At 37.2% G+C, this 144,179-nt stretch overlaps 1 protein-coding gene across 2 annotated transcripts; it reads left to right on the top strand.

The window, feature by feature from the left end:
• The first annotated feature begins 33,866 nt into the window (after window positions 1-33,866).
• On the top strand, window positions 33,867-103,012 carry LOC131066592 (phosphatidate phosphatase PAH2). Of its 2 annotated transcripts, XM_058001400.2 has the most exons (11): window positions 33,874-34,323; window positions 34,609-38,627; window positions 38,880-39,463; window positions 39,571-39,644; window positions 66,339-66,423; window positions 87,671-87,757; window positions 87,860-87,932; window positions 92,202-92,245; window positions 101,824-101,952; window positions 102,052-102,150; window positions 102,254-103,012. In XM_058001400.2, exons 2-11 carry the CDS (start codon window positions 34,952-34,954, stop codon window positions 102,308-102,310), a joined length of 4,908 nt encoding a protein of 1,635 aa, XP_057857383.2. In that variant the 5' UTR covers window positions 33,874-34,323; window positions 34,609-34,951; the 3' UTR covers window positions 102,311-103,012. The 2 variants fall into 2 exon arrangements, 1 of the variants encoding a protein (XP_057857383.2); XR_009359056.1 differs by lacking the exons at window positions 92,202-92,245; window positions 102,254-103,012 and having other exon boundaries at window positions 33,867-34,323.
• The last annotated feature ends 41,167 nt before the right edge of the window (window positions 103,013-144,179 follow it).

A 144,179-nucleotide genomic window follows, 5' to 3' on the forward strand; every position in this document is an offset into this window, starting at 1 on the left:
GGAAACAACTGGACTATAAATGAGTTGACAGATTTCAAGGTAGAAAATCATGGACGAGATTGCTATCTTTAGCAAATATGCATTGGATGTTGGAAAATGTATACAGATGCATTCCTCAAGTACAGGTGATTGATCCAAGGCAGTTTGGATCAGATCTTATATAGATTTGGTTGGGGGAAGGAAACCATAACCGCCCTAAGTTTGAATTGTTTCTTGGCGGGAAAGCTCAAGTTTAAATACAATGACTTGAGACTGTGATTGTTGTTGCTGCAAAGTGAAGGCAAGTGTGAAATCGTCGTCTGAGAGCCAAAGAAATAAACACTTGAAGTGTTTATGAGTAAAGACTAGACTGGTAAAGAGAAGCAGGATAAACCGGTGGAGTGAGCATAGAACACAGAGGCGACAAGCCAGCAAAAGTGGTACCTAATAAAGAGTGATCAAGTTTGATTTGAGGAATGAAGACATTGTGAGAGGGGACTTAGAAAAGTTATCAGCAAAGCAAAGTTGCATAGTGGGTGGAGAGAATATAGACCAGTAAGGTTGAAACCAGCAGAGCAGAATATTGTAAGGTTGCAAAACTTCATTTACAATAGTGATTTCATTTCTATTACTGAGTTTTATATTATCTTCACTAAGTTGGAGCTTAGTGCAGGGGTTGTAGCTCCTTTAGGTTGTAGCCTATAAATTGTGCAAGGTTTGGTGCTCCTTTGAGTTGGTACTCATAAATTAGGGGTTGGTGCTCCTTGGGTTGGTGCCCTAAATATTTTAATCAGAGATTCATTGTGAGGCTGGATTGGAGCAGAAGATCTCCAACAGCTATTCTCACCGAGGTTTTTCTCACATTAGGTTTTCCTCGTATATATTTGGTTTTGTGTGATGCTTTCTTGTGCATATGTTATGTTAATGTTTTAGAAAGTTCTTTCACACACCTTGTTTGCACCATTTGAGCTATTGGTTAGCACTCAGTTTGTTTTATATATTACCGGTATCTTCCTATTAAAGAAAAAGTGTTTAAATCACTAATTCACCCCCCTCTCAGTGATCCATTGTGTCCAACAATTGGTATCAGATCCTAGGTACCTTTTTTTGTCAAAAACGCTCTCTAGCTTGGGTAGATCCTGTCAAGTGTTCACAATGGCAAGAAATGAATTTGGCTCCTCAAAAGCTCCTATGTTTGATGGTGTCAACTATGCCTTTTGGAGTAGAAGAATGGAAACCTATTTGTCCTCTCTAGGTTGTGATATATGGATGTCGGTTGTGAATGGATATACAGTCCCTAATAATCCCCCTACTGATCCAGATGCTAATAGGGAATATGAGAACAATGCTAAAGCTAAGAATTTCATTCTTAGTGGGTTGTCCGATAATGACTTTGTTAAAGTTATGCACCGCTCCTCTGCCAAAGAAACTTGGGATAAGTTGCAGAAGATATTTGAAGGCGATGCTAAAGTCAAGGAAGCCAAGTTGCAGACATTGAGAGCACAACTTGAGGGTTTGAAGATTAGAGACGAAGAGAAGATTGTTGACTATCTCCAAAGGGTTGATGAAACAACAAACACCATTAGAGGGCTTGGAGAATAAATTAAAGATGAGGTGGTAGTGAAGAAAGTACTTAGATCTCTTACATCTAAGTATGATACAAAGGTCTCAGCAATAGAAGAAGCAAAAGATCTGAAAGTCTTTACAATGGATGAGTTGTATGGCTCCCTAACTGCTTATGAGATGAGGACTGTCGATACTGATGTTGTAAAGAAAGAAGTTGCATTCAAGACATCAAGAAAAGCAAAAGAAGAATCTACTCATGATGCAACCGGTGAAGACTCTGATGACATCATGGCAAACTTTGTCAGAAGAATCAAGACAGGTTCAGGCAAATACAAAGGCAAGCTGCCTTTGGAATGTTTCAACTGTGGAAATATTAGACATTTTGTTGCTAAATGTCCTTATGGTGATAAGAATGAAGATGATCAATCAAGTGGTAGTAGATCATATAGTAAGGATAGGAAGAAGAATGTCCATCGACATGGTAGAAGAGGCTACCGAAAGTAGAGAAGTCTTTACAGACATGAAAATGATACCACAGATGAGGAAAGTGCCTCAGATGACTGTTGCAGTGGAGATGAAGTCAGAGAAAACCTTTTCATAGCTCAAGAGGTTCTGGTACCTAAAGAAGTAGAAGATGAAGAGAAAGAAGGAGAAGTAGACCTTGAAGCAGAACTCACTAATGCCTTAGATGAGCTAAAGAAAACAAGAAGAGATTTGAAGAAGGTAAAAAGGGTTGTTGCTGAACAACAAGATTTGTTGGAGCAATCTCTTGAAGAATCCAAGAAAACTATTGTAGATCTAAAACTTCAATTGGAAGAGGCCAAGAGGATGTGTGAAGTTACTAGTACCAGTCTAAGTGAAAAGGAAAAGGAGAATCAAAATCTGGAAGCAGAAATAGCGAAACTCTGGAAGGAACTAGATAAAAGTCAGGAAGAGATAAAAGTTAGAAGCAAATATGAAGGCAACACTAAAGCCCTGGACAAGATGCTGAGCAAATAGAAGCAATCTAAAGATACCGGTGGCTTAGGTTTTAAAGAAGGTCAAAGTTAAAACAGCATAGACACATCTGATAAAGAGATACAATTCACCTCTTCAAATGAAGGTGAAAGGAAGAAGACATTCACGGTAAGCAAGGATACTAGCAAGAAGACATATGTAGATGCTGCTAGAAACCACCACATAAACCAGTATACTCAATCAATGAACCGAAGACCATACTCAATGCACCAACATGCAAATCCAAGGAGAAATGCAAGTGTTGATCATGAAGGATTCACAAGACTTGGCAGCATGAAAGGAAGACCCCGAGTGAGGCAGTTGTTTGCAGGTTCAAGACAACCTAATCGGTATGTTCCGAATTTTCATGGTTATTGTCACCGGTGTAATAAGTTCGGTCATAGAATGACAGATTGTAGGAAAATGAATGTAAACCCTAGTTTTGAGAGTAGAAACTCATTTGCTGCATTATAAAGTACAAATGTCACACATATAATTGCAATGAGTTTGGTCACAAGAGTTATGAATGTAGGAGTAATATGCAAATGTCCTACAAGAATGCATTGAGTACATCTTACAGTGCTAATGTTAAATGTTATAAGTGTCAAAATTTTGGTCACATAGCAAGGTATTGTAAGCTAAGAACCAACAAGCAAAAGAAAAAAGTACCGGATGAGAAGTTAGAAACAAAACCGGAACACAAAGTGATAGAAGAGGAAAAGAAAGAAGAGAAACCAGTTTGGGTAGAGAAGGAGAAAAACAAGACAGAGTCCAGCTTGATTGTGCAGACTGCTCTACATGCTGAAAGGAGGAATTTATGGGTAGTTGATAGTGGCTAGTCAAATCACATGACCAAAGATAAGAAAAAGTTCATCAAGCTTGATGATTTGAATGGTGGTTCAGTCCGGTTCGGTGACAACTCCTCCATCAAGATCAAAAGTTGGGGTACACTGAATATTGATGGGAAGCTCAAGGCTCGTGATGTGTACTATGTGGAAGGACTGAAGCATAACTTACTAAGTGTAAGTCAGATGTGTGACAAAGGATATAAGTTTTCATTTGACTCTACCGGTTGTCAGATAAGAAAGCAGAATACCAGTCAAGTGGCAGAAGAAGGAAAGAGAAAAAAGGGTAATTTCTACAATCTGAAGGAATGCTATGAGTCCCAATGCATGATGGGACAGGTTGATGAAAGCCGGTTGTGGCACCGGAGATTAGGTCACGTGAATTTTGATAATCTGGTTAAGATAAGCAAGAACTGGTATGTGAGAAACATACCTTAGATCATAAGACTAGTAAGCACATTTTGTGATGAATGTGTCAGAGGTAAGAAAGCAAAGGCCAGCTTTAAGACAAAAGAATATAACACCTCAAGACCTTTGGAGTTGATACATACAGACTTATGTGGGCCAACAAGGACAAGAGCATTGGCCGGAGACAGGTATTTCATGTTGTTCATAAATGATTATTCAAGAATGACTTGCGTAACCTTCCTGCATGATAAGTCACAAGCATTTGAGATATTCAAGATTTTTAGGAAGATGGTAGAAGATGAAAGTGGATATCGGGTAAAATGCTTAAGATCATACCGGAGTGGAGAATTTTCCTCCAATGAGTTTGTTGACTACTATGAGAGACATGGGAACCGAAGACAATATTCAGCTGCAAGGACACCTCAACAAAATGGGGTGGTAGAGAGGAAAAATAGGACAGTGAAGGAGATGGCCATGACAATGTTGAATGAGGATAACATACTGGATATATACTGGAAGGAAGCAATTCATACTGCAGTCTACACATTAAATCGGGTACAGTTAAGAGTGAACAATAAAATGACTCCTTATGAGTTATGTAATGAAAGGAAACCATCACTCAAGCACTTCAGAGTGTTTGGAAGTAAGTGTTTCATCAAGAGAGATGTTGATGGGTTAGGAAGTTTTGATTCCCAAAGTGATGAAGGAATCTTCTTGGGATACTCGACCAACAGTAAATCCTACAAATGCTAAAACAAGAGATTGAGAAGGGTGGTTGAGAGTGTAAATGTGAGAATCGATGAAGACTCACATAGAGGAAAATTTGCATCGACACCCTACATTGATGATTCAGATGTTGAATATGAAGAACAATATGACAATGGACCGGTAGAAGATGCACCTAACAAGATCCCCAACCGGTATGTGCAGAAGAATCATCCAGAAGGACAGATCATAGGAGATAGGAATGAAGGTGTGCAGACCAGAAGGAGATTAGCCAGGGAAAGTGAGCAGGTAAATTTCTGCCTCATGACTGAAGTAGAGCCCAAAACTTTTGATGATCCCAGCAAAAGTGAGAAGTGGGTAGATGCCATGGATGAAGAATTGAGACAAATTGAGAAAAATCAGACTTGGGAACTTGTTCCTAGACTATCAGACAAGAATGTCATAGGTACCAAATGGGTCTACCAGAACAAGATGAATGAAGAAGGTAAGATAGTCCGGCATAAAGCAAGGTTAGTTTGCAAAGGGTATGCTCAAGTGGAAGGTATTGATTTTGAAGAAACCTTTGCACTGGTTGCTAGATTAGAGGCAATAAGAATGTTTTTAGCCTTCTCAGCCTATAAGGGATATAAAGTGTATCGGATGGATGTAAAATATGCTTTTCTAAATGGTAATATTGAAGAAGAGGTGTATATGGAATAGCCGAAAGGGTACCTGTTGCATGAAGATGAAATTTTTGTATGCCGGTTGAAGAAAGCCCTGTATGGTTTGAAGAAGGCTCCCAGAGCATGGTATTCCCGGTTAGACAAATACTTGAAGGAGCAAGGATTCCAAAAAGGGAATGCAGACAACAACTTGTATGTCAAGGTAAATGGAGATCACATGATTATAGTTGTTGTATATGTGGATGATATTATCTTTGGTGGAGATAAGGACATCATGTGCAAAGAATTTGCAGATTAGATGAAGACAGAGTTTGAGATGTCCAGGTTGGGTGAGTTGTCTTTTTTCTTGGTTTGCAGATCTCATAGTAGGAGAAAGGAATTTTCATCTCCCAAACCAAGTATGTGAAAGACATGCTGGAGAAATTTCAGATGGAGGACAACAAACCAGTAAGTACTCCCATGATTACCGAGTGTAAGTTGAGAAAACTAGATGAGTCACCTGAGGTTGAGCAAACACTAAATAGGTCTATGATTGGTAGTCTATTATATTTAACAACATCTAGACCGGTTATTGTACAAGTTGTTTGCATGGTAGCAAGATTCCAAGTTGCTCCTAAATAGTCTCACCTGAATGCAGTTAGGAGAATCTTCAAGTATCTGCAAGGAACTATTAGTTATGGCCTGTGGTATCCAAAGACATGAGACTTTTCTTTGTAGGCTTATACTGATGTAGATTGGGCAGGAAGTATAGATGACCAAAAAAGTACAAGTGGAGGTGCTTTATATTTAGGAGACCAGTTAGTATCATGGCACAACAAGAAACAAGATTCAGTGTCATTATCTACTGTTGAGGCATAGTATATAGTGGCTGCTACATGTTGTTCACAAGTTTTATGGATGGAGCAAACATTGAAAGATATACAGGTGGAGATACCGGAACCTATTCCAATCCGGTGTGATAACTCAAGTGCAATCAACATCTCCAAGAATCCAGTAATGCACTCAAGAACAAAACACATTGCAATCAAGTATCACTTCTTGAGGGAGAAGGTAGCAGACAAAGAGGTCATAGTAGAATATGTTCCAATTGGTGAGCAAATTGCTGACATATTTACCAAGCCACTTCCTTTGGGTCCATTTGAGTACCTGAGACAAAATATGGGAGTTGTCCCACCATCTAGCAACACTTAAATGCGTCAGAGGATGCATGTTTCAGGGGGAGTCCCCCATTGTTACTATCTTATGACTCTTGAATCATGAAGCATGGACACAAGGGGAGAGTGTGTCTTAACTAGATGCAGTCAAGGGAGAGTTTATTGGTGTTAGACTAAGGTTCTCTTTGCCATTGCTGTCAAAGGGGAAGAGAAACCGGTAAATAAATGTTGACATAAATTCCAAAGGGGGAGATTGTTGGCATTAAGTTGTCATTCATGTCAAACTTGTATGAAGAAGATTGAACCGACATAAGGAAGATTAACATGAAGGCTTGTCAACCAGTATGATGGAAGACACGTAGTTATTGAGACTATCAGTGACTTCACCGGTATGAGGTGAGATGCATGTGTGTGTTAGCATGTGGAGTGATAACCGGTAAAGCATAAACCGATTTGGAGGATGGCTACATGTTTATGATGAAGAGGTGGAATGTTAAAATGATCACAAATCACCGAAGGTGAAGATGAGTTACCGGTGTAGTGTGCACTATCGGTTAGTAGGAGGAGAAGGTCTCACAAGTAAGAGCTTGTGCCAGTATGAGTTTGGTGAATATTCAAGTGTAAACTGACCTTGTGTCGGTGAACTAAGTATATGACCGATGTGATGCCATGTGGAGTTGAGGTGGCAAGCATGCAGAGGTTGGCGAAGTTTCTATCGACATGGTTGTTGAAACAGCTAGTCGACATTAATGAAACAACCACAAATCACGTCATGATAACATATTTATGTGGCTCGAGGAAGAAAGAATGATAAAGAAAGATCAACGAGTATTTGGCGCCTGGATCGAAGCAAAGAAATCAAACTGCAAGATGACCTCGAGAAGGAAACAACTGGACTGTAAATGAGTTCACAGATTTCAAGGTAGAAAATCATGGACGAGATTGCTATCTTTAACAAATATGCATTGGATGTTGGAAAATGCATACAGATGCATTCCTCGAGTATAGGTGATTGATCCAAGGAAGATTTGATCAGATCTTATGCAGATTTGGTCAGGTGAAGGAAACCCTAACCACCCTAAGTTTGAATTGTTTCTTGGCGAGAAAGCTGAAGTTTAAATATGATGACTTGAGACTGTGATTATTGCTGCTATAGAGTGAAGGCAAGTGTGAAATCGTTGTCTAAGAGCCGAAGAAATAAACACTTGAAGTGTTTATGAGTAAAGACTAGACTGGTAAGGAGAAGTAGGGTAAACCGGTGTAAGGAACAAACCGGCAGAGTGAGCATAGAACACAGAGGCGACAAGCCAGCAAAAGTGGTACCTGATAAAGAGAGATCAAGTGTGATTTGAGGAATGAAGACATTATGAGAGGGGACTTAGAAAATTTATCAACAAAGCAAAGTAGCAGAGTGGGTGGAGAGAATACAGATCGGTAAGGTTGAAATCGACAGAGCAGAATATTGTAAGTTTGCAAAACTTCATTTGCAACAGTGATTTCATTTGTATTACTAATTTTTATATTTCCTTCACTAAGTTGGAGCTTAGTGTAGGGGTTGTAGCTCCTTTAGGTTGTAGCCTATAAATTGTGCAGGGTTTGGTGCTCCTTTGAGTTGGTGCTCATAAATTAGGGGTTGGTGCTCCTTGGGTTGGTGCCCTAAATATTGTAATCGGAGATTTATTCTCACCGAGGTTTTTCCCACATTGGGTTTTCCTCGTATATATCTGGTGTTATGTGATGCTTTCTTGTGCATATGTTATGTTAATGTTTTAGCAAGTTCTTTCACACACCTTGTTTGTACCATTTGAGCTACTGGTTAGCACTCAGTTTGTTTTATATATTACTGGTATTTTCCTGTTGAAGAAAAAGTGTTTAAATCACTGATTCACCCCCCTCTCAGTGATTCATTGTGTCCAACAAATGGGTGCACCGCCATGGGTATTGTGGTTACGTTTACTCCCAATAAATTGTCTATCGAGGATGTGAGATGTGTTCTTTCCAATCTTATAGAACCATGTCAAAATAATAGTCTTATTTGGAGCACAGATACAAACTTTCCTAAATTCCGTTTTTGAGTTTGGACTATGAGACCAAACCACCGAGAATGGAAGCTTGTGGTGTGTCAATAGTGTTGGAGTAATGTTAACTCCAAACAAGGCTATTAGCGCAACTTCCAAACTCTTTGTTTTCTGTCATGATTTACAGTGTGTGAATGAAGGTGCATCTTAGTCACAATAGTGAAACTTTTGTTGCATGCTTTATTTAGACAAGCTAACGAAGGAGCTTCTTCCATTCTGATCCAACCGAGGAGTTTACTCTACGTCTCTTCCATTCCATTCCAATTATTTCTGCATGATCTATGTTCCTGCGTTGATTCATTCTTTGTATAAATAATGCATTTTGCAGTTGTAATTGACAATGAATTTATATAATTTCATTTTTGTTGCTCTGTTTTTTTTTCTCTGTTTTTTTTGCCAGTTTTGTTTCTTTTTCCAGCTAGATCTGTATTTTTCTATGCAAAAATTTTCACATAGTATCAGAGCTTGGGAGCTAGAGGAAACAAGCAGAACATTTTTTTTTTGCAGGTTTTGAAATTCTAAGCTACTTTAGAATGGAATTCTCATTGCTTTGGGGGTATCTATTAGTGTTTTTGTATTAAAAATGAATTGAAATAAAGTTCCTAAAGAGGGTAGTCTAAGCCTAAAATGGGAATTAGATATCATCCATCTATCATTTTTTTAAAAGAAGGAAATTACTGTAAGGAGGTTAAGTAGCCGAACAAATTCCTACACCAACCTTGAGAGGAGGGTAATGCAATTTTTTTACAGATCATCACAACAGTTACAAAAAATAGTAATAGATATTCAAACCGTAACACAATGATTTACGTGGGGAAAACCCTTTCGGGAGAAAAACCTCACACTCCAAAAGTCGCCCAATATATTATTCTGCAATAAAAAATAGATTAAAATATACTTACAGAGCAAGCTCTTCGCAGGAGTACCACTAATCAGAGATTCAAAGGTAACTCAATAGCTATAAGACTCTTACACACAACCTCTATCTCATGCACCTCATTTATAGGAGATTCAATAAAAGAAATCGTCAAATAGTATTACAAAACCATAGGCAAAAACCACCCAATAAGGTGTAGTCGACCTTATCTCCCTTCTAGATGCCCTATGATGTGCCCATTGTTAAAATCCATAAAACAGATTATAACCCAGAATCAATTGAAAGAGTTAGAAACATATACTGTAAATGCAAAAACAATTGAAACAACATAACAACAATACCAAGAGATTGATGTGAAATGCTCGAATGGCAAAATAGCATCAGATAACTATCTCCAATATCGAAAAAATAAATACAAGCTAGGTAGCATGCTTATATAGATTAGAGAGAGGGAAGAGGTGGCAACACCGACCAATGAGGAGCAACCATCTATCGTACTAAAGATAGTAAAGTATCTTCCCAAGATAGCTAATGGATGCTCACATGTAGGAAGGTGACACCTCATAATCCTCACCTAATTAAACATGCTTTATTAACCTAAGCAAGCTTAAATAAATGTGTAGAAAAAACCTTATAATAAGGAATAAAAAACCTACACTAACACCCCCCCTTAAGCATAGCTTAGGTGGGTACAGAGATGGGTCCCGACAAATCAAGCCTGATGAGGTACCCATGTACAATGAAATCCCCCCCCCAAGAGAGAAGAAGGCCCCCCCCCACAAAAGAGAGTATGCCCCCCCCAGAATAGAGAGAGAAAGAAAGGAGCTAAGAAGCCCCCTAAAAGGAGGACACCCGCCGCACCCCAAGCAAAGCTCGCAAATGAATGAACTTGCTCTCAGTGAAGGGTTTGGTGAAGATGTCCGCTGTCTGATCTGATGTTGAACAATACTGGAGATCAAGAACCTGCTCATGAATCAACTCTCGAATGTAGTGCATGTGAATCTCAATGTGTTTGGTCCGCTGATGATGGACCGGATTGCGAGAGATCTGAATAGCACTCTGGTTGTCACAAAAGATGATTGTAGGCTTCCGAAAGGAAATGCCAAACTCAGTGAGAATGTGTTGAAGCCAAATGGCCTCAGTAGCAGCATTGACTGCTCCTCGATACTCAGCCTCTGTAGATGAAAGAGCAATAGCAGACTGCTTCTTGCTCGACCAAGAAATCGGACCAGAACCAAGAGAGAAGCAATACCCGGAAGTAGACTTGCGATCCTGAGAATCACCTGCCCAATCTGAATCTGTGTATCCCACCAAGTCAATATCCACGCCTACTGCAAAATGAATCCCATAACTGTGAGTGCCCTGTACATAGTGAAGAATCCGCTTAGCTGCTTTCCAATGCAACTCATGTGGCTCTTGCATGAACCTGGAGACTAGGCCCACTACATAAGAAATATCAGGCCGTGTGTGAGTCAAGTATATGAGACTCCCAACCAATTGGCGATACAAGGTAGCATCAACCAAAGGTGAAGAACAAGAAGCCTCAAGTTTGACCCCTGATAGAAATGGAGTTGGTGCAGGCTTACAATCAGCCATGTGAAATCGAGAGAGCATATCAAGAGCATACTTGGGCTGAGAAAGAAAGATACCAGCCGAAGACTGTGTAATCTCAATGCCCAAGAAATAGTGAAGAAGACCCAAGTCAGACATCAGAAAACGATCATGAAGGGCAGTTTTCACTGCCTTGATAGTGGATGAGGAACTCCCTGTAATCAGCAAGTCATCAACATAGAGAACAAGGAAAGTGAGAGTATCATCCTACTGCAAAATGTAGACGTTCGGATCAGAATGGCACCGAGTGAACCTAACTGATAGAAGAAAGGAGTCCATCTTGGCATACCAGGCTCGTGGGGCCTGTTTAAGACCATAGAGAGACTTCCGAAGTCGACAAACAAGTGAAGGATCCTGGATGAACCCCTGTGGCTGCTCCATATATATCTCCTCCTGAAGGTCACCGTGAAGAAAGGCACTCTTCACATCCATCTGATGAACGTCCCAGCGATGGGCTGCAGCAATGGCAAGGACAAGTCGGATTGAAGTCATCTTGGCAACCGGCGCAAAAGTCTTAGAGTAGTCAATCCCAGGAACTTGGGAGAATCCTTTTGCGACCAAGCGAGCCTTATGTTTGTCAACTGACCCATCTGCAGCAAATTTTGTTCGATAGACCCACTTGCATCGAACAAGTTTTCTTCCCTTAGGAAGTGGGACTAAATCCCAAGTATGGTTCCTTTCCAAGGAACTGAACTCTTCCTGCATAGCAGCATCCCACTCGGGGACACCAAACGCTTCCCTAAAGAATTGTGGATCAGAAGCTGAAGCAAAGAAGAGATGAGGAGCCTGCTCGAACTGTGACCTTGTTCGTCTTGCATCTGAAGGATCACCAACCCAATCACCTGCCGACTCCAAAGTCTGACGAGCCCAAAGAGGCCCAGTGGCAGGAGAATCATCATCCTCTGAACGATGACTAAGAGAGGAGGAAGATGAACCCTCATCATCACCAGCTAAAGTGGAGGAAGAAGACTCCTCAGGAGGATTAAGATCCTCAGAAGAACTATCATCATGAAGTCGTAGTGTCTCCATGGGAATGAAGGATGGAGAAGTGGAAGAAGAAGTATCTTCCTCAAACTGAACACCCCTCTCAATGAAGAGCTCATGTGTGGTAGGGTGGAGTAGCCTGTAGCCTTTGACACCATCTGGATAGCCAACAAATATGCAAGGCCTACTCTGCGGATCCATTGCCTTGCGTTTCTCTGCTGGAATGTGGGCCCATGCAGGAGACCCAAACACTCGGAAGTGCTTGACTGTGGGTTTCTGACCGGTCCAAGCTTGAAAAGGAGTTACCCCCTTCACAGCTCGGTGAGGAACCCGGTTCTGGATATAACATGCACAGTTGATGGCCTCTGCCCAATACTGAGGTGCCAATGATTTGGAGTGGATCATGCAATTGGCCATTTCCTTCAATGACCGATTCTTTCGTTCTGCAACTCCATTTTGTTGTGGACTATAGGGAACTGTGTGCTGAAGATTAATACCCTCTGAGGCACAAAACTGCTCAAACCTTTGGTTGACATATTCCCTGCCATTATCAATGCGCAGAACCTTGACAACCTTCCCAGATTGTTTCTCTGCAAAAGCTTTAAATTCCTGAAAAGACTCAAATACTTCAAACTTTTGTTTGAGAAAATATACAAAGGTGTATCGGGAAAGATCGTCAATGAAGGTCAATACATATCTAGCTCTACTGAATGAAGGATGCTGAAATGGACCAGCCAAATCACTGTGTACTAACTCCAAGAGCTGTGTGGCTCTCCATGCTTTGCCTTTGTCAAATTTTTCTTCAGGATGCTTGCCAAGAATGCAACCTTGACAAACTCCATCAGAGAATCGAATAGAAGGCAACCCTGTAACCATGTCATGCTGACTGAGCTGCTGCAAGTAGCAGTAATTCAAGTGCCCAAACCGCTGATGCCACAAACGACTCACCTCATCTGAGTGAGTAAGCAATGCCAGTGAAGGAGAATCAGGAACAAAATGAGAAAAATGATAGAGCCGAGAATGGTTATCAACTTTTCCTATAGCAACTGTAGACCCATTGTGCAGATCACTAATAACCACAGAATCAGGTGTAAATTCAACTCTCTTGCCAGAACCTGTATGGGTGATCTGGTAGACAGATAGGAGATTAGTTGACAAAGAAGGCACACAAAGAACATCATGGAATGTCCCATCACCAACGTCAACAGACCCTCTCCCAAGAACTTCTTCTGGTGTATCATTACCCATAAGAATATCAGGCACAAAACATGACTCCAAGGATGAGAAGCTTTCCTTTCTATTGGCCATGTGGTGAGAAGCACCTGACCAAGAATCTGGTTGAGAAGCTCTTGCAACTAAGGCCTTGCCCTTTCCTTTCCCCTTACTCTTTTCTGTGTTCTCTGAAGATCCTTCTGATGAGACTTGTTTAACAGAATCAGGCACCTGGATATTGTTCTTCTCAAGAAGATGTGACAGGTGATCAATCTGTTTCTTCAAGCACTTATGTTCATCATGACCAAGTTTCTTACAATAAGAACACTGAATTTTCTCCTTCTTAGGCTTGTCGCCTTTTGAAGAAGAGGCATTATACATTGCTTTAGAAGCAATTGATGTTTGCTCTTGCTTCTTTTCTTCTTGGTTCTTTTGTTTCTTCTCTTTCTTAGCAACCCCCTTTTGATCTTTAGTGCCCTGATTTGCAGTCAAGGCATGAGATTTAGAGGGCTTGATTGTACCCATTTGAACCAATTTGTCTTGCTCCTTAGTGAGTTCATTAGCAAAATCATCTAAAGAAGGCATCTTATATGTGGTTCCCAAGGCACTTTTTGTGGCATAGAATGTAGAAACAAACACAGAGTAGTTAGGACCAAGTTTGGAAAGAATGCTAAGAATCAATTGACTATCTTTCTTCTCTATCCCACACTGTTTCAACTGTAATCTTAAAGCCTTTAGTTTTGTGAAGAAATCCTGAATTGTATCAAAATTGCATGGATTTAACCCTATCAACTCATTCTCCAATAAATGTCCTCTTAGTTCATCTTGTGCACCAAAGAGTTTTTCTAAAGTAGTCCACACATCATTTGGTGTTGTAGAAGACTCAATATGAAAAAGTAAATCTGGAGATACAGACATACATAGAGTTCCAAAAGCTTCATCAAGTTTGTTAAACCATTTAGGCTTTTCTGCAATTAGAGATGGTTCAGTTTCAATACCCATAGTTACTCGAAACAACCCTAACTTCTTAAGTTGTATAGTCATTTTGGACTTCCACTCATAGTAGTTGTAAGGTGTGAGTACAGGTACTGTTAATTGATCCATTTTAATGAAGAAAGAAAGATTGTTGTTGTGCAGGAAGGAAAGCTCAATGAAGAAAGAACATGCACGAGACACACAAGACACCCCCCCTTTTCCACTCAATCAAAGAACCCCCGCAAGAAAATTTGATTTGGCACTTTATATTTAGTGCGTTTACAATTACCATCAGCAAGAAATACTGAGTGGACTTGATCTCAATGCTATTACAGATCCTCAAAAGGAGCATATGCTGAAAATATAACTTGGGCACAATACCCAATAAAATAAACAACACCACTGCAAGCTACACGAAAAAACATTCACTTTCAAAAAAAGAATCACCTCGATCTGAGGTTTTATGCAAAAGTTATGCCTTTTCGAAGTTTCCAAAATGAGGACTGTGCAGTGTCACGACTGAGAATCTGTAATTTCTGAAAAATATCTGCATCCAAATCAAAAAACGCCTACACTATTGCATAGAGCACGAAAAAATAGCCAAGATCAAAAAAAAATTCATGAGAAACAGAGTCCGTATGAGCAAGAACGGAGCTGTTGAAAACTGTCTTCAAATCTGAAACTGCCAACGGAGAGGGGTACGACTGAAGCTTTCTGAATTCGATTCTGCAAAATATATAAGCTGCATGCAAAAAATAAAAGATACCCGGATGGTTTTTTGATGCGGTGAACAAAACCCAGAAGGCGTTTTTCCTGATTAGGTACAAAAGATGTAGATCTAATGTAAATCAGTCGCCTTTAGCAACAAAAAACGACTCCAGCAACCAAAAAACGGCATGCAAAGGATGTATCAGCTACCTAAGATAAGCAAAGGCATGTTGCAACCTGCAATACTGATTGAAACACAAAATATGCAAGCCGATTGACAGAAACAAGATTTTTGAATCTTCATAAATCCTTTATGATTCTCCAGATCTTCAAAAATAATGCAAGAGAAGAGAATACAGGATTTTACAAGATCTCTACAAAGAATCTAACCTTACAAAACTCGCTCTGATACCATGTTAAAATCCATAAAACAGATTATAACCCAGAATCAATTGAAAGAGTTAGAAACATATACTGTAAATGCAAAAACAATTGAAACAACATAACAACAATACCAAGAGATTGATGTGAAATGCTCGAATGGCAAAATAGCATCAGATAACTATCTCCAATATCGAAAAAATAAATACAAGCTAGGTAGCATGCTTATATAGATTAGAGAGAGGGAAGAGGTGGCAACACCGACCAATGAGGAGCAACCATCTATCGTACTAAAGATAGTAAAGTATCTTCCCAAGATAGCTAATGGATGCTCACATGTAGGAAGGTGACACCTCATAATCCTCACCTAATTAAACATGCTTTATTAACCTAAGCAAGCTTAAATAAATGTGTAGAAAAAACCTTATAATAAGGAATAAAAAACCTACACTAACACCCATCCCTTTTTATAGCTCATTTATGTGTTTGATGTATTTTATATTTCCTATTTTAGAAGTACAAACTTCCAGAGGCCATAACTTGAGAACCGTGTGTCCTATTGACGAATTGTTTGAAGCACCAGAAAGCTCGCGAAGTGCTCTATTGCCTCATAAACCACTACACCATTTACGCCCACTTTTCAGGGCATTTCAGGGCCTCTAAAGTCCTTAAAATAAAATTAAAACCTTTCATTGGACCCTCCAAAACAAAAACAAAAAAATATCTTCAAAACTAGTTGTGATCTTGTGACATAACTTTACCTAAATGCTAATCTAGCCAACCAGAAGCTTTGGGGAGAATTTCACACCATTTTGTGCTTAAATAAAAACTTACTATAAATAGTAACCTCATTAAATGCAAGGTTGAGACACCATTTTCCCAACAATTATAAGTCCTGACATAATTGAATCCTAAGCATTGTCGTTGGATTCATCTTTTGCCTCATTTATATGGACTTATTCCCAAACCAAGTACTTGTTGGCAAAAATCTGCATGGGAAAGTAGAAATGATCATGTCTTAGGATTAATTGGTTTAACCGTTGGGGACTATACATCATGGGCTCTATCTCACATTGAGTGCCCTCACACTCTTTGGGCCACTTTATGGGAAATTCATGGAGGTCCCAATGAACCTCCATTTCCAGATGAAGACATGCTTCTCTCCCTTGATAATGATGATGATCCTATGTATGACAGTGACATTGAAGAGGAAATTTCTTATTGGAAGAGTCTTGATTACACAGAGACATCTCATCCTTCTTCTCCTCTTTCAACACCTCCAATATTGGCAATTGTCCAATCACCTCCAACTACCAGTTTGATAGAGATCTTGGCTTCTCTGAATGCTACTTCAGATTCTCTTCTACAGGTTCATTCTTGTCCTCTTGATGGGCGAGATATCATCCTATCAGACATTTATCATCTATTTGTTGAATCTCTCCTCGATCATGATGACAACATTGAGTTCACATGTCTTCTCTCCAATGTCAGCTCACATCGAGTTGCATCTTCTTTTAGTTTGGATTATCTTGTTCTCTCTCAGCCACTCCATGCTACTATCTTGACACATCTGAACAAATCTCACACTTCAATTGTCACTATTCTAGAATCTTGTATGGCATAGTCGCAGTTCAACATTGGATTGGAGAAACATGAGTGTTTTTCAAAACCATTCATCTTGATTCCTTCATACATATCACTTGACTGGGAATTCAACAGTTTGATAGCTCCAGGTTTCTATCTTCCAAAAATAAGAGGTGTCATTTGTTGCAGAGGAACCTACTACAACATTCTCTATGCTACATTCTATATTGACATTCTTTCTCTTCTTTGTGAAGGCACAAATATGCACTTTTTGCGAGACCTTCTTGGGTTGAAGAACACTATAGCATATTAAGTGTCATGCAGAGTTAGTGTTTATTTTGAAGGGGGGTTTTGTTCCTACCGGTTTTCCCTCTTTCCTCTTTTATTTCCTTTCATTAGACTTATCTCTCCTTACTTAGACTTAAGCGGGGGTGTTAGCATAGTTAACTTCTTGTATTTACCATGATCTGCGGAGCATGGATTACACATGCTTCTCTTATATAAAATGTGGTTTACGGAGAAATATGACTGCATGCTTATCTGCCCTATTTGCTCTCGTAACTTATGGAGAAGTTAGTTTACATGCTCATAACTAAGCCTAATCAAGGAGTGCATTGATTTTACAAGCTCTTCTCCTCATCAGAATTTCAGCTCTTTCTGTGGTTACCAATTGTATTTAATGCAAGCACTATATTTTTATTTTAATACAAGATTTTCATTCATATGAAGATCTCTTTATGTTCTGTTTTTATTTTCTCTATTTTTATTTTGCAAGTTTTGTTTCTTTTTTCTTCTTGCTAGATTCATTCTTCAGAAATCTGCCTGCAAATAATTTGTCCTTCCTTCTAGCTCTCAGGCTTTGATACTATTCAACAATTGTCCATACTTTTCTTGTATCTCAAAGGATGTTCTTCTGCTCTTTTTTTTGAAGACTTGCCTTCAGTCGAGGATGAGGAGAATATGATTTTGGTTTGTATCCCCTCTTTAGTCATCAATTTGATTAATGAGTCCCTCATGCATCCAATTTCTTTGTCTAAGTTAGAAGAGGTTATTTTTGGTATGCATAAGGGTAAAGCCCTAGGTCCAGATGGATTTCCTATTGATTTTTTTCAAGAAATTTGGGATATTGTTAATTTGGAATTGTTGGAGATAGTTCGTGAATCTTATGGTAGCAAAAAAATTCTTCAGGCCTTGAACTCTATTTTCCTTGTTCTTATTCCCCAAAAGGAAGGTGCTAACCATGTGGATTCTTTTAGGCCCGTGGTCTACAAAATTATTTTTAAATTGATTGTAGAGAGGTTCAAATTGAGGCTTTTGAATCTAATCTCAGATGAGCAAGGGGGTTTTGTGGCAGGTAGACAAATTTTAGATGGGGTGGTGATTGCTTCTGAAGCCATTCACTCTATGGTGATGTCTAAAGATAAATCTATGTTCATCAAACTAGATATGGCCAAAGCTTATTATAGAGTTAAGTGGTGCTTCTTGAAAACATTTCTCATTTCTTTTAGTTTTAGTTAGGAGTGGGTCAACTAGATGATGACCTATGTTACTTCTTCTTCCTTCTCTGTTATTATCAATGGTGAGTTGTCTATGTGATTCAGAGCTTCCAGGGGTCTTCGTTAAGGGGTTCCTCTTCCCCCCTATTTGTTTATTCTTATGGTGGAAGGCCTGTGCATATTTATTAAGTCTTAAGTTTCTCAGGGCTTGATTCAGGACTAGAGTTGGGATCATGGGTTGCCTACACTTTCTCATATTTAGTTTGTGGATGATACTACTCATCTTCGAGAAGCTAAATCTTTCAAACAGACTTTAGATATTTATTTCGCTGCTTCAGGTAAGAAAGTCAATGATCATAAATCTTCTATCTATTTTTTTTAATTCGCTTGAGGCTATCCAGAGAAGGATTGCTAATATTTTACGGTTTCAAATTGGCACTTTACCCTTGGTCTACCTGAGCATACCTCTTTCTTTTGGTAGGCTTCCTAGACTGTTTTGGCAGGATTTGTTGGATAAGTTGCGTCAGAAAGTTGATCACTAGACTCATAGATGGTTGTCTTCTGCTGCTAGGGTGACTCTTCTTCATTATATGATCCAAGCTCTTCCTCTCTATAGGTGATTTGTTCTATCAGCCCCTATGTATTTCCTTAAGGAATTTGATGCTCTCTCACGCCAATTCCTTTGGAGTGGTAATTGCATACTCGTAAATGGAGCTTAGTTAAGTTGGATTTTGTGTGTAACTCAAAGAAGGACGCGTGCCTTGGTCTTCGTTCTGCTATCTTGAATGGGCAAGATCTTGCTGCCCAAACTATATTGGCGCTAGTGTACCTATCAAAATCAGTTTTGGGATCACACACTCATGCATAAGTATCTTATAGGAGTTAATATTCTAGATGTTCCTCATTATTGTTTTGAAGGAAGGGGATCTCGGATTTGGCATACTCTGAAAAATGGGGCTGAGCTAGTTAAGAGAGGTCTATTTTGGATATGTAATAAGGGTTCATAAGCTCTCTTTTGGTTGGATTCTTGGGATGGCAATCCTTCTATCCTTTCTATGTATTCATACCTCCAGCCTTTGTGTGATACCAACTTTAAATTAAATATATGATGTACTCCTTAGAATTTAGGTTTGGTTAATTGTTATGTTTGGAAGGACCCTTGTGAATGGCCGCCTGGTGGATTTGTGGAAGCTCGTAAGGAGTTGGCCCAGATTCTTGCTTTGCAAGAGTGTAATTCCCTAGTGGAGCATGATGTTCTAGCCTGGGGTGACGATCCTTCTAGTAAGTACTCTGTTGCTGTTGGTTACTTGGAACTTATTGACAAATTTTTGGAGGGGTGGAATTTCCTTGGTGGAAACACGTGTGGAGTAAATTTTCTTGGCCTAAATGTAACTTTTCTATGTGGCTAGTGATCCAAAATCGTTATCTAACCTAGGACAATCTGTGCAAAAGGGGTTTCCAGGGACCCTCTATGTGTGTTCTATGTTGTAATAGTGAGGAATGTGTTTCTCATCTCTTCCTTTAGTGCTCCTTTTCTAGGGAAATTTGGCATTTCTGGTGGGGACTGTGGAACTAGGCTTGCTGACATGTTTTCTCTTTACATGAATTCTAGGCTCATTGGAGTAAACCTCCTGTTAAAACTTCTTTTCTCTAGGTTGCTTGGGCTATTGGACCCTCCTTCATTATTTGGCATATTTGGCTAGAAAAGAATCATTGTATTTTTCATGATGTTAGGATGGTTGTTCAACATTTGTGGTGGCGAATTAGTCATTCTATTCGTGAGACTATTATGGCTAAGTGTGATTTTGATAGGAGTGTGGATCTCGGAGATGTTGATATTTGTAATCGGTTCAATTTTCCTCTTCAGGGAGGTGTTCCTTCTTTTGGGGGACAACGTGCTTAATGAATTATGAGAAATAGATGTTGACACCCTTTGCAAAAGATTAATAGGGAGGGTCGTTTGTCCTTTCCCCCTCAGGAAGTTTTAAAACTTAACACTGATGGTTCATCTCAAGGGAATCCTGGTCATGCCTGTTGGGAAAAATGGTGTCTCAACCTTGCATTTATGTGAGGTTACTATTTATAGTAAGTTTTCATTTGAGCACGAAATGGTGCGAAACTCTCCCTGAAGCTTCTGGTTGGTTAGATAAGCATTTCGGTAAAGTTGCGTCGCAAGGTCACAGCTAGTTTTGAAGATATTAAAGTTTTCATCTTGGAGGGGTGCAATAAAATGTTTAAACTTAATTTTGGGGACTTTAGAGGCTCCAAAACGCCCTGAAAAGTGGCCGTAACTGGCGAAGCGGGTTACGAGGTGATAGAACACTTCGCGAGCTTTCCGGCGCTTCAAACGGTTCGTCAATCGGACACCCGGTTCTCAAGTTATGGCCTCCGGAAGTTTGTACTCCTGAAATAGGAAAAATAATTTGTATCGGATACATAAATGAGCTATAAAAGGGAGCGACACGTGTTGATGTGTGCTTTAACATGTCATAGAAGGGAGATAAGGTCGGCTACACCTTATTGGGTGGTTTTAGCCCATGGTTTTGTAATACCGTTTGACGGTTTCTTGTATTGTATCTCCTATTTATGAGGTGTGTGAGATAGAGGTTGTGTGTAAGAGTCTCATGGCTATTGAGTTGCCTCTGAATCTCTGATTAGTGGTACTCCTGCGAAGAGCTTGCTCTGCAAGTATTTTGTAATCTGTTTTTGATTGCTGAATAAAATATTGAGCTGCTTTTGGAGGGTGGGGTTTTTCTCCCGAAAGGGTTTTCCCCACGTAAATCATTGTGTTGTGGTATGAATGCTATTATATCTATTTCTATTTTCTGTAATTGTTGTAATGATCTGAAAAAGTTTTGCATTACCCTCCTCTCAAGGTTAGTGTAGGAAGTTGTTTCCGCTACTTAACTTCCTTACAAGTGGTATCAGAGCCTTATCACCTTTGGTTTCAATTGTGGGCAGTTGGGTTTTTTGAACTAATCCAGATTTGAGTGGGAGCTTGTGCAGAAGACACTTTGTGATCTTGTTGCAGGAATATTCAGATGGCGAGTTCATCAGGGAGAATAGAGGTGGAGAAATTTAATGGAAGTAATTTTGAGATGTGGAAGCTGAAGATGGAAGATCTGCTAATAGATCGAGATCTTTGGGATGCTATTGATGCGAATGTCCAAAGGCCCTCAGATCCTACTGCGGCAGCTCAGTATGATGTTATGGACCGAAAAGCCAAGGGTCTAATCAGACTGTGCCTGGCAGACTCTATTCTAATCAATGTCCATGAAGAAAACTCTGCAAAGAAGCTATGGACTAAGCTTGGTGAGATGTATCAAGTGAAATCTTTATTAAATCAAATTTTCTTAAGAAAGAAATTGTATTCCTTGAAGATGGAAGAGGGTGGACGAATTGCAGACCACCTAGAAGCATTCAATATGATTGTGGCTCAATTAGTATCTGTCGGTGTTAAGATGGATGAGGAGGAGAAATGTCAGATCTTGCTTTGTTCTTTGCCTGATTCGTGGGATTCTCTTGTTATGGCTATCGGTAGTACTTCTGTTGTTTTGAAATCTGAAGACGTGGTGGGTGCCCTACTCGGTGAAGAGATGCGAAGGAAGGTATCCATCAGTTCAAAGGAAGCCCTAACCGTTCGTGGAAGACCTAAGGAGAAAGGCAAGAAGAATGAGAAGCGCGGCAAGTCCAAATCCAAAGGGAGATCGAAATCTCCTGGAAAGTCCAAAGTCATTTGCTGAAATTGTGGTAAACCGGGTCACATCCGTAAGGACTGCAAAGAAGAAAAGAAGAAGAAAAAGAAAAAGTTCGATTCTGATTCTGAGTCCGACAAGGAAGATGGCGGTGCATTTATTGCGGCTTTGGCGACTCATGCAGGTAATGATGCCTGGCTAATTGACTCAGGTGCATCTTTTCATATGACTTCCAATAGAGATTGGTTTTCTGAATATGAAGGATTTAATGGAGGTAAGGTGTACTTGGGTGATGATTCACCTCTAAACATTGTTGGTCGAGGTAAGGTTAGAATCAGGTTTTTTGATGGTAAAATAAAAGGGATTAATGGTGTGCTGCATATCCCTGGATTAAAACGAAACCTGTTATCTGTGAGCAAACTGATAGATGCGGGTGTGCAGGTAGTCTTTTCTGAAACAGGATGTAAGATGATTAAGGGTGCTATGGTAGTTGCTAGAGGTGTCAGGTTTGGCACTTTGTATAAGCTTGAAGCATACACTGTTGAGTGTAATAGCACTTCTGTAAAAAGCAAATCTGCGGATACTTCACTGGAAGATTTGAAGGTTTCACCTTCAGCAGATGGAAATGGTTTTTGGGTACCTAAGGGTGCTCTTTCGTCTGAAGCAAAGTTACCTGCAGAGAAGACTATGTTATGGCACCAGAAACTTGGCCACATTGGAGAAAAGGGTCTAAGGACCTTGAAAAATAAAAACCTTGTTGAAGGTTTGAATGACTGTAACCTTGACTTTGATTTCTGTGAGCATTGCATTTATGGAAAACAAAACCACATTCAGTTTTACTCGAGTTCTCATAAAACTTGTGGTGTTTTGGATCTTATCCATTCTGATGTGTTTGGTCCAGTAGATGTCTCTTCGATTGGAAAATCCACATATTATGTTTCATTTATTGATGATTTTAGTAGAAGGACATGGGCTTATTTTCTAAAGAGTAAATCTGAAGTTTTTAGTCGTTTTAAAGAATTTAAAGCAATGGTTGAGTTGCAGACTGGAAAGAAAATAAAATGTTTGAGAACTGATAATGGCGGTGAGTTTTGCTCTAATGATTTTGATAGATTCTGTAAAGACTGTGGAATTAACAGGCAGAAGACAACTCCGTATTCTCCACAACAGAATGGAGTTGCAGAAAGAATGAACATGACACTGATGGAAAAGGCTAGGAGTATGTTGAGTGGTGCTGGTCTTGAACAAAAGTTTTGGGCTGAAGCTGTTGCCACTGCTTGCTACCTGATTAACAGGTCTCCTACATCAGCTCTTGTTGATAAAACGCCTATGGAAGCATGGTCAAGTCACAAGCCTTCATTGAGACATCTTAGAGTTTTTGGTTGCGAGGCATATGCACATGTGCCAAAGGAGAAGCGAACAAAGTTGGAGAACAAGGCTGTGAAATGTATCTTCATCGGGTATAGTTATGGTGTGAAAGGATACAAGCTTTGGGACCCTGTTGCACAAAAGGTAATTCACAGTAGAAGTGTTATTTTTAGAGAAATTAAGTCTCCTTCTGTTACATTGCAGCCAGAACAGAATAAAAAAGAAGATGTGATTCAACTTCCTTCTACACCTGAAAGAGTTGAATCAAGACCCCTAGATAGGCAAGAATTTGAGGAGAGCTCGTCTAGCTCTGAATCTTTAGAAGAGGAGGAAGAACCTCCAACTCAGCTTGTTCGAAGGTCTACAAGACATAGACAACCACCTGAAAGGTATTCACCTGATGATTGGAGATGTATTTTTGCTCTGAATACTAGTGTGGATGAACCGAAATCTGTAGAAGAGGCATTAGGTATGAATGATGCAGAATCCTGGAAGATTGCTATGGAGGAAGAAATGGCAGCTTTGAAAAAGAATGATACATGGGATCTTGTACCATTGCTTGAAGGACGAAAACCTGTTGGTTGTAAATGGGTGTTCAAGAAAAAGATTGGTTCAGATGGAAGCATTGAAAAGTATAAAGCAAGGTTAGTTGCAAAAGGCTACTCTCAGGTTGAGGGTGTTGATTACGGTGAGATATTTTCTCCTGTTGCAAAAATGACGTCCATTAGATTTTTGCTTTCTATTGCTACTGCTTATGATTTAGAGGTTGAGCAAATGGATGTGAAAACTGCTTTCCTTCATGGTGATTTGGAGGAAGATATTTATATGACACAACCGGAGCACTATGTGGTGAAAGGCAAAAGTAATTTGGTCTGTAAATTGAAGAAATCTTTGTATGGCCTCAAACAAAGTCCTAGGATGTGGTACCAGAAATTTGATACATATGTGTTGAGTTTGGGATTTGAACGTTCTAAATCAGATCACTGTGTTTATTATAAATCTTATGGTGATCATTTCTTATTCATTGCATTGTATGTTGATGATATGCTATTCATTGGTAAAGGGAAAGGTATGATTTCAGAACTGAAGTCTCAGCTCGCTGCTAAATTTGAAATGAAAGATCTTGGTGCAGCAAAGCACATTCTTGGGATGGAAATTAGAAGAGATAGGGCGAACAGAAAGCTATGGCTAGGCCAGAGTAAGTATGTGAATTCAGTGTTACAGAGGTTCAACATGCAAAATTGTAGACCATTGAGTGTTCCTTTTACAGTTGGAACGAAACTATTTGTTTCAGATTGTCCTACATCCCCATTGGAGATGGAAGACATGAGCAGAGTGCCTTACCAGAGTGCAGTTGGAAGCTTGATGTATGCTATGGTCTGTACTAGACCAGATATTGCCCAAGCAGTGGGAGTACTTTCTAGATATATGTCTAATCCTGGTAGAGTTCATTGGGATGCAGTCAAAAGAGTCTTCAGATATTTGAAGGGTACTTCAGAGTATTCTTTGTGTTATCATGGTAATTCAGTTGGAGACATGACTTCCCTAGATATCCATGGTTATGTGGATTCAGATTGGGCAGGTGATATTGATAGCAGAAGATCCACCAGTGCTTATGTGTTTACTTTGTTTGGTGGTGCAATTAGTTGGATGAGTAAGCGACAGGCTGTGGTTGCTTTATCCACTACTGAAGCAGAGTATATGGTAGCTACTCATGCTTGTAAAGAGGCCATTTGGCTTAAGAGACTGTGTTCGGATATTGGAATAAAACAAGGTTCAGTGACAATTTACTGTGACAGTCAGAGTGCAATTAGCCTAGCTAAGAACCCGACATTTCATGCCCGGACCAAACATATTGATGTTCAATATCATTTTGTTAGAGATATGGTCGAAGATGGTAGGGTGAAGCTGGTTAAGGTGGAAACTTTGATGAATGTTGCAGATGCTTTAACTAAGGCTGTGAGCACAGAGAAGTTCAGATGGTGTTCAGAGTCTATGGGCCTTATGGCCCCTAGCAATTGATTCATTGTGTTGACATTCCCTTCCGCTCATGCAAGGTGTTCGACAAGTGGGAGATTTGTTGGGAAAAATGGTGTCTCAACCTTGCATTTATGTGAGGTTACTATTTATAGTAAGTTTTCATTTGAGCACGAAATGGTGCGAAACTCTCCCTGAAGCTTCTGGTTGGTTAGATAAGCATTTCGGTAAAGTTGCGTCGCAAGGTCACAGCTAGTTTTGAAGATATTAAAGTTTTCATCTTGGAGGGGTGCAATAAAATGTTTAAACTTAATTTTGGGGACTTTAGAGGCTTCGAAACGCCCTGAAAAGTGGCTGTAACCGGCGAAGCGGGTTACGAGGTGATAGAGCACTTCGCGAGCTTTCCGGCGCTTCAAACGGTTCGTCAATCGGACACCCGGTTCTCAAGTTATGGCCTCCGGAAGTTTGTACTCCTGAAATAGGAAAAATAATTTGTATCGGATACATAAATGAGCTGTAAAAGGGAGCGACACGTGTTGATGTGTGCTTTAACATGTCATGGAAGGGAGATAAGGTCGGCTACACCTTATTGGGTGGTTTTAGCCCATGGTTTTGTAATACCGTTTGACGGTTTCTTGTATTGTATCTCCTATTTATGAGGTGTGTGAGATAGAGGTTGTGTGTAAGAGTCTCATGGCTATTGAGTTGCCTCTGAATCTCTGATTAGTGGTACTCCTGCGAAGAGCTTGCTCTGCAAGTATTTTGTAATCTGTTTTTGATTGCTGAATAAAATATTGAGCTGCTTTTGGAGGGTGGGGTTTTTCTCCCGAAAGGGTTTTCCCCACGTAAATCATTGTGTTGTGGTATGAATGCTATTATATCTATTTCTATTTTCTGTAACTGTTGTAATGATCTGAAAAAGTTTTGCATTACCCTCCTCTCAAGGTTAGTGTAGGAAGTTGTTTCCGCTACTTAACTTCCTTACAATGCCAGTATTGGTGGAGTTGGTCATGATAGCTTTGGAGGTATCCGGTTTATCTTCTTAATTTATAAAGGTTTTCATACCAATAATTTAATGGAGGCCCTTGCCATTTTGTATTCCGTGGAGCATAGTTGTGCTCTTGGCTGGAAACAGATTATTTGTGAATCTGATTCTCAGGTGGTGGCGACTTTTCTAAATGAGTGATGGCTTGATGAGGTTAGGTGGCACTTGGCTATGGTGATTAGGCAATTTTTTTGGTTGTACAATTCCTTGAAATCTACTATTTTTAGTCACATTCCTAGAAAAAAGGAATGGAAAAGCTGATTGTTTAGCCAAATGGGCTTCTGATCATGGGTGGGGCTGGTATTTAGTGGATGGAGCAATTATCTTTGGATATGTCTCATGTGTTGGACCATTTAGTGGAGACTAATAAAGTTGTGTAATTTTTTTGGTTGGGCATTTGGCCTTCTTGCTTTGTATCTCTTTCTTTGTTCTAATCATTTTTTACCACTCTTTTAGTCAAAAAATATTTTGAAAAATTAGTTGTTTATTTCATCTTGTGGTAGTAAATTAATATTAAAATATTGGTATCTAGTAAATTTTTTAGGAATAAGTAATTTGTTAAAATATTGTTGATATTTTAAAATAATACTATGTAATAGAAATATCTTAAATTAATGAGAAATTTCTTAGCAAACTCCACAATCAAATTAAAAATCTAAAAAATTATAAAATAGATAATCCTTAAAATTAAAATTTCAAATTTTTTAAAATCAAAATTTTGTTTATCTTATAATATATTTTTAAAACTACACTTTACAAATCCTTCCATAGATTTTGCAACCAAACATATTCACTTATAAAGTAATTCTATTTTATTAGATGATAAATGTTTTCCTTTCATAACTTTTATTCACTCTCAAGATATAGAAAATCATTTTTGATATAGCATAACATATTTATAATTTAAAATTTGTGAAATTTAAAATATATTAATTAAATAAATTATTTTTAATGTAAGTTATTTAATTATTTTTCTTTCAATTTTCATTAGATATAAATGAACTCTTATTAAGATTAAGAGTGTTACTTTTCATATTTAAGAATATTAAAATTAATAAATGCCATATTTCACTAGCATTAACATTAATAAAGTTTAAAAGATTTAATGAACTTGTTTAAAAAAATTCTTTTAAGTAAAATACATAATTATATAATATTAGTGTTTGTCTCTACTTTTCTTAAACCGTTTCTTTGATAATTATATAATCTCTCATTTATATTAAATCAATAAAAATAAAAAATCTTTATTTTAAGGAATATACAGAGAATTGTTCGAATTTTGGCTAGATTTTTATAAAATTGTAAGATATAAATTTCTTAAAATGAGTATGTATCTTAATGAATTTTATAATTGTTTAAAAAATTATATTGTTTCACAAGAACTTTATATATTTAATAAGATCTAAGAAATGTAGAAATATTAAAAATATCTGTTGATAATGAAGTTAATTCATTTCTATTTATAAAATTGAATTTTATATATCATTTCAAAAGTTATATTTCTTTTTATGAGATCAATTTTTAATAAAATGTAAGGAATATAGAAACATTATAAACATATGGTTTAAAACAAAATTAAATGACTTTGTATTAGGAATAAAGAGTGACTATACAAATTGCACATGTCCAACATAATTAACAAGTGCCACATAGTGGCGAGTACTTGCCTTTGTTAATTTTTTAATTGAGTGTAATTGAAATCTTAAATAATTTGACTTATAAGATACTTAGCAATTTTATCAATGTTACAAATATGCATAAAAGATGTTTTAAAATATCGTTAGCTATTGTTTGTGACTTGTAATGGGGATCAAAGGTACTTGTATAAATTTTGAAGAGTTTCATAAAAAATGATGTTTCCCCCCCCCCCCCAAAAAAAAAACTCAAAGCTAATCTTTAGTATTTCATTTTGCTAAGACCCCTACTCTCCTTACGTTTTACAATAATAAATTAATTTATTATTATTTTTTATATTAATTTTGTTATCAAGTAAATTTTCAATATGAATTTTTTATTTAATATTATAAATATATGATAAATTATATATATTGAAAAAATAAAATATAATTCCTAATAGATCGTAGTTCAAGATTAATTGTCATGACTTTTTTTTTTATATTAAAAATCGAGGGAGAACAGTACAAAAAGATAGTTGTTATCGCCACATGACAACAGAAACATAAGCTATACTAGGACGAGAGTCTGAGATTGCTCCATAGTGCATGACCCAAAAAGAGATAAAAGGTCCGAAAGTATACAACAGGGAGAATATAAGAGAGAAAGGCTGCCATCTAGGATAGAATGCCATCAATGGCCTCCACCCAAGCTGTCCACCCCTGTGGTCCTTCCATCCAGACAATGTTCTTATGGCTCAGGGTGTGAGATAACATTGCCACCTAGTCGTAGGAGGGCTTCCTGCTATCTCTAACTTCATTGTTCAGCCTCTTGAGCGCCTCTTCGAAAGATGAGAGGTTGTCCATGTTGCGTCTCCATTCGTACCCATCTTTCATTTCATACACGAACATGGTTGCGTGGCCGTCTTTCAAGAATCTCAGCAACTTATTCCTTTCAATGTTCATGGTGAGAGTAAGCTGCATAGCAATTTTTAAAAAAGTGAGCCTTCAGAAAGATTCAGTAAGGGCCCTGGTTTGAGCTTCAAACCTGTCAGCATTCCTAACCTTCCATATATACCAGAGGATATTAGTAGATATAATAAACCAAAAGATATTAGCATCTTTTTTTAAGCCATGAATATAACCAAAGATAACTTCCATTGTGTTTATAAGGTCAGGGATAGAAAAACCAAACATTAATCGGATCTCCCTAGCAATGGAACAATCAAAGAAGATATGCCTTCCAGTATCAGGGAGTTTACAAATAGAACAAAGCTCAAAATCATCACAACTCCTTTTTAAAGGGAGCCTATTCAGCAGCAACAACCATTTAAAGCACTTGAGTTTGGGCTCAATCAGACTTTTCCAAAGCCTGCTAAAGATTTTCTGCCACTGTAGATCAAAGAGGTCAAAGTACCATAACATATTAGCATGAATGATAATAGAGGAATCAAAGTTCAGCTTAGCATATACATTTTGTGCCTTAATTTTAGACAAAGGAATAACATCAACCCAATTAAATGAAAGGAAACTATGCAAGTCCACACAACACTCCTTAGGTAATCCAAGATCCGCATAAGCCCGCTTAATCAAGTGATAGGTTCTTTTTTGAGAGGGAGGAAGGTTGAATTTCAAGCTGAGTTCTTCCCATGACGGAATATTCCCATGCTCCAGCAGATCAATGAAGAGCTTAATGCCTTTGCTGGCCCAAGCCCTAGCCGAGCACCCCTGTGTGAGAGCTAGAGGCTTGCCCACATGATAAAGGTTCCACCAAATAGACCTCTCACCATGGATAAGGTCACCACTACTGGCACTAGTGTTTCCTAAGAATCCTCTAACATGTTCCCAGGCCTTCCAAATAGACCTAAACACACAGGAGCCTTGGACAAAGATAGGGAAATTACCGGCCACGAGATCGGCAAAAGGTAACCCTTTCTAGGTGTTGGCCTTCTTCGGAACAACCCTCTCAATGTTGCTTCTGATTAGAACTTTCCAGGGCTCCTGCCCTTCCAAGTCATGAAAGATCCGCTTAGCCGCGAGAGCAATACCTTGGGTCCTAAGATCTTTTAACCCAAGGCCACCAAGAGTTTTCTCAGTGTGACACCACTTCCAATTAACAACATGTAATTTCTTATTGCCTTTATCGTCCAACCAGAGAAACCGTCTAATGACTTTTTAGTTTTTTATGTATATTAATTAAATAAAATAAATTTTATATGATAATATTTTTATAAAAAACATCAATAAAACTAATTAATCTAAATATTTAACACCAAACTACTGATATGCTTGGTATTGAGCTACAGAAAAAATGAATGATTAATCTAGTTGCCCTCATTGTGATATGTTTTAATTGACAATTTTTTATATTATAAAAGTTACATTATTAATCGGATCCTATATCCCAAAAATCCGCTTATAACAACAAAAGTTGTATTAGCCAATCAGGATACAAAAAAAATAAAATTATAATATGTAAACTTAAAAATTACGCAAGTAACTTTAGAAAATAAAAATATTTTAAAAAACAAAAACAAAACCTTGTTTGTAATTGGTTCAAATTAATTTTTTTAATAACTAGTTAACTGTAAAGATAAATTATATATATTAAAAAAATAAAATATAATTCCTAATAGATCATAGTTCAAAATTCTTTGTCATGATTTTTTAGTTTTTTTTATGTATATTAATTAAATAAAATAAATTTTATATGATAATATTTTTATAAAAAACATCAATAAAACTAATTAATCTAAATATTTAACTCCAAACTACATATGCTTGGTATTGAGCTAGACAAAAAATGAATGATACCAATAAACACTTTTCTATTGTTGAAAAAAAAATTGTAGATAACATTTTGGTTTTCTTTGAGTCTCCATCTCTATCTCTCTACATTTCTTCTTCAATTTATCTCTTTGTATCTATCTTATTATCTCTAATTCTGTCTATCACTGTATATACATCCTATCTCTATCTTCACGCCATAGGCGTTTCGTTATATGAAACGCACCGGCTAACTTTAGGAATCCACGGCACAGAATGCTGGAGACGGGTTGCAAGACGATGTAAACAATCCTGACGGTTAAATTTTCACTGTTTTCATTTACAAAATATTGGTGACGTCACTGCAGTCTAATCGCCGTAATAGCCACGTCAACTGGTAAGACTACGGATCTCGTCCTCTGTTCATTGGTTTTCTTTAGGCCTAGGTATATGTTTTTCTATTCACCAATAGAAAACTGTTTTTGCGCTTGGGGTTTTTATCGTTCTCCTCCAATAGCGCTGTTAACTTGGGGCCACCTTTTTTTATTATTTCATGATCCATTCACACTGCTTTCAAAAATTCACTAATAAAAATAACAATTATAGTTTGTTAAAAACGGTGACCTTTCCATGTTTGCCCATTGCACATCCTTCCAAAAATAAGTAGTATACATACTCGTGTTCAGGAAAATTAATACATCTGGGCTCTCTAAATATTTTGGAAAATGGACTGACATTTTGGAAAATGATCTATGTAAAAGATTATAATCCTTTAAAAAATATTATAGAAAGGTAAGAAAGATATTAAACAAATAATACCTAAAAATAAGAAATCAGGGATTCACACATAATGTATGTATTAATAATTTTTAATTATAATATTACATTTAAATTATTTAACAACCATAATATTATTTGAACTCTATTTAATAATATTTGTAATTTATAAAATATTTAATATTATTTTATAATTGTAAAAAATCGTATTTATTATATATTTATATTATATTAAATTATTAATAATAAATATTATACGAATTTTGTTAAATAATAATGTATACATTATATAAATATTATTTAAAATTTATTTAATATTGCATGATAATTATTGGATTAGTTTAATATTATTTTTTAGAATTTGTAAATAATGTATAGATATAACTAAACAAATGAAATAATATAATGCGTCTTTATTTTAAAATGTGATTATCAACACACAAATTTCATTAAAAGGGTGTGAGGTTGCATGGGCTTTAGGAGAACTTAACCTCAAAATGTATCAACATTCAAGAACATATAATCAAAATAGTATCTATATAGCCATAAGGTTGTATGTCAAACTAGAGAAAAGCTAATGTGAGTATATCGAAAGTAATGACATAATCTAATTTGAGACTCCCAAAGGTGTAAACAAGTATAAACAAGAAAAGTGAGAAAGCAAATATATTGGGTCGTTCATAAGGGATTCAATTCAACAAACATTTAATAACATATTAAATATTTAATGAAAAATGACAAGTCCTATGCAGCTTGCAAGTGGCTTCCTCCCTTAACCCTCTCTAATAAAAATTCCAACTTACCAATTAGCGGGTGTCTCTCTTCATCTCCCTCTCCCCTCTCTATATATCCCTCTCTTTTTCCTCTCTCTTTGTTCTTTATGTCTCACTCTATTTTTTTTGTTGGTGTGTTTGTGTGTGTATATATATATATATATATATACATCTCAAGTTTGGTTTATATATCTCCCTTCTTGCCCCTTCTCTCTCCCTCATCTCCCTATCTCCCCTATTTTCCCTCTCCATCCTCTAGCTGTCTCAATTTCTCCCTCCCTCTATGTGTCACCCCTCTCTCATTCTCTCCACATTACACCCCCCTCACTCCCTCCCTATCCCCTCTATCTTCCTTCCTGGTGTACAGTTTATTTGAAGCTATCACTTCTTCATTAAGATCTTTGTTGCACAAACAACACCATTTGATAAATGGCCTGCCAATTGAGCTCGCATATGACACAAATGTACGCAAAAAAATATAATTTTTTTTTTCTAATTGACCTTCCAAATCTCTTCAACATACATATCTCCCTATTACTCTCTATCTCTCTCCCTATCCCTTTCTATCTCTCCTCCTATTTCTTTCTATCTATTTATATATCCCTATATCTATAACACTCCCTCTCTTTGGGCTCTCTATATCTCTTCCTCTCTCTCTCTCTATTATTTACTCCTACTCTATATCTCTATTTCTTTATCTCTTGATCTCCCCCTAATTCTCTACCTACCTCTTTCTATCCATATCTTTCTCTACATCTATCTCCCCATCACTTTATATATCTCTCTTTCTTATATTACCATCTATATGTATCTCTCCCTCTCTCCTTGTCCTTCTATCTCCCCCTCCCTATTTATTGAGTTATCTCCCCCTCTTCTCCCCCATTTCTCTCTTCCTTTCTCCTCTTCTCTATCTCCCTTTTTACCTATCTCTTTCACTCTCTCTCTCTCTCTCTCTCTCTCTCTCTCCCTATTGCAAACATAACATGAGGTTACATTGCTTATGAAACCTAATTATCTTCTTGATTTAGAGGCTTTATTGTATTTGTGTTTGGACCATTTTAAGTGGATGCATAGTTAATTTGAAGCTATCACTTATCCATTGAGACCTTTTCTAAGCAAACAACATCATTTTCTAAATGTCCTTCCAATTTCAATCTCATACACTACACAAATGTATGCAAAAAATAACACAAAAAAATCAATAACTAACCTTGCACACCAAGGTGCAATTGCTAGTTATATTTCTCTCTCCCACTCTCATCTCTTTCCATATCTCCCTCTCATTCACCATTTCCATCTCCATCTACATATTTCCCTCTCCATCTGTTACCTAGAAATGAAAATATAATAATCAGCCTTCCCAATTCCGACCAACTACATCAAAGTGCACTTTATTTTCTTGAAGTGCTCTAAAAATATTTCCGACCAAACTCAAAATACAAGACGCCACGTCAACTGATCTGGGCCAATAAATTAACAAAGGAAAACATACCGGCCACGTGGCAACTCCTACACGCGAGGGCGCTAAGCCCGAGGGCTGTAAACACAGTGGCGCGAGACGCCAAGAGTCGACACAGTAATCAATGGAGTAATAGTGTCAGCATTGTGGGACTCACAAACTCCCAAAACCACCACGTCATCACGAAAGCGACGGGACACGATGTCATCCCTCACCTGCGGAACCAAATTGCGATCACAGAACCTGGAGATTCCGAATATACTCACTCGCATCGGAACTACTTGACGGTGATTATAAACCCGAACTTTCGACAAATCCAACGACGCCGGTTCTCACAGGAAGTGTGGCAAGGATCTTATGTTCCCTGCTCTTATTGAGCGTTCTGTGACGGCTAATTTTGATGATAGAGGAGTTTGAGTGGACTGGATCTCTCTTGCGGTTTGGTTTATTTGCTCCCCAAATCTCCTGCTCCAATTCAGACTGTTTTTGGGTTTCATAAGCTTTGTTAGAGAAAGGGGTAAAGAAGTTGAATCTCTTTTTGCTTGCGGATTTGTGGATTTAAAGAGCATTCTGACACACCATTGGAGAAAAACTAAGTTTTTTTTCGGGTATGTGTTGCATAAGAATTTATTTTTACAGTTCGTAGGATTCATTTTAAAAGTCCATTTAAATTCGATTGTCTTGTTGATTATTGCCTTTAAATCTAAGCTATTTAGGTTCTTAATGGAAGAAATCCATCTGTAGCTGCACTTATTCTAGGGTTCCAGGAATCTGGAATTTATATTTAATTTTGGAAGGGTTTTGGCTCTGGCTTTAAGAAATTGCGATTAAAGGGTTACAGAGTGCTTTTTGCTAGTAGATTTCTGTTAATTAGGTGCATTATTAATTTTCAGGTGGTCAAAGTCTGGAATTTGATGGCAGCATAATTTCTGCAAAGTTTCCGCCGTACATACTATTTAGGCTCCAAAAGATAACATTTTCTTGTTTGATTTAAGGGAGACTGGACAGAGCAGCGGGATCTCATGACATCTGATGTTTTGTTTCTTATTTAACGGTGTGCAATTGTGGTGAATTTTTCTGGATACAGTTTTGGTAAACTTAGTACTAAATTCTGTTGGCTTGCCAGACACGGGTTTGAGACATTTTTTATTAAATATTTTTTCGGAGAGAGGGAATTGGTTTTAGCCGGTTGTGATGATCTTTTGGGAGCTCAGGGATTAATGTGAAGGAAAAACAATGTATGCGGTTGGGAGGCTGAGCAATTACATTTCACAGGGCGTTTACACTGTTGCCGCCCCCTTCCATCCTTTTGGGGGTGCTGTGGACATAATTGTTGTGCAGCAGGAGGATGGAACATTCAAATGCTCGCCTTGGTATGTTAAGTTTGGTAAATTTCAAGGGGTTCTGAAGCGCCGTGAGAAGATTGTGTCTGTGGCAGTCAATGGGGAACAAGCTGATTTCCACATGTATTTGGATAATAAGGGGGAAGCATTTTTCTGGAAAGAGGTGGAGTCTGATGAAGAAGAAAATTCCATCTTTTCTCCTCCCAGTGCTCAATCTTCTAGCGATGAAGTGGCTATGGACCAGCAGTCCAGTGGAAGAAGAGTCAGCTTTAAGGAGGATGATTCAAAGGATGAAGAAAAACCTTCAGGTGATGTCTTGACAAATTCTCCTCCTTCAGATAGTATTATGGTATGTGAAAGCAAGGAAGAAACTTTGAGTTCATTTTACAATCAGACCCCTGATTCAGATGGAAAACAGATAGAAAGTGAGCCACCGGATAGCAATGTCTCAAAATCCACTTCTTCGATTGCAAAGAATGGTGTGAAAAACAGTGCAGTTCTTTCAAAGTCACCTTCTAGGAGGAAATCAATATTCAACTTTGTCTTCAGAAGGTCTAAGAGGTTATCTGAATCACAAATTATGTCAGATACTGATCAAAGTGACGGGCAGTATGAGGGAACAGATATTATCAGAAGAAGTTCACTAGAGCGGGCAGAGATAGTAGCCAACCTTTTGGATTCCAAATGGGCCACAGGTGATAAACCCAACAAGGAAGAGACTACGGGTGAAAAATCAATGGAAATGAATCTCTTTTCTACTTCATCTGGTGATAGTCCTGACAAGAAAGGGACTATGAGCAATAAATTAATGGAAATGGATTCCTTTTCTGCCTTATCTGGTGATAGTACAATCAAGGAAGGGACTTTGGGTGAGAGATCGATTAGAGTGAATCTCTTTTCTGCTTCATCTGATGATTGTGCTGACAAGGAAGAGACTCTGGATGAGAAATCGGTGGCTATTAATTCTATCTCTAATTCATCTGCTAATGATGCACAGCCTCTTGAGCAAACCATGGAAAAGACGAATTCAGGTGTTGCCCGTTCATCTGGTAGCACTACAAACAATGAAGAGACTGTGGGTGTGAAATCAATGGAAATTAATTCATTTTCTAATTGGCCTGGTTATAGTGTTGACAAGGAAGAGATTTTGGATGAGAGACCAGTGGGAATGAATCCTATCTATAGTTCTTCTGCTGATGATGCACAGCCTCTTGAGCAAACCAAGGAAATGACTATTTCCAATGATTCTTGTTCATCCTTTTCTTCTACTAAGGATTCCGGGGACAGTATTACAAAGTACAATGATTCAAGGAATCCAGGTGAATCAACATGGGAGGATTCTTCACAAGTAATATGCAACCGTGATATTGGACTGACAGCTGAGAATGATGCATGTGGTAATGGAATGCTAGAACATTCTATTCAGCATGATGATTCAGAGACATATCATTTCTCTTCAGAGACTGATATATTCTCAATGGAAGGAACCTTAAGTGAGTTTAATAAACTTGGGCAACAAACTTCTGGAATTGATGTTGCTCAGCTTTACCAGAACTCTGATTTAGATATCCCTAATCCAGTAAACCCATCCAATGTCATTGCAGATGTGGAAAGCTGTTTGGGCACATTTGGTGAGTTCAGTGAACAAACTTTTGCAAAGGATGTTGTTTCCCAGAGTGGGAATTCTTCATGTGATCAAGAACAGTTTAGTTCTCCACAACTAAAGACTCTTAATTCAGTAGAATTAAGCAGCAGTAGCATAGATGTGGTCTTAACATGCATAAAGGACAGTCAGGATGCAATAACAGTACATATTTCTACACTGGACCTGGCCTCTGAGGTTTCCCATTCAAGCTGCCACATACAAGATGTTTCTCCTAATCTAGAATCGAATGTAAAATCTGAGATAATTATTAACACGCAGCAGGTGGTGGATGACACACATGTGGAGTCTACTGAATACGGTTCTGATAAGCAAGAACAGATGGAACACAAAGAACACCAAGAGGAAGATATGCAACAAGTCATCACTCTAGTCAAGCCAGACAATCCGTCTAGTGACTGTAACACATCCATGTCATTGTCAGATATTCAGCCTGGGAGTTGTTATTTAAGTGGAAGTCTATTGGAGTCAGCAGATGGTTCAGACTCATATGCAGAAACAGGTAAGGTAACAATGAGTTTACAACAGGTACCAGATGCTGTAATTGAACCTACCATAGGCAGGGGAGATGATGAAGGAGAACAAAACAATTGCAGGATAAAATCAGAGAATCTAGCTGTCATTTGTGGTATCCCTCAAAAGGAGTTAGATATATCTCTTTGTGATTGTGATGCTGCCAGAGAAAATGGAACGCATGATCAGAAAATGGTACCTGACAAAGCATCTAGTGTACTTAGCTGTCAATTATATCTGGTTGGTGATCCAGATACATGTACAGAAACTAATGATGAGGGACAACAGACTTTACAACAGATCCTAGATATTGCAGTTAAACCCGTGATGGAGGGTAGAAATGATGAAACAGAAAAAAATGTGAGCAGTGCAAAAACAGATGAGGAAGCCACCATTCCTGTTATGCCTCCTTCAAAAGAGTTGGTTGGATCTTTTTGTGATTTTGACACCCCCAGAGAAAACAGAGCTGATGAGAATTTGGTATCTGAAGAAGCCTTCAGCTGCACAAATCCACAGGAAGATGTGGATGTTGCTTTGACTTGTAATAATATAAGTGATGATAAGTTAGATGATACATCGAGACTAGAATTTCGGATGCAATATGACTTGAGTGCTTCTCTTAGTGTTTCCGAGCATTATGAAGTACACAACTTAGATTTGGTTTTTAGCAACAACAATTTAGTAAAAGCTGACAAGTGCTGTGTGCAAAGCAAGGAAACCTATTCAAATCAAATGGTAAGGAGTGAGAGCAGGGAAGATCTGGAATTGACCTTTAATGATGAATATGTCTTGAATGGCTGTTTAGCACTTTCTGAACTGAAGCCGCAGACCAAGGAAGGAACAAGAGAGCACAGCGTGCCCTTTCTGACAGGACAAGTAGAGAAAATGCACAAACAGACTGGAAATGACTATCAAAGTGAAGAACTAGTTCTTTCTGTTCAGCTGCATGATGAGCATCACACAATTCCCAGTTTGAATGCGAATGGAATGGATGTTACAGATGACTGCAACTTGGAACATTCAAATGGCAATGTATCTCAGGTATCGAGGGCTGAAGCTATCCCTATTAATATACCTGGGCTGCACATGGAAGGCAGAGGAGATGCTATACAAGAGTCAGGCTCCTTACCTAATTTGAAAAACCATTTCTTGGATATAGAAAAGGTAGATACTGATCGTGTATATAGTCGGTCCCTAGATTTTAATCCTGACTGCTTAAAACAAGAAATAAGTTGTGAGAACCATTTCCCTAATTTCGAAAATATAGAATCAAGAACTTTTGAGAAAGAAACAGTACATGGCTGGGCCACAACAGAAGCTTCTACTGAAAGTTTGAAAAATTGGAATATAACAGAGACTGCAACTGCAAGGGTTCAACCTATTACTGGTGTTGGTATGTAACAGCTTTCACAATATTCTGACATTCACTAGGATTTAGAGTGTTACTGTATTACTAGTTATATAGGCGAAAAAGTTCTAGGGCTTTATTCTATTTCCTTTTTAAACTAGGTTTGCTTTGAAGGCTACATTATTTTCTTGCTTATACAAAGTGAGACAATAATATGGCTAATTATTCTTGGTTGTATTTTTAAATTTATTTTAATTGTTATTTTTGTATTTGTGACAATGATATTTGTATGTATAGAACTTTCTCTTTGTAGGCACCTACTCTTTGAAGGAATGGGAAGCGATGCTGCATCTCAGGCTTTTGATTCTTTCCGGGTGTCAGCGGAGCAGTTTCATAATTCAGGTCCAGCCATTACAAAGAATGAAAACCTTGTTGTGAAAATTGGAGGTCATTATTTCCCTTGGGATGCAGCTGCACCCATAATTTTAGAAATGGTTTCTTTTGGTCTGGAAGGCCCAGTTCAATCAAAGGGTGCTATACATGTTGAGCGAGTAGAAAAAGCATTAGAAAAGTATGCATCTGACTCTTTTGTTTCACCTCGTGGTGGTTGGAAAATCTTGCATTCTCTGTTCCGGAGAAGTAAGGTTCCTCAAAGAAGCTTCTCTGCCCAGACAATACCAAGAAATGATTTGCTTGGTGAGTCTCAAGTTGCTTTGCAAGATTCCTTTGATGGGTCATTGAATGACTATTATAGGAAAACTGGTAAAAGAAAAATGCGGTCAAATACTCCAACATCAGAACAATTGGCATCCTTGAACCTTAAAGAAGGACAGAACATAATCACCTTTACATTTTCAACAAGAGTGCTCGGCAAGCAACAGGTTTGTTACTAAGAGAAAAAATTATGGTCTGGGATTTTATATGCATATTTACTGTTATGAGTGTTTTAAAAATATAAATTGTTAAATAACGTACTTACTTTGTACAGGTGGATGCTCGAATTTATTTATGGAAGTGGAATACACGAATAGTTGTTTCAGACGTTGATGGCACTATTACCAAGTAAGTGTTATTTGAATTTAATTCGGTAGACAGAGACCAAAGAATGGTAGATGCATTTATGTTACAATAAACTTCAAGAGAAGAAGGTTTATAGAACTGTAAATTCCTTTTGGCATTTTGTATTTACCAAGCCTACTTTTGGATGCTGTTGGCTATTTTTCTTTGTGATTATACTTGATGCCCAACTCCCCAAGGATCACAGCTTCTCTCCAAATTGCTTTATGATGCAAATTTTGAAATGTTCAACTCACTTTTAGGAAAGACCAGCAACAATTAGAACCTAAGATGATCCGCACATAGCAGTTGAAACTGCAATTTAATAGAATGTATTATAAAATCTAATAGTTACTCTAGTCTTTAATCATGTTTAAGATGGTGATACTGTGGTCATGCCTCTTTGACACAGGCTATGGTTTCTTATTGATCCTTTTATGGGATGTGAGGAGGCTTCTACAATAATATGTTGGTTACACCACCTATTTTATTAATAAGGATTCAGGATAACCGCTCTGGTTGCTGAATTGGAAGGAAGAACCTCCTGACGAACTACAATTCCCACCCACAATCCTGACATGCCATGCTCTCTGCTATAAGATAGTTAACACCATCTTGACAATGCATGAATAAATTATAAATCTCACTTTTAATCATACTGTGCACTGAAATATAAAAAACAAAAAAAGTGAGTGAGCTTACTACTCATATTAACGTAAGCATTCCATTCCCTCAGCAGGCTAGTATATAATGTAAATCGACAAATTTGTAATCTTCTTAAATTCATATTGGACAATAATATTACAACCTGGCTGGTGTGCATTGACGGTGTCTAGCAAATTCATTGGATGGCCTCTTACTAATGATATGGTCAAGAAAACCATATCAATATGTCAATATATAATATGTATCCTTCAATATTAAGAGAGCAATGCCTCATGCATAGACTATGGAATTCTTGTCGACTGGGGATGAGGCCTTAGCATTGAGAATAAAGAGGCCAAGCTGTAAATGATGACAATTCCAACTGATCCATAATGAGGGCGGATATTCCACATCTTGATTCACTAGCACGAATCCATTTCTTCTCTAATGTTGTTTGACTACTTAAGTAGTTGTTAAATTGTTCCTAATGCGAAATTAATGAACATTGAAAAACAGTACCTACTCTACAATCTTAAAATATAGAACAAAGTATTGAAGCATGGAAATTCAAGCAAGGAGCATAATCAAAATGAGAAAAGCTCCAATGTAACCCAGCTTGAGAAAAAAGCCCAGAAGAGTGAGGTGTTGATCCTCCTGAAGCCACCATATCAAGAGCTACTTTATTATTTACTTTACCAAAACAAGGTATACAAAGGACTTCCTTTTATCTATAGCCACTTTGTTCTACACCATACAACTTTAATGCTCTCAGACACCCATTAAACATCTACTGCATTAATTAGGATTCACAGGCTGCTAGCAACAGTTCTTCACAACTGACATTATTAAACACTAAGGAATTTCATGAATACAATGACCTCTTCTGGGAGATTTTATAATAAAGAGTTGCAACTTACAACTGAGTTGAAGAAAGAAGTTCAAATATTGCAGCAACTGAAAGGGTTCTCTTGGACATGTTTTGGAGCTTTGCTGACCCCACAATCACACGAAATGTGTCTCTCACAGAAAGCCTTAATCCACTCAAATAGGAGAGTCTCTATATCCAAATTGTAGCTATATGACTAGTAATGCATGTAGAGACCAGCCTTTTCAAAGATCAAAACTTGTCTTGTAAATAAAAAATCTTTGTATTCAGCAAATTAAAGATTACCAAAAAAATATTTAGCTCTTAAAAAGATCCTAGGGTCCCCAAGAGTTGTCTGAGGGGTAGAAGAAATAGATGAGAACTTCTGAGAGTAGAAAGGTCGAATTCAAGGAGCCTTTGGGTCTCCAACAACAAAATTGTGAAATGATCATTTGCTGGGAGAGCCAAAGTCCATAAGCGTAAGTAATTCTAATTTTACAACACCTAGTTGACTTTGAATTCTTGGCTTTATCAAACTTAGGCGAGCATAGAAACTTGTATATTGGGTCATCTAGTAGACAAAGAATATGATGGTCTCTGGTTTTACATTATAATTTATATTTCGAACTACATAATTAACACCTTTGTGTAATTTGGTATTCAACATTACACAATTTATTTGAAACTACCATGTCATGGTTGCTTTTGATGATAACTTTATGTTTCTTGTGCTCATCATGTATTGTATTATATTTTATATTTTATGTTTGTGAATGCCATGTTATATTTGAAATTGGCACGCAGAGGTGTTACTAGAGTTTTGTACCTCTGAATTCAATTCATATACCTCTAGATTTTATAAAGATATTACCTCTTTCTTATTTAACATCTTTAGTAAAGACAATACAAAATGGAACAATTTGTAAGGTAAATTCTTTATTCAAATTAGAAGGGGAAGCTCCTTGTAAAATTAATCCTAACCAAAACCCTAGAAGACTAAAATTATGGATAAAAATTTTGAATTTCAACAACATTCACAAAGTTTGTACCTTTTTATTTGGGCGTGGGTGGGGGGTAGGCAAAGCAAGAGTTTGATATGCAATCATAAATAAAGTACCATGCCACATCTATTTTTGCTTCTCAAGTATGAGCACGAGTCTTGTTAGTTTGTGTAAACACAAATGAGAGATCTTGTATTTTTAATGATGCTATAAGTAAGCTAACCTATCACAACACAAATGCACTCAAGAGCTGAATTGGAGATTTGTAACATGCACAAGACAAGATCTCACAAACCAAAATGCTTGATTATTACTATGCAAAGATATGGATTACTTGAATTAACAAGAAGCACAAGATGAAACATATAACTATTGATAATTTTTACCTGATGAGACAAATCATTCTTACAAGATGATATCATATAAGTATGTCAATGACAAAATCACATAACTAGGTGCAATTTCACTAATCACAACACAAAGAGCTTGAACAATAAACTTTTGAGCAAAGCATAACAAAATTTGCCATTAGTTTGTCTTGAATACAATACCCATATATGTAGGGTTTGAAAGTATCACTTTGCATAGTTGCATGTCTCTAAATACAAAATTGCTTTATAAATAAAAGTTGCAAGGAATTAAAAATAACTTTGAATGAAGCTTATACTTTAAAAACAAGTTAAACTAAAATAAAATAATCCTAAGATTATTTAAAAATAATGTTAACTTTCACTCTACTTTTAGGTGTTGTGACACAACTCCTCAACTACATAGATCTACTCTTCCCTAGCCACCTCCCCTAGCCATAGTGATAGATGCATATAATGAGCTTCTTCGTTACTACAGGAGTTACATCGGCCTTGGATGTTAGGTGTGATTCTAAATGTAGTGCCTTACTTCCTAGAATCCTCTATGTTGCCCCCCTTGGCCTTAGACACTCCCTAATGAATACTATCACATCTTGTATCAGTCCTTTCACACTAATCGATGATGACATCAACGACTCCTTCATTTCAAGCCTAGATAGAGATTTTAGATAAGACTTGTCGCATATCTCTCCAACACTTAGCTTATGCTCTTTGGTGATCTTGTTCCCCCTACTTGGCTATTTATATTGGTTTCTTGACAACATGTGTTTGTGGTTCACAACTCTATTGTATTTTCTACTTCTTTGGTGACACAACTCAATTCCTTTTTGACAAAATAGACCTACTCCTCTTCATCCATCCTCCTAGACACAAGGATAGATTTATAGTACAAGTTTATTCATTGCTATAGGAGTTACATTGGCCTTGGATGTTAGGTTTGATTCTAGAGGGAGCACCTTGCTTCCTCTTAAAATCCCCTAGCTTGGCACTCTTGGCCTTAGACACTCCTTGATGAGTGATATCAAATCTTGTATTGGCCTTCTCACGGTTAATTGATGATGACAAAAATAACTCCTCTCTTTTAGGCTCAAATACTCAGCTTATGCTCTTTGATCTTATTCCCCTTGCTTGGCTATTTGTATTGGTTTCATGACCACCTGTATTTGTGGTCCATAACTATATTGTATTTTTGTTTTAATTTCCTTCTCCATTTTGGGCCTCTCAAGTATTTTTTCATCCTAGAACTTTCTATTGTACATTGATGATGACAAAAGAACTCCTCTCTTTTAGGTTCAGATACTCATCTAATGCTCTTTGATCGTATTCCCCCTACTTGGCTATTTGTATTGGTTTCATGACCACGTGTATTTGTGGTCCACAACTATATTGTATTTTTGTTTTAATTTCCTTCTCCTTTTTAGGCGTCTGAAGTATTTTTCATCCTAGAACTTCCTTTTGTACTTTTATGTACACTCAAGTCCTAGTGACCTACTTTTTGTCACTAGTGGACATTAATATATTACTTTCTTTCTAAATTAATTTTATTTTATTTTTAGACATTGTTAAAAAATAACATTTTGTATGCTTTCCAAAATTAGCAATCATTGTGAGGATTGTGTTGGATACTATGATAGCGAGGTGAACTCTTGCTAATCAACTAACTTCTTCAATTTGTATTGTAAGGTTCCTCTTTCATTATTGGGTTATTGAATCTTCAAACTCTAGCTGGGATGGTTTTCCTTGTTATTTTATTGAATAAATTCGGGTATTGGCTATAAGATAAGTTATTGATAAATTTACTGAAATGAACTATCAATACCATGGTGTCCCTCATATTTTCTTTCAAAGTGATTTCATAAAGAACAAAGACATTGAAATATGACACATTTATTTGCAAAGGAATCATTTAATAGAAAAAGCCCCAAAAAGAGATATATTGCCAAAAAAAAATTGCTCTTATTCTATTTTGAAAGTTGCAATCTTCGAAGCTTCTCCTTATAGCGGCAAATTTTTATAATCGAGATACTAGGGAAATCATAGATTTGATGGGAAAGTGTTAGCTAGGTTTACCCAATGTAATGCCCCAACTTTTACATTAGGAGATTGGTGGACAACACACAGGCCAACAAATTTTGCAATGCAATTGTAACAGTCACATGTCAAAATCGTACCTCTAGTTGCCTAAATTTGTCCATATCCAACCACACTTGAATTTACTCCATCATAACCATCAATTAAATAAATAATTAATATCTATTTAATTAATTAATCCATCCTTTACCTTTATCCCTCACTCGTAATTAAATAAATTGATTAATATAAGCTTAACCCTTCATCTTTAGCCCTCACCCTTAATTAATCTAATTAAGTTTAACCTTATCCTCCAAATCCTCCAACTAAATCAATTAGTTAATACCCACCTAATTAATTGATTTAGACTACTTAACCTTCATTATCAATTTCCCTAATATTTATTTAATTAAGTTTAACCTTACCCTCCAAATCCTCCAACTAAATCAATTAGTTAATACCTACCTAATTAATTGATTTAGGCTAATTAACCATCATTACTATTTTCCCTAATATTCAAATTTTAATTCCACCTCAACCTTAATCCTTGTCGATTCAATCCTAGCTGTTGGATCCATCTTATGGCTTAAGATCTAAATTTCCATCACTTGACAAGTGTCCTAACCTACCTACCCTAGCCCTCTCTCAAACATGTGTGAGCATATCTCTCACACATGTGAAGTCACCCTACCTTTTACAAATGTCATAAGGTAGCCACCCTACCTGTTACGCATGCCATAATGTGGCCAACTTGCTTTTTCACTTGTTTCTTTCATGATAGCGTGCTCACATATATGTGAGCACATCTAGCTCTTACACCTATGACACGTGTCATTCTCATGCCTCCATCTTGTTATGCTTGTCACAAGGCTAGGCCCTTAATCGACAAGCTCACTCTTATTCAATCTCTAGCCATCCACTAGACATTGCATCTTGACCCTCCATTTTCACCTTGAAGAATCTATAAATGAAGGCCTTTGCTTTCATTTTTAACATTTTCTCTCATCCTACCTACTTTCTATCCTATTTTTTATCCAATCCACCTTCGTCATAACATCATGATGCTACCATAAGCAATTACATTCCACCATTAATCACTCATCCAAAGGAACAAATCAAGCGAAGCATTGGGTGCAGTTCACTTTGGCTTAATCCAAGGAGCAAGGCCTTTTGATGTAAAAAAGTTTAATTTATATTCTATCTTTGTATTATTTCCTCATATGTTTTTCTTGCATTCAGTACTCTCAAGCACAAAAAATGCCATGATGCCACATAGGACACACCCATCACCAATGCATTAAGCATGGCAACTTTGACATAAGATTTACTAAAACATTGGTCAGAGTCACTGTGAAGAGCTCAAAACACAAGTTCTAGCAGAAGTGCAGAGTTTCCACAAAACCTTGCAGCTTTTGCGATGTGCTTCCCAACCTCCACTTTCTGCCCCTCTTTCCTTGTAATGCAAAATTTCGGAGTTGTCAATCAATTATGCAATTTTGTGAAATTTTGGAGTCCCCGTGCGCTTTTGTAGCTCTTGCAAATTGTAGGCAGACCTCCAATCCTTGCGCCCCTCTTTCCTTGTAATGCAAAATTTCGGAGTTGTCAATCAATTATGCAATTTTGTGAAATTTTGGAGTCCCCGTGCGCTTTTGTAGCTCTTGCAAATTGTAGGCAGACCTCCAATCCTTGCAAATCACATGCAGACTTCTGATCCCTACAACCTTAAAGAATTGTGGAACTTTAGAGTTCTCATGCAACTTTGCAACTCTAGCAAATTGCATGCAGATCTCCAATCCCCACAAACTTCAGCACTTGCAGAACTTCAGACTTCCCATGTAATTTTGCAGCTCTTGCAAATTGCATGCAAACCATCAATCCCTGCAACTTTCAACACTTCTGGATTTTTGGACTTTGCATGTAGATTTGTAGGTCTTGCAAATTGTAAATTGAGCTCCGATTTCTACAGACCATACATCATTTGTTGGGCATTTGCATCACCGATGTTGTTGTTAGGGTCACCATGTCAAAATATTAGGCACAGCAGGATTCAAATGAAGAAGCGTGTTTAAGATAGGTTTCTAATTATTGGTTATCTAATAAAAATAGGGTTTCAAGATTGGTGAAAAAATCTTATTAGAAGAGAGGAAATTGGTCACATCCTTAGGGACATAATCTCACTACTAATTAGAATGATAGGAAGGCTAGAGGCAAGAAAATTCCATCCGCAGATGTTTTATTTAATGAATTTTGTTAGTATAACTTGTTTGATTGATTGGGCTTTCCTCATTAGTGAAAGCATTCATTTGCAATTATGTACCATTTTTTACATTGCTTAGAAGCATTGCATAGACATGAGTTTTATATGATTTCATATTTGGTGTACAACTTTGGCATGAGGGAGGAAATTCCCAGGCATGAACAAGGTAGTGGAATATGGCCCTACTAACCTTATCTATAATCACCTATTCCAACTATTGTATGTCAAGTCTCTTACTCATTATATAAGAGCGAATGGTGTACTTATAGAAAACTGTGTACTGTTGACTGAAAACATGAATGGTGTACTTATAATGCTTGTACAGTGAAAAACATGCCCTAAAACATGACTGTCGACTGGAAACTGTGTCCTCAATTTCACAAAGGTGTGGCTTTTTAAATTTTTTAAAGAAATTTAAGTATTTTTAAATTTTTACATGTTACTGAATTTTGCCAATTCAAAAAGTTGGGATCAGTCAAGTCTGAGTATGCAAACTATGACATCAATAATGAAATTGCTATTTAAAATTTGAAGGCTTTAGAAGCTAGACCATCATTTGACCCAAGGGTTTTTATGGAAGAAAAGCCGGGGGGAAAGGACAATCATCTACTCTATTTAGAAAAAAATTGGGCGAATTTTGCCAATGAATCTCATTGTAGAGAAAGGGACTATTGTCGCCTTACTCTAACTCAAATCAACATGCCTGTTATTCAAGTGCCCTAAGGAGCTTATAGAGAATGATGAAGAGGTGAGAACACATTTATATAATTGTTGATGGTTCACCGTAACTCCATTCCCAATAATAAATTGATCTAATTCTTCCATCATTTCTTTAGAGAAAAGAAATGCGAACGTGACCCAGAGAACTAATTGGATATAGGTGAAGATGGTAGAGCTTAATGTAATGTCCCCATTTGGGATTTGCCTTAATTTAGCTCTAAGACATCAATTTTTTTAAAATAAAGTGAGAATTGTAATTAATAAATATAATTTTATCAGAACTGAATACATTTCATTATAATATTTAATTTAAAATTTTAAGAATAGTTTAGAGGATAGAACTTATCTTGATAATTTTCACTGATTTGTATATTTCAGATATATGTCTTAATGTTATAAATCATTACTGCATTACTGCTCAGCAGAGCCAGCAGATTAGAATAATAGATTCTTCACAATGATAGTTCTCACTCTCTACTTAATCTTCAAAGGCTATAAATGACTGAATTGCCCCAGTATACTCCTTCATCCTTAAAGCATCCCTGAAATAACATTGGAGACGATGTATAGAATTGGCCACTGCATATGCACCCATGTCCTTTCTGTGTTGGCAGTTCAATTTTGTATTACCTTCCATATACTTGGCAAGTCACCCAATATGCTATGCTATGGAGTGTTGCATTGAAATTCTCTTTCTTATATGATGTCTTTGGAAATATAACTCCCCTGGTAAGAGACACATCCCATGCCCTTAATATTTATCTTTCTTTATACAATTATTAATCACACCTCTTTGTAATGTCCCCTACATATTGTAGTCTATATTGATATTACTACTAAATTCTGCATAACAACATTATCGGGCTTCATATATTAAGCATACATATTCAGCACATCCCCATGCATACCACCAAGAACAAGGATGCTACTGCCTGTAACTTAATAACAGTTCTGATCTGATCTGATCTGATCTATGGTGATGTCACTAGATGCTTTTGATTCCTTCCCTTTATATCTCTCAATGTGAGAAATAGGTCACACCTCTTCATCATGTATGCCCTTTGGCAAGAGACACACCCTTTCACCATTTGCACCCTTCGAAAGAGTGCAACTCTTCCTTATTTCTGCCCTTTGAAAGGGACACAACCTTCCAAAATTAGATCTGCACTTCTTATTTTAAATCAAATCTGCACTTCTCATTTCCAAATTCTCCCCCTTCTCAAATGAGGTTCTCTTCCCCCTTTTATAAATTATGTTTGAGGTAGTCACAACTTTTTCTTCCATGTCTTTTGATCATTCATTAACTTAATTAAATTTTAATTATATTTAACTATATTATTTTATATTTTAATTTTAATTTTATTTTTTATTCTTTTGTATTTTAATATTATTATCATTATTTATTATTAAATTATATTTCAAAGTGGGGACATTGCAGTCTCCCCCACTCAAAATTGCTTGTCCTTAAGCAATGGTCATGGAGTGCTCAAAATGATTCTTAATATGAAATGGCTTTAGAAATGCACATGGAATAAACATGCTGAAAATATATCAGATATGAAACAGACACAGAGAATACCAACAAAACAAGGAGCAAACATATGCAAACACAAAGCATACACATGAAAACACATATTGTTAGGTTCTTGACACTCACTAAGAGTATCCTCTACATTCGCTAAGAATGTCCTTAACACTTACTAAGAATGCTCTTAGCACTTGCTAAGAGTACCCCAAACATTCACTGAGAATGTTCCTAGCACTCACTAAGAATGCTCCAGGCACTTGGTAAGAGTGCCCCAAACATTCACTGAGAATGTTCCTAGCACTCACTAAGAATGCTCCTGGCACTTGTTAAGAGTGCCCCCAAACATTCACTGAGAATGTTCCTAGAATTCACTAAGAATGCCCCTGACATTCACTAAGAATGCCTTGATTTCTTACTAGATGTTTCTCCATCACAACCTTCTTCTATCACATGTATTTGTCCTCTTTTGCATTGATGGTTATAGCTCCATGGTTCTTTACATTTGAAACATAGACTCTTCTTCTTTAATCCAAGCTGGCAACCCTTTTCCCCAGGTGAGCAGGAACATGCTCTGATACCACTTGTAATGTCCCCATTTGGGATTTGCCTTAATTTAGCTCTGAGACATCAATTTTTTTAAAATAAAGTGAGAATTGTAATTAATAAACATAATTTTATCAAAACTGAATACATTTCATTATAATATTTAATTTAAAATTTTAAGAATAGTTTAGAGGATAGAACTTATCTTGATAATTCTCACTGATTTGAATATTTCAGATATATGTCTTAATGTTATAAATCATTACTGCGTTACTGCTCAGCAGAGCCAACAGATTCGAATAATAGATTCTTCATGATGATAGTTCTCACTCTCTACTTAATCTTCAAAGGCTATAAATGACTGAATTGCCCCAGTATACTCCTTCATCCTTAAAGCATCCCTGAAATAACATTGGAGCTGATGTATAGAATTGGCCACTGCATATGCACCCATGTCCCTTCTGTGTTGGCAATTCAATTTTGTATTACCTTCCACATACTTGGCAAGTCACCGAATATGATATGCTACGGAGTGTTGCATTGAAATTCTCCTTCTTATATGATGTCTTTGGAAAGATAACTCCCCTGGTAAGAGACGCATCCCATGTCCTTAATATTAATCTTTCTTTATACAATTATTAATCGCACCTCTTTGTAATGTCCCCTACATATTGTAGTCTATATTGATATTACTACTAAATTCTGCATAACAACATTATCAGGCTTCATATATTAAGCATACATATTCAGCACATCCCCATGCATACCACCAAGAACAAGGATGCTACTGCCTGTAACTTAATAACAGTTCTGATCTGATCTGATCCATGGTGATGTCACTAGATGTTTTTGATTCCTTCCCTTTATATCTCTCAATGTGAGAAATAGGTCACACCTCTTCATCATGTATGCCTTTTGGCAAGAGACACACCCTTTCACCATTTGCACCCTTTGAAAGAGTGCAACTCTTCCTTATTTCTGCCCTTTGAAAGCGACACAACCTTCCAAAATTAGATCTGCACTTCTTATTTTAAATCAAATCTGCACTTCTCATTTCCAAATTCTCTCCCTTCTCAAATGAGGTTCTCTTCTCCCTTTTATAAATTATGTTTGAGGGAGTCGCAACTTTTCCTTCCATGTCTTTTGACCATTTGTAATGTCCCCTTGTCAGTGAGGAGTAAGCAGTGGTCCATTGGCCTATTTCGGAGACCCATAGGCTGATTGGAATGGAGAATTAGGGTTTCCTATTTTTGTGGATTTCTTTACGAGCCATTTAAGGACTGTCTGGTGGGAATTCTACATTTCTGTTCGTGGATTCCTTCTGGGTTTTTCGAGAGTTTCTCGGTGGTATAACATGCATTCAGTTCCGAGGAGAGTTCTGAACATACTATTTTTAGTAAATGGTTGTTGGGTTGATTGGATAGTACAGTTTTTTTGGATTTTTTGAGCTCTCTCTAGGTTCGATGATCAGGATTTCAGAGTAGTTTTCGTTGACTTACTATTTTTAGTAAGTGTCAGTTCAGGTATTGCTATTTTTGATAGTATTGGGTAGAGCTCCGATCCAGTGCAGTTCAGTGTTTTTTTTCACTTCAGTTCACCTGTGGTTTTGACTGCAATCAGTATTGGAGATATAAGTGAATTAATTAAATATTATTACTCTACTTTAAAGTTAAATATTTAATAATTTATATTCCTGATCAATTGTATTGAGAATTGTGCATAATGTTGTTTTCCCAAGTCCGCTAGGCAAAATATTTATTTTATGAAGGGGATGCCAAAAGTGAATGTGGAGGCATTATTTTTATTTAGCAAAGTTTTATTTACATGCCAAATTGTAGTTTTTTCCCTCTAGGCGTGATTTTTGGCTTATGAGTAGGGCGCCTAACTTGAGCCCACCTTGGGAAATGAAATTCAAATTTGAAGGGTGAATTTGGCGATATTTGGTTTTGAATTTCAGACTAGGAAATCTATTTATACAGGTGCTTGGCTCCTCATTTGAGCATCTTGAGAATTTACACCGTTATGCTGTCGGAATGGTTAGTGACTGAACTTCGAAGTTGGGAGAGCTTCCTAGTTGCTTCAGTTTCGTACTTGAGACACATTACCTAGCTGGATAGATGATTTCTGGGTGACGTTTTTGGAGTGTTTGATTCAGTTTCAGTGTGATTTTGGAGTTTCTTGGTTGCTACTGTGATTTTGGTGTTGCTAGACATGGTTGGCTAAAGCAATCTTTTGCTCATATCTCCCTGCCTATTGATCATCTCGTTGTGGGTATTGGCCCAAAAATTGACCATCATATGGGCAATGAAGTCCTCCAAAGGGCAAAATCGAATGTGTTGAAATGAATTTTTTCTTGCTGATCAAGTTTTTCTACTGGGCCGCCCCTTTCCTTATTGCCTTGGGATGCATGCCTCAGACTCCGGACTTTGAAGTTGTAGGTTTGAGGTTCTAAGTTGTTCGCCTAAGCCATATATTTCATTTGTTTTTTATTTGGTGTGATTCCGTGTTGATTTGAGTGAGTTGTGAGCTTTTTTGGTGTTGTCGGGTGCGGCTGGTTCTGCGTGTTATTGATTTTCAGATTCAGAACAGCAAGTTGTGCTTTAATGTTGTGTGATTTTGACAATGGATTGCTTGAGATTAGTATTAAGCTTCTTATCTAATCTCATCTCTCTATTTTGTAAGATTGTGTCAGTAGTACTGATCAATCATTCTTGTTGCATCTTATTTGTAATTCCCACTATGCAAGTGGAAGAGGATGGCTTGGCCGCCTTCTTTGTTTGTAATTAGGAAATGGTGCAAGTCCCCCCGCTGAAATACTGTGGTAGAGTTGATTTGTTGTAATAAGTCCTCTTGCTGAAATACTGCAATTGAGTTGATTTTGTTGTAATAAGTCCTCCTGCTGAAATACTGCAGTTAAGTTGATTTTGTTTGTATTGATTCCTCCCGCTGAAATACTGCGGTAGAGTTGATTTGTTTTGTGTGTTGGAGTTTTTTCCTTGGCTGGTTTACCCCCAAGTCTTCTGGTTTTCTATCCCGCTGAAAAGTGGAAGGGGCTGGCTTGCGGCCCTAATTGTAATCAATTTCAGTTTTCAAGCACCTAACGATTCCCCCAGCATTGTATGCTCTCACCCTCTCAAGTTGGGCTCTCGGTGATCAAAAAGTGGAGGGTTACTTTCAGCAGCATTTGGTTTTCATTTCCTAACATTAACAAGTGTTGTGTTGAATGTAACTTTGTGGAAAAAAAATTAAAAAATTAAGGGGAATATTACAGTGGTATCAGAGTTGGTTCTCCTGCCAGCTTGTGAATTCAGAGTGATCGGAGTTCTCCATGAGTGACAGAGACATTTGTTACTACAATAGAGAACAAAGACGACAACTGTATCAGATTCCCGCAGTGCCAGTTGAAGAGACTTTTCAGAGGTTCTGAGAAACAGAGATAAGGAAATTGATTCAGCAAATTCAATGAGAGAAAGAATATTTGGTTAGAATGATGCAGCTATGGCTGTGGAGAAAATGGAGGAAAAAATTGATACTATGATGGACATGATGTCCCAGATGATAGCCACCTTTAGATAGAGTGCTGGAGGAGTGCATAGTCAAGATCAAAATCAAAATATGAGTGGAAATAATGCCAACACTTCCAACAACTCCGGTGGTAATGGGAATGGTAGCAACAATGGTAGCAACAGTAGTGGAATGCCTGTTGGATTTGACAAGGCTGTTGCAACCAGTTTTCCTTCCAAGGGAAACATCGCTTCCTGAAGTTGAAATCCTTGTGGCTGATGAGATCCGGGCTAGTTTTGTGGAGTATGCATCACTTCCCCAAGAGATCCGAAATGTCTTGTCTCTTGACCAATACATGAATCAGAAGAAAAGGAGGGAAGGAAGATATGATAATCGATACTCTGCTCCAAGAGATTATCAACAAGCTCTTGGGAGGGTTACTCTAGCGCATTTTGATGGAAGTAGTAAGAGTACAGCGAAAGCATGGGTGCAAAAGTTGGACAATTATTTGTCCTTGAGGCCTATGCCCAAAGAAGAAGCCATCAAGTTTGCCACCTTGCACTTGGATGGAGTTGCTCACGAATGGTGGTACCATGGGTTGGTCACCCTTGGACATAACTTGATAACCACCTATGTCGAATTCACCAACAAGCTGATTGATAGGTTTGATTTTAAGGATTCGGAGGTGAAGTTTAGAGAGCTTGCACAACTCAAACAACAAGGCTCCTTGGATAATTACATAATTGAGTTCCAAAATCTCTCAGCTATGGTCAACAACATCTCAGAGAAGAGGCTAGTTGTTCTTTTTACAGAAGGTCTTGAAGAGCCCTTGAAAGGATGGGTTAAAGCTTTCGATCTGCCTACCTTGGTGGAGGCCATAAAAAAATCTAGGAGTATGGAGTTGGTTGCCCCAAAGAGTAAATTTCAGTCCAAGCCTTTTCCTTTCCGGAAGGATAAGAAGAAGTTTTCAAATCAGACCAAGAAGTTCCCTTCTCAGATGGATGAAGAGCTCCGTCAAGAGCTTCGGAGGAAGAATCTTTGCTACGCTTGCAGAGAACCTTGGGCTCCAGGACATAAATGTCATGGGAAGGGCAATTTACACCAAATGGAGTCCTATTCAGCTGATGGATCAGATTCTGAAATTTCAAAACAGCAGACTAAAATTGAGGACAGCGAGAATGAAGAGGCTCCTGAAGGGCTTGAAAGTGAACTAGAAGACAGAGGAGTGGTTGCTCAACTCTCGAGCATTCACAAAAATGAGTCCTTTAGAGTTCAAGGAGTGATAGAACATCTTGTCATTGCTCTCATTGACACGGGAGCGACTCATAACTTCATTGATGAGAGAATTGTTGCGAAGAGGGGGCTAGTGGTCGAGGAAGTAGAAGGCTTCAAAGTCATGGTAGCTGATGGCTCCACTAGATCCTGCAACCGAATGATTTCCAACATGTCTCTGAAGTTGGGAAATCATGAAATTAGAGATGACTTCTTTGTGGTTAGCATTGGAGGGACTGATGATGCAGTCCTCAGGATTCAGTGGCTGAGATTTCTTGGCGAGATCACATTAAATCTGCAAACCATGGAGCTGAAATTCTTGTCTGATGGGAAGGTGGTATTGAGAGGAATGTTAAATGGTGGTCTCAGAGTTGTTTCATTGAAGAGGATGGAGAGGCTGATCCGCCATAACCAAGTGGAGTGGGCAGCAGAGTGTTTGATAATGCTGTCAAATCCACTAGAAGTCAAGGGCAGCTACTCCGCAGATATTAAAGCGTTAATCATAGATAAGAGTAAGGTCTTGGGGGAACCACCTCTTGGTAGATCTCCTGAGTGTATGGTCATGCCATCAAATTCACTTGAAGAGAAGAGAAGTTTTCCTGATGACATTCAAGCTTTGCTTACAAAAAGGAGTAAGGTGTTTGAGAATCCACCTCCTGGTAGACCGCTTGAGCTTGGTACTAAACACATCTTTGAGTTGGAAGAAGGCACTAAGCCTATTATGACTACAACTTATCGATACCCAAAGAAGCAAAAGGACGAGATTGAGAAAGCCATTAAGGAGTTGTTGGACATGGGTTACATTAGGCCAAGCACGAGCCCTTTTGTTTTGACTATTGTATTGGTAAAAAAGAAGGATGGGACCATGCGTATGTGCGTGGATTACCGTGCACTAAATCAGAAAACCATCAAGAATCGGTACCCTATTCCAAGGATGAGCTCATTGACCAGCTACATGGTGCAGTGTTCTTCTCGAAGATAGATCTTAGATCGGGCTACCATCAAATCAGGATGAGAGCATCAGATGTTGAGAAGACGACATTCAGATGCCACTTTTGGCATTTCAAATTTCTTGTCATGCCTTTTGGCTTGACTAATGCTCCTGCCACATTCTAGAAGCAGTTGAGAAAGTTTATGCTCATATATTTTGATGATATCCTCATTTTCAGCAAGTCTTGGAAGGAGCACTTGCAACACTTAGATGAAGTGCTCAGTAGTCCAAATGTGAATTTGGAATGAGAGAGTTGCTCTATCTTGGTCACATCATCAGTGCAGAAGGTGTGAAGGTGAATCCTAAAAAGATTAGAGCTATCATCGATTGGCCACCACCTAAGAACATAACACACTCGAAGGGATTCTTGGGTCTATGTGGGTTTTACATAAGTTTTGTGAAGGGATATTCTTAGTTGGCTGCCCCCCTCACAGATCTCACTAAGAAAGGAGCTTTTGAGTGGTCAGACAAGGCACAAACAGTGTTTGATTGGTTCAAGGAGATTATGAGCTCATGCCCTGTTTTGGCCTTACCAGATTTCACCAAGCCTTTCGAACCGCAATGTGATGCATCGGGAGAAGGTGTTGGTGCGGTCCTTATGCAAGACAAGCATCCTATTGTCTTTGAAAGTAGGAAGTTGAGAGGACCTGAAAGATTGTATTCAATTTATGATAAAGAGATGCTTGCCATAATGCATGCTCTTGCGAAGTTCAGGCAGTATCTCGTGGGGAGCAAGTTTGTTGTTAAGACTGATCATAACAGTCTTAGACATTTCATGCACCAGAAAGATTTGAATGAAAGGCAACATAAGTGGGTTAGTAAGCTTCAAGCTTACGACTTTGACATTGAGTATGTCAAAGGGAAAAATAACATAGTGGCAGATGCACTTTCATGAAGACCACATCTGAGCTCTATATGTGAGCTCACTGCTAATTCCAAAGATTTGTTGCTGGCTGATTATGCCAAAAATCAGTTTGCAACCAGCCTTATTGAGGGTACTTGCAAACTGAGAAGTACAGTTTGGTGGATGGTTTGATAATGTATAAGGGTAGAATCTTTCTTCCACCTGAATCTAAGTTGAAGGAGAAGGTATTACAAACTTTTCATGACATACCCCTTGCTGGTCATCAAGGTTTTTTCAAGACATACAGGTAGATTCGAGAGAGATTCTCTTGGAAAGGGTTGAAAAAAGATGTCTTGAAGTACATTAGGGAATGCCATACTTGTCAGAAGAACAAGGACGAGCACACTGCACCCGCCGGTTTGTTGCAACCATTGCCGATTCCCAGTCAAAAATGGGAAAGTATCTCTATGGACTTCATCACTGGGTTGCCTAGAGCTAGTGGGAATGATTGTATCTATCTGGTGGTAGACAGATTAACAAAATTTGCTCACTTTTTCGCTATCACCAGCTCGTTTACAGCAACACAGGTTGCTGAAGTGTTCTTCCATGAGGTGTTTAGGCTACATGGGCTGCCTAAAAACATTGTAAGTGATGGGGACAACAAGTTCCTAAGCACTTTCTGGCAAGAGATTTTCCGATTGTGTGGTACTATGCTTACCCCGAGCATGAGTTATCACCCTCAAATTGACGGGCAAACGGAGATAGTAAACAAATGGCTGGAAGGCTATCTTAGAAACTACGTTTCAGAGCAGCAAAAAAGCATGGGTGAGATGGTTGCACTTAGGTGAATATTGCTATAATTCCACCTATCATATGTCTATCAGGATGTCACCATTCATGGTGCTGTATGGTTATGAGGCTCCCAGCTTTGCTGATTTGGTTTTTGGTGACAACCGAGCCCCTCAGGCTAAGGACATGCAATGTCAAGATATTTTGAAGGCATTGAGGGACAACCTTTAGATTGCGCAAATCCAGCATAAGTTGTACGTTGACCAGCAAAGAGTCGAGCACTCATTCGAGGTTGGAGATATGGTCTACCAGAGACTACAACCTTTCAGACAGTCTACTCTGAAGAAGAGTGGAGCGGAGAAACTCAAGCCATGTTTTTTTGGTCCGTTTAGGGTCATTAGAAGAGTTGGAGCTACCAGTGAGTAGCCGCATACATAATGTCTTCCATGTATCACGCCTCAAAAAGGCGCTTGGACACAATATTATGGTCTCCACAGATTTGCCTCCTTTGGATGAAGAGGGAGAATTGGTGCTCATTCTAGAGGACATCCTTGATGTCAGAGAACGATTTTTGAGGAGGAGAACCATCAGAGAATACTTAGTGAAATGAAAGAACTTACCAGTTGAGGATGCTACTTGGGAGAATGAGGAGATCCTATAGCATCCAGACTTGCGATTGCTTGAGGGCAAGCAATCTTGGGGAGGGCGGACTGTAATGTCCCCTTCTCAGTGAGGAGTAAGCAGTGGTCCATTGGCCTATTTCAGAGACCCGTAGGCTGATTGGAATGGATAATTAGGGTTTCCTATTTTTGAGGAGTTCTGCACTAGCCATTTCAGGACTATTCGGTGGGAATTCTACATTTTTGATCGTGGATTCCTTTTGGGTTTTTCGAGAGTTTCTCGGTGGTATAACATGCATTTAGCTCTGAGAAGAATTCTGAAATTACTATTTTTACTAAATGGTTGTTGGGCTGATTGGATGGTACAATTTTTTTGGGTTTTTTGAGCTCTCTCTGGGTTCGATGGTCAGGATTTTCGGAGTAGTTTTCCTTGACTTACTATTTTTAGTAAGTGTCAGTTCAGGTATTGCTATTTTTGACAGTCTTGGGTAGAGCTCCGATCTAGTGCAGTTCAGTGTTTTTCTTCACTTCAGTTCACCAATGGTTTTGACTGCGATCAATATTGGAGATATAAGTGAATTAATTGAATATTATTACTTTAAAGTTTAATATTTAATTATTTATATCAAAGAAACGGGACTCAGACTCGGCAAGGCCGACTCGGACTCGGACTCGGGACTCAGAGTCAGACTCGGCTTCAAACTTGGTTGGGCTCGGGAAAGTGAAAAACTCAAGAAATTTAGAGATTTTGAAAGATTTAAAACTTGTTTCATGCACCCTTTATTGAATACACCTTAAAGACACAATAACATCATCAAAGTTGGCTCATTTGATTACATACACAAGTATACATCAATCACATAAGCATAAACGCAAATTGTAGCTGAAGGAAATAACAAACATAGATATATAAATTTTGTCAAATGTATACAATATTAGAAAACTCATGGAATAAAAAATCCATGTCATCATATGATCATCATCAAATGTTCCATACAAATACCAAAGGTAAATACAACTACAAGCCTATGGCTCAGAGGAGCGTGCACCCTCTGGCCCCAACCCCCTGTGAAGGCGTCTAAGGTAGGTCCTGGATGATTCGGCAGCCATAGCCGCTCCCCGTGACACCATGCCATGCTCACCAACATTAGGAACATCTGTGTCACTATCTGCCTCTGAATCTCATGTCTCTGCTCGTGCTCTTCGCTCCTCCTTTGCCATGGCTACAGCCTCAACCTTTATATCTACCTGGTCGATCCAATCAGTGTCATCATCACTAAAGACAACCACATGATTTGTCTCAGTGGCCGACTCTGCATCAGGATCAACCTCATCTAGAATGATAGGAGAGATGTCAGCTAATGCATTCTTTCTCATTCTCAGGCGGAGGTTGTAGTGAACAAAGACGAGATCATTCTTCTCCACGGATAATCTATTGCGCCTCTTGGAGTATATAATATGTTGCATGGTTGGCTCAAGATGCGAATGGCCAACTTCTGAAGATTTGGTGTCATTGGGCCAAAAAAGCTCCACCAATTATCTGAGTTTGAAATGAGAAAAATAAATAAAACCAGTCTCTCATAAACTCATTTAACAATATACAATAAAACTAAAATAAGCCTTACAATTTATTTTTACCTGGCATCACAGTTGTCCTACTTTCTTTGACAATAGGACAAGAGAAGGTCTCCCCTTGTGCATTTGAGAACAACTGTAGCTCTCGAATAAGCTTTGTCTGAGTAGAACCAGCAGGTGCCATCTTCTCCATGATTGAGTATAGCCCATTAAGGACCTCCACATCAACCTTGAAAGTAGGGCTAAAATGGAATGCCAGATTCAAATAATAGGCTGCTGCATGGATGGGCCTATGAAGCTGATGATGCCATCTCCTATCAATGATCTCCCAAATGGGACCATACTTGCTCTCATCTCCTCCATAGACGGATTTGATGCCCTCCTTCGCCCTATCCATGCCCTCATATATGTAGCTCATTTTGGGCTTTTCTCCATCTGCAACTCGCAACAGAACCACCAAGGGCTTAACAAACTGCAAAATTGAAAATATTGTGTAATTTAGAAAAATGAGCAAATAAGAGAATATGATGAATAAGTTATAAAACAAAAAATAAAATTGTAGAATTTATAAAAAATTTACCTTCACTATCTCATCACAAGGGATCCAAAAGTCTCGCTTATCAAAAATGCAATCTACCATATCTTTCCTTGCACAGGTGGCAGCATAGGATGAGCAAGACCACTCCTCACCAACAATCATACCTCTCAAGGCTGACTTACAGCGAAGCATGGACTGCAATGTGATGAAGTTTGTGGCAAATCTTGTGATTCCTGGACGAGCTAACTCCTTCTGCTCTGTGTATTGTCTCATAAGAGCCAACACCTATGAATGATTATATACAAATTTGCACACATTTCTTGCCCTTTCTACACATCTCTTGACCCATGGGAGTTTTCCAATATCCTCCAACATGAGGTCAATGCAATGGGTGGCACATGGAGTCCAAACTATAGATGGGTGCCTCTCCATCAATAGTCTACTTGCAGCAACATAATTTGTTGCATTGTAATTAATGAAGTTACAAAATAGTAATTAATTTGCAAACAAAATTAGTTTGTAATCAAATGTTTACTTGCAACAACATAATTTGCTGCATTGTCGGTCACCACCTGTACCACGTTCTCCTCAGCCACCTCATCAATCACTTCCTCTATCTGCTCACATAGGTAGGTGGCATTCCTGCAATGGGCGGAGGCATCAATGGACTTGATGAAAATGGTGCCCCCTGAAATAAAAAAAATAAAGCAAGATCAATGATCATTCAATAAATCATTAAATGAAAAATAAAAAATTAATGACTAAATGAAACTAAAATTAATTAATCACCTACGGAAGAAACAAGAAAATTAAAGAGAGTTCTATTTCTCCTATCCGTCCAACCATCAGTCATGATGGTGCAACCTTTAGTGCTCGGTATCTAGCGTTGTTCACCTAATTCCTTCTTCACATCAGTCACCAATTGAGTCAAAATGGTCCCCTCAAATAATACTTAGAAAGGGGCTTTGAACCCCGCTCCGCATATGGTAAGGGCATCAACCATTTCTTACCAATAAGGAGACCTGTCACAAATAAATTAAATGAGATAAGTTAAGTATGTACTATGTAGTATGTACGAGAAAAAATAAAACGAAGAATCAAAGTAAAAAAATTAAAACAATCAAACATAAAACGTTCACCTGGCTGTAATGAATGGAACACTGCCGTAGACCCAAAACCTGCCAACTGCCATTTTAGCGGCATCATGGACCTCCTTGTTCCAAACCATGCTCTCAAGCGACTGTTGGGACTTAGGAGTAGTGCGAGACACAAAGAAGGTATCCAACCTAGATTTACGAATTCTAGGTCCAATGCTAACACTCCCACTACCACTGGCAGTGCTAGGAACATGAGTAGTGGCACCTGCAGAAGCAGAAGCAGAAGCACTAGCACCAATAATAGCATGCTGAGTGGGACGATATGGAGGCATGGAAGAAGGCCCTCCAACACATCCTAAAGCTATCCCACTTCCAATGGCCACGAGATCATCCTTTTGCTTCTTTTTGTTTTCAATTGCTTCAACCATTACATAGCACTCGCTTATGGCCTCAGTCGTTGCTTCAATGCATCGGTCGACATCATGCCCACGCACACCAGCAATATGGTATTTCAATCTATATATGCCTCCATGGAATATTGATTTGCAAAAAAAAACACTTTTTCTGCCCCTTTTTTTGCCTTGGAAAATCCTCATAAAATTTCCAAGCAAGGTCCTTTCTAATGGGGGGTCTAGAAGAACTAGAAGACATTGTATGATAGTTTTGTGAAACTTGAGGCAAATAAGAAAGTGAAGGTTGCTGCAATAAAACATCACAAATACAAAAAGAAATAAATACATTCATTCTTTGTTGTGCATTCATTCTCATTGAACATTTTATTCAAAAAAACTAAGATAGGGTTTGTAAATTAAAGAAAAATAAAAATTGTAGGGTTTGTCAAACCCTACTTTTTAAAACAAAATTTTACAAACCCTACATACAACCCTATATAGTAACATACAAAAGATTTTGGAAGAAAATGTAAAACTTTCAAAATAAATGAATAGAAAATGGAATTTTTGCATACAAGAAACAAAAATTCCTCAAAAAAAACAATCTTACCTCATACAACAAACTTGATATGAGCTGCAAACTCTTCCTATCCAACTCTTGATGCACCAAATCCAAACACAATGCAGCCCTAATCTGATTAATGGAAGAAATCTTGAGCTTCCTCCTTGCTGGTTTTTCTTCAATGCACCCTTGTTTTTCTTCACAACTCACTTTAATCCTCCTATTTTTGCAAGTGAATGAAATGAAGTTCACTTTTAGGGGCTAAGGATAAATAACACAAAAAAAAAGAAGTTAAAAAAACTTTTTAAAATGTTTTTTTTTGGTCATTTTGTCTAACCCAGCCAATAGTTGAGTTTGTTGTTTATAACTAGGGAATGATGGGTTCGGATTGCCTTAAGGCAACATCCGAACCCATTTAGGACTGGGTCCTATCTTCAAGGGGTAGCGTGGCTCCAAGACAAGTCCAGCCCCATCCTCCACGCTACACCAAAAAGGCCTCACGCCACAAAATATAAATTGGCGCCAAAAAGGATTGAGGCCGACTTTGGTCAAAAGATCCATATAAATAGAGTTAAAAGTGCAAACACAATTCAGTTATCCATGAAATCAACGAATTAGCTCTGCAAACAAGAGGTGCGAAAGCACTAAAGAAGGTTGTGCGAATTTATCCAAGGATTGGGCGAACTTATTCAAGAGGATATAGGGCAGGATTGGGCGAACTTATTCAAGAGGATATAGGGCATTTTGGTGCAGTCTTGAAGCATGCAAAAGGGGCGATCTGATATATAAAGATCAGATTCAGAAAAGCAAGCTAAGTATTGTATTTGTGCAATAAGAGTGAATACATAATCTGACCTGTGGGTCTTTAATGCTGGGTTTTTCCTCCTTGGAGGTTTTCCCAGGGTATTTGTGTTTGTCTCTTGGTTCCTTGTTTCATTCTTGAATTTACTTGATTATAGTTTACTAAATTACAAATCTGATTAATAAACTAGGGCATAATCAAATGTTACAAATCTGATTAATAAACTAGGGCATGATTAAATGTTACAAATCTGATTACTGATCTAGGGCACGAATTTAGCATGGTATCAGAGCTAAGGTTATACTAACCCTCAGATTTCAGTAAGCTCTTACCTTCAGGTTGTTGTTCGTCTTTTATTAAGATAATGACAGGGGTGAAGTTAGAGGGCATCATCGGGTCCTCATCAAGGAGTCATTCTTTAATTCATCAAAGATTGTGGAGATTCGAGTGAAGAACCAAAGAAGGAAGTAACTGATATTTCTCCTTTCAAATTTTCAAATCTCTGGAATGCAAAGTGTATATTGTGGAGTTATTACCTTATTCAGACCTTCAGAGTTGTTGATTTTCAGAATTGGTCTAAACCCTAGATTGGTATATATTTCATGATTCTTAACCCTTGATGTGATTCGATCCAATTTTAATAATGATTGAATCTTGATGGTATGGTAGATTTATTTTGCTACTAGACATGCAACTACTATTTTGTATTGCTAACAAAATCAGTTGTATTCCCACCAATCTTCAAACCCTAGCTGACTGTGCTAAGGCACATCAAGAGGAGATTGCAAATTATGGCTTTTGAAGATAGACTGCAAAGATAGTTTTTTTTGGGTGAATAACTTTGTCAATTTGTTTATATGGGGTTTCTTTGTCAAGTTGTAATAATAAGGGTTTCATTATTTGCTTCTTATGGGTTTGTGCTTACTTAGTTTTGTAAAACCCCTGTTGGGTTGTGTGAAAGGAAAATGATAACCCGTGTTGGGCCAATCATGTTTGAGGTTCCCTGTGACAGGTGTTTATCCTTGTAGGTCTACAAGCAAGTTTGTGCCTGTGTTATCCCGAGTTACCATCCTTATATCATTCCTATTGCATTCAAGCTCATGTCATTAAATGTTGTGACAAATGCAGTTTTATTATGTGTCAGTTATCTGTTAAAATAACTGCATGACAGGTTGCTTTCAGTTAATTGGTTATGATGATGCTCTTTCCTACATAGTAGAAGTTAGAATGTATTGTTGTAAATAGCATATGTAGGAAGAGTGAAAGATGAGCAAGTTAGTGGTCTCCTTCTGTGATTAGCATTGAGATCTCTTCAGGCTAGGGTAAGCATTTTACTCGTTAATTTCTTCTACTTCCACCAAAGCTGAATATAATTAGGATCTTGTTCACCAAAGTATGAAGATTCTGTTCTACTTGATATTTATCAATCATATGTATGTAGTCATACTATATCTTGTGATTGGGTTTCTAAGAAATCTCAACTTCAGTTGTTCAGTTTGAAAGATGATTTGGCTTATGTATTTTGCTTGCTTGAATCTCGCGCCTGTTTTTGTTTATAAGTATATAAGGATCCTTTCAGGCTTGGTTATTCGGATGGGAACTAAGTTGTATCTCAGCCTCTAGGGTTAAAGATGAAGGTTTTTTGAAAATTCACCTTGCAGAAGGTGAAAGTAAGAGAAAAGCAATTAGCATCTTCAGTTTTATATGATTTTTGGTTCCTTTATTGATTCTTATTTGATAAGGATTAAGAGGGAGTCCTATCTTCAATGAAGACTTAGTATTAAAGAATTGACAATCATTTGTTAAGTCTAGGGTTTTGTAAAGTTCTAACTTCCCCTCTTAAAGTATTTTGGTTTTTGATGTGATGATTTAACTCTATTCTCATAATTGGAATAGTTCTTTTTTGGCAGAGTTTGCAGCTTCTACATGCTTCGAGAGTTCCTCGTGTTCTTATCTTTTCGTGACAACTTTTTGAGAAGGTTTATTTGTCTTTCTCTCTCTCTTTTGGAGAGAAGTTTTTCCTTATAGGGTTTTCTCCTTTTCTTTCTCTGTGAGAGACTTTCATTATACATGGATACCTCATCAAGTCTACTTGTTGGGACATCCATGCATCCCATGCATTTGCATTTTTTAGTGTTTAACTTTCTCCCTAAATATCACTTTTTTTTGGGGGGGGGGGGGGTGTTGTTAGTGTGAAAAAGTGTTTTAACTATCTAGTTTTGACTAGGTCCTAATTCACATTACACTTAAATTCACTTAGACTTCTTTGATTTTGTCTCACTTTATGTGTACTCAACACATGTCCTCATAGTCGTCCCAAGTGTGTTCGCATGTGTCTCACATTTGGAGGGGTTGTCAAATTTTCGGTCCTGCCTTCTCACCTCCTCATCCTTGCCTTCATATGCAAGGCCTTTTTTGTATATATTACAACACACTTGTATGATAGTGTTGTCATTGTGCAAATTCTTGTTTGTGGAAATTTTTGGATTTTGCAAGTTGATCTTGACTGCTCAAACAAGTTCATGTCTTTTATGTGTTATAATTATCCAATTCAACTCTTGTGTGCATATACTTTCTAGCTTCTACAATTTTGTTTGAAAGTGTGTGTTTTGATAGGTTAGCTTGCTTGTAGAATTGTTAAAATACAAAATTGTGCATTTGTGTCTTGATAGGTTAGCTTGTCAGTAGACGTTAAAAATACAAAATTTCTTAAGTATATGTACGTGAACTGATCATTCTTGTGCTCATATCCAGGAAGCAAAAATAGATGTGGCAAAGTAAATTAGATGAATGCCAAAATTGTCTCCAAAAACAAACATTGTACATGTTGCGAAAATTCTAAGTTTTTCTCATCTTATAAGTCTTCTAGAGTTTTAATTAAATTTTTATTTTTCAGAGATGTTCCATTTTATATTTTGTCTTCTAAAGGACAAATAAAAACACTAACATGGTACACAAAGCTGGCCCATTTGAGCGAGTTTCTTGTGTCTTATTTGTACTTAATATATTTTGCTACAGAATTCACGTTCTTTATCCACATGAACTCATATCAATTGATCCCTCTTTACTTTCTAGTCTTGAACTTCAGCTCAAGTCTTTTTTATTAGCACTTTGATTATATGGATTTTATCTCTAACTCTAGACTACTATTCTTATTCACCCCACTCTAAAAATTTGATTAAACTATTTGGTGTAGGAAAAATCTTGGGGACTCAGCCGCATTTACCCCTTCTTCCAACTGACAGATTATCTAAATGAGAATAGCAATGGTTTCCCTTTTTGCATTTGTTGTCTGAATAAGATTGCATTTCAACAATTTTTTATTTTACTTTTACGTCAGCTGATGATATACAACTGCCACTGAGTAATTGTGTATGCATGTTTTTGCATTCTTTCTCTATTAATCTTTCCTATAAACTGGGAACTGCAACATTTCATAGTACTGCCTGGACATATGTTGGGCTTTAACTTTATTTGCATGAATTGGTGGTAATTCAAGTCGAGCTGTTAATTCATTCTTATTTAGCATTAGTGATGCTAAGATGTGATGATCAATTTGTGGGAGATTTAATCATGAATTTGTTGCAAGGGGGACTTGGAGTTTTTTTTGAGAAAATGTGTGATTCAACTAGTGGTGTGTGGATAGTCACTTTGAATAATACAATTAATAATTATGCGATAGCACCAATTTAAACAGTTATGGTATTTCTATGGCAGATCTGATGTGCTTGGTCAGTTCATGCCTTTGGTGGGAAAGGATTGGACACAATCAGGTGTAGCTCATCTTTTCTCAGCTATCAAGGTAGTTTCTCTATATATCTTTTAATTAACAACTTATTTGTCTTATTGCAGTCGTTTTAAAGTAAAACATTTTTGATAATGATAAACTAAGTTCCTGAAGTATTTTTTGTGTGTTAGCCCAAGTTTTGAGAATGGAGGCACATGGGGATTTTGTGATGTGTATAGAGGACTTGATGGTAGAGCACTCAAATCCCAATAGATGATGGGGGATCCCTGAACATGTGTGTGTGTGTGTGTGGAATTTGAAGAATGTAAAAAATTAAAAGATCCATTTTAAGTTAGTAGTCACAGTTTGAAATAAACTCAATCTAATTAAGGATCAATAAATCAAAATATGTTGTGCATTTCACAACCTTTTTTTTCTGTGGAATGTGTTTAGAAAAATTTCATTGATTCTTTTAATTATTCCATTTGCTAAAGTTCTTATGGATAACCTGCATAGAAGTTATTGTCTTCTGGATAAATTTCTTCATTTCCTTCTCCAAAGCTGAGATTATTTTTCAGAGTGATACATATATGAGTTTATTTCAAATTTTCTGCAAATTCATTCTTCCTAGAATATATTTCTAATTGTTGCCTACCAAACATTAAAAAGGTACAGTGTTAATTTATGTAGTGAGACCTTGTATTAGGTGTTTTATTTTTCTTAGGGTCTCACCATAGGGTTTGGAACAGTGCATAAATTTTTACAGAGCAATATACTTGTAATCTTATTTTATTTTGAGGAGGAACAGGGTGAATGATGCCAGGACGTATTTCAAATGACTAGTACTTGTAGTCATCTACCTTGGCAAACAACATCTAATTTTGTTGAAAATATCCCTCGCCACTTTCCATTCTTTGGGCATGCTTCCCACAGTAACATGGTTTATTGTGATAAATTTTGTGTTTTTTATGGAAAGTGTAAACTGAAAAAAATGGGCTGTTATGTCGATAATGTTAATTGGGAATTTGGGATAATTCAAAAAATGGGAAATGATAGGTGAAATTAGGCAAGATTAAATGTTTAACTTTTTTTTAATTATGTTTAAGTAACCAATTAAAATAAACAATAAACATTAATCATGGATTTTTTCATTTAACCATTTTCTCTTGAGATGAGACTTTGAATCCCCAAAGTGATCAATTAATTTTTATTTTTTTTTTATCGATAATGGGCCGTAGCCGTATAATATATTTTATTAATTTTAAAAAGCTTTTTACATGTTCCGTTCAATGTGGGCACCGGTAGGAAAGAACCGAACTAAGAAAACCTCTGGTCTTGCCCAAGGATACAATCCTGGTAAAATTACATCCTATCCCGTGGGGACTAAGTACATATCACAAGTCAGCCATTGGCTGATTACAATGAGAGATTACATTGATACATTACAACCGATCCACCCATATTGTGAATATGCCATGTGGCAATTACATATATACAAGGTGACAATCCAACTATAATACAGTTCCGAATTACATTTTGCTAGAAATGCAATTTCCTGTCTTTATGAAAGCAGAGATTTGAGGAAGAGGAAAATGAAGGAGCTCTTTAATAGACGAGATTTTATTCTTCCTCGGTAAGCCTAATAACCCTACAAAACCACTATAAAGAACCTTTTGTTTACCCTCTGGGTGAATAGTTTAGAACATACAGATATAATGCTTAACAAAAAACAATAATGCCATAGATACAAGATAAGATCAAGCAAATATAAGAGATACTATTTCCATTCATAATCATGTGTTTACAAGTTACCTTCCATGGTATATAAAAGTACCGAGGGGGTGCGAGGGGCAGTCGTCGCACCCGTAACTACCATCCTTCGGTTACATTACTAACAACGTAAAGTACTACCTAATTAACTACTGTTTTATTCCCATACAATATTACCGCCAACACCTTTCTCCTGCAAACTGTTAATCTCATAGTAGTATAGTTAGAGAGATCATATCCGAAAACATCACAAGGTATATTCATGTCCTCAGCATTGAAACAAAGGATAAATTTCATCCTGACCAGTCTTCCAAATTTCAAACAACAATTGAGAATCCGAGTCATCTATAGTGCAATATTAACCCATAACTAAATTAAGTCCAAAGCCATTCTGTTTAACAGTAAAGCGTGGATGAACAGAGAGTGTGTATATAACTATATCTTAAATATGCTAATGAAATACATTTTGAAGTATATAGCTATATACAGAAACACCCCAAAGTCCACCTAAACAGCCGAAAACAGATTACATATGATAAAAGCAGAAAATACAGTCTATGAGTTATGATGAAGAGTAATAAACTCAGATCTTATCTGTCAAATGTACCTTGATTGCCAGATACACCACCTTTATAGATATTAGAAAATGCCAATCCCGATCTAGGGTCATGAGATACAAGCCATGTATATATATATAATAAGACTGCAATATCATAATGAGTAGAAATGCCATAATAGCACCAGAATCACAAAACACATGATTATGAAATAATATATATATATATATATCTTAGCCGAGAGTGCAAGAATATGGGATACTGAAAACTAATCCCCTGAGTCTAAAAATGATGCTAAATAAGTAAATATCATTTATTTATATGCACCTATATATATCAAGAATATATATATATCCCTTGTTTATATGCACCTGTAGGCCTATATATCTGTATTAGTGTATCTGTATATATTGATGTATATGTATGTAATTATTTATATAGAAGTTACAAAAATTGTAGGTGAAGTGACCCAACATTCCCTCTTAACCTATTCTTCGATCATTAGCCCCTAGATTTGCCATCTCATCTGCCCGTTTGTTGCCTTCTCTGTAAGTGTGGTTTATAGTAATTGAGTTAAAGTAAGTCATTAAATCCAATGATCTTTTAATCAGATTGTCTATCTTCCAATTTTGGGTATTACCTAATCTCAAGGAATTAATTATAATTGCCAAATCTCCTTCTATTTCTAGATTTTTAATTCCTATATTGTGGCATAACAAGAGACCTTCTACTGCAGAACTAGCCTCTGCTTCATTGTTAGTAGCCACACCTAATGGCTTAGCTAGGGAGGCCACTTCTACCCCATCAGATGAGTGAATAACAAAACCTATTCCAGCAGTCTCCAGGTTCCGTCGGGAGGCACCATTGAAGTTAAGTTTAAACCATCCCGGGGGAGGGGGAGTCCACTTACACTATTCCCTATCAGCTTTGTTATGAGTCTCTCCTTTGCCTACGAAGGTGGGAATAATGAGTCCCCCCCCCCAATTCTTCCTTATAAGTATGTCCTTGATAGAGAATTTAGTATTTTTAAGGGGGCAATGTCTTAGATTGTTATTGGCCACTTCTATGATTGAGGCCTTTAATTTTGTTAAGGAGAGATTCACGAGTGAGGGATTTTTCTATAAAAATTCTTCTATTTCTCTCTTTCCATACCTCCCAGAGGAGAATGGAAGGGGAGATTACCCAAAGATGACCGTAATGGCCAATGTTGTGGTAGGTTGGCCAGCTCTGCAAGAAGGATAATAGAACTTCTTGGCAGACAAAACTCAAATTGAACTTCCTAAAAAGCCATTGCCAGCATGTGGAGGTGTAATCACAGCTAAGGAGTAAATGGTCCAGGTCTTCTTCTCTTTTGTAGCATAAAGGGCACCTCGTAGGTCCTTCATATCCTAATTTCCTAAACAAATCCATAGTGAGAATCCTCTTCTGGAGGGCTGCCCACAGGAAAACCCCTACTTTGGGTAAACAAGTTTTGTGCCAACATAGGTTAAGAGGGAGATGTGATTTCTGTCTGTTTACATAGTTCAGAATAGATGCATTTTCACCAAATGGGGTGGGGGACACTGGGGCAGGGGCAAGTTTGCTAACTGGTGTAGAGATCAATGGGGAAATGGGATTAAGGTCAAGTCACTCCCTAATGGTTACTTTTTGGTTGAATTCCTAGATGGAAATGAAAGATGGAAAATCCTAAACAGTGGCCCCTATATATTGGACGACATTGGAGTTCATTTGATAGATTGGCAACCAAATTTCAACCCTAGGACACATATTTTGCCTAAATGTCTGGTGTGGGTAAGGCTATACAATATACCATCAAAATATTGGAATACAGAGTCTTTGAAAGAAACTAGCAATTGCTTCGGATCTTTTATATCTACAGATGAAATCCTGGAAGACAGGATCTGGGGAAGTTTTGCAAGGATATGCATCAGTGTCAACCAAATTTCAAGCATGTCGAATAAAGATAGGATCTTAGGTAATGGGGAGGTGTGGATGCAGAGAATTCCAACGAAGGGAGCTGTACTTTCATATCAAAATTCAGAGAGCACTTGCAATTGCCATTACAAGTGATTCAACCACTGGTTCTTTTTTTTTGGTCTTTCAATTTGGGCATTTGGGAGTCATTTTTGAAAGGTATTTAAGAAGGACAAATCTGTTAACCAACAGATTTTTGGCGACTTTGTTGGAGAAAAGAATCGAAGTGTTGGTGCTTTCATATTTCCTCAAAAATCTAAATGATGCCTTTCCATACATAGGTTGGCGACTCTGTTGAATTAAAAGATCTCAGAATGATGGTTGACGACCAAGCCAAGAAAAACAATCGATTCAGAAGAAGATACACACCGACAATTGAAGAAATTAATGCTGAAGATGACTCAACACTTCAAACTTTTTGGAATGCTTTCAAAGATAGCATATGTGAAGCTAAGAAGAAAGGATTGAATCCATCTGAAGATTTCAGATCTGCATTGCTGTTAAAAAGTGTACATCAAATATATTATCGACTCAAGAACCTGGAGCAAGAGACTCATCAATTGCAGACTATGGTAAAGAGACCAAAATTGCTGAAAGAAGATGAAGACCTTACATCTAATAACTCTTCAGTTTTTGGTGAGCAAGATGTTGTACAAACTTCGATTGAGTGGAATGACTTATCGACACCTTGGGTTCAAATCCAACCCAATAAAAGAAAGCTTCCACCGAATTTCCAAGAAGTGTTGGCTGAAGATGATGAGACGCTTCATGAATTTTTAAAATGCCTTCAAAGAAAGTATTAGCAGCAAGGTAACCTCCTTTCACGTTATAGTCTCCATTTTTAGATCCAAGCCAAATCAAATTATCTACCTTAGAGCTAAAAGTAATCCTTCTATTCTGTAATAAAGAGGTGAGCTAGGAGCGGTCATTTTGGTTCAAAATTAGGGTCTCAAATGACTTCCTTTCCCACCCAAGGGCTGGGTCATTGTTGGAAAAGGCCACGTAGTCTCTAACATACTTCCCCATAGACTGCTCTAACAAGGCCTGCAAGGCACCATTGTGAATGATATTCCTAATAGGCAGGTTTCCATCCTAGGAATCCTCCTAGAAGAGGGCTTGGTCTCCTTGACCAATATCCAAGATAACTGATCCAAAATAAGCCCTCTGCAATTGACTAAGAAGTTCCAAATTCTAGACCCTTTGGGGAGGGAGGCAGTCCTAAAAATACCAGTAGGATTGTCTGAACCTAGATACTTGTTTTTAACTATCTTAACCCACTTCAATTGGAGCTCTTTATATATCCTCCAAACTAGTTTTGCTCCTAAAGCTTTGTTTTGGCTTACCAAGTTTCTAAAACCCACACCTCCAACGACTTTTGGGAGACAAAGTTTGTCCCATGCTATCAATGCAAACTTCTTTTTGTCTGACATACCTTGCCAGAAGAAGGTTCTCAAGATCCTATTTAGTCTATCTTGGACTTTCCCGGTAAGATGGAAGCAAGACATATAGAATTGAGGGATAGCAGAAAGAACGGATCTAATCATAACAATTCTGCCTGCCAATGAGAGCCATTTACCTTTCCAAGACTGCAGTCTCTGTTCTAGCTTGGCTAGAACCCCATCCCATAAATTGGTCGATCTCAGCCCCTTATCCAAACAGAGCCCTAAATATTTACAAGGGAGCTCGCCTGAGTGAAACCCCATAAAATTTAAGATGTCTTTCCTTAGCTTATTATTTGTATTGAAAAAGTAATGCTGGATTTGTCCTTATTAGCCTCCCGACTTGAGGCTTTAGCATACCATTCTCAAACTAGCTTGAAGCACTTAGCCTCAAATAGACTGCTTTTCCCAAATAATAACGTGTCATCTGCAAATTGTTGATGGGTGACTGGATCTACGTTGCTGGTTATCTTAATGCCTGCTATATTGCCTAAATTCTGGGACATTTGAATGGTTCTGCCTAAGGCTTCAGCCATAATTATGAAGAGGAAGGGAGAGATTGGGTCCCCTTGCCTCACTCCATGGGAGCTGTTGAAGTAACCTTGTGGAGCCCCATTAACTAAAATTGGAAAATGTGGGGTAGATATGCATTCAAATATCAGATTGATCCAATTTTTGTTGAATCTGAATGCCTCCATGCATTTGCATAGGAATCTCCAGTCTACCCTATCATATGCTTTCCTAATGTCCAATTTAATGAGCATGGAAGGTGACTGATTAGATTGGACAGAGTGAATTGCCTTGTGGGCGATTATAACCCCATCAAAAATTGACCTACCTGGAACAAATCCAGTTTGTTCCTCCGATATGATATCTGTTAGCACCTTTTTCATTCTTTTAGCTAGGGTTTTAGTCAATATTATGTAAATGGCATTGCATAGTGCTATTGGTCTGAATTCATCCATACTAACTGCTGATTCCTTTTTTGGGATGAGAGTAATGAAAGTATTGTTAATCTCTCAGAGAATTCTGCCCGACTGTCTAGCACATTCCAATGCTTCCACTAATTCTTTGCCCAAAAAATGCCAGCATTCGTGAAAGAAAGCAGCCGGGAAGCCGTCTGGACCGGGGGCTTTGTCCGGATGCAGTTCTTTGACTGCAGCTTCTACATCTTCTAAGGAGAAACATTTATTTAGCATCTGATTTTGCTCGTTAGTGATGAGCTCAGGGATATTTTGCTCGTCAATTAATTGTTGATGGTAACACTATAGTTAATTATAAACTATGAGTCAGGTGGTTTAGAAAAATGTTGCAGAATTCTGAAAGAATTGCCATTTAGCCAGCTATGGATTATTTCAGTTTTAACCCTTAGATTGCATTGCTTTTAATTTGTAGATATAGGCCCACCACCACCATTCTGCATTCTATCCAAATAGAAACCTAAACCTGTATATCATATCTATAATTAAATTTTTTCTCAGAAATATATACAATGTAATAGAAAGAACAAGGTTGCTGGCTGTCCAGAGCTTTTGTCTCCTGTTCCAATCTGGCTTTATAGCAGCAATGCAGTTGATGAACTTCTTCGTCTGAAATGGTTATTTCCACTGGCAAGTGAATATTTGGTCAGTTAGGTCATGCCCCATCTTAAATCCTTCTATAAGATATTTGCAAATAGAAACTCATCATCAGCGTTCTGTTCTACATTTGCAAAAAGCTACGACTGATTTTTTGTTTTCAACAGTATTTTCTAATTTATTGAAAACCAAACCAACCAGGGGTAAAACTAAGACAACTATTCAAACTAAGGCTGCTGATATTCATTGAATTGTCAACAATAATATTTTATTGCTTCAAAATATAGACAATTTTTATTAATTTACATAACAAAGTTTTTGTGCTACAGTTTTATTAATTTACCCTTATGTTTTTCATCTTTGCACTAAGTGATTCTTTGACTCCTAATTTTTAGGTTGTTAGGATAAATTATTAATTTGTTTATTTGTTATTCTATTTTTGAGTTCACATTGATTTTATTCAACAACCTTTAGATTGTGTAGAATATCTCAAATCTGGCATGGTTTATGCCTATAAAATGCTTGCGTATTTCCATACAAAATAGTAAAATGGGTAATCAAATTTGTTGCTGTATAATTCCATATATACCTGATTCCATATTACTTGGTATATCTTTGTGATCTCCTTGGCACTTCTGCAGCAAAAATATTGCAGTTCTATATTAGCCTTTGAGACACAAAGATCCTTTCCCTACAAATTTTTTTCTTTTTCCTCCAAGAATGCAATCTTGCCGCTAGGAAAATTTATAATGAGAAGGGCTAGGGGGCATGGTTTCGAGCACTCTCAGAGTTGCCATAACCAAGTCTATTTCCATGTTCATCTTAGTCTTTGCATGAGGCAGCATTGCTACAATGTTTGGTAAGCTCATGGGTGGTGCCAACATGTCTTCTGGTTTGGTTGCCATTGCGGTAGTGTATGACATAGTTCTGTTTGTGATTGTTGCAATTGCATCAAATATTTTTTGCACCCATGTGTAAATTTAAAATTTGATGTCTTTAAATTTAAATTACATTGATGAAGCTGGGAATGAAAAACAAAAAATACTGCAAGCTCAAGATCAAAATCAGAAAACTAGCTACCGAAGAGTGAAACAAAACAAGAGAGAACCTATAAAGTGACTCAGGATGCTCTGGGGCATGGACCTGTGCAATCTGCACTATCATCCCAGGAGGGCATAAAAATAAGGTTTCTCTTCAGGACCTGTTCAATCTGCACACACAATCATATAAACACACAGAAAAGCGCCAAAGAGGTACAAATAAACATAGAATAGCGACAAAAAGAAAAAGTGAAGATACAAAACCTCTGTGGTTTGTAGAGCTACAATGTACCCATTTCTTAACAGATGGATAGGTTGTGACTACTTAGGAGCTTGCCACAAATGGTCAAGCTAGCGACAAAAAGAAAAAGCAAAGATACAAAATCTCTGTGGTTTGTAGAGCTACAACGTACCCATTTCTTAACAGAAGGATAGGTTGTGACTACTTAGGAGCTTGCCACAAATGGTCAAGCCCCTAGTTTGATCTTTCGACCCCCACAAGCAGTCGATGGAACATGGAATAATGGATTTTTGTGTACACTTATTTTACGTGCGTCTAAGACTAAGAGCAATTATGTAAATGATAAAAGAACAATAATATTTGTGTCTTCTGTTATCCCTATGTATGTAGGATATCTAGGAGATGTAGAAATCCAAAGATGCCAAGGAAACAAAAGAATAACGAAGTAGGGGAGAGAACAGAAAACTACCCCAAGAAGACTAGTCGAATAGTATGCAGAAGCTTCACAACATGGGGAGCCACCACACAAAAAACAGAATGCTGATGTAGAATGCTAGAGTGCTGTAAAAACCTGTAGAAGTTTGAAGTAGAAGTTGGAATATTGCAAGAAGAGGAAGGTGCATGTGAACCAGTCATGGAAGGTGTAAGAGCCAAGAGAGACTCAAACACACATGCAAAGATTGCCAAAATGGGGAACAAGAGAATCAAAAAGATGATTGTTGGAGGTATATAAGTCCAGACTAAGCATCTGTTGTGAATAGAAGGAATTAGAAATTACTGTCTCAAGTGCCAAATGGAGCCTATATTACTGTACAGTCAAGGAATGATATTGTGCTTGTGTAAACCTCCGTATGCTCACACTAATGTCTAAGAAGAAAGAAACAACAAATATTAGAAAACGGCCACGCCGAACACAAGAAGCATTAAAATTACCCTACACAAAACATAAGTGCACAAAACAATAGGTGAGGAAAGAGGGGTAAAGTGGTCCCTAAAACATTACAAGAATGATTAAATAAGGACAATTAGTACTGTCAAAATTGCAAGGTATGCAATTTTTGACCTTGCATTTGCCCCCACTATAGAAAGTTGATGTCACTAGATGGTAGTAGCTACGCTAAAGTACAAAGTTGAAAATACAGAAAATAATATCACGATGATACATAGAAAGGACGTACAGTAGTCTTTGAATGAGTACTGCATGTTTGTAGAGGCCAAGATTTCCAAAACAAACACAAGAAACAAATAAAACTTGCAACATAGAATTTTCAGAAAACATAAAACCTGCAACACATTGATGTTAGAAAACATGAAACCTATGAGATAGTTGTGTTAGAACATCACAAACATGTATATGGAATAGCGATGTGCAAGAGGGTGAACAAGAGGTGTATAGGCTCTGGGTTTAGGTTTGGATTGAGAAGAAGATGGTTGGGTTGGTGGAGAAATGTTAGAAGTGGGATCCATGGGTTGAGGTGTAGGAAAGGGTTCATCATATTTAAGATGAGGATGCTCTAGAAGGATTTGATCAACTTTTAATGGCATGAAGAACTAAGTTAGAACAAGAACAAAGTTGTTGAAAAAACGAGGCGTGTTGGACATGTGATAGTAAGTTCTCATGATATAGATGTAGAAGATCATTAGGAGATTATCAACCCCCATCAGACAAGCAAGGGAAAGAAGTGAGAAGCAAATCCCTAAATACACCAAGGGCTATGTTTTGTTTTTTTGTGGCAATTGGTTTGATTTCTAAAATGTATTTTAGTTTTATGTAAAATATTAGGTTAAAATTTGGTTTGCCTTGGTACTTTTAGGGATTTCACTCACCCTACTTTTACTCTAGGTTGAGGATGCCTAGTTCAAGAATTCTAATTGGCTTCGAGAAAAAAGCTATATTTCTCCCTGTTTCCAAGGAAGGAATTGGGATGCGTTTACAGGATAGCAAAATATAATTCTTGGATGCTGAGGACAGATAAGAAAAATGTATAAGTAATGTTTGAAAATTAAAGCTCCAAATAGAGATGGGGGATTGAGATCAGAGTCAAACCATTCATAGAGACTAATTATTAATAGTTAAAAACCACTCGTCCCCTCATGGGTAGTGGCGTTTGATCATTGTGAATAAGTAGGTAATTATAATTGATTAGTTAATGGCTATTTCATTTAAACTTTTTTATATTTACAGAGTAGTGGTTAAAAGTAATTAATGAGGTAATGCCTAGTATTCATTCTATATTTTTACCTCCCCAAAGAGGCATCACTGTATTTCACTACAATAATCCAGATAAGTAGCTTTAATGTGCAATTTACACATCTTTTTATCCCAATGATGGATCACAGAATGAGATCTGAAATGTTGAGGTAAAACTTTTCACACAACCTTTTGTAGAAGCTTATTTTCGTATTTTCATGGACTATGGAAATCTTATGTCTTTAATATTTTCTCTGTTCTAATGCAAAGCAAGTTTCTTCTGCTACCGTGTTCTTTGGCTTTGTATCTTTTAGCTCTAAAGTGCATCGTATGCTTTAATATTCTATACAATGAAGTGTTAATTCTACATCTTGTGAATGTTTGGAATATTACATCATTTATGTGGCTAGGTTTGTTAGGAGTTTGCTTTTTTTGTGCGTTTGTTATGAGTGGTTATAGGAGCCCTCCTATAATATAGGAGGTGTGAATCTTATATACAAGTAACATGTATTGAACATAAGAATAATAGAAGCAAAGAGTTATTATGTGTGCAAAATTTTCTATTTGGTTTCTATAAATTTTTCCAAAGTCTCTCTCTTATGGTATCAAAGTGGTTTAAAAGGCATGCAATTCAAATAGACATGGATTAGATGGATATTAATTGTTTCCAATAGTTTTCAAGGATTTTGTTACTCTCCTTGTGAGTAATTAGCTTCACTGCCAACTTCCCCTATGGCCCCACAAAGTGGTGATCAATGGAGATTAATGATGTGCTTTGTGATCAAGCTACTGACAAAAAATCTTCACTAAAGTGATTAGTTGCAAATTAATTTTGCAAAATCTGTCCTAGGGCTCCTAGGTTGTTTATATTGTATCCTCACCTACTGATGAAGAACAATTATATTTGAGGATTTAATTTCAGTGAAGGAGCACAATCTTAAGTTGTGAGATGGCCCCAAACAACAACTTAGAGAAAATGGCATCTATAGATTTGCAAATATGGCTTCTTGTTTCGGATAGTGTCTGAAGAGGACAAGCTCATCAAATATGATGTCCTCTTGGATCAATTTCTTGATATTCTCATGGAGAAGAGATCAAGGAGATGGTACAAGACTACCATGATCTCTTTGGAGAGTACGAGGGAAAGGGCGATCCTAGCAAACTAGAAGAGTTGGAAAAGGTATCTATAGGAGTAGATAGGTGTGTGATGTCCCCAAATTGAACGCCATCAAATATTGTTGATATTAAGAAAGCTCCTTGTATTATCTTTATAAATGATATACAACATGGATAAACTATTACAAGACTACATATGGAGTTTATCGCAAGAATTATGTGTTAACAACTTAACATCATAAATGCTGCCAACCTTCGTTGTTGTCAAATACAATAGTCACACAAGGGTATAGCAAATCAAGAAGACTAAAATTAATGTCAGCAAGACTATCGATTTAAGGAAAGAACAAATTACATTAGTCTTAAATAGATGGCTTAGAACAAAGGAAGTGATCAAGTTACCAAGAGGTACGAAAGAAGGATACTAAAGATCAGCTCAAGGGTTCATTAGAATCATCATCCATTACACACACTGAAGAAAACAACCAAACTAATAACCTTTATTTGCTGCGGGAAGATTAGCACCGCTAAGGAATGTCTCCTTAATAATAATATTATCTATGTATTCTGAAAGATGGGCAGTAACTAAATAATGTGAGACTAACTGTAATATTCCCACATAATTTTTTTATTATTTTTAAAGCAAGATCACAATCACACCAATCACCCGTTAGGGTTAGAACAATGTAATCCAAACAACTGAAAGGAACCCTACACCTTTTGATCACTGAGAGCCCAAATTGGGAGGGTGAGAGCATACGGTAGCATGGGATCGTTAGCCACAAGTTGCTGAAAGTAATGATTACAATAATGGGCGGCAAGCCAGCCCCTTCCGCTTATCCAACGGGTAAACAAGATACTTGGCAGTAAACTAGCCAAGGCAACAAGAGCACACTCAAAACGAATCACTCTACCGCAATGTTTCAACGGGAGGACTGAGCACATCAATAAAGCTCAACTCGACCGCTTATGCAACGGGAGGATCATTACAGACATAATATCACTCAACCACTAACTTAGTGGGAGGACAAAGCAACAAACTGAATTACATAACAAGTAGGCGGCTAGGCCAGCCTCTTCCACTTATGTAGTGGGCAAGCAACACTCCAGAATTGGTTAGTAGTACTACTACTTAACCTTACAATACAGAAAGGGAAGATTAGAGATGATATCCAATGCAGATTATAGCAATAAACAATAATCAAATTATCTCAAATAAAGCCACTACTGCTGATATGAAAATCTGAAGTCAACACACACATGACTATTCTCAACCGACAACACCAAAATGATCATAACTCACTCAAACGAAAGCGGAAACACACCAAATCAAATGCGAATGAACGATATAACCTGGACGATGATTCAAGAACACAAAACCTACAATCCAGTTGCCTCAAAACAGCAGCATGCATCCCAATGCACCTCTGGAATGGTACGACCCAGCTAGATAGTACGATTTGCAACTAAAAATCCAATTCTCCAAACCAGCAGCTACAAAATTGCAAACTGTATCGCCTCAATGCCACGATTTGATAGAGCAAATAGCCAGAATGAAAGATTCACTTGTCCAAGAGGTATGTGCGAAATATGGTTTCAGCAACTCCGCGACCAGCAGCAAGAAAACACTCCAAACCCACACAAAAACACTCCGCAATCTGCAAAACACTCTCTAACAGCACTGGAAATACAAGAACACGGCTAGGTACTATCTCCCAAGTACGAAACTGAGACATAGCTAGGAATCCACACTTCGAAGCTCAGATTTCAATTGCCAAACCGATAGCATAACGGTGTAAAATTCTCAAGATACCAAATGAGAGACCAAGCACCTGTATTTATAGATTTCTCCCTTGAAATTCAAATGCAAATGGTGCCCAAAAACTCTTGAAACTCATTTCATTTCATGTCATGTCCTCCACTAGACATGACGTCCACTTTCCCCATCTCCCTAGGCAAAGTTCAAACTTTTCCTTAGGTGAACAACTTGCAATATTAAAAATAATACAAACATGAAATGTTTTATCATTCTCAACGCCACCAGACTTAAGAAAATAATAATATTAATGGCAGATAATTATCTTTTTCCCTAAGTCGCCCACAACACAATTAATCAGTAATAAAATAATAAAATATTAAACCTTAGGATAAGGAAACGATATTTATTTCAATAACTTATAACTCCATTACTGATTTTCATCAAAATCAAGGATGAAGTTGTGTGATGATCACTGAACTGTGCTGAATCAGGACCCTGTCCGAGATTGCTAAAAATAGAAATGCTATTGCTCCGAAAAACATGATATTCGCACCTAGAGAAAGAGCTTGGAAAGCTCAATAGAACTGCATCATCCAAACAGCCAAACCCTAACTTACGAAAAATAGTAAGTTCACACTTGACTGAAAAGTCAGTTGCATGTTATGCCAACCTGGAGTTCATGGAAAACCCAAAAGGAAACCATAGACAAAACTGAAGAATTCCCTCCTGATAAACCCTAAAAAGCTCGCACAAATCTCCACAAAAGTTGGAAACCCTAATTCTCTTTTCCAAATAGCCTGCGGGTCTCTGGAGTAGGCCAATGTACCACTGAATGCACATCACTGAGAAGGGGACATTACAGTCTGCCCTCCCCAAAATTGCTTGTCCTCAAGCAATCGCAAACCGGGGTGATGTAATATCTCCTCATTCTCCCACGTAGCATCCTTCGTCGGTAAGTCTTTCCACTTAACCAAATACTCTTTGATGGTCCCTCCTCAAAAATCATTCCCTAACATCAAGGATTGCTTCAGGAACCAATACCAACTCTCCCTCTTCATCAAAAGGAGGCAAATTAGAAGAGACATCACGTTGTGCCAAGTGCCTTTTTGAGGCGTGACACATGGAAGACATTATGTACTCGGCTACTCTCTGGTAGCTCCAACTCATAAGCCACAACTCCCACTCTTCAAATGACCTTGAATGGTCCATAAAAACATGGCTTAAGCTTTTCCGCTCCACTCTTCTTAAGAGTAGACTGTCTGAAGGGTTGAAGTCTCAAGTAGACCATATCACCAACCTCAAATGAACGCTCAATTCGTTGCTGATCAGCGTACAACTTTTGTTGATTCTGTGCAATTGGAGGTTGCCCCTCAATGCCTTCAGAATATCCTGACATTGTTGAACCATGTACCTAGCTTGAGGTGCTCTGCTGTCACCAAACACCAAATCAGCGAAGCTAGGGGCCTCATAACCATAGAGTGTCATGTGTTGGTACACGATAGCCTCCATAAGATAAATGATTGAATGAGAGATAAATGAAGTTCCTCATTCAATCATCTATCTCATCGATAGACTAGATAAGACTTAAGTTATCATTCCTTGTCCGATGATTATTATAATTACTCTTCGATATGTTATGTTCGGGTTTTATCTTATACTAATAATTATATGCATGATAACTCAAGTCTACATAGATATTCACTTGTATACGATCTTGCTGTGATCGTATTCTTCGATCTATATATATATATATATATAACCTCGCCAATAAATCCCAATTAACACCAGGTTCGTAACCAATGCCCAAACTACCGATTAACATCGGTTGTAAATCATAATGCATAAAATATCGATTGGTATCGGTTTTGTTTGTTAATTACATACACACCGATTGGTATCAGTTAAACGCAATTATGGTTTGAAGGGGCGCGATCAAGTAATATCTTGATTGGTCATGTCTAATAGACATGACCGGTCAAGGTATTGCTTGATCTTCTTCATTGGCATATATATCGATCGGTGATTGTGAGAAGAACATCGAAATTTATAAATGCTCTTTCTCATCTGCAACATACCAGATAATAATCAGCTTTATTATATTAAGAAATAACATATACTTGAAAAGAAAAATAACCTTGAATATAACTTGCATCTTGAATAGAAAATTGAATAACATTTACATGGTATCAGAGCTATAGTTAAATCGAACCTAAGGCTATTCAATTTTGTGGAAAATTCAAGACAAACATATATTCAACATCACATTTCTCCAAATGGCTAGCACTATTAGATTCAAAGATAGACTCGGAGGAGGCGATGACTTCTCAGCATGGAAGTTCAGAATTAAGATGATTCTAAGAGAAAATAAAGTTGAATCATTTGTAAAATCTGAAACTACAGAACCTGAGACTGAACTTGACAAAGCAACTTGGGTAGAGGGAAATGAAAAGGCCATCAAAATCATAGTTGATGGGGTGAGGAATAATATTATGCCCATCATAAAGAAACATGAAACGGCCTACAACATGTTCAAAGCACTTGAAGATGCATTTGAGATATCCAATGCTAGTAGAACCTTGGCTTTAAAGAGAGAAATAAATCATATAGCTATGATCAAAGGGGAGTCAGTCAATGCCTACTTCATGCGGATATCAGCCCTAAGGGATGAGCTAGCAACCCTTGGATATGAGATCCAAAGCAAAGAATTAACACTCATTTCTCTAGATGGGTTGCCTAGTATATGGGAAACATTCGTCCAAGGCATCAGTGCAAGGGATAAATTTCCAAAGTTTGAAAGGCTAAAGGCAGACAGTCTCCAAGAAGAATCAAGGTTAAATAAGAAAGGGATCAAACAAAAGAATATAGATGAAGATCTTCAAGTCCTAAATACAAACTCCAATAAGAAAAGCAAGCAAAAACAATTTAGGAAGAGGAAAGGTCGCCATGACAAGAACATCTTCAAGAAGGATCTTTCTCAGATTCAATGTTACAAATGTGACAAATTCGGACACTATGTTGCCAAATGTCCGGAAAGAGCCAAACAATAAGCCACATTTGCCAAAGCAGGAAAATCTAAAGGAGAAGATGACTCCGAGAAGTATGTACTCTACTCAGCACTTACAAACCAAGCATCAAACAAGGTTAAGTCCTGGGTGATCGACAGTGGCTCATCCAGACACATTACAGGGTTTAGAGAAGTGCTAGACTCCATGATAGAGGAGAATGATGAGGAAGTGACTATCGGAGATGACTCCACATATCCAGTCAGAGGAGTTGGAACCTGCACCATCAAACTGAAGTCAGGCTAGATATGTTGTGATGCTAGATATGTTGTCTTTTATTTATCTTCCGTAGCTAAGAGGGAGTGTTGATATATGATAGCCTCGGTAAGATAAATGATTGAATGAGAGATAAATGAAGTCTCTCATTCAATCATCTATCTCATTGATAGACTAGATAAGACTTCAATTATCATTCCTTGTCCGATGATTATTATAATTACTCTTCGATATGTTATGTTTGGGTTTTATCTTATACTAATAATTATATGCATGATAACTCAAGTCTACATAGATATTCACTTGTATACGGTCTTGCTGTGATCGTATTCTTCGATCTATATATATATAACCTCGCCAATAAATCCCGATTAACACCGGGTTCGTAACCAATGCCCAAACTACCGATTAACATCAATTGTAAATCGTAATGCATAAAATACCGATTGGTATCGGTTTTGTTTGTTAATTACATACACACTGATTGGTATTGGTTAAACGCAATTATGGTTTGAAGGGGCACGATCAAGTAATATCTTGATCAGTCATGTCTAATAGACATGACCGGTCAAGGTATTGATTGATCTTCTTGATTGGCATATATATATATCGATCAGTGATTGTGAGAACATCAAAATTTATAAATGCTCTTTCTCATCTGCAACATACCAGATAATAATCAGATTTATTATATTAAGAAATAACATATACTTGAAAAGAAAAATAACCTTGAATATAACTTGCATCTTGAATAGAAAATTGAATAACATTTACACCATGAAAGGAGACATCCGGATGGACATGTGATAAGTGGAATTATAGCAGTATTCACCAAGGTGTAGCCATCTTACCCACGCCTTCTGCTGTTCTGAAACATAGTTTCTCAAGTAACCTTCCAACCACTTATTTACTATCTCCGCTTGTCCATCTGTCTGAGGATGGTAACTTGTGCTTGGGGTGAGCACAGTACCACACAATCTGAAAATCTCTTGCCAGAAAGAGCTTAGGAACTTGCTGTCCCTATCACTCACAATGTTTTTAGGCAGCCCATGTAGCCAAAACACCTCATGGAAGAACAAATCAGCAACTTGAGCTGCTGTAAATGAGCTGGTGATAGCGAAAAAAATGAGCAAATTTTGTTAATCTATCTACCACCACATAGATACAATCCTTCCCACTAGCTCTTGGCAACCCAGTGATGAAATCCATAGAGACACTTTCCCATTTTTGACTAGGAATCGGCAATGGTTGCAACAATCCGGAGGGTGCAGTGTGCTCATCCTTGTTCTTCTGACAAACATGGCATTCCCTGATATACTCCAGAACATCTTTTTTCAACCCTTTCCAAGAGAATCTCTCTCGAATCTGCCTATAAGTTTTGAAAAAACCATGATGGCCAGCAAGAGGAATGTCATGAAAAGTCTGTAGTAGCTTCTCCTTCAACTTAGATTCAGGTAGAAGAAAGATCCTACCCTTGTACATAATCAATCCATCAACCAATCTGTACTTTTCATCATGAAAAGTGCCCTCAATGATGCTGGTTGCAAACTGATTTTTGGCATAATCAGCAAGCAACAAGTGCCATACAAGAACCGTAAATTATTCAGCAATATACACAAAATACACAATCAGCAATATACACAAAATATTTTCGGCTATCTCACTCTTCCAAAGGGAAGCGGCAGTAACATACAAGAACCGTAAATTATTCATGCAACACACTTATGAGTTTATTCTATTATAGCGATCATATATGGAGGGCATCGAACTATTATAAGGAGAATCGGATCTCAAGAGAATAACGGGATAGACAACGATAAAGAAGGGATTAAATATTAAAACAACGTTGGTGACCATGCAACCAATCATGGATGAAGAATATTATGACAAGGCAACGATCCACAAAGAGAGTAATTACAGTCTGAGGTATTGCTTAAGGGAAACAATTGTGGTGATAATGGTCATTGGTAGTGATCATATTTGGAAGCAACGCCTTATGTAATGTAACAGAGAATAATTGTAAAATAAAGACGGAAGTATATTAAGACAGCAATCAACAACAAGTAAGGGGGAAATATGGTTCGTTCAATTATTTGTATCCATTCTTTTGGACCTGCTCAAGTCGAGCATCTGCCTTTGGCATTTTAGTTGCAAGATTGCATTGAAGATCAGAAACAGCAAGGAGGGTGCTCACAGGGACATGAGGATCGAAATCAGACACAGTGAATAGGATGAGGCATATCTATTCATCCACCCATCACATGATAAAGAGAGATCACTCAGACACAGCAATCTGATCATTAAAGAATCAAAGGCACAATTTGTATCAATAAGGGACATTACAAGGTGAGGAGAAGATCATTTGTAAAGTTATGAGGAGAACGCAAGAAGTTCTACAGCAGACTTGGAAGAAGATTGTCATCAGTTTTGGGGGAGATATATGATCAGCATAAGTTCCATTATAAAATCAAACAAAACAATCAAGAGAATTCCTAACTTTTCAATTGTTCCTAGAATTTCAAGTTAAATATTGTAATGAAATGTCTTTGGATTTGATAAAATTATATGTTACATTTCTCACCTTAAGTTGGGTTTGTTATCCCGGGTTTAAATTAATGGAAACCCCAAATAGGGACATTACAAGGTGACTCCTCAACAACCCCAAAAGCATTGCTAGACCAAAATAGCTACCACAAGAGAGAATAGCAAGATAACTTGCATAATAATGCATTGATTGAATATTGTTGAATATGTAATATACAGAGAGGCCTTGCTTATATAGGCAAGGTATGATGGGGTATGACAGCTACCCTTGATAGAAATATTAAGTTCATGATGCAAATATTAAATGCCTAGGGACTAAATGTAAATGAGGTGAACATTGCCCCATTATCTAACTTCCAGAAAGGACACCTAGGACCTAAGTAAATTTAACATGTAAATAGGTTCCCCCTAATGCCTAGATAGGAAATAATCTCATTCACACTAATAGTATTGACAAGCATGGATCCTAGGGATTATATTGTCGTGGTTAGCTTATTTTCTCATATGCTTAATTTAACAAATTTGGTTGAAGAAGTTCAAATTGCTCATCGACGCAAAATTAAACACAAATTTTGTAGATGAGAATTCAACAACAGAATCAGATTTCAAGAGAGAACATAAATTTTATACCTTGCAAGTTGAAGTGTTGGTGAGTTCAGACAAGAAACGGATATATTATCTAATATCTTTTAAATTGAAGTTAAATAGTTTATTGTTGGATTATTGTCTCAAAATATATTATTAGTTTTTATAGAGTTATTTTTTCATAGTCTAAAAACAAGTCAAAGTTAGGTCATTATTTTGTTTAGAATAGGGTCCATTTTCACAAGTCGTTAATTGTCGTGTCATCAAAAATGCCTATCAAAATCTGAAAGTTTCAAAAATTAATTAGAATAAAAATCGCCACAAATGTTAATTGGACACACTCGCTTGTACGTGACGTCCATCTTGAGGGGGGTATTCTAAAACTGAACCAAAAAGCCAATTTTTTTTAGCAAGTAGCAAACCAATTGTAAGATGGAGACACAAGAGTTTGGAGGACAATCAACAACCTCTTGTCAGTCACTAATGATGGGGCCGCGAAATTGTTTGAACGGCAAAATAATTTGTGCCAAAATGACTAAAGCCAAAATTGGTTTCCAAGTGGCAGCAGTAATCATCTCATATTGTTTGTGATCAAGATGGAAGTGATCTATAATGGTGGCTGCATACACAACAACAAGAACTTATTTCTCAATTGTTTGATTGGATGTGTTTGTTCCAAATCACAGAAGTTGGTACTTGTGATTGGATGTGTTTCTCCCAAATCACAGAAGTCCCCAATCATAATTGTTGTCAAAACAAGTGTGTCCCTGTTCATGACATGGATGTTGGATATATGTGTTTGTCCCTATCCAAACTTGTGGACCATGAATAGATGTGTTTGTCCCTATCCTTGGTTGCATGGGTAGATGTGTTTGTTCCTATCCTTGGATAAATTCCAATAAGATCAATCCTATTGAAGAAGCATAGTGAGGCAAGTTCCGCTATTGTCTATCTTGAGTAGATGTGTATGCCTCTACACATACCTTGTGTTGTTGATGAAATACCGAATGTTGGGCTGGTTAGTCTGTTTAGGCTTGTTAGGGGTTTGCTTATTTTTGTGAGTGTTTGTTAAGAGTGGTTATAGAAGCCCTCCTATAATATAGGAGGTGTAAATCCTATAAATATGTATTGAACAAAAGAATAATACGAGCAAAGTGTTATTATGTGTGCAAAATTTTCTGATTGGCTTATATAAATTATGCCCAAATCTCTCTCTCAATGGATTAATTTTTTCACATGAAATAATTTCAGGATAATGGATATCAGTTGCTGTTCCTTAGTGCTCGTGCAATAGCTCAGGCATACCTCACAAGGCAGTTTCTTCTCAATATTAAGCAGGTACCTTGACACATATCAAGTAGATCGTATGATGAATTTATTGGCTGTAGTTTCTGTTTTTTATGTTCTCGTCTAATCTTTATACATGTCTACTTCTTGCAGGATGGTAAGGCCTTACCTGATGGTCCTATAGTGATCTCTCCAGATGGACTATTCCCATCTTTGTATCGAGAAGGCAAGTGATTTTTTGTTAGAAATGTTTTTTACAAGTTGCATATTATCAATTGTGCAGGTTTTGTAGACATTGTTTTGAAGATGTGGAATTTGATTTACTTTTTGGGTTATTTCAATACTGTATATGCAATACTTAGGCCAACTGGCTAACCATAACTTGCAAGGTTTTCTTGGAACATAAATTTTACAAACAAGCATAGAATCAAATTATGTGAATAGTTATAAATGAACCGACATTCATAGACTAGGATTAAAAACATCAACTCAAGTTAATTGCTTCGACAAAATCTAGCTGTTCACAAGGAGGAGATAAATTTTGTCTTTGCATTACTTAGGATAATTACTTGACAAGATTGGTCTTTGGTTTTGCCCCATGTAGAGTCATAATTTCACCAGATAGTCCTATATTTCTACTATTGCCAGAAAATCCCATATTTCTTCCTGGTAGCTTTACTGATTGAATGTGAACAGTAAAAGATTGTAAAATTTGTTGCAACCTACTTTGTGACTATATGAACAAAGAGACATGATGGTGCACCAGGAAAGTGAAATCACAAGAAATGGGGAACAGTATGAAAGGGGGAAATGGGAAGTACGGCATAAGTGAAAAAATGCAACTAAAATCCCCTAGAAACTTTTTTGAAGCTCTGGAAACTGTTGGAAATTTTATTATAACTGTATTAACAATTTCTGGAAGTTGGCTATAATGTTAGCAGAGACATCTCACTAGTTTTTGTAACAGCAAGAATTGTTTCAAGTTAATTTAATTTTCCAAAAATTTGCCTGTTGTAGTTTTAACATGAAACATCTACTGTACTATTTGGGTTAGTAGTCACCAGACTTCTACTTGACAACAACTTGTGATGGAAAATGTTAAGGATTGTCTTGGAAAAGAAATTGAAAACTAAAGATTCAAAATTTCACAAAATTAATGAATTTCTTTTCCATGACAAAGAATTGTTATACATATCAAAATAGGTACAACTTCATGTCATAGTAAGCACTCGATGGTCAGATATAATATACCTCAAATATGGAATTAGGTTCAAATTTATACTAGAGTTTAGTATAAAAATGATCCAAAAATCATATGCATATGACTCAAATTCCATGAACTATTATCTCTAATATCTAGTATCACTTAGATGCTTGTGTTGAGCAGCAATCCAAATCTCTCTGGATCTTCATCCAACCAAATCAAGTCTTTTTCTCTAAACTGGGGCTTCTCTATTATTGATCCAACCCTCCGTCCAACTATTTATTGGAGAGTTAAAAAAGAGTATAGTGTGAAAAGTTGAAAACATTATATTGTGTCAATGATTTTGTTTTTTGGGATATATGTCAAAAATATTCCAATTACACTTACATCCAGAACTACTGCATGCTTGGTTCTTAGCATCTTGCCGAAGCTGGAGGCTGACCACTGAAGTCATCCCATTGTATGGTTGGGGTAAATACATTATTTGAATTAAGAAAAAGACAACTGAAGATTGAATTAAATATGTTCAGCTTTCAAGCATATGGAAATGAATCTCAAAGGCGTGAAATTTTAGGATTGAGTAAGGTACTTGGCAATATAGCCTTGCTTGATTGGAATTATGTTCAAAATCCAAAGAAGACTTCAACATTCTGGGTCTGGAAACATCTGCCTTTAGTATGTATAGACCTTCCTCCACCTTCATGTCCACAGCAAAAATGAATAAACCATTATCCAGTTGCATTGAGAGGTTTATGAAAATGATGTTGGTCTCTGTTGTTGATAGTATCCCTATAAATGCCTATAACAGCAGTAAATTATTTTCATTCTGTCCTTTGCCTCGTAATATATCTATGTTCCATAGGGACATGTTGCCAACATTTTCAGACCCGTTCCCATACCAGGGACATTCTGAGGAAATGGGGACACCTTAGAAATGTGTCCTCACCTCCCCTACTAAAAAACTGACTTAGCATCCTGGAAATGTCCCAAACTGTGTGCAGGGACAGCCAGCTGTCCTCAGGACCTGGGACCTGTCCCACAGACAGCCAGCCATCCCTGTGCAAAAAGCCACTCATTTTTTAAAATATCAGTGCCTTTGTCAACCAGAAGTATGATTTATAGCATCATAAGTTAAATTTTTCAAATGTATGAAATCTTCCACCCAAGATCAAATATTTTGGACTATAATGTTTCATTTCCACTTTGAAATACTTACCAATTTTTACTTGAATTTACCCTTAAAAAGCTTATATTAATCAGTGACAGTTCTCAATATCTAGATGCAATCTAACAGATATTCTCTTATTATTTATTCTCTGATTGCCACCATTACGTTTCCCTTAAAAGAAGAATGTCTTGTTTAAGAGTTTTTTGTGATTGATATTCCCAATCAGAATTAATAACAAATAGTAATTTGAATTATCTGTCATAATTCCACTCAACGAGGTTGGTTTTATATTTATTGACAAGGCTTATGATTTTTGGCAATACTTTTCAGCTTTACTGCTCTATTTAACATTTTCAATTTATCTTAGGCCAATTTTTTTATGCTTCTCTGTTAAACTTGATCACAGAATGGATGTCAATGCTTGTCTTAACCCATCCATATATGCAACATATTTTCAAAATGGTTTTTCCCTATTTTAACATTTTGGGGCTTACCTGTATATGGCTGTGAAAATATTGATTTAAATTTTTTTAAGATGCTTGTACTGAAATTGTGTCCTAGAATCAGAAATCTGCCAGTATACAGAAACCTAATCCTCTTGTTTGATCTGGATTTCGAAAAATAGAGATGAAATTTTAAAGATAAAAATTGAATTTTGAGAGAGGAAATTTGTACTGACCAAAATCCTGAAACAACTTAATTTGATACTGGAGCTAGAAAATTCTAAAATAATTTACATAGCTGGAATCAAACTGTTACAAACAGAAAAGTCTGAGAAACCAAAAAAAATTCTGCTTAATCTTTTTGAACTGAACTCTCAATTCAACTCTAATATTATTTATTAAGGATCTATAATGAATATGATTAATACCTTGTCAATATTATTATATGAGTATTTGAAATTTCCCATTATTTTAAAAAATTTACCTGTTTTTAACAACTATCGTCTTTGCCATCCCATCATCCCCTAAAATGGCCTCCAAATATTTTGTCCCTGAATGTGCACCCCCATTTCTGTCCCATAAACTTGGTGGAATGTAGTAATATACCTAACATGATTACACCTTATCTAATGTGGAGGGCTTCCACAACTTGAGTGGCATCTAGTTTGCTTCTATAGCTTGATTTTATTCCCTTAAAGTTTAACTTGTGATAGGATTTGCATTCAAATTTGTTTGAATAAAAAGCTTTCCAAATTTTAAATTATTTCTTATTGACAAAGAATAATACAAAATGCATAAACTAGTATCTAAATTCATGGTGATCCCTATTGGAAATGTTTGTTTGTATTCATACATACTAGTGCACTGATTGTTTAGACCATATTTCAATGGCCTCCTCTAGGGGAATTCATGTTGCATTCTTCATGAACAGAATTTGATTTATTTTATATTTAATTCAATAAAGATCGATTGAATAAATGTTTTCCTTGCCTTAAGTATAGTTGGTAGATTGATTCACTTAAGGAGGAAGTTTTGTTCTTTGAAATGTTATTTAAAAACAATTAATTTTTCATACACATGTCGTTGATATCACAATGATTATAGGCCATTATTCTAGGTATGTTGTCTAGAAGACATAAATGTTAACAACTGTTTTTTTTCAAACTTACAAAAACCACCTCTCAAAAATATTACCTTACCTGAACTTTGTTGGATTTGGCAACACAGCTAATCCCATTCGAAAACATGTAATTCTAGAAATACTCCAGAGGCCTTGTGTGCAAATGATTAGTTTAAGGTTTAGATTCTTGTAGATGTGGTTTAGATGCTCAAATAATGTTTGTGGAGGTCTGCATGACTTCTGAATGTCACCATAATAAATCATCTTAATTTTGTCACTACTAAGTGGTGATTATCACTTGCTAGCTTGCCACAAGTTTAATTGCTGTGGGCTTAATTCTTTTTCAGAAACACCTTGCAAGTTTTCAATTCCATATGAGATGTTTATTAAATCAACCATATTTAGAGCTTAAATTTTCTACTCTCCTTAACTAGCTTCTAGTATTTGTTCTAAAGTCATCTATACAAATGTCAAGCTCAATGCCCATGGAATAATTGACATTAATTCAAAAGCCCTTACGATTATGTTGAATGAGATTCTCTTTTTGATATTGTTTGCAGTGATACGAAGAGCTCCTCATGAGTTCAAGATTGCATGCCTTGAGGTAAGTAAATGCATGTGCAGTTTTTCTAATTTAATCATATAAATGCATAAAGAGGTGAGCCATATATTTTCATTTTATGCAGTTTTCAATTAACACATATCTGGGTGAACGATTAAAGTCGATTGTCATAATACTTTGTATATTTTAATGTTGTTTTTTAATTTGGATTTTCTGCTGCATGAAGTTCTACATAATAGATTAAGAAAATCTATATGATTAAAACATCTTAAAGAGTTTAATTTTGTGTGCATATTTGGTAAAAGTCAACTTGTTTTACATCTGATATATATAGAAAGGCAAAAAGTCTACTAATATCAATGAAAGTCACATGGGTGCACGTGGCCCTGCAAGAGTTTCCAATCCCCAATCACGATAGCAAGTGATCTGAAAATAGCATTGATATTCTACTTGCTTTCTTAAAACAAAACTTAAGCGATCCAATCAATAAAGACTGAACTAGTCGCTACTGTAGAAGTAAAACTTGTATAGGACAGTCATAAAGCTCTTACAAGGAGCTGTTTAAAGACTTTAAACCAAACAACAATAGAGAAGATGACTAAACAACAAAAAGAGGGTAAGCATAGCACAAAAATAGGAATAATACAAAGGTTGACCTGGAGAAGCGGTGTGGGTGAAAACTCAAAACAGTAGCATCAAATCCCCTCAGGCTGTTGATTTTAACACTTTCAGATGACTGTAAACTTAGAAAATCAGAATTTAATTACTAACTAAATTGATTAGATGAAAGATTTATGGTTTTCCAGAATTAAGCATAACCAAGAAATGAACATGTAAGAACAAGACACGGTTACCCTGGGAAAACCTCGTAGGAGGAAAAACCCAGCCAGAAAAGATCCTCAGATCTGATTATGGATTAGATTCATATGAAGATTACAACACTTATCTCAAGTATTTGAAGGTGATTGCACTTAGGGCTGATAATGTCTTTCACAAGACTGCACTTTCACAAGTATCCCTTTACCACTTCCAACAGCAATCAGATCCAAACCCTAGGTCTGCATTATGAAATCTGCACTTTGTTGGACAGCAGCTTTAGCCCTCAGTTCGCTCTCCACATGGATGAATTTCGCACCTTTAATGGCAGATGTAATTCGCTGATATAACAGATGTGATTCGCTGTAGTACTGCTCCTTCAATCTCGCATTAGGCAGATGTAGATATTTCGCATGATAATGTATATTGAATGTTTGATTGAGGAGAAGGTAACTTTACTTATATGATGCGGTATCCAAAATTCATTTATGTCGGCTCATACTAAATTATTGACCTTTTAATTTATTGTTTCTTCTTTAACCGAATGCATTAGATAGGGTTGGCCCTATTTTGTTTGGCACGTTAACTTTCATGTGACGTGGAGTAGCGTGGGGTTTTTATGATGTGCCATGAGGTATAGGGCCCAGCCAGCCCTATACGTTGGAGAAGGGGCTGGCCCCTTAGGCGGATTCCAATGTTGCCCAAGGCAATTGGAATCCGCCATCCCTAATTACAACCAACATGGGCCACTAACTCCAAAGGCTTCCTACCTGCCTTCTTGAGGCCTTCATTGACATCTTACAATGTGAATTGACATCCAAACACCTATAACAGAAAAAACTCACTATTGTCCAAGCTTCCAACTGCACCAACACTCATACAATATTCTTAGAGAGCTCTCAAATGCATGGTAACATGAAAGGAACTCCTACAAGCTATATGGGTATTGTTATAGCTTTTCCTTTTTGCAAGAGAAATTCAATTGAACAAGATGTCTCTTGAAGCTCCTCTAGCCCCCTTCATCAATGACAACTAATGAAAGCTGGGAGATAGAATCATCCAAGTCAGGATGGTGTAGCTTTATCCCAACTATAGTTTACAAACTTGCCGAGTACTTGATGAGGCGTAGGAATTTTTGGTTGGGGGAGCACTTGCCATGTTTACTTATGGGCATATGAGAATGACTTTTCAACAAGTTTCAACATCAAACTCATTTGAGTACTGATGAGTTGGATGCCAATACTCACCACATGTGGGATTCTCGAGCAATCAGATAAGAACATGGAAATTAGGTTAAAAAAAATGCTGAAAAAACTTATTTACTAGCCCTCATGCCCACACAGCTTCCTCGCACTGCATTTTTGCATCCTTTGAGCATCCTTGAGTGACTTGGAGTGAATTGAAGACCAAATTTGAGGAATTTGGGTTTCTAGGTCAGTTCGTTTATTTTATTCATTTTTTTCATTTTCCAATCATGTAAATTTGTTTTATAATGTAGCACTAAATTAATAAAGATTATTCGGAGGTGATAAATTTACTAATTTTGAGAGGCAACTTATGGAGGGTGTAGATATAGCAAAAGTATAAGAGTATGTTGATGTGATAGCTAGGTCGGATCCCTTCTAGGGCCGACCGTACTACAAAAGAGCAAGAATTTCAAGAGATTGGTGATGCCCTCAGGGCAATCAATGCAAGATTGGATTGGTAGATTGAAAAGAGAGAGAAGTATGAAGAAGAAAATATCAGACATAGAGAGTATATTGCAGGGATAAGGCGTGAGAATCCCACCCTTATTTCCCCTATTGCAATTGATCGTGGACTACATACACATTACGAGGCTGCAAGAGATACACTCTCGGAAGTGGAAAAATGGATTGAGGACACAAAGAGATAGGCGGATAATTTCCTTACTTTGTCCAGGCTTTTGACAGGACAACAGGGCTCATATTCAGGATACAGTATTTGGAGGGAATTTGGGAAGAATTCCAACCTATTTAGGAGAAGACTATTCCATGCCTCAGAGCCTTGAAGAGAATTCCTATGTCCACATTGATCAGGGAGAATATTGTGCAGAGATGGAAGGATCAATTCATGAGATTCAGTCGAAGATCCTTGCCTTGATTGAGGAATTATTGGGAGTTGATGTCAGTAAAGCCAATGGTTTACACTTAGTTAGCAGAATTGAGAGACAAGATGAAGTTCATGTACTTCAATCAAAGAGTCAGATGGATGACTTGGTCTCTTTGTTGATTCATTTTCACAATTCGCAAAAGCTCATGCCAAAGTGGGAGAACATCTTGGATGCTTGCTCAGATGCATTGGACGTGATTGATTTACAGCAGGATACCTTACCCAGCATATCTATGGAGGAATTAGATTCTGTATCGGCTAGATTCTTGGATTATGCTGTGAGAGAAAGAGATGCAGGACAAAATCTTCTAGAAGATTCCCTATTTGATGACTAGAGGCCTTTCTATTGGGCCACATGTTGGTGGTTCCATTTTTTATGTAAACCCTAATTAGGGCAACTCTAGGGCTTCGTTGGCATGATCTTGGTCCTTGATTTTGATTTAATCTTGGCTATCCATTTTGTATGAGACTATATATACCTCTTGCCTCTCATTTGTAAGAGAGATTTTTGAGAATTGTTGGTAGATGCTGCAGATTTGAATATAAATCATTGTTCGACTTGATGGTGATTTTGTTTAAGTGTTGTTTTGCATTCAAGGTTCTCAATTCCTCCAAGTTAGATTAGAATTTTCTTTCAAGTTTGTTAGATTGAATGAAAGAATTTGTGAGTATATTGGTGTGGAATCCATTAATCCATACTACTAGCCTCTTGCTGATTGTAAGTGCACCGTGCATGGTCGACTAGAAATTTATGCAAGCTTTACTTCAATTATTATACGTCCATTGTTATGCATCAACTTGGATGGTATCAATGTTTGATGGTAGTAATTTGAATATCTTTGAAATACACCTTAGATGATTGCACTAAGCTCGTATCAAAATCTGTTCGACTTGATGGTGAGACCTCGCCTAGTTTGATTCCACTGAATTTGTTCATCATTTCTTGCATTCTAGGTTTTAGAATAGAATTCTTGAACCCTATTCCCTTTTTGCCTTTTTTTATAGAAAGTCTTGTTAGAATTAAATCCAAAGCTCCATTGCAAAATCCTAAGTTATAGGCACACCTATTCCATATTCACGATAAGCAAATTTGATACGAACAATTGTGTAAGTCCCCAAGTAAAAACAGCAATTCACATTGACCATTGAGTTACCCACTCGTCAAGACTTGACTGTAGAAGCCTTGGAATCATTTTAGTTGATCTCATCCTTAGCATCTGAGATAATTTTGTTCAAGAGAGGGTAAAGTACTTTGGTATTTTATTTGATGCTTGCATGTGCATAAAACACACATCAAGAAGTGGTTAAATGAAAAGATAAATGGTTATGTTTTATTTTGACTTTAGCTAGGATACTAATAGATGGGATTCTTCAATGAGTTGTTTATGCAAGGCATAATTGATACATTTTGCATTATGAAAATGGCATTTCTTGCCAAGTATGACTTAACTTTTTTTCAGCAGTACAAGGATTGTAGCATGCCAACTTTGCCTATGGCAGTCCTTGTATGCTAAATAAGATGATCCTTGATTGTGGCTTTTATTGTGAGTATGAAAAGATTTGCAACAAGGGATATGTATTTTGTAGATTTATGATCATGATTCATCATTGGCCTATTACTTGCATATACTTATAGTTTGATGGGGTTTGGGGGCAACACCAAAACGAGGTTGAGGGTTGGCACCCCTTGTGGGGATCTAGGGGCAGGGCCTCCAACAGGGTTGAGGAATAGCACCCTAAGCGTGCTCCCTGTTGCAATATAGGGTGGGGTTGAGAGGTGGAGCCCTCGCCACCAAGCCCAAATGAAGACCTCCAAAACCACATAGACCTTGGTGCATACCATTTTCATATTTTTTTAAAATCCTAGATGGGCATGTGTAATGTCCCCTACTAGGAGGCTGCCAATTCCCAATGATTTACAGACATCACTATGCATTTAGGTCAGATTAAATTAAGAAACAATTTAATGATTTATAATACATTTAACAGTTAACCACACTTAAGCTCCAATTCCTTACTTCTCTCCTAATCATCAACCCTAAGGAGGATGGGGAATTACTTGTCATAGAGCACTTGGAAACCAATCTACAAGTAGGCTCCCTCAAGGCTTCAGGACTCTGTCCATATCCCATCTTGTGAGGTATTTCTCTGCCTCTCCCTAACAAAACCAACCTAATCTCATGAGGGGCAATAGCAAATGATTAAAGATTAGGCTATGAGTATACTAACTTCTCATGTATTATGAATATATATGAAATTAAGTATGACTATCATACATATTGCAGTCTATATTAATATTACTACTAAATTCTGCATTAAAACATTATCAGGCTTCATATATTAAGCATACATATTAAGCGCATCCCTCATGCATACCACCAAGAACAAGGATGCTTCTGCCTGTAACTTAATAACAGTTCTGATCTGATCCGATTGATGGTGATGTCCCTGGATGCTTTTGATTCCTTTCCTTTATATCTCTCAATGTGAGGGAGAGGTCACACCTCTTCATCACTTATGCCCTTTGGCAAGAGACACACCCTTTCACCATTAGCACCCTTTGAAGAGTGTAACTCTTCATTATTTCTGCCCTTTGAAAGGGACACGACCTTTCACAATCAGATCTGCACGTCTTATTTAAATCAGATCCACATTACTGATTTCCAAATTATCTCCCCTTCAAATGAGTTCTCTTCTCTTTTTATACCTCATATTTGGGGGAATCACAACTTATCATTTCATGCCTTTTGACCATTCATTAACTTTAATTAAATTTTAATTATATTAAATTATATTCTTTTATATTTTAATTTAATTTTTTATTTTAATTCTTTTGTATTTTAATTTTATTATTATTATTTATTATTAAATTATATTTCAAAGTGGGGACATTACACCATGTCATAAACCAAACAAGCATTCTTTTTAAGTTATAAAAAAATTAAATGGCCAACTCTTAGGCTCGAGACTTGCCAAGACTTGGCGAGTCTTGTGAAACTCGGCAAGGGTGCCTCACGAGACTAGGCAAGTCTCGTTTCTCTGGTCTCTACAAAACGCATGTAAAAATTAAGTTTAAGTTACCACAGATAATCTTATAATCATCAAAAATTGAAAACCACCATAAATTTAAATGTCATTTAAAAGTTTAAAACAGAAATGAAAAATAGAAAATATTATAATATATTCATTGTTCAAACTTCACTCTCAATATCAAGTTTAACAATTAGTTTTCAATGTCATATGGGTTTTTTAAATCATCGACACCATCATCAACATTGACATTAGATATAGGAAAGTTTGAAGAACCACAAGTGTCGTTGCCACCTGCACTATTAGTGTGCTCGCTATCCATCTCCTCAAATGCAACATGTTGGGAAGTGGAAGCATTTAAGTTAGTATGCTTTGGCTCCATATCACAGCCTGGTGTTCCTTTCCTTGTAGCCATGTTTGTTCGAAAGGAGGGGCAAATTGGAATGCATGTACACTAAGTTCTCTACCCTTTTTAACTGCAAGTGGTTACACTTCACTCTGTGAATGGAGTATGTTCTCCAATTTCTCTTAGATGCATATGAACTAGTAAACTATTAAGACAAAGTAGAGATATAGATGTATACATTAAAAATATATATTTTAAAAATGAAGCTTCAAAGATTAAAAAATAAAAATTTATCAAACTTATTTGCAACAAAACTTTGATTGCAAGAGGTTGTAGGCTTTGGAATTGTTGGCCATGAAAATGCCAACAATTGTGAGCATCCTTCTTCAATTTATCACAGAGAGCCTTAATGCTTTGACCAATGGAGTGTACAAAATCAATGAACTCACTCATGACTGCATTTTACAAATCAGGACCAAGGAAGAGTCTATGCAATGCTACTTTATATACTTAAGAAACCTCAAAATCTTTATATGGAGCAGTCCTTGTTGGCACAAAAAGAACCTCAACAATGTAATATTTTGGACTTAATGTGATGGCAAGAAGATGTAGTAGGGTGTTCATCATGTTCCATCTCTCTTAAATAATTTTGTGAACTTACTTGAAGAAAGTTTCTTTAGGATCTTGCTCTTTCTTATTAATGATGGTCTTCAATTTCTCATTTCTCTTTTTCAATCAAAATGAGCTAAAATGAGTTTGTTTTAGTGTTTCACTTTCAAATGCTTTGGATAGCACTTTAGGGTTAGAGATTCTTTTTAGGGTTTCATAGTCAAAGTCAAAGGGAGAAATTAATTAAAAAGCCAAAAAAAAAAAAAAACTTATCAAAAAGGCAAGTTTCACCATAGGTTTGCTTTGGTTTTTCAGATTCTTTATGGGTTTATTTGAGTCAAACCCATAGTGTTCTGCACAACACACTAAACTAGACCATACATCTGGTTCAAATCGGACCTAGATTTGCTTATGTATCCCACAGATCTGGCGACATAGGTCTAAACCAAACAAAATATTAGGAAAAACAACACAAATCGTAGATTATCATTGCTTGTTGAAAAAATGATTAAAACACAAAACACAAAAATAAAAAATAAAAACCCAACTGGAGATGTAAAACAGATTTTGAGAAAAAAAAACCTACTTCAATGAAAGACTCTTCCTTTTTGCAAGCTCTTAAATCTCCTTGGCAACAAAATAGTACTTCTAGTGACATAGAAGTGGCAAAACAATGAAGTTGGAACACCAGCTTGCTGAAGGTGAGTGTGAAATGAGAGGTGAATTTTATTTTTGGTTCCTTTTAGTTTTGTCCCCTAAAGTCTTTTTAGGTCTTAGGTTTCAAAGTTTAACTTGTGTTCTTTTTATTTTTTGTTTATTAAAAATGACTTTAAACAAAACTTCAAAACTATTTTGATTTTGAGATTGCTTCAAGTACAACATATATAGGCAGGATTCTATGCCCTAGTTAAGCCAAACTCGTTTCCAGGTCATACCTATCTTGAGATTGGATTCAAACTAAGATACAGAGAGCTGGGAGGCTAGGAGAAGAATCCAGTAATGCAGACTATACCCACACCCTAATTTCCTTGTGCACGTCCTGACTTCCAGTAAACTTAGATTTTTGTTTTCCATCTTCTCTACTCTTCTCAACATGAATCAATTTACCCAACAGTGTTTCAAGGCAATTGAAGAATGGCCAATGGGTTCATTTGGCTGCATTACCATCTGGTTAAACTCAAAATTGTCTGTTCCTTTCTCACAGCAAACCACAACCTTTGTATCCATGATTTTCCTGCTCTCAAAGGAAACTGAAACAGCAACGATGGTCTTCTATTTACTGAAATAAACTTGTTAGTTGAAATTAACTGTTTATAAAATGTCAGAGCAGATTAGTGACAAACTTGGGTAATTCATTACGTCATTACTGGTTCCTAGCTGTAAGCACTTTCTGTTTGCCAATGGTTTCTTGATACTGCATCATTTTTTGTGTGTGGGTTTCTAATGTAGTTACTTTCTTGGAAAGATTGTCTTCTTTTTCTTTCACCATCTCTCTCACTGATTGATTCCCCTTCTTTGTAACATTTCTGGATTGCAAGGTAGCAAATGTTTGTCGCTGTTGGATCTTGTCATTTCATACAAACCAAACCACTACACCAAACCCAAAACTCCACAACTTTGATACCAATACCAATATGATTTGTAAACTCTCAATTATGTCTACATAGTAGAGTTTGCAAACAACAAAAAATTGCTGTTCTAACTGAATTCACTTTAATAGTTGAACATTTCTTGGAATGCTTAGATACTGGAGTTATTGTTCTATTGCAAAGGAAATGCAGAACAATAGTGGCACCAATGTCTAAGAGCATAAACAAGAATTAAAATCAAGCACAAAGAGATTGACACCAAATTTTACCTGGAAACCCCACGGTAGGGAAAATTGGATGGAAATGGCAATTCCACCACTTCTTTAGTCTTCTTCTTATGGCTAAAGAATAGATACAAAAAGCATAATTAGAACAATTACAACAATATGCGTCATTCTTTTATCACATAGATCACTCTATACTTCTTTTCCCTTGCACAACTAACTCTCACTCTGTGTCACTCATAACACTCTTCACTCAACTCACACTCTTGTACAACTTCAGGCAAAATTTCTCTTTTAAGAAAACCAGTGGTTATGTAACCATCATGGTGATTACAGAACGGCCCCCATATTATTTTATGGCTATGCATCTGTCACTTTTGATGCTGCAATAATTGGCAGTTATGGAACTCTCTTTGTGGAAACTCTTGGTTACAAAAATTCCACCTGTGTTAAACGTCAGTGCCATCCCCAGAGAATAAATACTCTATTTTGAATTTTAGAGTGCTGTCACTGACTGATTCTGGTTGATTGTTGAAGAGATTTTGATTTTCACTGTTCCTTATTCTGCCGAGGTGTAACTGCAGTGACAGCAAGAAGTGGAGTGTAATGGCATGAGCATGTTAAAAAAAATTATTAAATAGCCAACATATATTTTTTTTTAAACTGAAACTATAAAACAATTCTTAAGTAAATAAAAATAGCTCTTCAAATAACTTTTGAATAAATAAAATAACTCAAGATTGATATCTTTTGGCATCTTTTAGATAGATAACTCAAGATTGATATTGAGCAGGCACATTTACATAATTATAGATCATTTTGATCAAGAAATAATTTTTTTCCAAGTGCTAACTTTGTGTCTATTTGTTTTGTCAGGATATCAGAAGATTATTTCCACTTGACAGCAATCCATTTTATGCAGGATTTGGAAACAGAGATACAGATGAAATTAGTTATCTAAAAGTCGGAATACCAAAAGGCAAAATTTTTATCATTAACTCAAAGGTAATCATTCGTTCTAAAGTTAATGCTTAGATAGAGGAGAAGAAATTTTATGCTTCAAAGGTGTTTTAACTTCCATATATTTGTTATTGGGAACACCAGGGTGAGATTGCTGTGAACCATCGTGTAGACACAAAGTCATACACATCACTTCATACACTTGTCAATGGCATGTTCCCAGCCATGTCATCATCGGAACAGGTTCATCTAATATCAAGCCAATATATAATATTCAGTCTTTATTTTTTTATGGCTTTTCTTGGGTTAATATTGTTCTGACATCATATTTGGTTCTGACATTTAGGAGGACTTCAATTCATGGAATTACTGGAAAACTCCTCTCCCTGACATTGATGTTTAGTTAATTGAGAATGATTGAAAAGGGCAAACGAAAGGCCTCTTAGAATAACTGGAAATTGCCTCTCCTTAGCAATGTATTTTTTTCGGCCAGTTTCTGCCAGCATTTGTTTAAGGAACTCAAGAAAACTTTGCCAGCACAGCAATTACATGATATTGGGTAGGCTTTTTCCTCAATGCATGAGAAGCAGAGATCACCACGTGTAAAAATTCCTGACGACACTGGTCCTACACTGTTCCTTGTTTTTCTATCTTAAAACACCTAACAGAAGTTGATAGAACAGTTGGCCATCAAGGAGCAGTGGTTATAAGAGAAGTTCAAGTATTGTGTACTTCATTATTTTGGAAATTGTGATCCTGTACAGCTTGACTACTTGAGTAAAGTGGTCTTCTAGAAATGTAAGAATGTGTGTTGCATGCACACATGAAACATCTACAGCTTATTTATTTAGACCTAGGGGCCATTTCAATTTCACTCCTAATGTGTCTCATCCGGTTCATTCTTTCCAAGCAACCAATGGATGTATATGTTCTCATTCAATTTAATGTAAATGGATGCCTCCAATTTGGTGTCTTTCAGAGAGCATGTGTTCATCCTGATATGTTCTCATTCAATTTAATGTAAATGGATGCCTCCAATTTGGAATCACTTTGCCCTCTTCCTGCTTTGGAATAAAATATAATGGCATCGTAAATTATTGCATCAGTCTTCTTGACGCTGTGTAAATTTTGAAGTATGAGGGTATAATATAATGTGGATATAAATTAAAAGCAATTTCCATTAGAATTCGAAGATGGCGACCCTGTCATTGTAATTTCTACCTGTAGCCACATTTTGTGCTGATTATTTTATATGTAATATATATGTATCTGTAGCCAGATACGATGTTTCAAAATCACACTACCATATCCATTGCTTTACGTGTATCTCATTTCTGAAGGGAACTACAGCAAAATGTGATAGACAAGTGACCTATTCTGATGGCATGATGTATGAACAGCATTGAATCCATCTTACATTATTTGACGTCCTATATGGTGATAACCATTAACTCTGCCACAGGTAAAATGTTCGATGTTATTTTATACTGTAGGGAAATGGACAAGGAAAATTTGGACCTTACAGAAGCAACTTGAGATGACCATGTATGTCTTGTGAATTGTATGTTGTTAGTCATGAGGGCTTTTGTGTCGCAATTGATGAGAAGATCTCAAGCTGGAACAAAACAGAGGTTAACATTCAAAGTCATTAGTGACAAAGTAAGCTGGATTACTCTTATGCCATTTAAGGTTCAGAATCTGTTTGTAGCAAAGTTGGACTCTTATGCCATTTAAGGTTCAGACTCGGTTTGTGGCAAGTTAATAACATTGTATTCTTGTGAGATTAAAGCAAAATGCCTCCACAAATTCAATAAAGCTCAAGTGTAGAGGAGACTTTACTTACTTTTGAGTTTTGACAATTGGTCCAAATAGTTTGTGGTCTATTATAAGGCCCACTTGATCTAAAATCCAATTTATACCCCAAGATTAAGATTGTGGAGCATTTCCTTTAAAATCACACTAACCATTTGGAGCACCAATAGTCAGCATGGGCTCCTTACCATCACTCGCTATAATCATTCACATAAATCAACAAACACACTTTCAAATTTTCTTTATACGGCTCTCGTTGTTTCATTCATCCTTGACATAGAGGAGCAGAGATTTAATGAAAAAAAGATTTATTCTCACATAACAGCATAAGAAATATTATTTTCCCATATATGCAAGCATAATTTAAAATTAAAGAAACGGATTTTGTTCCAAAATTGAATCAATTGTTCAAAGCAAATTTGTTTGAAATGATTTTGATTCAAACCAAAAGAAATGCATAGGTTTTCACATTTTCTTTCCGCATTAGACTAATTATTTACACATTATGATTTACTTTCTTTGCTAACAAATCTTACACTAGTTAATATATTTTTTTGTCTCCTTCCGCTGAAGTCTTTGCCACTCATTCTTCTTGGGTAATTTGAATCCTTCTAGGAGGGTGGTTGTTTTAAATGGTTGGCTTGAGAAAATAGGGAAAGATATTTGAATTAGGACTACCGCTGTTCAATTTGAAGTATTTTGGAGCACAAATTGATGGGTAACAAATATAATTATTCAGAAGATTTTGATCAGGAAAGTAGGAAAAAAGATTTGAGTTAGAAGGAGAAGGTTTTGGGGTTGGACAAGGACACAAGACAACACAGACAACACATGACAAAACAGTCACAAGACAACACACAACAAAACAGCGGCAGAGGCTGGCAGTTGAATGATATGGCTTCTACATATTACTTCAGAATAACAACATTACAAGAATGCTTGCTTTATGCAAGTTTATCTTTCTGATATCTCAGGTTGCAATTACACGTAGAGATAGAGCATACATACTAAACTAGCAGATCTAGACATACTCTAAGGCTTAAACTCTAAGCTTGACGACTCTACGAACTGATGCCCTTATGCTTCTGCAATGACTTATTTATAGCAGGAGTATGACTGGAATATGAGGTAAAAGGGAATATGACTTGGATTACTAGGTAAACCGGTTATTTAAAAGGAGGTATATCGGTCATAGAACACCAACATTGACAGTCCTTTGTACAAATATTCTCACTAGCAAAAGAAGAGTACTTAGTCACTATAGACACGATACTCATTGTGACTTCTGATGAGCTGGATGCCTGTGATGGGATAGGTGGTGTTAGTTCACCATGATTGAAGACTTCGAGGACTTCCTCCCACCTTAATGGTCTCCATCTGGCATGTACTTGGAATTTATGATGGATATTCCAATCTTGAAGATTACTATCATAATAGAATCGAGGGAAAAAGATTCCCATTTTAATCTTAGCTTGATAATAATGTTTCTCACAATTTCTTCACTTAACGAATGGTCATGATTAACTTGACTTGGTCCAGCATATTCGAAGAAATCCAAGATTTGACTGGAGATTGGAGAACAACTAAGTGACCTTGTGAAAAATGCCTTCGAATGATATCTAATAAGAACAAATACTAGTGATTAGTATTTATCCTTAATATAGAGAATTCACCAAAGTTTTCACTGGTAATTGCTTGATCAGAAATGCATCCTAAATGTGAACGTTTCAGTTGCAAAAAGAGCATAATCTTGATATTTCTTGTTTATTCTTCGCAGCAGAATGATGCGTTGTGATCCTTGGTTTAATGTCTGAAAATAGACATCAAATTCTTTGTTGATTATGAATCTCAGATTACTTGATGAAGAAGCAAGAGTCTGCATAAATACTCCTGGAATACTTTGACTGAGATAATCTGTGACAATATTTTGTTTTCCTGCAATGTGTTGCACTTCACAATTAAATTGATTCAAGTATTCTTGCCATATGATATGCTTGCCTCGACCATCTTTCCTTCCATGATCCCTTTCCTTGAAGATTAAGAATCTGGTACAATCAATTCCTATGATGAATTTATTTAAATGCATTAGCTTGAGAGCAAATTTCTTCAGATTCTTAACAACTCCATAGATTTCTTTATCAAAAGAAATCCATTTTTTCAACTTTTGGAGGGAATACACCACTAGCATATTCAAAAATAAATTATTTACTATCTCGTACAAAGCAAAGGTGTCCTCCTCATGCACAATCTGAAGCATATGTATATAAAATAAATTCATTGGTAGTTGGAACATGTAAGACAAGAAGATTTTGTACCTTTTGTTGGATTTTTCGGACAGCTTCATCATGAACAAGGCTCCATTGTGGTATTTTCTTAGTGAGGAGCTGTTGTAAAGGGCCACGGTCAAAACCTGCACCGGGATAAAAATTATTTACGTAGTTTAATATTCCTAACAATCCTTGCAGCTCCTTTGTATTAAGAGGAGGCTGAAAACCAACCATCTTTTATTTAATGTGAGGCTGGACCTCAAGTTTTCCAAAATTAGCTATCATAACTAGAAATTTACAAGAGTTTGAGCACCATTGAATTATTGAGAGGGACATAACAACCCCAAAATAATGCTAACCTATAGAATGTTTCAGGATGAGACTTATGCTCATCGAAGTCTTTGCTAAAAAAAGAATATCATCGATAAGACGCATAAGAAATCTTCACGTTTGTGAAATATTTTGTCCATTCTTTTTTAAAATAAGGATCATTCATTAATCCAAATGGCATAACTGTTCATTCAAAATGGCCAAATGGACAACTGGATGCAATCTTATATTGGTCTTCCTTTACTTGAATTTGGTAGAATCCTGATTTGCAATCAGATTGAGAAAAGAGTTCAGCATGTACAGGATAAGGGAAAGGAACTATTATAGCATGTAAAGGTCTATAATCTGTTACAATTCTTTTCTTTTTTTTCTTGGATTCTTTACAGACCATAAATGCATAACAATTAAAATCAGATTGTGAATGAGCAATATACTTCCCTTTTTTCAGTTCTTCAATTGCTTCTGCCACATCAAGCTAATAATGTGCAGGAATTGGAATCTTCTTACCACTTTTCATCTTTCCATCCAGCTGTAATCTTATCTTCATTTCAGGCATCTCTTTCTCCCAAAAATTTTGCGGATCTTCAGTAACATATTGTCTGGATTCTACATATTGCTGAATTTATTTTTAAGCATATACTAACCTTGCTGTATTATTTTTTTCTCCATTGAGTGTGAACATCATGCTTTTCTTGGTACAACCTTAAGGTGTATATCTATCAATAAAGTTACCGCCTAGAAGTATACTCCTATAGACTGTTGATGACTCTATTTATCACAAGTAATTTTGTTACCTTGGACATCACAAGATGTATATGCAGTCTTCTGGGTTAATTGTTCCCACTTGTGTAAAACTTGTTCCTTACAAAAGGATAAAATGGCTCCAGTATCAATATGAACATCATATTCTTTTCCATTTACCATTATACTGATGTATTGTGAAAATTTTCCTATCAATAAATATACTAGGTAGTGAGGTTCAAGTCGAGACTTGGGTTATGCAAGAATAGACATGACTATCTTCACATTACTTGGATTTTTTTTCGTTTTCATATTCTTCTTGTATTTGTGCAATGAATTCAGAATGGTTTAAGCCATAATAAGTACTAGGATAATTAGATTTTTCTTGAATGGTGACATTGGTTGGACAGTATTGGAGATAGTAATTATCTTCCTCAAAGTGTGGTTGTCCTATGGAGAATTGAGAGATTGCTTTGACAATAGGATCTTCTAGGGTAGAATTCTTTCTGCTAAATTTTATTTCTCTCCTTAAAAAAATAGGATTAAATGATAAAGGTTGTTCATTTACCTGAGGAAGACTGGTTTCAAAATTATTCAACTCTTGTAACTGTCTCTGGTACTGCTGAAATTGTTGTTGTGGCTGATAAGATTGGAATGATGGCCTTGGCTATCTAATATTTATGTATGAAAAAATGTGTTGATTGCATCCTCTGCCTCTTCTTGTCTGATTCGTCATGATAGTAGGATATCCATTAGAATCTTCATCATCTAATTGTTGTTTTGTTTCTTGTAGTGTTTCTGCGGGATCTTCAAGTGTTGCTTCATCTTCATCATTAGGTTCTTCAAGTTATTCTATAATAGGTTTATAAATATCATCCCGAAGATAAAGATCTTCTTCATCAACAACATCGCACCACTGTAATGCCCCCACTTTGAAATATAATTTAATAATAAATAATGATAATAATATTAAAATATAAAAGAATAAAAATATAAAATAATATAGTTAAATATAATTAAAATTTAATTAAGTTAATGAATGATCAAAAGACATGAAATGAAAAGCTGTGACTCCCTCAAACATGAGAGGAGAAGATAACCTCATTTGAGGGGGATAATTTGGGAATCAAAAGTGCAGATATGATTTAAATAAGAAGTGCAGAACTGATTGTGAAAGGTTGTGTCCCTTTCAAAGGACGGAAATAATAAAGAGTCGCACTCTTTTAAAGGGTGCTAAGGGTGAAGGGTGTGTGTCTTGCCAAAGGGCATACATGATGAAGAGGTGTGACTCTCCCTCACATTGGAGGATATAAAGTGGAGAAGTTTTCATTTGAGAAGTAGGGATCCATGGAATAGAAAAAAATACATGAAGCATTAGAAGCAGATTTAGAAGCAGACCTAAGTCAGAATTAGAAGAAAATCTGGAAGAATGATATGAACATTTATCAAAAAGATCAGAACACAAATACAAATCTGTGAATAGTAATAAAGCAGGCATTGAAGAAAAAGAAGAAAAAGAAGAGGAAATATTAAATCAATAACCAGAGAATCAGACTTGATGGAATAGAAAGGATTTTCACACACATATATCTGAGTATAGGCAGCAGATCAGATTGATATAAACAACAGGCCTGTGCATTTAAAGAGGGAAACAACATCAAACTAATTCTGCCCAAATTAGCACAATAGACTGAAAATAGACAACTTGCAATAATTCTACAAGTATATTGGGCAAAATTTAGTGTCCTCCCAAAAAGGGACATTACAAGCTACTGCAAAAGGATTAGCATAAACAACTTTAACAACTTTATTTTTGCAAGAAAGTCGGGACCTTTATGACCATGCTTGTTGCAAATGTAACAAATGATTTGGTTGCTTTGGGGTCATCGATGAGAACGGTTGCGTAGATATTTATTCTTTGGTGCATAAGAATATCGCTTGTAAAAATTGTGACGTTGGAATTCGATTTTACTTTTCTTATGCTTCTTGTGATCCTTGCATTGTGTTTTGGTGATGGATTGCAACCATATGTATCAATAAAATATGGAGCAAAACATTGTGCTTCATGCTTGGTGAACTTCTGCGTGTAAATCTAAGGCTTTGTTCTCTGGCAAATGGGTAAATCAGAGATAGGACAGCCTTTCAGACTGATTTCTCTAAGGTCCATATATCTAAGAATCTTATCAGAAAGGTTATATGGAAGTCCTTCATGATATTTAGTTTTTGTCATCTCAATTTGCTTTTCATCTTTCAATTGATACAAAAGTTTTTTTAAAGCTTTGGAATATTCAATAAAATCTCTCTAATCGCAGCATTTCATTTGCAAAATATCTTTAATCATCCTTTCTTTTCTGCAAGTGGTTTCTGGACAAAACTCATCTATCAATAGTTATAATAAATAATCAATACGAGTGAGTTGTATTTGTTGTTGATGTTGTTGTCCTATCTGTGGATCTGTTGTTGTTTGTATAGTAAATTTTTGGTAGACTTTGGCATCTTTCTCAGCATCATATTTATTCGTCCACCAATCTCCAACATTCCCCCATATATAATCGACAACTAATTTACAAGTATTTTCAAGATTAGTTCCTGATAAGGCACCCATGATGACAAAAGTGCTAACCCAAGAGTATATTAACTGGTAGGGATCATCAACATTATCAATATCAAGGTACCAAGGCTATATAGAATAGGTAGTTCTCATCATCATAAGGGAGTCAGAAGATTTTTTATTTCCTTTTTCATGATATTGTGGGAATCTAGGAATGACAAGGGCAATGGATCCAGGCTTTTTCTCCTGATTAACAAGACAATCTAGTGATGTTATAAATCATTCAAGGAATTATCTATGCTATCAAATCTACTGACAACAGAGATATGTCGAGTTTCTGAAGGTTGGACATAGTTGACCATTATTTAGGAGACAAACCCATGTTTATGGTTGAGTTTAAAGTATAGGAATCATTGTAGAAGTGACTGATCTAGAATATTTGGATTGGAAACAGCTAATAGATCAAATAATTACAAGTTTTAGATTAACTCATTTGCAAAACATATCAAAGTAAATATTACAATAATATATTTACAACATAACCAAAAATAAATATAAAATTAAAAAACAAGATATATACTATTCTCATCTTCAGCAAACATGTAACTATATTACCTTTCATTATATCAAACAAGCAATGCTACCTAGAAAGTTTAGTTCAAAATAATGGTGGTTATGTTTATCAACGAGTTCTTTTAAGTTATATTTGTTGAAATTCAGGCAACAAATTTATCCACAAAATTATATTAGTTTCGATAAGATAATACAAATTTATAGGAGTTTCATCTCCCATATTATAAGAATTGTTATATCTCTTATAATGACTCCTCTATATAGATTAGTTGTTTTAACAACTAATAATACAAACAAGCACTCCTTAAAAATAATTATTTTATTACAAACTCATAAATCTACAAAAATGATGTAAATTTGCTAACAGCCCCTTCTATTTCATCACGTTCAATAGTCCATCAAAACATAAATATGCGTAGGGACATACACATCTACTCATGACAAACAATAGTGGAACTAGCCTCACTAGGCTTCTTCAGTAGGTCTGAACATACTTGACTTTATACAAGGATAGGAACAAACATGTTTATCCATTGAACCAAGAATAGGGAAAAACATCTCCATTCCAAGTCGTACAACAAGTTTGGATAGGGACCAACACATCTATCTAGCATGAAAGTTATGAGCAAGGACATATACATCTATTCATAATAATTATGGTTGGTTACACACACATATGATCACTATCATTTAGCAAATGTGATTAGGGACAAACATATCCAATCAAAATCTAAAAGTTTGAGTACTAAATTATTGTCATCATGTATGCAACCATCATTATAGATCTTTGCCACTCTAAGCATAAACGCTATAAAATGGTTACTTCTGCCCTTTAGGATCCAATATTGGCTTTAGCCATTTTGGCACAATTAGTTTTGTCACTAAAACAATTTTGCAACCTCATCACTAGTGGCTGATAAGAGATCACTGAATGCCCTCCAACCTCTCGTACATCCATCTTCCAGTTGATTTGCTACTTAGTAAATTTTACCTTGAGGTTTAGTATTAGAATGTCCCCCCTCAAGATGGATGTCGCATACAAGTGATAGTGCATCCAATAACAATTGAGACTATTCTTATTTTTTTATCTTTTCAAAACTTCTAAATTTTGATAAACTACTTTTGATGACATGGCAATTAATAACTTCGTAAAAATGGATCCTACTCTAAACAAAATGATACAACTTAACTTTGACACAAAATATCTTTATAAGAACACAATGTATTTTGAGACTTTAAACCAATTATAACTAAATAATAAACTGCAATAAAACCTGACCAAAACTAATAAAAGAAAGCTAACAAAACTATAGATACATAAATCCCATAAAATAAATGTGTGAGTAAAAATGCGGGTGCAAATATAACCAGATTGAAACTATGTTAACAATCAAGCAAACACAAATTACTCAAACACTCGCGATTAGGTTATGCTAAAAAGAAATAAACGAAGCATAATTAACAAAAGCAAATAAAGACACAAACTCCATTTTGTTCCTTTGATTTGATTATCCCTCAGTTTGATGTGTGTTTGATTGCTACGATTCCAAGAGTGCTTGAATATGCTCCATGATTGTGAATGCAAACTAAGCTAAAATGGATACAAATGATAATGATATGAGGTTGCAAATGCTTTGATTATGCAAAAGATGAGTGGATGTTTTGGCATTATGACGATATGGATGTATGAAGTGGATCCTTTGCATAGTAAGATGAGGGGTTAAACAGGCCAAGATGGGAGATGAGAGGGAGTTAAAAATTAGACACTCAACCAAGAAGGACAAATGTCAAGAAGGGAAATGACATGTCCTTGAGAACACATGTTTATTTGGGAGATAAACACCGAAATAAACAAGATTCTTTTCCAAATATTAAAGATATTAGGAATGTACGCACACATGTGAGGGAGAGGTTGGAATGGATAAGGTCGGTTTGAGTGGATAGGGTTGGTTAGAACCCATGGGATGGGCTAGGACAAGGGCTAGATGGGGGGGATTTCGGTTAGGAGATATGTGACTCAATTATATTATTTGAATTATTTAAATTCAAATAAAAGAAGAAAAAGATGACATGAACTAAATAAATAATTAAATTATTTTATTTAGTAGAAGCAAGATAAAAGGGGAATTAATTAATTAAAAGATTAATCAATTGGATGAACATGGCCTCATTAATTTAAAATAATTTAACTAGACATGATGCCTTATTTAATTAAATAATATGGATTATTTAATCATTACAAGCAACTAAGAGAATTCAATTTGGTTAAATTAATTAATCAAATTTAAGTGTCTACATTTTGTCCCTCTTTGTGGTGGTGCTAGAATAGCGTCAGTGCAAAGACAATAAGACACCAGGGACTCGAAGAAAAGGGTGCAAGGAAAATGCCCCAAGATGAACAAAGGAATAACTAGTGATGCCCCCTCAAGAGGGTGCACATGAAATAGAGGCTCGGGCAATGTCTCGAAAGAAACATTGTGATGTAGAGTGGGCAACTAGAAGGTAAGAAGACCCAAAATCATCCCTCTATGCCTTGTCTAAGGCCTATCACAACCCCACAACTAGGGTTCTACACACACCAATGCAACTAGTCACCTAATGCACTTCCTAAGGAGGGTTTGGACTATTCAACAACTAAGATCACTCACCCTAGCCTTCCAACCAAGTTTGGAAGCTTCCTTTTTGCACCTGGGTCAAGAAACCCTATCTAGGCCTAATCCTAGTAGCCCTACCAGACCGGTATTTCCCAAATCATTCAAAATTATCCCAAAACACTTTAGGAACAAATTACAAATTTGAATACCCTTTTGGGCTTTGCATCCAATCCCAATAGATTGAGGTTTGACTCTGCTCTAGCACCCCTAAGCACCTACTGAGTTTGTAGACCTAATAGGCCTAATTAGGCTTGTTTTCCAAAGCAACTACTTGAAGATGGGGTTGCAAAACCAAACTCACCACTTGGACACATTCCTTAGGCCTCTAATAGACCAAATCCACCATTAAACTGGTCACCAAACACTCCCTAGGTGATTGTTTGTTCATTCCTCCTTGTAGGCTAGACTCAACACATTGTCTTGTTTAGCCTAGGTTTTGGTGGTAACCACACTAACCCTCACTCCCAGATTCCACCCTTTTTAAATCTCAATGTACACACCTCTAACTTGCATTTTCCAAGAGGTTGTTGAATTCCACAAAGGAATTTGCAAGTTAGGGCCACATCTTTGGTGAAACCCTATGAACCGGGGTTTTGAATGGTAGTTTTTGGTAAACTGACCACAACTCACTCCAAACTCTGCCAAATGGAGTCAAACCACTTGCATTCGAACCTGCACTCACACCACAATACATCCAATTCATGATTCCATGCAATTAAATCCTCTATCAAATCGTACAGTACAAAAAATAATGGAAATTGGGTAAAATTTGAGTTTTCTTGTTATTCAAACCACCAAATCTTTACATGCTTCATCCAACACCAACATGGATGATCTCAAAGGCACAAATAGGCCTTTCCCCAATGGCTACAACTCTTTTCCAATTGGTTATGGCCATTGGAACCTCTTTTCCCAATTGGTGGAAAATGTTGCTTAGCAAATTTGAAAAGTTGCTTAGCAACTTTTGCAACTTTTGACAATTTTGCATTTTTGACACTTTTGACATGCCAACATCCCTAATGGACTTTTTAGACCTATCCTAGGCCTAAAACAACTCAAGACAACTTATCAACATTCATCCTACACTACATGAACCCCATGGCCTAATTTGGTCTCTAGGTTTATAAATGACCTTAGAGCCAATTGGCCTTACAAATGGGTTCTTTATTACATCCAAAGGATCCAAACTGATCCAACACATCATCCTAGGGTCTAAGACCACCTATCCAACACTCAAACAAAAAATGAAAACCAAAAACCAAGAGGGTTGACCATCGGAGTAGGTGGTGAGGGGATGGTGGGGGAGGTGATAGCTGCAGTGGGAGGGACTGACGAGGTGAGACGACCAGTTTAGAGGAGGAGGACTGATGTGCTACCACCTCTAGCACCGAGGACAGGTAGAGGGAGAGGGGATACCTCTTCACAGGTACCCCTATGGGTCTGGATCCCTACTCATGTGGAGGACGCACAGATTAGGACCCTACAGATGATGGTATAGCAGCTGCAGGCACAGCTACTGACGCAGCAGCGGTAGATTGCTCAGCTGACCACTGAGCGAGACATGGAGATAGAGCGGCGGGGTCAAGCGGAGGAGCTTGCAGCAAGTGTGCAGAGAGCAGCAGCAGGTGGTCTGATGAGAGACACCCTGAGAGAGCTTTCTTTGAGAGCTCAGGAGGCGAAGTACTACCGTCATCATTATGAGCCTGCGGTACCTAGGGATCGCCGAGTACAGAGCTTTACACAGTCGAGATCTAGTCGATCTTGAGAGACCGGGTCGCGGTCAAAGAGCCGAGGTGTGATAGGGCCATCGAGACATGATCCGCCTGGAGATCCAGGGGTGGGGACTTCTGTAGCGAGACCGTCTCTATCAGGAGATAGTCACATTTGAGAGATGCTGTCCCCGTTGTATTTTGATCATTGTATTTGTATTTGACAGAGACATGACATATGTTGTATTGTGATCATTTTTGGAGATATATATATATATATATATATATATATATATATATATATATATATATATATATATATATATATATATATATATATATATATATATATATACGACACCATTTTCCTTGATCTTCATGTGATTGTGTTATGGATTCATGCTTTCTATATGCTATTTGTTTATTCTATGATGATGTAATGATTTGATAGATGTAAATGCATAATGAATATGTGTTATGATGTTTGATTTATGAGATGTATCTTGAAAATGAGATGTATGATAATGATGTGCAACTATTTGTAAAATGATATGCAACTATTTGTAAAATGATATGCAACTACTTTAAAATGATATGCAACTATGTTTTTGGAGCATCCTCATTTTGCATTTGTCATCCTGATATAACCATATGTTATTTGCTTTCGAGATAAGTATCATCATTGAGCATTGATTTGCTTGGGATATGTTGAAAATTTATACAAGCATAATGGTATAATTGAACCATAATGACCTGAGAAAAATTTACATGATGTTTGATTTTGCAAGATAGCACAAGCGTCAAGGTATAATTGAACCAGGATGACCTGAGTGCGGATTGCGTATAAATAAACAAGATTAAACCATTTGTATGCGTAAAGTGGAATCTGGTCTTCAGTGATGTGTTTGCACATCACGTCTCGAGACAAGTATTTACACAGTACAAACGAGCGCCTCACAGATAGAAGACTAAAAAAATATTGGAGTTTCTTGATCTTCTCTAGCTTGGAAGCATTGTTTGAGAAAATTTAAAGAATCCAATAATTCAAAAAGTCCAAGTGCAAAAATATTCAAGACTTTATGCAAAAATGCAAACATTTGTTACTTCAGAAAATCATCCATCGTAGCAGTCTGGGGAATCTTTTGTTTACCTATTGATGTTTTTCTTTGTGGTTGTGCTAGTTTGATTTGCTAGATGAGATGTTCTGAGTTTGCTTCTAGTGTTTGACGACTTGAATATGTTGCAAGTTGGACGAATGTTGCCCCTAGCTAAGTGTGCCTCTTGATGTGGATATGTATAGTGATTTCCAAGCCATGGTGGAATATGGTAAGAGGATATATATGGATAGACAAGGATAGTGACTACGCTAAGTATGTCCTGAATAGATATTTGCTAAGTGTCGGGTGATGGCCGATAGTGCTTTACTGTGAAGATAAGGATGTGGATATAGATAGAGGAGTTGTCCTTTCACAATAGCGCCTGTTACTAGGTTTTCACCAGTTGCTTTTATTGTACCTTTATATTTGCTTTTTCTGGATTTTTTTTTTTTTTTTTTGTGCATTTGAACTACTCAAGTGTAGTATTTCTTCAGATGAATGTTGTTAGTTGGTTCTTCAAGCACATCTCCTTCTGAGGTTGTGAGCTGATAGGCACCTAATCCATAGACTGATATGATGACATAGGGACCCAACCAGTTAGGTTCAAGCTTCCCTTTCTTTTCTCGATCTTGCTGATTTCTTGAATTTTCTTTGAGGACTAGGTCACCAACTTTGAAGTTGCGAGGGATGACCTTGTGATTGTAGCTCCTGCACATGCATTGCTGATATGCTTTGAGATGATTGTAAGCATGCTGACGTCTTTCATCTAATAGTTCCAGTTCTTGCAGTTGGTTGACTCGATACTCTTCATCTGGGATTAAGCCTTTTAGAGAGACTCTAAGAGACGAAATTTTTACCTCTAGTGGTAAAATAGCTTCGGATCCATAGACCAATGAGAAAGGTGTTGCTCCTGTAGGTGTACGGATGCTGGTTCTGTATGCCCAAAGTGCTGGGTTGAGTTGGATATGCCAATCTTTGCCTGCATCATTTATTGTTTTCTTGAGAATCTTCAGTATGGTTTTGTTGGATGCTTCTGTTTGACCATTCCCCTGTGGGTAGTATGGTGTAGAGAACCGATGTTGTATTTTGAATTGTTCACATAGTTCTCGGACATCTTGGTTTTTGAATGGGCGTCCATTATCGATGATGATGGAACTTGGAATACCATATCTGCAGATCAGATAGTTTAGGATAAAAGACACAATTCGCTTTCCAGTTACTGTGGTCATTGGGACTGCTTCTATCCACTTGGTAAAGTATTTTGTTGCTGTTATAATGAACTTGTGTCCATTTGAAGATGAAGGATGAATTTTGCCAACCAAGTCTAACCCCCATTGACAGAAGGGCCAGGATGTTGTAAATGGTTGCAGTTCTTGTGCTGGTGCATGTATCAGATTGCCATGGATCTGGCATTTAGGACACTTCTTGGCAAAGTGGTAAGAATCTTTCTCCATTGTAGGCCAGTAGTATCCCATCCTTAGAAGCTTTTTAGCAAGAGTAGTCCCACTTGAATGTGTTCCACAAATACCTTCATGAAGCTCGTGTAAAGTGGAATCAAAATCATTACGATCAAGGCAATGAAGAAGAGTACCATCTAGACCTCGACGGTACAAAGTATCAGCAGTAAGGGTATACCGAGCGGCTTGTTGGATAAAATTACATTTTTGGTTACGGGATTGGTCAATGGGTAAGACGTTGTTCTTTAGATAATCATATATCAATCCATATAAAGGAGAATCCAAACTAGTTAAGGCGTAGACGACATGGGATTCAGAGTGGTCATAAGCTGGGGAGAACAGTTGCTCTACCAAGATCTCGTAACGACTCTGTTGCTCTATAATTTGTAGTAATGAAGCGATAGTAGCCATGGCATCAGCTGCTTTGTTGTTCAACCTTGGTATCTGCCCGAAGGTGATGTGTACAAAATATTGTTTGAAGTCATCCACCATTTATTTGTAGGGTAGTATCTTGTCATCCTTTGTTTGATAGTCATTGTTGATCTAATTGATGACTAGTTGTGAATCTCCATAGACCATTAACCATGTGATTTTCCATTCTATGACCATTTTGATGCCTATAACCAATGCCTCATATTCAGCCACATTATTCGTGCATGGGAACATAAGCCTATATGATCTTGGTATAGTGTGTCCTTCAGGAGTGATGAAAAGAATGCCAGCACCTGAACCATGTTGGGTGTAGGATCCATCAAAGTATAGAGTCCATTGCATGGTAGAAATAGAAAGAACGTCCCTGTCTAGAAATTCAATCTCCATAGTTTGTTTTCCTGGTAGCGGTGCTTCAGCTAGTTGATCTGCAATTGCTTGTCCTTTGATGGCTCTTCTTTCTGTGTATTGGATGTCGAATTCACTAAGAATCGTGACCCATTTAGCCAATCGTCTGGTAAGAGCTGCTTTGCTGAGTAGGTATTTGAGAGGATCAATTTTTGCTACTAGCTTAATTGTGTGTGCTAGCATATAATGTCAGAACTTCTGAGATGCGAAGACCACTGTTAGACAAGCCTTCTCAATGAATGTTTAGTTGAGTTCATAGCCATTCAATGTCCTACTAATGTAATAAATAGCCCATTCCTTTCCTTGTTGATTTTCTTGTGCTAACAGTGCCCCCAGTGATACATTTGTTGTTGAAATATAGAGAATAAGTGGCTTCCCTGCTACTGGTGGTACTAGAACTAGTGGATTCATCAAATACTATTTGATTTGATAAAAATATTCTGCACACTTGGTCTCCCATCGGAAAGGTACATTTTTATGGAGCAAATGATTGAATGGTAGACTTTTATCAACTAATTGAGCGATGAATCGCCTGATTGATTGAAGTCGTCCTTGTAGAGATCTGAGTTAACTAATATTCTTTGGTGGTGGCATCTCCATAATGGCTTGTACCTTTGCTGGATCCACTTCAATACCTTTAGCTGAGACTATGTAGCCTAGTAACTTGCCTGATGTAACCCCGAAGACACACTTCTTAGGGTTGAACCGAACTTGGAATTTCTCCAATCGATCAAAGATCTTTGTTAGGATGTCGAGATATTCTGCTCTGGTGAATGACTTAGCTAGTAGATCATCCACGTAGTCTTCCATGAATGTGTGCATCATGTCATGAAAGATTGTTGTCATTGCTCTCTGATAGGTAGCCCCTACATTCTTTAAGCCAAAAGGCATAACATTCCAATAGTACGTTCCCCAAGGACAGGTGAATGTTGTTTTGTCTTGATCTTCTGGGGCTATTTTGATCTAATTATAGCCTGAGAAACTGTCCATTAGTGACAGCATTGCATGGCCCGCTGTGAGGTCTACAATGATGTCGATACTGGGCAGAGGAAAGTCGTCTTTTGGACAAGCTTTGTTGACATCTCTGAAATCAGTGCAGATTCTGATACTGCCGTCTGGTTTTGATACTGGTACTATATTGGAAATCCATTCTGCATAGTGAATGGGTCGGATGAATCCGACATCTAATAACTTCTTGAGTTCAGCTTTAACCATGAGTGCCACATGTGGATTCATCTTCCGCAGTTTTTGCTTAATGAGCTTAACTCCTAGAGTAATGGACAAGTGATGCATGATCAATTGTGGATCGATCCCGGGCATATCTACATATGACCAAGCAAAATTGATTTACTTTTCTTTAAAAAAAAGGATAAATGTCGATCTTTCCTTCTTTGTTAGAGATTCTGCAAGGTGTATGTTTTTGACTGCTTCTGTGGTACCAATGTTGATTGATTGAGTGGGCTCAATCAATATGGGTGATCGCTCATGAAAGTGTTCTGGAAGAGTGTCAAGTCTCCCATCTTTAGGTGCCTTGAAAAGGTTTTCACCCTCAGATGCGTCCTTTATTTTACTTTTTTGTGATCTAGAGATGCCATTCATTGGTTTTCAGCATCAGATATTTTACTTGGTTCATTTTGGCGACTGAGAGACTTGGCACTCTCTGGTTTGCAAACATCGTTACTTTGTTCACTGGTAGAGCCTGTTTCCGGTTTAACGGTACATAGGTAATGGATAATAGATTTATCATCTGGGAAAATTGGTATATCATGTATTTCAGGTTCGTCCCAGTCAATGAGGTCAGGAAAGACAAGTGGTAAGGAATCATTTGGTGGATCAAGTTCTGCTACTGTAAGTGTCAAGACAGAGGTTTCATTGTGATTGGTCTTGATTTTAAAGAAGTCAAGGATTTCGTCGAGGTCTTTGATGGTATTATCTTCCGTATAGACTTGTTCATAATGCTTCTATTTGCTTTCCTTGGCGTCATAGATATTCTGTGGTCCAAATTCAAGAGGTCTATTTTCTACGTTATGCTCTTCTTGAGAAAGGGGTATGGCGCCAGTATTATTAGGGATATCTGTAGTAGCATTTGAGCAGGTACCCCATTCATATTCATTGGAATCAGTCTCTGAAGCATCATCCCAGATTCTATCAGTGTTGTGAATAGGTAAGTTGTATGGTGAAAATAGATCTTTGATGATGGATACCATTTTGATAGTTTTTGTTGATTCGGTGTCAGATCCTACTTCTACTTTCTGTATTTGTTCATAGACTGTGCCTCCTCGGGGAGGAACAATGGTATCAGGAGATGTTATTATCAGTTCTTGAGATATTGGTGTTTGAAGATTAGCTACTGCTGTAGATATGGCCTTCTTGTGGCTTAGAAGCTTTTCCTGATGTAACTTCTGTTCTTGACGTTCACGTGCCTTGCGGATTGTTTCTGCTGACTCAAATAGTGCTTCTTGCTAGGATTCTTCTTTGTACTTCTTCTTTTCTTTCCATTGAGGTTTTGCAGTTATGCGTGGCGTCTTTCTTAATAGGAAAGTGAATTTACAACCTAATCCGGTTTTGTCTCTACTGGGCTATGAAGGAAGATCTATGGGTTCCGTGACTCCTTCTTTGCGTTTTCCAATAGGTCCTTTACTGTCATATCCCATTTGTTGCATGATTAAGTATCCCTTTCCATATAGGTGTGTTGGTAGAACTATATCCAGAGCAGCTGCTTTGTTATCTTCTTCCTCATCTTTGTATAACCAGCTAAGAATGTCCTTATCTTCTGATTCATGTGCTAGAGTGCCCAGTTGGATGAAGGTACCATCAAATTTGGTGATGGGCTGAGTTACCAGATGCGTTGATGTAGTAGGCAATCCATGAGATCTGGGTGATGTCGGTAATTTGGCCAAACACAGGGGTTCCAAAGAGTATTCTCCCATACCTTGGTCTTTGATTTGCATTTGCTGCTTGAAATTTCCAGATAATGATTTGGGCTTTGCTGTCTGTAGATCTGATGTTGAGGATCTCTGCTTTTCCCTATTATGGGGAACCAAACTGTCTGGATTGTGATCAGCAAATATGGAGATCTCTTGTCCATTATAAGGAAATTTGACACACTGGTGATACGTAGAAGGCACTACTTGCATTTCATGTATCCAAGGTCGACCTAACAAAATATTGTAAGTGAGATCTATATCTAAGACCTGACACATAGTATCTTTTTGCACTGGTCCAACTTGAATGGGCAACATCACAGTTTCTTTAGATGACCTTTCCTCATCATCATATGTCTTTATGGTAATCTTTTTACAGGGATCAATAGACTCTTCAGAGAAGCCTAATGCATGGATAAGCTTTAAAGTACATATATTAAGGCCAGCTCCTCCATCTATTAATACTCTCGTAATTCTATGTTTATAGACAATGACTTCAATATGGAGAGGAGTATTATGTGGATGGCTTAATGAGATATTGTCGTGCTCATAAAAAGTGAGATTATGAGGCCCTGTCATATGAGCGACCATGGCTTGGAATTTATCAGTATCCAGATCTTGAGGTACATTTGTTTCCAATAATGCTTGTTCCAATATGTCTTTGTGTTTTGGCGAAAGTTTTAGCAACTCTAGTATGGATATTTGAGCAGGAGTTTTGCACAGTTGGCTAACTAGATCATATTGAAGTTTGGGTACAGTGTTTGTTGTTGACATATGTCCTTTCAAGACATATTTTTGAGCTCTGGTGGTTACGTTGACTGATTCATGATTATGTTGGTCTTGGATTGTGATGACGTTTACATGATTGTCGACAGCTGATATATGATTAATGGTGTTATTGTAAACATGATTGATACGTGCCCCACAGGTATCATTTGAAGTGGAAGCTCCATCTTTGTTATAGTTTGGAAGAGGATTCTTGAAAGCTCCATGGTCACCGTTTATCTTGAGACCATCTACTGTTAAATTACTTCTATCAATCATGTATTGAACAATGTTTTTCAATCTCATGCAATCATTTGTTTGATGACCTTTGTTGTGATGAAAATCACAAAAGTGTGAGTCATTCCACCAAGGTGGTTTGATTTGTGGTTCGTAGTTGCTGATTGTAGGCAAAGAGATAATCTTGTTTAGCATGAGTTCTTTGAATGCTGACTCCAATGATTGACCTAGTGGTGTGTAGATGCATTTTTTATAAGTGTTGGTAGTACCTCATGAATTATTGTTAGGTCCTTGATTTGTGTTATTGTCGGTATTGTTTGCGTTATTGGTATTCAGTTGATTGATATTAGGTGCGCAAGGGTTAGTGTCAGGGTTAGCACCTTTGGGATTTTTTGTAGCTTGAGGATTTCTTGATAACGTGAGCACGGGCTGCTTGGATTTTGGATCACTTGGTTCATTGCCGCCTTCATTTCCATTGTTTTTATTTCTGGTCCAAAACCTAGATTTATCTAAGTTGTTGTTGTTTTGATTGTTGTAGTTTGATGAACCTGTTCCTTCTTTGAAGAATTTTAGTGTTCCTTTCTTGACACATGCTTCTTCCACTTGAATACCATTTTCAATTAGTTTAGTGAAAGACGGTATGCATTGGAGCTTGAGCCTGTAACTCATCTCACAATTCAAGTTGTCAATGAAAATTTCCATTTTCTCCTTTTCAGGAATATAGCGAGGATATCTTGAAACCATACAGCGCCAATGTTGAAGGAATGCCATGAATGTTTCATTGTTTTTCTGTTTGGTATTACAGACGTCTAGCATGGTGATAGCATGTTGAATGTTATAGGAATACTGTGTTATAAATTTGTTGACTAGTTCATCAAATGATCTGACAGGAGATGTGATCTTAGATAACCACTCCATTGTTTGTCCCCCCAAGCTTCTTGGGAATAACCTCATCAGATAGGTGTCGTCATGAGCGAATTCAAGACTCATTGTGCAAAATTCTCGAACATGATCTCGAGGATCACTTTTCCCATCGTATTTATCAAATTTGGGAACGTCTGAGTTTGGAGGAAAAGGCACCATGTTCAATCTTCTATCAAATGGATAAGGACAGATTTCATTTAATGAGTACCGCACTGTTGTCCCTTGTTGCATGTCTTGCATTTGTCTTTGTAACATTTGCATTTGTTGAGTAAGAGCAACCAAAGGCGCATTATTTTGCCGAGGAAGAAACTCTTCCCTTCTATTAGTTCTTAGTTGAAAAGGTGTGTTAAATGGTATATTTTGCTCTGGAGTTTCTAGCTCAGGTATACGCATTTCTGGTATACATTGTTCTGGAATGTGTTGCTCAGGTATGTGTTGTTCAAGGTTACGAGTTTCCTCTTCTCTTTGTTGTTCTTGATATGCATATTGTCGAGATCCGGTTCTAAAGATGTTTGCATCTAAATCTTCGGGAAGTTTAACGCCTTTACTTGTGAGCATAAGTTGATACTTCTCTTTGTCATTTTCCATGAGTCTTTCTACAAGTTTTTGAAAGGAAGTGCTTTCTTGACATTCTTGAAGGATTTCTTCCATGATCTCAGGTTCTTCTAGATGTGGTCTTTCAAATGGATTAGATAACCTTCGAGTCATGCTTGATTCTGGTGTTGCTTCGCTTTGTTTGTTTAGTTGAGAGCGAGTTACAAGCATCTTAGTAGAAGCTTTCTGTGACAAAGGGGACAAAATCCTCTTCAATATGTTGTTCTAGGGTTTCTGGTTCAAATCAGGGTGTGTTGTAAGTGATGCACTCGTCGAGCAAGAATGTCGGATTGATCTTTCCTCCGCAATTAATTCATTGATTGAATGCAGATTTTTGGCAATATGCTCTAGTTTTCAAAGGCTCCCTGTCAAATTCAGTGGATTTGTTCTCGATATAGCGTTGAACGTGATGAAGAAATGTTCGATGAGACTTGAAAAGTTGACGATTGATGTATAAAAACTTATTTCTTTTGAGAAATTTGGAAAAACTTGGTTGTTGTTTCTTCAACGTGATGTTACGATAAAGATTCTTTCTTCTCAGAATATGGGGATTAGTCATGCATAAGTGATTCAATGGTTTCCTTCGATTTGTTTGGATTTAGTTGATCTTGTTTTGAAAATTCAAGTCTTACTCTATCAAAGTGAAGGTTTAGATGCCCCTTCACGACAAAGCATGTCAAATGATATGGATAAAAGTCTCCCGATATGGAAACTTGATTTGACAACCTGAAATTTTTAAACAAGTGTTTTTGAGATGAAATCCGTGAGATGGTAAAGGATTCTTTTGATACTTGTGATGAGGTTTCCGGATTATGATAGGATAGATATGTTTTATCGTGCGATCAGTTTCGGATTTTTACAACGTTTGTTTTGACACAAACTTTTCTCAAGAAATAGCTTTTAAAGTTTTGTTTTTACTACTCTGCTTTGATGAAAAATGATGTTGATGGAAAAAGGCTTCTGAAGATGTTTTTAAAAATTTTAAAATTCCTCATTGTTTTGCCCCCTATCTTTTTGTTTTTGGTCACGCGCTAAAACAGAGACAAGATGCACTACCAAATTTACTTTACGCGCTAAAAGAATGACCACACGCGCTAGGCTGCCCCCAACCACATGCTAAAGTTTTGACTGTTTAAAATTTTGTTTTTTGTTTATTTTGAAAGGCTATACGCTAGTATGGGTTTGTGATGCGCTAACTGTTAAATCCTACACGCTAAAGTTTGGTTTTCACGTGCTAAGTTGATGCTTCAACGCGCTAGACTGTTTTCCCAATGAGCTAATTTTTTAACACTGTTTTTGGAATTTGGATAAAACGCTACTATTTTGAATAGACACGCTAACTTGATGCTTGGATGCACTAACAAAAATACCCTACGCGCTAAGGAGTTGTTCCCACGCTCTAATCTGCCCTAATTTTTCCTTTGGTTGGTTTTCTGCAATTTTCGGATTTGATTGTGAGTTTTTCAGCCTTGATGGATGATTTTCTGAAGTAGTAAATGCAAGCATAGCACAAAGAAGACAACCATTTTTGCTTAATCTAAAAAAAAGTGTATGTTCTGCGAGGATGTGTTCAAATCCTCAATGTTTTAACAGGTTTGGATATGAAAAATACACTTCAGAAAGACTCTTTATTCAAAGGTCATAAATAACATCATAGCCCACTAGTCTCAATACTCCATCAGCTCAAATAGTCGTGTCACCCCCTAGAGGGCACCCATTTTTTTGCCTTTTGCCAGAAATTAACTCAAAGTGAATTGCTTCATAATTGAGTAGTTATCTTGGGAGATATATGGTGAGTAATCTTGGGGGTGGATTCTTCCCCACCCTTGCACTATGATGTTATAAATGTCTGGTTACTGACTTGGTTCAAAGTTTCTATTTCTATGGCTCTTAATCAAGCTTCCTATTCGGTTGTCAGTGATAAACTCCCTCAGGAGGTTTCCCAACCTTTAGAACAAAGGTTTTACGTATCCTGAGGATACTGGGGGAAGGCTAATTGTTGCGCGCAACCGTTGAAAAGGACTTTCGTCACTTTCCACTTTTGATTATAGTGGGTTGGAACACTTGGCGTCAAAGTCGTTTCCCACTTAGGTCGTTCCCTTCACACCGGCCATAAATAGCTTTAAGAGTTGATTCCAACTCCTCGGGAAGGCAGGCCTACTAAAGGATGTAAATGCTTGAAGTACAGAAAGCTTAAGAGTGGTTTGGCTTTTTGATCACCCGGTTAAGGGGAGAGCATATACCTTCCACTTTCAAGATAAGGCAAACAAGGTTCTTTTTAAGCCCTAAATTCAATGATTCGCTAACCTCTACTTGGAGATATTGCTCCAACAAGCATGGTGTTCATTTTATTTCCTCAAAGCAATGATTATCTAATCTAGTAAAGGAACTTGGTCAACAAAGCAAAATTTTGATGTGGTCAACAAAAGAAAATCGGTAAAGGGGAATGACTTCCTTCTTTTGTTGTGAACAAAACAAGAGAAGTGTGATTCTTTAACTTAAAAAAAAATGAAGTGAATCCTTTTATGCACCAAAGGATGGTGAAATTCTTCTTAGCCCTTTTGATTTCAAAACTTGAAAATTTGACTTGTTCTTTTTAGAGCCCAAATTTGAGAAATTTTTTTCCTAAAAAAGCAAGAAAGATTGATTTTGTGGTTCTTTTTACAGCCCAAAGGAAATAAGAGAGTCCAATTTTTAAGAATAGAAGAAGTTTAAAAATTTAAACTAACTTAACTAAGTTAGTGAAAATCCTAACTATCTTAATATTTTAAAAATTTTAAGCTCCCATCTGCAACAGATTTATTAGAATCACAAGTCGAAAATGTTAGATGGTTGGTGGACTTCAACAAGTCTATTTTTTTAATTCCCGGTTACAGATTTTGAAACTTTGATTTTTGTCTATTTTCGATGTGCTACAGAACAAACTGTACACGCTACACAATAGCTGTGATGCGCTAAAAGAAGGTGGTGACGCGCTACATTGTTGTCGGGATGCGCTACTCTGTGTGCCAAGAGCGCTGCTCTATTTTTCTCCCGCGCTGAGACCTACAGGAAAATTTTAAAATTCTTATGCGCTAATAAATGGACTTTACGCGCTAGATGATGGACCCAACGTGCTGAACAGTAAACTGGATGCGCTAGGCTATTGACCAGATGCGCTAGGGAATGATTCCCACGCGCTGATTCTCATTTTCCATGGACCTGCAAAAGTGGTTATATTTCAAAACCGATTAGATATATGGGGTAATGCCCCATGGTGGGCGCCAGAAATGTATGTGGGAAAATCGGGTGGATAGAACTAAAAATGTGAAAAATGGAGTTCTAGGGAGACTTGTCCACACACCCACAGAACTTCTTGGTGCAAGCTATGGAGTTATGAAGTATGGCTTAGCTTCCCAAGGTTGGTTCCATGGTTCTCTATCTCACAAGGTCCCTCAAACCAATGTTTTTGCTCTCAGGTCATTGAGCAAAATGGTTTAGGGATGACAAATGCAAGAACAAGGGATGCTTTTGTTGATTTTAAGATGAGATGCATCATAAGCTATGCATGATCCTATAAATGCAATAAACTAGTTATAAGATGACAAGGTTAGTAAACAAGACTTTCCTAGCATACTATATTAGTCCCTGATTTAAGCTAAATGATAAAGAAAGTACTCTAAACATGCATATTTAGATTAATTTCTATCTAAAAGAGAGGCTAAAATGATGAGCATAAAATGGTATGAAAGCTTGAATGTATTTGAGCATAAGTATGATGCTAAAGACTTGGATTCTAAAATGGAGGAATGAGAGCTCTATTTATAGCAAAAATAGGGCAATGGATGGTCGGGATTGAAAGATATAATCAAGGGCCAAGTTTGAAAGTTGGGGATCCATGTTTGTAATTGGCACCAATGAAATGGTGACAAATGTCAACATAGGGTTGGGTTGAGAAAAGGGGTTGGAGGCATTAAATGCCTAAGAAGACCTCATGGTTATCCTAGGGGTAAGGGTTAAAGTTTAAGCTAGGATTACTCATTGGATCAAGCTTTAACCCTAAGGATAAACTTTTGTGCAAAAGATTAAGGGATAACCATGGTCAAAGCATTGAAGGCTTGATGAGACCCTTGGGTTACATGGAGATTAAGTTTAGAGAAAGTCTCTAATCATGCTAGAGGGTTGAGTTAACCGTTAATGGTTTAGGAGACTTGGAAAATTAAGTGGTTGAAGCCTTTAAAGGTTTTCAAAGACTTTGAGGATTTGAGAAGTGACCTCCCCTTGCTTAGGGATGTGACAAGGTTTAGGAGATGGGTTAGGCTAATTAGAAGTCTTTAGAAAAGTCTAGAAGGGGTCCAAGAGGCAAGTGGGAGATGTAGGATTTTGCAAGTGGATGGAGGGATAATAGGATTTAATTGAAATAAAATGAATTTACTTCAATTTGGCTGTAATTTGGGGAAATTAAATAAATTAGATTTATTCAATTTAGGATAACTATTTAATTAAAAGTGGATAGAAGGGATTTAATTGAATAAAATGATTTATTCATTAAATGGTAAAAAGAAGTCTAGTGAATTTAATTCAAATAAATTGATTAATTTACTTAATTTAAATAGAAGAATGTGGGTGATTCAATTAAATTAGATTTAATTAAATAGAGAAATGAACATAAAATATTCATTTAGGAATATGGTCATTTTTATACGTCTACAAGAACCTTTCTTTTCCGGACATCTAAAAGATTGGTGGCCAACTTGATTACATGTGAAGCATCTTCCGATGAACACATTGGTTCCTCTACCTCCAAATCTACCTCGGCCATTTGGTCTTCTTCCTCTGAAACTACCCCTGTGACTTGGTTCTCCTTCTGATTCCTGATTACTTGACTCTCCTTGTGGTTTAGGAGATGTTCCTCTTCCACCAAATCTTCCTCTTCCTCTAAATTTTCCTCATCTTCCTCTGCCTTGTTGGTCTCCCTTTCTTTTGAACTTTTCTTTAATTCTTAATGCCATTTGATAACATTTATGAACTATCTCAGGATTGAAGAGAATTAGTTCATCTTGAATGCCATTTTCTTCTCACTCTCTGACACCTTTTCTCTTAAGGACAGTTTGTGAAACTCCTCAGTGTATCCACTCACATCCAAATCCTTTTGTCTCAAGCTATGCAACTTCTTGTGCATTGCCACTTCATAATCCTCAGGTACAAATTGCTTTTTCACCTCTGCAACCATCCTCTTCCATGATGAGATGGGGTTCGTGCCTTCTTCTACTCTCTCATTTTCCAAGAAGTTCCACCAACTAAGGGCGGATCCCTTCATCTTAGACTTAGCAGTCTTCATCTTTTGGTTCTCAGGCACATCTTCACAAAGTGGTTCTCTAAGGCCTCCAACCAACCCATGACTTCCTTTGGGTTCATCTTCCCAATGAACATAGGTAGGCTTGCTTTGTCATCTCGTCTACCTACTCTCTCAAGGGCTTCAAGGAAACTTCTCTAATCTACAAGTATCCTCTCTACTGCCTGCAAAAGGGAATCTTCATCATTCCCTTCTTCTTCTTCGTCAGAGTCTCCTTTCTTCTTGTCCATCTTACCCTTCAACTTATTAAATTATTTTCTCATCTTTTTGTTTGTTGATGTTTGCTCTCTTACCAACTTGGCCAATTCAACATTGGTCATCCTTCTCCCATCACTAGTGTCTTCTCCTTCTGACATCTTGTCAATATTCTTCTTCCACCCTAAAGAACCTTTATGGATCTAATACCACCTGATGCAGAGTGAGAAACTAGTAGGTAAGAAGACGCAAAAGCATCCCTCTATGCCTTGTCTAAGGCCTATCACAACCCCACAAATAACGTTTTACACACACCAATGCAACCAGTCACCTACTGCACTTTCTAAGGAGGGTTTTGATTGTTCAACAACTAATATCACTCACTCTAGCCTTCCAACCAAGTTGGGAAGTTTCCTTTTTGCACCTGGGTCAAGGAACTCCTATCTAGGCCTAATCCTAGTAGCCTTGCTAGACCGATATTTCCCAAATCATTCAAAATTCTCCCAAAACACTCTAGGAAAAAATTACAGATTTGAATACCCTTTTGGGCTTTACATCCAATCCCAATAGATTGAGGTTTGACTCTTCTCCATCACCCCTAAGCACCTATTGAGTTTGCATACCTAATAGGCCTATTTTCCAAAGCAACTACTTGAAGATGGGGTTGCAGAACCAAACTCACCACCTAGACATCTTACCTAGGCCTCTAGTAGACCAAATCCACCATTAGACCAGTCACCAAACACTCCCTATGTGACTGTTTGTTTATTAGGCTAGACTAAACACATTGTCTTGTTTAGCCTAGGTTTTGGTGGTAACCACACCAACCCTCACTCCCATATTCCACCCTTTTGAAATATCAATACACACCCCTAAATTTAATTTTCTAAGAGTTCATTGAATTCCACAAAGGAATTTGCAAGTTAGGGCCACATCTTTGGTGAAACCCTATGAACTGGGGTTTTGAATGGCAGTTTTTTGTAAACTAACCACAACTTACTCCAAACTATGTCAAATGGAGTCAGACCACTTGCATTCAAACCTGCACTCACACCAAAATCCAACCAATTCAAAATTCCATGCAATTAAATCTTCTGTCAGATTGTACAGTACGAAAAACAATGGAAATTGGGTAAAATCTGAGTTTTCTTGTTATTCAAACCACCAAATCTTTACACGCTTCATCCAACACAAACATGGATGATCTCAGAGGCACAAATAGGCCTTTCCCAAATGGATACAACTCTTTTCCAATTGGTTATGGCCATTGGAACCTCTTTTCCCAATCGGTGGAAAATGTTGCTTAGCAGCTTTTGCAACTTTTGACAATTTTGCATTTTTGACACTTTTGACATGCCAATGTCCCTAATGGACTTTTTAGACCTATCCTAGGCCTAAAAAAACTCAAGACAACTTATCAACATGCCTCCTACACTGCATGAACCCCATGGCCTAATTTGGTCTCTAGGTTTATAAATGACCTTAGAGCCAATTGGCCTTACAAATGGGTTCTTTATTACATCCAAATGATCCAAACTGATCCAACACATCACCCTGGGGTCTAAGACCACCTACTCAACACTCAAAAAACAAATGAAAACCAAAAACCAAGAGGGTGCCTTGCACCACATTGCCTTGATGGATAGGATGAAAGGCAACAAAAAATGGAACCTAAAAGCAAAAGCAGATGGGAGAGAAGAGTGAAGAACCAAGGGACGTGTGCATATTCCTTGTCGTGAATGATAATGGAAAAGAATCAAGTGAATGCAATGCAATGCAAATGAAAAGATCATGGATTTTAGGCACCCATGAAAAATGGGACGCCATGTAGCGAGCAATTATTTTGATTTAGCATCACATGTGAGGCACCAAGGTACAAGGAACCAAGGTGAAAGTTCATAGCCAATGCATAGACTAACACATATAAACAGACACAAAAGGCTAGTCTAACACCACACAAATTTACAGGGAACTCTGCAAGAAATGGTGCAAGAAAAACCCCAAGCAAAAGATATGCCCCAATGTAACATGTGACAGTCGAGACTACATAAGGGTACAACAAGGGATACCTCTAAAAAACACACCAAGAAAAACCAAAACCAACAAGACCACACCCTGGGCTTTGTTATTCCTAGTGCAACATGATATAAAGAATCATGGCGACCAAGAGGAAACAAAACTGGGATCTCAAAAAGATAAACAAAGATAAAAAATAGTCAAAGTTGACATGAGTGTCTCAGATATCTTTTTCCAAAGGATGACTGACGGATGGAGATTTGATGTTGTCTAACTAGAGGAACGATACATCTTGTGCGAACAGATGAGAGGATGAGGAATCGATGAGACTGGTCGACAAAAGGGAGAAGAGAGGATCATGATGACAAAGTTGTTGAAGGATCATTGTTGCAAAACCAACTTATGGGATATGATCTCGAGGACACGACCAACATGTGCATGTACAACCGACACCTGTACATAAGGCACCCCCAAATATACAACTGACGGGGTGACCAAGAAGAAGATAAAGGGAATATACAAGACAAGAAAGATACTATGCACAAAGAACTAAGCACGAAAGCAATTTACAAATGATTATGGACAATTGAACCGCAAGGTGGAGCTGATGGATGAGCTATGGATGAGGGAATGTGGGTAACATGAGATACCGCGCTGAAAAAAATGGATGCGATGAAGATGCGGATGGGGGCAGGTAGTTATAGATATTGCACCACAGAAGGTAGATGTGATAAATCAATGGATAATGAAACTACCTTTTTAGACATAGTGCCTAATTCTAGTTTTTCACCATATGTACATGCCCAAGACGCCACTAGAAGTTGTTTTCACTAGAGGACGAATTTATTTCTCTTTACTATTTTTGTCATTTTTTATTTTTTTTTGTATTTTTAATATTTTTCCATTTTTTATGATTTTGAACATGAGGTACATTTCCATAGACTTATGCATATAATCTCTTTAGATGTAGGATATTAAGAGGATCGTTGAGAGGTTCCCCTTCTGGAGTTGATAACGGATAGGCCCTTTAACCATACTTTGTTGTTACTACATATGGATTACTAGTTAGCTTCAAACTTTCCTTTCTTCTCTCGCTCCTGTTAATTTCATGGATTTTCTCTGAGGATCAGATCACCTACTTCGAACTCACGAGGGTGGACCCTCTTCTGATATTTCATTTTGATCTAAGACTGATAGATCTATATATGATCATATGCTTTCTGATGTTGTTTGTCAAGAATATCAAATTGATCTAGTCTTGTCACTCTATAGTCTTCATCGGAAACAAACTCTTTCAAGGATATGTGCAAGGATGGTAGTTCAACCTCAATTGGTAAGACCGCTTTGACACCATAGACAAGAGAGTACGAAGTGGCTCCAGTGGGAGTTTGGATGTTGGTGTGATAAGCTCAAAGGGCAGGAATTAGATGGAGGTGCCAGTCATGACCAGTTTCATTGACAACCTTCTTGAGGATAAAAAGAAAATTTTTATTGGTTGCCTCAGCCTAGCTATTTTTCATAAGGGTAATATGGAGTGGACCAACGATGTTGGATGTGGAATGTGGAACAAATATCACTTATATGTTGGTTTTTAAATGGTATTCCATTGTCAGTAATGGTTGTAGAGGGAATTCCATAGCAGCAAATGATGTGATACACAATAAACTTGGACACTTGTACACTAGTGGTAAGGGTGAGAGGGATGGCTTTGACCCACTTGGTGAAGTATTCAGTAGCCACAATGATAAATGTGTTTACATCGAAGGAAAGAGGATGAATCTTACCAATGAGGCCAAGGTCCCATGTAGAGAAGCCGATCGGCCAAGGATGATTGGGGTCCATTGATGTTGCATACCATTTCTATGTGCAATGTTTCAAATACTAGCTAGAGAAACTGATCGACCAAGAACTCATATTTAGGGCTATATGACTCGATTGTAAGAAGAGACCCAATGGTGGCCATTGCATCAGCTGCTTTGTTATGTTCCCTAGGGATCTAATCAAATATGATGTTCTAAAAGTTTGTTTTGAGGTCACCGACCAATTTTTTGTATGGAAGAAGTTTATCATCTTTAGTTTGGTAATATCCATTCACCTGATGGATGACTAGTTGTGAGTCTCCATAGACGAGAATATCTGTGATATTCTACTGAATAGTTGTCTTGAGGCTAGTGATGAGCCCTTCGTATTCAACAATATTATTGGTACATGGGAAAGACAACTTGAATGATTTGGGAATAAGATCTCCTTGAGGGGTAACAAATAGGAAATTGATTCTTGACCCCTTTTACGTATTAGAACCATCAAAATAAACCTTCTAGGGGGGTTGTGTTGTGATTGTGTAGAAGTATTCATCTAGGAACTCTATGACCAATGGATAAGCATCAACCAAGGGTGTTTCTGCCAATTGGTCTACAATAACCTGTCCTTTGATAGCCTTCATGTCTACATACTAGATATCAAATTCATTGAGCAACATGATCCACTTAGCCATACGACCAGTGAGGATTGTCTTGGATAATAGGTATTTGAGGGGATCAATCTTGCAGATGAGATTGATAGTATGACTCAGCATGTAGTGTCAAAGGTTTTGTGAACAAAAGACAACAACTAAACATGCTTTTTCCATGGGAGAGTAATTAATCTCATGTCCCACTAAGGTCTGGCCCATGTAGTAAATTGCTCATTCTTTCCCTTGATCATCATGTTGGGCGAGAAGTGCCCCCATGACAATTGGAGTAACGGAGATATACAATAGAGGAGGAGATGAGTAAATGGTTGACATTTATCAATGACTTAGGCAATATAACATCTAACAAATTATAACTTTTCTTGGAGACTTTGCAGATTCTTCAGTGTTCTAGGAGGAGGCATTTCTAATATTGCTTTGACTTTCTTGAGATTGACCTCAATACCATGCCTAGAAACAATGAATCATAGGATTTTACCTAATGTAACTCCAAACACACTTTTTAGGGTTCATGTGTAACTTATATTTAGTCAGGCATTCAAATATCTACTCAAGGATAGTTGGATGCTCTACTCTCGTCTTTGATTTTCTCAGCATGTCATCTACATAATATTCCAGTATTGTGTGCATAAGGTCATGGAAAATCACTATCATGGCGCATTAATAGGTGGAACCTGTGTTCTTGACATCAAAAGGCATGACCTAATAACAAAAAGTTCCCCACATAGTGGTAAACAATATCTTATGTTGATCTTCTTTTTCTATCTTTATTTGGTTATACCCAAAAAATCCATCCATGAGAGAAATAATTTCATGTCACGTTGTCAAATCAACAAAGATGTCAAAGTTGGCAAGTGGAAATTCATCTTCAACAAATGCTTCATTAAGATCTCAAAAATTTGAACATACTTTGATGGTGTCGCAAGGTGTAGAAATATGTACCATATTTGAGATCCATTCTAAGTAATCAATTGGTCGGATGAACTTGACCTCTAATAGCTTTTCCAATTCTTCTTTGACCAATAGTACGATTCTGCGATGCATCTTGCGTAGTTTTTGTTTAACTGGTTTGGCATTTGGATCTACTACCAAGTGATGAACTACCAGTTCAGGATCAAGGTCGAGCATGTCTACATAAGACCATACAAATTTGATGGGCCACTTATGAATAATTTCAAAGAAAACCCAAAATTCGTCATCGGATAGAGAAGCAGCTACATGAATAATGTGTGGGTTTTCTGTAGTACCCAAATTTATTTATTTGGTTTGATCTATGAGAATTGGCGATCTTTCAGTAACATGTGTATCAATGAGGGGAAGAGGTGATTCCTCATCCTCTGACCTTTTATTTTTTCTATTTTATGGTCTATAGGTGCCTTAGAAATATTTTCACCATAATACCCTTGATCTTTTAACCCTTTTTCACTTTCGCGGTTAAGGATCCCCTCTTCCCCAAAGTAACCTTGAGGATCCATCTTATACATTGTATTCTATTGATGATGATAATATGGTGCACACTCAATTGCCCCCAGTAATTGAAGGAGCATTGTATCATTTTGTAATGTGTCAAGGTGTGCAATAATTTGGCCCCAATCAATGTGATGCAGGAGCATCCCCAGTTCACAACAATCTTGCATCAACCAAAAATATTTTCATTTCTATTTTGTTTGTAGTTTCAGTTTTCTTTCTGTGTGTCCCGGTTTTGGCTCACTAGATTCTGTGGAGTTGGATTCTACTTGAAGACTTGATCATCTTTCTTGCTTTCAAAATGCATCTCATTTGGATCACTTTTTGGCAAGATATCGCTACCAGTTTCCATGATAATTATTGTTACCAATTGTTCCTTTGTTACCGGTTGCCTGAGACCTATTCTGGTGATCTACCGGAACCCATTCTAAAGCTTGTGGAGCCTTGAGCGTTGATTTCAATGTTCTTTGGCATGTGGTCGACCTTCTACGTTTCATCCTTTGGATTTTCCGAAGGAGTCTCTTGGTGGAGGCCGACCTTATTCATTTGCACGTTAGGTCTTATTCTTCAGGTTTTAATCCCTTTTGGGCCGACTAGATCCTTTGGATTGATATATATATTTGTAATCATGCTTTAAAATGTAATCAATTAGAATCAATCAGAGTATCAGATAGATAGACTGTGCCTATAAGATATATCTTTCGATTCAAGGTCCCGATTGTGACCTATTCTACCAAGCCTGTGTGTCGGTATGTTGTAACCCGATTGTTACCGGTTGGATGTAATCAAATTTCATGCAATAAAACTATATGTTTTGCATTTCCTCCATCATATTTGTGTGTTTCTGTTGTGTTTACTCTTGTTGATCAGTCTGGATTGATCTCCTTGAGGTCCCTCCTCACTGGCGACTGCTTCAAGTGGTATCAGAGCAAAGTTTCGTTCTGGAGGTTGCATGTCCTGAAAATTTGTTGTAGGGTGGTGAATTGCGGATTCAACCTAAAATTGCAGAGAACTAGCGTGAATCAATGGCACGAAGAGGAACTAGGAAAGGTGGAACGCATGGGAATGCAGACCCTGTTGTGATGGAGATGTTGCAAGGAATAGCAGCTAGGTTAGAAGTCGTGGAGACAGCCCAGCGAAGAGCTTGACATATTGAAGAAGTAAACAAAGATGAAGGAGAAGAAGCCCCAGTAGAGCAAGTAAAGCTACTGGCAGTTGATCCAGATGAAGAATTGTTTTTAAGGGTTTTGAGTAGGGCAAACACTAAACCTCATTTTACCCCACCGAAATATGATGAGAAGTTAGATTTGGATGAATTGATGGATTGGATCTCAAAGATGGAGAAGTATTTTGATTTTGAAAACATTGCAGAAGAGAGGAAGGTGAAATATGCATGTACCCGGTTGAAAGGTCATGCATCTCTTTGGTGGAAGCATTTGCAAGCAAATAGACAAAGAAGAGGTAAAGAAAAGATTAAGACATGGCATTGGTTGATTGCTAAGTTAAAATAAAAGTTTGTCCCGGTGAATTATCAAGTGGATTTGTTCTTAAAATTGCAGAACCTGAGACAGAAGGAATCTAGTGTGAAGGAGTACACCGAATCATTTTACAAATTGAACATCAAATTCAGACATGTTGATGATGAAGTGGAATAGATTGCAAGATATTTGAACGAATTGCGGATGTCTATACAATATGAACTTAGTATGATCAAATTGGAGAGTTTTGAAGAGGCTTACCAGTATGCACTAAAGCTTGAAGAGAAATTGAACAAAAGACATGAGCAGAGACAGAGAGGTAGAGGTGGAAGGTTTACCAGAGGAAGATTTCAAGGAGGAAGAGGATATACCGGAGGAAGAGGAACTAGTACAGATCAGAACAAGGACAAGGAAGTGAGCAAGGAAGGTAATTCATACTGGAAGGATGATAGATATTTCTACCAAAGGAGAGAACCGGATGGTTACCGAAATGAGAAATTTGGAAGACACGACAAGAGGACATTTAGAGGAAATTGCTTTAAGTGTGGAGGAGAAGGACATCGTGCATTTAAATGTAAGAAGTCAGAGGCTACCGGAAGAGCAACAGTAGTGGAAGAAAACTCCACTGGATCAGACAATAAACTGGAAGATGGAGAACTACTGATGATGAGGAGAGCTTTGTATCATGCCGGAGGAGATGAAGAACCCTTGCAGAGGAAGAACCTGTTCAAGACCAGATATAAGGTATCTGGTAAGTGCTGTAAAGTTTTTATTGATGGTGGTAGTTCAGATAATCTTGTTTCAGAAGAGATGCTGAATAAGTTGAAATTGGAGAGATTGAAACACCCTAAGCCTTATCAGATAGCATGGATTCAGGATGAACATAAGTTGTTAGTAAGTGAATAGTGTTTGGTAAAATTGAAAATTGGGAATTATTATGATAAAGTTTTGTGTGATATTATGCCTATGGATATTTGTCATCTTTTGTTAGGAAGACCTTGGCAGTTTGATAGACATGCAATACATGATGGGAGGAAGAATACATACACTATTATAGCCAATGGGATGAAGTAAACCTTGTTGCCTTTGGAGGAACCTTTGAAGGGTGAAGTCTGTATAAATGCAAGAATATGTTTAGTAGATGGAAGGAAATTCATCGATGGACTGAGACATGAGAATGTGTGTTTTTCCTTAATTCCTAAGAAGACTGAAAGACCGAAACTAGAAGGAGAACACCTGGAAGAGATAAGAGATTTGCTAACAGGAATATGAGGACATCATTTCAGATAATGTACTTGATGGATTGCCACCTATTAGAAGTATTCCTCATTGAATGAGCTTGGTTCCCAGACTAGTTTTCCTAACAAAGTTGCACACCGGTTGACACTGGCAGAGAATGAAGAACTGAATAGACAAGTGCAGGAGTTGTTGAAAAAAGGTTTGATCAGAGAGAGTCTGATCCCATGTGCGGTACCAACCGTATTAGCATCTAAGAAGAATGGAGAATGGAGGATGTGTATCTATTCAAGAGCAATAAACAAGACCACCGTGAAATATCAGTTTCCTTTGCCTAGGATGGATGACATAATGGATTGTTTGAGTGGAGCAAAATACTTTACAAAGATAGATTTGAAGAGTGGATATCATCAAATCAGGATCAGAGAAAGTGATGAGTGGAAGACAAATGAAGGATTATATGAATGGTTGGTGATGCCTTTTGGATTGACTAATGCACCGAGCACTTTCATGACATTCTAATTTTTCAGTAAAACAAAAGAGGTGCATTTGTTGTAGTTAAGACAAGTTTTGTAGAGGTCGAGAGAAGAAAAGTTGATGATCAATATCAAGAAGTGTACTTTCATGAAGGATGAGTTAGTCTATATAGGATTTTTGATATTTGAGGATGGTTTGAAGATGCACCCTGAGAAAGTGAAAACAATTGTTGAGTGGACTACACCAGAAAGGGAGAGGTAAGATCATTTCATGGATTGGCTAGTTTTTACCAGAAGTATCAAAAATTTCAGTTTAGTTTGTAACCCTATGACTGAGACCATGAGAGGATATCAAAAGGAATTCAAGTGGACCACCAGAGAAAACAAAAGTTTTAAATTGTTGATGCATTGAGTCAGAGAAGGAATTTTCTAACAGAAATGAGAGTGACAGTATTAGGTTTCGAAGATTTGAAGACCTTGTATGATGAAGACTCGGATTTTGTAAAACCTTGGAAAGCATGTAGAGAACCAGTTATGGTTGATAGGAGAAAATGGTTGGACTATTTCATCCAAGATGGGATGTTATTCAAAAGAATTCAGTTATGCATACCTAAGAGTTCCATGAGAGAGAATCTAGTAAAAGAGAAACATAGTGGAAGTTTAGTCGGACATTTTGGCATTGATAAAATAATTGCATTGGTGAGTGAGCAATACTTTTGGCCCTAGATTCATAAGGATGTTAAGAGATATGTGCAAATTTGTGGAGTTTGTCAAGTGGCAAAAAGTAGTAGTCAGAATGTGGGATTGTATAAACCTTTGACAGTACAAGTGAGACCTTGGGAGGATATAAGCATGGATTTTGTACTTGGATTTCCTAAGACACCGAGAGGGAGGGATTCTATATTTGTGGTAGTGGATAGATTTTCAAAGATGGATCATTTCATACCTTGTAAGAAGACATCAGATGCATTACATGTAGCAAACTTATTTTTCAAGGAAGTGGTGACATTGCATGGATTACCTAAGAGCATAATTTCAGACAGAGACACTAAGTTTGTTGGCTATTTTTGGAGCACTTTGGAAGAATATGAAGACATATTTGAAGTTAAATTCTACTTTTCATCCACAGACTGATGGACAGACAGAAGTAGTTAACCAGAGTTTGGGAAACTTGTTGAGATGTTTAGTGGGAGATAAAACTGGAAGTTGGGATTTGATCCTTGCACAAGCAGAGTTTGCCTACAACAATTCAGTGAATAGAACTACCAGAAAAACACCTTTTGAGATTGTTACCGGAGTGCATCCAAGAGGAATAGTAGAATTAAGAGACATTAGCAGTGAAGACAGGAAGAGTTCAAAAATAGAATATTTTGCAGATCACATGGCAGCATTGCATATTCAGGTTAGACAACATTTGGAATACATGGACAACAAATATAATGAGAAGACGGATGAGAAGAGGAGACATAAGGAATTTGAAGTTGGTGATGAATTGATGGTATATTTGAGAAAAGAGAGCTTCTTGGTTGGAACTTATAATAAGTTGTAGAAGAAGAAGTTTAGACCCTGTAAGATTTTGTCAAAGTTCAGTTCTTGAAATGCATATGAAGTCGAGCTACCAGATAGTCTAAGTATTTCACCTATATTCAACATTGCAGATCTTCATGAGTACCATGAACCAGAATCTAGTAAGGACAGTGTTGCAGACCTTGAGAAACAATTGCCTCAGAAGGAACTATATCAGATTGAAGAGATTTTGGACAGTAGGATTGGGCGTAGTACCGGGAACAGTCAATATAAAGAATATCTTGTGAAGTAGAAGAGAAGACCAGTTGAAGATTCATCTTGGATTTCTAAAGAAGAGGTAGACCACCTCGGTTTCCATCTGAACCCAGAAAAGTGAGAGTCTCACTTTTTTTCATTAACCCCAGATGTCTGATACAAGAGCATCCCCGGTTCACAACAATCTTGCATCAACCAAAAATATTTTCCTTTTTGTTTTGTTTGCAGTTTTAGTTATCTTTCTGTGTGTCTCGGTTTTGGCTCATCGAATCCTGTGGATTTGGATTCTACTTGAAGACTTGATCATCTTTCTTGCTTTCAAACCGCATCTCATTTGGATCACTTTTCGGCAAGATATCGCTACTAGTTTCCATGACAGTTTCTTTTTACCGGTTGTTCCTTTGTTACCGGTTGCCAGAGACCTTTTCTGGTGATCTACCGGAACCCATTCCGAAACTTGCAAAGCCTTGAGTGTTGATTTTGATGTTCTTTGGCATGTGGCCGACCTTCTACATTTCATCCTTTGGATTTTCCAGAGGAATCTCTTGCAGATCTATTTTTTTGAGAGGTGTTTAGGCTGCATGGGTTGCCAAAGAACATTGTGAGTGATAGGGACAGCAAGTTCCTAAGTACTTTTTGGCAAGAAGTCTTCAGAATCAGTGGTATCGTGCTCACTCCAAGCACTAGTTACCATCCCCAAACAGATGGACAAACGGAAGTAGTGAACAAGTGGTTGGAAGGCTACTTGAGAAACTATGTGTCAGAACAGCAGAGAGCTTGGGTCAAGAGGCTGCATATAGGCGAGTACTGCTACAATTCTTCTTTTCATATGTCGATTAAGATGTCTCCTTTCTTGGCTCTTTATGGGTATGAAGCACCTAGCTTTGCCGATTTGGTGTTTGGTGAGAGCAGAGCACCCCAAGCCAAGGACTTGTTGCAGCAAAGTCAAGACATCATGAAATCCTTGAAGGATAATCTGCAGATTGCACAGAATCAGCAAAAGATGTATGTTGATCAAAGATGTGTTGAGCATTCTTTCGAGGTTGGGGATATGGTTTATCTCCAATTGCAGCCTTACAGACAGTCTACTCTCAAGAAGAGTGGAGCTGAGAAGCTCAAACCTCGTTTCTATGGGCCATTCAGGGTCATCAGAAAAGTTGGGGCAGTAGCTTATGAGTTAGAGCTACCTTCTGATAGCCGAGTGCATAATGTTTTCCACGTGTCTCGCCTCAAGAAGGCACTTGGACATAATGTGGTTGCTTCATCAAAGTTGCCGCCTTTGGATGAGGAGGGACAGTTACTTCTAATTCCAGAGGAGATACTTGATTTCAAAGAACGTTCTTTGAGGAAAAGAACTATCAGAGAATACCTGGTGAAGTGGAAGAACCTACCTATGGAGGATGCGACTTGGGAAAGTGATGAGATTCTGCAGCATCCTGGTTTGCGATTGCTTGAGGACAAGTAATCTTGGCGAGGGTGGACTGTAATGTCCCCTTCTCAGACCTGATCTTTCCAGTGACCGTTGGCCTTTTTTCTGGAAACCCGAAGGCTAGTCGGAAGGTAAAATTAGGGTTTCCTATTTTTGAGGATGTCTTTGCTTGGAGTTGGTGGATTCAATCGTGGATTGTTTCTGGGTTTTCAGAGAGCTTCGTAGTGGTATGTTCATTTCAGCATTCAGAGCATTTTCTGGAATTTACTATTTTTAGTAAACTCTTTTTTTGGCAGTTTATCAGTTGGGTTCAGCATGGTTGACTTCCTACTTCAGTTTGGTCAGTTGACTTGGTCATTATTGGCTTTAGGGCATGATTAAAGAGTTAAGTTGAAATATTTAATTAAAAGGTCACGTTTTAATATTATATTCGAATGTTGACCCCTTGGCCTAGTCTATTGACTTTATGTTGTTTTGAAAAGTGGTCTTTTTGAGGGTGGCGCCTTCATTAAAGATTATTTTATTAATTTCCAAATTCAAAACAAGCTTAATGTGGGCGCATTTATCAAGGTATTGAATTTAATTAAAATATCAATATTAAGCTTGAAAGGAAAAGGACGCCATCTTGGAGAAAGGATTAGGGTTTGGATATTGAAGTGGATTTCAGGGTTTCGTGAAGCCAACAGGAAGTTATAAAAGGAAGACTTTGAGCATCATTTCACATCTTTGGTCTATAGTACTGTTATGTTGCCGGTTTGGCTCTGGGTTTGCTTCGAGGAATGAAGGCCTCCTAGCTCAGGCATCGCTTCTTGTTTGTAAGACAACAACTAGTGGTGATTTTAGTCTAGTTTGTGAGTTCCTTGAAATTTGTGCATTGTAATCAGCATTGTAGTTCTTAGTTTCTAATTTTTGCATATTAGAAGTTCCTGGTTTTTGCATGTTAGCTTCAGCAGATTGGATGTTTAATTCATAAATCAAAAAAGACAGAAATTCGTTGTGGGTATTGCATATTCCCTTCCATATAGGGAAGGCGCCCATGTGTGTCAATTTGTAGATTTATTTGTGAAGCATCAGATTTTTGAAAGAGAAATCGCCCTTTCCAGCTGGGTCGTACCTTTGCTGTCTTGGGAATTGTGCATTGAGTGTTAGATGCTTTTTAAGTCTATTTTTTGTTCTTAGTCTGAGCACCTCCTTTCTATTAGAGTTTTGCAATTGATATCAAGCATTTTGAATGAGTAAAGAGTGAGTTCCCAGCATTTCAAAGGAATCCTATGTTGCTGGTTATTTGTTGAAAGGTGCAGGTCTGTTAAATCAGTTTGGAGAAATCTGCAATATTTTTATTCGATGGTGGTGAGAGTTCTTTGAAAGCGATGGGAATGCTTCATTGAAGATTTATTCAAGTCTGGAGAAAAGGTTGGATCTATTTATTGCCATTTCCGTTAATCTTACTTCTCAGCAAAGGAATTCATTAATATTGTACCTCTCTATTTATATGCTGATACGTATTGTTTGCAAGATTTCATCTTTCATAGTGTAAGCTGGCAGTAGTACTGACAGTAGAATATAATCTTGCTTTATCAAATTGTAATGCTCTTCTTACTTTCAGCATTTGATATTGTATTTAATTGACCTCTGCCCTATGGTAGCTACTTTCCCATTCTGGGTTAGCAAGCACATTCTGGGTGTTGAGTATTTCCAGCTTCCGCATTTCTTTTCAAGCATTGTTTTGTAATCACTCTGCCATATGGTTGCCCCTCACTCCATTCTAGATTGGGTAGCACATACTTGGTGTAGAGTTCCCTTTCAGCATTTAGGGTAGAAGATCCTCTGACCATATGCTCGCCATCGGCGCCATTCTTGGTTAGAGTTACTGCATAAGCAATTTGTTTTAGATCCTCTGACCAATGCTCACACCTTGCCCACATCGGGATCCTGGTGTACATTCTGATTAGAGTTGCTTCAGCACATTTTGGTTTATCTTCTAACCTTAACGGGTGCATTGAATGTAATTTGTAATTTGTACAAACAAAAAAATTTGGCTCGGAATATTTCAGTGGTATCAGAGCCAAGATCTTGCCATCCTGTGAACAATCTGTCTATGAGTGACAGAGAAAAGAGGTACATTGCAAGCGAAGACAAGAAGGTTGGAAAACAGATCCAGCCTTATCAAGCTCCAGAAGGTCAGACAGCTTCAGAGATCTTGAGGGCTCATTGGGAGTCTTCTCAGGAATGAGATATGGCAGAGGGTGAGAGATCAGTTGGGGGTAACGAGAGAGTTACCAACAACAGAGATGACAGTGGGAAAGGAAGAGAAAGATCTATGAGTCCCAGAAAGAGATTTGAAAGAAAGATGGATGCCTTGATGGACATGGTATCTCTCATGATGGGGAAAGTGGGTCAGGATACCACTCCACAGAACAACTCAGGGCATAGAGGAGAGCATAGTGCCTCCAACCAACATGATGGACATGCAGCCCAGACTGTGTCAAACAACACTTATATTTCTTCCAGGCCATTCAAACCCACCTTTTTGGCACCTGTAAACACTCAACCAGAGCCTGAAGAGAATGCTGCATTCGTGGAGCAGTTGAGACTTGGTCATGCAGAGTATGATTCTCTATCTGACGACATCAAGATGGATATGTCCTTTAATGATTTCATGGATCATAAAAGGAAAAAAAATTGACAAGGGAGACACTATGATCAGAGAAGACCATCAAATCAAGGAGACTTGTACCAAGCTGTCAACAAGGTGACACTTCCACACTTTGATAGGAGTGATACCAGTTCAGCCTGAGATTGGATTCAAAAGCTGGATAACTATCTAGCTCTCAGACCTATGGCAAAAGAGGAAGCGATCAAGTTCGCTACGCTACACCTTGATGGGGTGGTGCATGAATGGTGGTACCATGGCCT

Source organism: Cryptomeria japonica, chromosome 10, assembly GCF_030272615.1.
Source record: "Cryptomeria japonica chromosome 10, Sugi_1.0, whole genome shotgun sequence".
Lineage (NCBI taxonomy): Eukaryota > Viridiplantae > Streptophyta > Pinopsida > Cupressales > Cupressaceae > Cryptomeria > Cryptomeria japonica.

Coding starts and splice junctions, on each gene's coding strand:
- LOC131066592 (XM_058001400.2), top strand. CDS start 34,952: ATGTATGCGGTTGGGAGGCTGAGCAATTACATTTCACAGGGCGTTTAC. Junction 38,628..38,879: donor TCAACCTATTACTGGTGTTG/GTATGTAACAGC, acceptor TTGTATGTATAG/AACTTTCTCTTTGTAGGCAC. Junction 39,464..39,570: donor GAGTGCTCGGCAAGCAACAG/GTTTGTTACTAA, acceptor TACTTTGTACAG/GTGGATGCTCGAATTTATTT.